This window comes from Lethenteron reissneri, chromosome 7, assembly GCF_015708825.2.
Source record: "Lethenteron reissneri isolate LAM-NWPU_2019-01 chromosome 7, ASM1570882v1, whole genome shotgun sequence".
NCBI lineage: Eukaryota > Metazoa > Chordata > Hyperoartia > Petromyzontiformes > Petromyzontidae > Lethenteron > Lethenteron reissneri.
The window spans coordinates 4,468,006-4,612,184 of record NC_083785.1 but is presented as its reverse complement, the minus strand read 5'-3'; the positions used below and the strand labels follow the sequence as shown (position 1 = coordinate 4,612,184).

The following is a 144,179-nucleotide window of genomic DNA, read 5'->3' as shown; positions in this document are numbered from 1 at the left end:
ATAATTAATTACATCCATATTGAGTGAATCATAGTGGGATTTGTAAAATTGAGAATTGTTACCAATTTTTTTCCCCAATAAATCACCATTCGCAGCTGTGGTTAATCCACTGCCGGACTAAGGGGTCAACGCCAATCGATCTTGTGATTGTGGCACATGAGCTGAGTTTATCGGTTCATCTCTTCGATGCGTTCCGTTCCTTAGCTCCTGCTCCGCTATTCTTCTTAACCAGCGGCCTTCATCCCTTGTACAGATTGTGCTTCATCCAGGCACACATTTTGTTGAGTGATGCTATTTTTTCAAGTAATTATTTCTAAGATATATGCTTTATGCGCACATCTCGAAACTCATTTACACCTGTGAAATTACCTCTACAAATGTCTTACAATGTTCAGGAACGCAATAACTTTCATATCTAAGAAGAGTACCGTTGATCTGGCAAAACTGACTAACAATCATTGCCCTTCTCACATCATGTTCAGGTTTTTCTTTTTACAGAACTCACCATGTTTGCAGAGCATTTTCGAACACGACACCCATTTAAAACAAGGCGCGGGCGTACATGAAACGTGGTGCCATTTACTTGAAATTGTTCTTTTAATTATTTTCATTTATTCTTACATCTCAGCCGTGCTACCAGTCATGTTATGCAACGGAGAAAGTGCCCCTTTGGAACTATGCAATTCGGCAGGGCAGCGGGTCAAGTGAAAGAATCGCCCTCGAAGAGGGCACCGGTGGCCCACGACGGTCTTCCAGGTGGCCCGTGGGGCTGTGTGATTTGATCCAGAAATAATAACATTGCTTCTATCTTTTTATTCGGACATTAATTCATATTTTACTCATGACATTTAATATTAAAATGAAGTGAGGTAAAGTACCCTGATTAACTACCATAACCCTACGATCTAAATGCCTGCCCCCCTCCAAAAAAGCTTACAAATGTGTTTTTTTATGCACCGGTAATATTAATCATTTTTAATTACTGGTATTCAGAGAGAAGTGAATGTGTTTTGTCACCTTGGATGGGGGGCTGGATGGTCTGCGGATTTTCCTCGGCTGAGTGGTCTGCGGGCCAAAGAATTTCGAGAACAAAGCTGCCCTAGAAAGATGGCACTACTCAGTAGGGCACTTTCACCCAGCACAAGGTGATTCTACGATACACAACGTAGAGTGGTCTACTGTACTTGGGTTTCAAGCTCAAGTTAATTGCGTTTCAATTAAGTGAGATCTCAAGAGACTAGGATAATCTCAATTGTAAGAGTGACCTGGGGCATTAGACTGCCAGTAGGGGGCAATTAATGCTATATATATATGCCGGCACACAACAACCTACTCATTAGGAATGATGTCAAGGGATCTTTAACATCTATTGTGAAACAGAAGGCACATAGTATTTGATGGTTTTAACACATTCAGTAACAATCAGGGCGGCTGCTGGATTCGAACCGTGAATCTTCACAACTAATGGCCAATGCGCTACTGCTAGGCCATTTCAGCACCTTTAGCCTCTCTGTGTTTGTAAGTTTAATCCCCCGGAGTTCAGCTCGGCTGAATTAAGTGGAAAAAAAGATATCCGATGGTTATTACGCCCCATATTTTCTTAAAGTTGCCTGAAATGCACACAAGAGAATTTCTATTTAACATACGTGGTGGAATATTCATCCCCAAGCAGTCTGAGACACAGTCCAGATCTCTCCACGTCAACCAGCTAAAAACTGTGTGCGATGCTGATTGTCCAGGGTAAATGTGGGTGTATATTGACTTGGGAATATGGATAGAGTCTGGCTTTAATTGAGGCTTAACATTTATCGAGACCTTGCACTGTCTACTTTTCACACCACTTGAATCAACCTAAAACTCTGCCACTTGCTGTTGATGTGTCATTAATGCAGAAAAGCCTTTTGCCTGCCTCTCACCCATTCCAACCTTAATCTCTTCTGTTATTTTTCCATTGACATGTCAGTGAAGAGACACCAGGTTATCAGCATGTCACAAGTATGCATCGGTCGATTTCATCTGGTCAGGTGGTAACGCTGCCGACCACTTGATTCACACATGAAATTGCGAAGTCTAATCGTAAGGGGTTGATGCATCATCCATCCTGGGTGGATAAAATGAGTACCACTTTGTGGGAAGTCAACAGTGATGGTCTTAGGAATAGACTGGCTCCCACTTTGAGGTTTGAGCCACTTCACTGTTGTGGAGTGGCTCATGCAGCCAGCTATGGCTGCAAGGTTTTGGTAGTACATGTTTATGCCATTTATTGTGAAAATTCCGTCACAGTTCCTATGATTGCTTTTTCATTGCTTTCATGGCTTTATTTTGGTGATTTCGAAAAGTGTATTGGTTTAGCCATGTTTGTTTGTTGTAGTACAGAGTTAGACTGATGGCCTTAATCTAAGTTGTCTTATGGTTGTTGTTGTTGTTGTTGTTGTTTGACTTGCATCCCACTGGGATTTTTGCACACAGCGTTGGTGTACGGTGTTTTTTTCTGCAATATTTTGCTGTCTTTTCTTGGATTTTCTGTTTGCACTTAGTCACATATTCACTTTAAGATATTTTTTGTTCATGTTTTTGTTTTTTGTTTGTTGCGGTTGCACCCGATTCAAGAGCCGAATGGCTCACAGGGCTATAGCTAATAAATGAACTTGAACTTGAACACTGTAGACATCTTTATTATTGATTTTGAGTATAGTTTGAGTACATTACTTGGGTTTATGAATTCATAATTAAAGGATTCTGGTATCCATGACTGCAGATGGTGATAAAATGTTTACAATGTTTCGTGACAATTTTAATTCTGATGATGAGATACCGAATGTATTAAACAAATGATAATAAGATGGGTTGTGTAAAAACTCTATTGCCATGTGTTTGTGTGCGTGCACAAATGCGTGAAGCAGGCATTATTTATTTTGTCATTAACATTCTCCACATTGATACTTAATTATTATTGTTGCGAACACTTGTGGTACGTTTCAAAATAAAGGGCAGACTTTTACCACATTTGAGTCTTCGCATGTAAACCACGCAGATGTTTTTATAAGCTTATATAATATTATACTCAATGAAAAAAACATGTATACAGTATATGTCCAGTAGGAAAATGGGACGCAATGTACTTTAGAAATGACTGGCATTGGATTTATACCAAAAGTGGAAAAACACCCATATTATTTAATGGAAAAAAAACTAAACCAGTCCAATATTTGTTTCCAAATAGATTTTTTTATGTTAATGCGTTGCCATGTCTTGATTCATATGACCTATTCTCAGTGTTGCTCATTCTAAAGTTTGTTTCAATATTCTAATCCATGCTGCCCGTGTGCCAACATCACGTTTGTGCTGCAGGTCCATGTTTATTACTTTTAATGTTGTTACGTTTATAATTGTCCTACTAAATATATCCTATCGTCACATTTCTCAACACCAACAATGTCATGTCTTCATTCATAAAAGCCTTACTGAGGCTCAATACTATTTTGCAGAAGGGGCTTGCTTGTTTTATTTGGCCAATTACATTTTCATGAGTGTCGTGCGTTCCAGAATATTACAACAACACGGCCAGATGTGATGCTGCAGAACTATGCAAAAGTGGGCATGGTATACTCTTCAGTAACATTTCTAACATCACCACAATACAGCTCGATGTTATAAATGGGCAAAAGTCTTTCTTTCCATTCAAAAATAAATGTTGCTTCCATCAGCCTATAGGCCTTTGGGAGCCAGGTTTTCCAACAGCATTTGTTTAAACAGGAAAACTCTGGACCGTGTTCAACGTTCTGTGTCTCATCAGGAGAGCCAGGGCTGTTAATCAAATATTGCCAGTCTGTCGGATTGCACTTTACCGTGGGGCCCATTCGGCACAATTATTTTTTTACTTTGACTAGTTTGAGCTATGCAGTTGAATATACGTGAATCTATTAAATGTTCTCTACTTAAAAAACGGAATTAATCTTGAGGAGCTTGGATTGTCATCTGGTTATAATGGGCCATTACCTGGCGACTCAATATTTGATTGACTGAATTATTATCCGAAAGAAAACGGCCCTGGATTATGAGAATGAATCATATTGGATCGTACCTGGCCAAGGAGCTGTGCCATTTTGTTTATTTGAATAGGCATATCTCACACCCACACTACATTACACTTCTCTACACCATAAACATAGTGGCCATCACACGTGAACCTTCTCTGTTGATTACGAAAACTAGAACATGTTGATTAAATTGAAAACATATGTTTTTGTTGTACAAAATGTGATATTGATATAATGTCCTGAGACAAAAGTTCAAACTTAACTCTTGCACATTATATCACCCTGTGTTAAAACATTGCCCATGGAAGGTGATATCAACGCACAACGTCTGAGATCCCGTCAAGTGACCTCATCCCAGGGGCGGTTTCTTCATTAGGGCGATTGGGCGACGCACCACCAATGTCATTCAACCACAGAGTCACGCTAGCCGTCACTGTGCCTCTGGATATAGTCCAATCAGCGTCATGTCACGTTCTGTGGAGTACCGCCTCTTTTTGGGCGATTTCACTCCGGCTGAGAATCGCCCCGAGTGGCCCCATAGACTTACATTCTAAGATGTTTTTTTTCGAACGGGGGGCGCTGCAATGCATTCTCTATGGCTTCCGGGAGGGCTCGCCCTAACGTGCTCACGTCATCATACGTGGTAACGTCATCATACGTAAGCACGTTTCATCCAACAATATAATTTATCACCACCTAGTGGAATCTTTAATAAAAGCAACTTGAGTGGATTCTATTAATAGTGAGTATAGAAACAAACAAGGAGATGTATTGTAAGAGTCACTTTATTTTTCATTAATATTAAAGAAGTGAAGTTGCCTTTACATGCTTAAGCTGTTAATGTATCCATTGCATGGGTGGACCTCATCCTTATCAATCATCCAGACATTTGCCCCCCCTGAGAGATTTTGCAGGAGCCGCCACTGCCTCATCCATTATCCAGGGTAGGGGTGCTCCCAAATTCCATGTGATAGAGATGTTAATGTCATGGCTATCAAATCTTTATATACATGTACAATTCTCAAAAGTGGTGATATTTTTGCAAAATGAAATTTAAAAACCATTTATGTCATGGCAATGAAGTCATTGGTGACCGGGCATAAGTCATAAACTTGCTGCACTTGAGAACTCAGTTCAAGTCCAGAATCTCAGCAGTGTTGGCTCTGTGCTCTGACTTTCGAGCCACTTGGTCACCTCTGTATGAAAACCTAAGTTTTACATGATTGAATTTTTGTGCAATTGATCCTCATAGCGGTACCCCGGGGTAACAAATAATACAAAATGGCCGAGTCAATTAAATATTTTATTTCTGGGACGCTATTATTTCCAGGGGTGTACTTAATTCTGTGACTGGGGTACCAAAAATCAGTGCTACTCCGCGATGTCGCAACGCAGCAAGGATGATTGCGCTGAAACCCTGAACGCTCGTACGCACAATAGTGCATCGTGTACAGCAGTGACGTGCGGTGAGGTCAATGGCTGGGGAGGCACTGGCTCGTGTCAGAGCCGGATTCACACACTGAGGGGGGCGTGGCCTCACGGAGAGGGGCGTGTTAGAAACGTCCCCCTCAGTGAGGCAGATGTGATAGCTGCCTCCCCTGGTGCTTTTTCATTGCAGTTTCATGACGAGACCAGCGAGCCTAAATATCTTTATACACATACGTGAAATAAGTTACCTGGAGTATGGAAGGCGAAGACATGAAATGAAGGGGTCTACAAACATTACATTGGTGACATACTCAGATAGTAACAGGCACGCGCTTATTGCCCGCGCTCCATCCAGTTACTGAGGGGTTGCGCAATCAGAGGGGAGGCTGAGCTCGTCGCTGCCTCACCTCTCATCTCTTCTTGTATTTGCAGTGGAGCTCCGCAAATTTGGCGAATTTGACTATAAAAATTATTGGAATAGTACAAAAATTACATTTATAACACAGATCAGTGGAAAAATCTTCATATTTAATTGATTTTTTTTTACTTTTCGTAACAGCTATTTTCATTGGAGTAAGACAGGTGAGGCTCTGCCTCCCCTGCCTCCCCTGACCGCACGTCCCTGGTGTACAGCTCGTCAAAATGAGTCGATTGCTGCATCCCCGACCATCAAAAAACTCAAAATGACTGCATCACGGACATGATGCGAGAGCCAGGGTACTATGGTACCCCGGGGTTATGCCATAAGGGTTAAATGGTGACCAAAGCTGAGACCCTTAACTCACTTTGCTTGAGAACCCAGTTTAATTTCAGGTGGCTGAAACCGGATACAAAACCAGGTTTCTCAGGAGATCCAGCTCAATCCCTCTGGCATGGCCATTATGAGTGCACACCAGCTTAGCAACGTGGTCATATAGCTGGCTCTTGGAGGATGACTTTAGTGTGAACATTTGGCATCCATGAAATTCACGCTGCATGTGTTGCTCGCATAATGCACGTGGCATTAATGTTCCATTGGAAACACATTTTTGAAGTCGATGGAACACGTCCCTCGCTAAATTGCTTAAACATGATCCCATAAACAAGTCCTTTAAAGACAGACGACAGCACTTAAAAACCAGCCGTCGTGTGCTGTGCTGAGGATATTCAGTATGTGCGTGTACTATTGTTTTTGTATACTCTGTCTGGGGAGCGGTCGTTTTGCGGTCACCGCACTGCACTACAAACGTGGCGTCCTGAGTTCGGTTGCCGTTCATGGGCAACACCAGTGACGATTATCTAAACCGCATCCTGGGTCTCAAATGAGTACCTGGTATGGTGTGTAAAATCATCGCCACTGGGGAAACAAAGACGATCGGGCATGGTTCTGGCCACCGACCCTCTCATGTACCATTCTGGCCTCCATAGGTCCTCACTAACAGCACTTGCCCCAACAGTCTGTTAAGGCTATACTGGAGATCGTTGTCTTTGTTTGTATACTCTGTGCGAATGTAAACTACTTGATGTATACAGCCCTTTGTAAATGGATTGCTAGATGAATGCCTCCTCATCGTGTTGATGGGGGGGTCGTGTGACCATACTTCACCACGTTGTTCAGTGTGGGTTGTCGGTGGCGGACACCCAGTAATGCTTCACATGTCCCTGGCGACTGATGATATCCGTGGCCGCCATTCAAACTCAGCATCGACGGGTTCAAAGTTGAGTGCACTGCACCAATGGAAAATAGGGAGTAGTACTAACACCTCTTGCTTTGTTGTATATTATGAATGTACCTACGTACGCGTGCAGTGGCAAAGACCCTCAACCTCCACTCCACAGACTGGGGGCTAATGATGGTTATGAGCACCTATTGAGGCTAACACAACACAACAAGGGCGGTGGTTTGGGCAGCACCATACATGCACAGCCACCAACACTATAACCAGTAATTTAGTCTGTTCTCTTATAACGCGTGTTTTCATAACGCGAGTTGGATAAAACGCGATCAATGTTATGAGGGAACATGTTTTTGTTTTAAAACGCGTATGCTAATTGGATATAACGCTATTGAATTAACGAAACTACGTCACATAGGTATGAATAAGCGGTCGTACTGCCGTCTCGGCGTAGCATCGCACACAGCACCGGGATACTGCTGGATGCTTCTATATGCTACCCATCTCACGTGTTATTGCGGACTGTGCTTTACCCCTACATATTTATATTATAACGTGATTTCTCCACAACGCGGTGTTCTTCGCGAACGCAACTACCGTGTTATAGGAGAACAGGCTGGACTAAGTTTCGGCTGAGATGACCCTGGCAAGGCACGTGTTTCAAATGCCACCGGTTCTGTGCACCCCCCCCCCCCCCACCCCCGGCTAGGAATCTAACCGAGTTCACCGAGAACTTGTGGGATAGTGTGTGGCTTTTACCCGTGATGACGTGTGGCCTAAATCCGTTAAGCCTCGGCGTGCATCGTTTGACGCAGCGTCCTGCGTGCCAACCGAGGTGCGGATGTCTTCCCAAGAGTGACACAGTTGCCCCCCCCCCCCCGAACAAGCTACAGCTTCAAAAATAGCCCGACCTCACAAGAATTCCGCATCCCGGCAGGAAACGGACAAAGGGAGCCTTGTTTAGGCTTTTAAGGAGGGTCTCCGGTGGGAAGGGGAGACAAGACCGCCTCAAATGCATGCGCGTACAGGATGCGCTGGCGTTTGAAGTTGTTTTTCTTGGTCCCAATTAAGGCAAATCCCGCGTGCCTTAATCTCCGCGCCTTACGCAGCGTTGTCGCCGTGGCGGGGCTGGATGCATTCTGTGCGTTTGTGGGAATTGTGTTTAGGTAGAGGAAACTGCACGCTAAGTGGCACGGTGGGTGGCAGTGGTTACGAGGTGTACGTACGTGTGTGTGTGCAGCCTCAAAATGTATGCAATTCAAGTCAATGTCAAATTGTCTCCATGCCTCAACAGACAAGAGGGTACTTCTCGTGTCTACTGACAACTCTCAGCCAGTGGTGGAATTTCCACATTGCTGTGGCCACTGTTTAAAGTTGCAAGTTTATATTGTTTAACCAGGCGACAACTCAAGAGACCAGGATCGTCTCTTTATCAAGAGTGACTGGGGGCATTAGTCTACCAGCAGGGGGCGATTATTGCTATGTATAATCCGAAGTGAGTGATTTGTTGATTTGCCAAATAAAGTTGTGTTTATATTATTGACCTTAGACTCCTGAAATTAATAAATTGCCGAGTTGACCCGTGATCACAATTTGCATTTGTCCATACATCCAATCATATTGCCACTTGTTTAGATGCGCCATATATTATGTGTGTGTTCTCCGTTTCAGAATAATGTGTGTGGGTGTTGTGCACTGTCGATCTGTGCGTGTGCGCGAGTTGCGGTGCAATGACTCGCACACTGCACACTGCACCTGGTGACCTGGTCTCGATTCCTGACCATGCACATCAGTGGGTGGCAAGTGTTAACTCAACCTTGAAATTTGTAGCTACCGCAGTGCGTTAATAGAAGCAACTGGGTGGGCAAAGGTGACTTGGCAATGTGTTTGCCACACCACCGTCACACATGCCAGGGCAGGTTTTAAAAGGCGCTCGCTAACAGCACTTGGGGGTCCCTCCGGTCTGAGGCTAAATGGGGATGTGTGCGCGTGTAGGAGGAGTGAAGAGATGGGAGAAGAGTGAGTGGATGGGAGAGAGTGGGACGAGGTGGGTGGGTGGGTGGGGGGGCTATGGGAGGTGCTTTGAGGACAGCAGAAACAGAGATCTTGTCACGTGTTTATTGCAAGGGTTCAGCTGGTGAGTACATAAGCGCGCGCGATGCTGTCTGCGCGCGAATGATGTCCACCCCGCGTGTTTAACAGTGCGGAAAACACTCTTTAAAGATACACAAGCTAATGGCTGTGAAGGCAGTTTGAATATATTTCGACTCATAACCAAATGCATATGGCATATAGATGTGTGTTGTTACATGTACATGTTGACATATCGGCAGAGACATATCTATCCCGCTACATTACTCCAGTTCGTATGAGCGAAGAGTCTGGAGTGCATAATGCATGACGGGTAGTATAGGCTGCCACTGTTGCATCGGACTTAAACGCTCCCACATTTGTACTCCCAGCTTTCACCAACACATCACTGCCCAGCACGGCGCGTGGTGGGGCTATGTGTGGTGTCTCATCCAGCAGTGGATTGCCACAGTGCTATCTGTACATGTACACATTATTACAGTATGTGTGGAGCGGTGGCACAGCGGGTAATGCTCCCGAGTTTGATTCCTGGCCACGGCTAACGTTCCTGGGTTACCTACTTCACCAATGAGCATGGTGAAATGTGGTCAAATAACCCCCATGACATCACGTGGCAGGGAGGGGTGGCTCATTCAAGGGTACATTAACCCAAGGCTGTAAATTATCGGTAAATGTAATGTCCTATAATACTTATGAGCCGATTTCGATTTAAAGCTTTCGTGACTGCAGGGATTCATGTTCTTGGTTCTTTCGTTGAAGTCACGGAGAAGGGAAATAATAAAAATAAAACATTAAACAAATTCTCACGACGTTTCGGCCACAACGCAAGCAGCCGTCCTCAGGTGAAGAACGTCGTGATAATTTTTATAATGTTTAATTTTTATTATTTTCGTATTTCCCTTCTATGTGACTTTACCGAAAGAACCAAGAATATACTTATAAGCCCATTATCAGATTGCTCTTGACTTAAATATTTCGTGACCGCAGTAATTAATATTCTTTTGGTCTTTCGGTAAAAGTCACGTAGATAGGTTCAAGGAAAATAACAAAAAACTACGACGTTTCGATCGCAACATAAGCGTTCGATGACGACGATGACGACCGCTTGTGTTGCGATCGAAACGTCGTAGTTTTAAAAATTTTCAATGACCCTATCTACGTGACTTTCCCGAAAGACCCAAAGAATAGCAGATTGCTATTTATTTATAACTCCTTGGCTTCCGTTATCGCGAAGGGCTGCTTGCTAGTACAATATGTCATTGCTGCTTCGTTAGCCTTATGAATGGCATTTGTCTCCCTGAGCTGTAATTGGGTAATTAGTCTCAATGCATCACCTCCGAGACTCAATTATGACGGCCTCTGGTGGCCGCGGGATTTCCTGAGTGAAGACAGACCCTGCGAAGCCGAAGCAAGGGGTGATAAGTGCAGACAAATGATGCCTTTAGGTTCGAGAGGTGAAAAGCGAGGAGTGTTCCTAGATTGATTTGCAAGGCCATTATCTAAGTTATTTGCTTGGAAGCTGCAAGCAATGTGTCTTGATCAGCCTGGTTGGGCTGGGTGGCTGTGGAGATAATTTCGCGACCTACTTCTGTGTGATTCAGTGGCTACCAACCACTTGCGATTTAACCGGATACCTCTCATTACTAGACTAAACAATGTTTTGGAGTTTACCATGTAAGGCCCACTGAGCTATCTAGCTTTTTTTCAGAAACAACCTTGTCACAAATGATAGCCAAATGCAGTAGCTTATCACGTGGAAATGTATCGCAGCTAAATACTCTAAACGCTTGTTTCTAAACGTGACGGGGAAAACCGGAGGATCCGGAGAAAAATCCACGCGACCACGGGGAGAACATGCAAATTCCGAATATACATATTCATATTGGATGGTAAGCAATGTGGTTGGAAATCTCCACACACAATCCCGTGAACCGGCCTTTCATTTCACTGGGATCGATACAATGTATATGATATGACGCACATTTTACTTACGTGATGTGACCAAATGTTCAATTTAGAATCGAACGATTTGAATCCTACGTTGTGGGGAAGTTAATCGTTCTTAAGTTGTCTGATACAGAGCCTGGCCCAAAGATATTGGAAACGTGTAATTTCCACTGATTTTCAGAGGGCACAAACATACTTGTTTGAACAAGGAATACCCTTTGACCTGACCGTTTAACAGGACACACCTGTAGTGAAGACGTCATGGAATGTTAAGTTTATCCAGAACACAGCTGCACCACGCCGTTGAGATGATGAGACTCAACATTTCAAAGTATGCGGCCGTGTTTGCTATTCTGGGCCAAACATGTTGATGATGCACGTCCGTGCTTGTGTGAGTGCGTGCGGGCATGTGTGTTTGTGGGGAGCGGTAGTGTAGTGGTTAATGCAATGGGCTACAAATCCGGCCACCTGATTTTGATTCCCGGCCCGTTGCTGAACTTCAGTAGCGAATAGCTGAATCGGTCCTGGAACTCCTTTACCTATTTTATTTACCAGCTAAGGCCCACTGAGCTTAACACTCTTTATCAGTAGCGACCCTGGCTACAAATGATAGCTCAACGAAGTGGCTTATCACGTGGACATTTATGGCAGCAAAATAATCTAAACGCACGTTTCTCAACGTGGAGCGGGGAAATAAAACCCGGAGGAACCGGAGAGAAATCCACGCGACCACGGGGAGAAACATGCAAACTCCAAATACCGAAGACAGGCGTCCGGGTCGGGATCGAACCCTCGACCTGCTCCATACCAGGCGAGGCAGATAACATCTCGACACAGTGGCGCCTTGAGGCTGCCACTGCGGAGACAACAGCGGGCCGGGCATGTTCCCAGCCACACCATCCAGCCTTCATGAGTGCGAGCTTACAGCACTTGCCTCGACAGCCTGTAAGGCTGCACGAGGGATCTTTGCCTTTGTGTCGTATGAATTATATTAAAGTTAGGCCCGCATGGATGATGAAGGCGCTGTGACGGGACATATGGAATCCGCGACGGGATTCATTGTCTTATTACAGTGCCTCCCTTTGCCGAGTCAGTCATTGGTTTATCTTACCTATAAATAATGACCCAGAAATGTCTGTCCGTCCCGCGCGTGACGTCACTCCACATGAGGCCCACGCCCCCCCCCCCCCCTCATTAATAATCATGAGTTGAACAATGTTTCTCTTGAATATTCCAGATTTACTGCAATATACACCACCGTCCTTGTAGGGGAAAAAAAGTTAGTTGGTAAATATACTTCGCCACTCTGCCCAGTGCAGGATGGTGATGATTGAGCGGGCGGGTTGGGGCGGGAGAGCAGGTAGGACTGTACGTATGTTGCACTTCTTTTGCACCGTACGTAGCCAGCCGTGCTAATCGGAGGTGCGGGGGAAGGACAACAAACTAAACGCATAGACATTTTCATGAATGTGAGCCGTGGTTGCGAATCAAATCCGGAATGCTGGGTGCATAGTCCATGATGCAGTGTGATATCTGCTATGGTTGTGAGACTACAACCTTGAAACCGGTAACCATTTGCGTTATGTGCTCTAAAGAAGCGCCATTGCCCGAAACGTCGCCTACTATATATGTATTTGTTCCATTTGAACTCCACAGTGTCATTTACGAATGCGTACATTTGTTTTTCGTCACGTGTATTCGTATCGTCGATTACCGATTCCAAACATTAGGAACCGGTAACCGTTTCACGTGGAACATTAGGAATTCCATGCACCGATTGGCACATGCCAAAGTACAAACAGGCACGGCGAGTGCGCGCCGTTCTCAGCTAATAGGGCAACAACACAGATAAATGCGCAGCCCTGCAATTTCTTGCTCATGCCACTGATGGCGGAAGGGCCTCCACTAGAGGGAGTGCGAAAGTGATATGTGTTGTGCTTGTCCACGCAGACTCCACGTGTTGGATCGAGGTGTGGGCGTGCTCACACTTCACCCCCCACCACACGCAAGCTGGACTCATATAAGGGTGTTATTCTGGTAGGAACCTCTGGTTACACCAGCCCACAAGGGGATTATTGTGTCCGTCCATCCGTCGCGCAGGGAGGGGCTGGGTGGGGAGGGAGGGGCTGGGTGGGGAGGGGAGGGTGGGGAGGGGCTGAGTGGGGAGGGTGGAGCTGGGTGGGGGGTGGGAGAGGTGGGGCTGGGTGGGGAGGGGCTGGGTGGGGAGGGTGGGGCTGGGTGGGGGGTGGGAAAGGTGGGGCTGGGTGGGGAGGGGAGGGTGGGGAGGGGCTGAGTGGGGAGGGTGGAGCTGGGTGGGGGGTGGGAGAGGTGGGGCTGGGTGGGGAGGGGCTGGGTGGGGAGGGTGGGGCTGGGTGGGGGGTGAGAAAGGTGGGGCTGGGTGGGGAGGGGCTGGTCACCCCGTGGTGCCCTTATAAAACTCAACGTTTAACCTACTCACGCCGGCCTGTGCCCGCCCGTCACAGTCGGGCATATTTGCGGAATACACCACACCGCCGTTGACCCTGGTCCATTGACCGAGCAACCCAACGTTCCTACCAGCTCCCTCCGCATGAATGTGTTAATACAAAATAATACGACGACATTAGATAGCATCGTGGGTCTTCGCCAGGGCAATGACTCGAACCTCCGCTGTGGAAAGCGGACGGAGAATGTGGCATCCTTGCGCGACTGTCCCAGCATGACATCCACACTTAGGCTCTGCGAGCTTCTCCTCCACGACGCCGTCGCGAATGTATTTCGACGCGCCTCTATGCCACGAACTCCGGATCCCGAGTTTGATTCCCGCTCACGACTGAACCGCTGCTAGGCCTCCCGTAGGTCGACTCAGCCTTAAATGAGTACCTGGTGCGTTGTGTCGACATCAATACTGGGGAGACAAAGGCGGCCGGTAGTGGTTCTGGCCGCCAACCCTCCACGTGCTCTGTGCCGGCGTTCACATGTGCTCGTGAACAGCACTTGCCCCAAAAGTCTTCTAAAGGCCACACGGCGAATATTTTGTCTTTGTCTTTGTGCGCAGCAGTCCCCTGCACGTGTTTGTGTTGCGATGGTGGGCGTCGTGGCTCACCACGCTGTGTTGTGGCACCATATAGGGACACATACACAAGCATTGCGGTGGGGTGGGGGGGTGTCGTGGAGAAGCCAAGGTCAGAACTCAGAAGACACAGGGGGATTAGAACCCTTGTTCGGCACGGCTGTGGGGAGGCGACTCGTTTGTGTTGCCGCTGGGTGCGGTGATGCGTGCCGTGGGTGTTTATTGTTTCAACGAGGTGGGATATAGCGTATTCCAGCTGTCCCCTCTCCTCTCTCGGGACACGGCAGACATTCGCATGTGTGTTGAACGCGTAGGCTTTCGCGACCAATATTATCAACAACACAGGTTTCTTGGGTTAGATCGCGTAAAAATAATTGCGTCGTTAAACCCGCCACCACCCGACACAGCCAATTAGTGAGGTTCGTCACGTAAACATAACGTGGCCAACTCGTTATTAGTTCAGCACACCGGTGTGTTGGAGAGTAAACCCACAACATTTACAATTCAAGTACGACGTTTTGCTAGTAATTACAACTAGCAACATCAAGCGGACAGCCAGGATTGATGGAGAAATCCTCCTGCTTCGGTCTTAGAGGGATACATGTGATGTTGTCAATTCTGAGCCAATCAGATGCAACGGCCAGAAGGGGGAGGGCGGGGGGCAATGTATTCATTACGTGACAAAACTTACTAATTAGCTGTGTCGGGTGGCGGCGGGTTTAACGACACATTTATATTTACGCGATCCAAACAAAAACACCTATATTCTAGATTCTCTTGTGTGTTTGTACGTGTTGTGGCAAAGAAGCACACAGCTATTATGAAACATTGCGGGTGCTACGGTGGCAAGATGTTAACGACCTCGCCTGGTATACAGGAGGTCGTGGTTTCGATCCCGACCCTGACGCCTTTATATTGGGAGTTTGCATGTTCTCCCCGCGGTCGCTTGGATTCTTCTCCGAGTCCTCCTGTTTTCCGCTCCACATTTAGAATCAACATCACGCGTTTAGAGCACATTTCCACGTGATAAGCCACTTCGTTGAGCTATCATTTGTGGCAAGGATTGCTTCTGAAAAAGATCTACATAGCTCAGTGGGCCTTACCTGGTAAAAATAAAAAAAATAGTTTAGAGTAAGAGTTTTTAGTTTACATCCTCGACCAGTAGTGTAGTCGAGCATTCTGGGAGTAATCAAGTAAATGAAGTCGTTGCTCTGTAAAAGGGGGAGAGGGTAGAGGTTCATCCCAGCGATTTCTTGCTCACGCCAATGCTGGCAGCAAGGCCTTGTCTATAGGGAGCCCTGGATTAAAATTGTACTGTTATTGCTTTAGTTTATAACAGTGGGTACTTTCATTTGCAATATTGTCAAACGTGATCGGTCAACTTAGTGTCAATGCAAATTTCTTGCAAAAAAAACCGCATTTAACGTGAAGACAATATATAAATCTAGAATATGCTCATTTTCAATCATACTGATATTGTATCTTGTATGCTGGCGTTTGTATTTCTCAATGGGCTTCTATAGGCCTCGCTTGTAAATCATTTATCTTGTGTCAACGGGCTCTTACCTTGTTTAAATAAAGAAAAACCTGCCCCTCCACGACCCATTATTCCGAATCGTGCTCAAGAGGCCATCACGATCACAGCGTATGCACCTCGCGATTGCCTCCTTCCTTTGGTGAAATCCCTTCGCTGTTGCACATACAGCAACCCAACCTCCTTGGTGTGTTATTTACAGCCCCATTATCACCACCAGAGTCAGGACGAGTTGTAAGGTTGAGTCGATTAATCGACTAAAGTTAATAATCGTCAATTTTTTTTGTGTAGGGGTCAATTACTTGGGTCGCTTTTAGGATGGCGTAAAACCCCCTCCACAACGGTGCGCCCAGCGTGACGCGAGGTTGACGAAGCCGATGGCCATTCCTAAGCCGCTCCCATCACCTCCCGTCCAGCGGCACGTGTGGAAAAAAAGGGATGTGAGACACAGTTTCCCCGCAACAGTTTTGAGCGTATTACCTGACGAGTCGAGTAATCGGAGTGATGGAGTCATCGGTTATCTCAATAATTAATCGGAGAGAGGCCAGCTCCCATCGCCACCGTCTGGTGTTTGTAGGGTCTTCACCTTGTTCGCCATCATCTGGGTGCCAACTTTGTTGCCTGCTTAGCATCAATGAGTGCACCCTGAATCCTCTGCGGCAGTGTCAAACCTCACCCCTACAAGAAGCAGGCCACCAGCCGCCCCTTTGATATTCAAGCTTTTTCTCTCCGTGCCACCCATGCAGCGGACGCAGCTAACGCAGCGTCGTTAGCGATTGTGATTGAATGGCTCCATTTACTGATGTAAGTAGTTTTTCCTGTAATTTACAAGTCGCTTTGTTTTTGGTGGCTGCTTTTCCTTGTTGAGTGTTTATCACATCTTCAGTCTGCCCCCTCCGCAAGCTCGTGCATGAGCGTTTCTCCTTAATTACTCGGGGGTTAAGAGGGTGTGGGAAATTTGGCCGGGTGGCAAGATGATTAGGGCACTCGATTCATAGTTGGACGTTTGTTGTTTCAAATCCCAGTCAGCTGTCAACACACTCAGCCGATCCACTCTCGGGGGGGGGGGGGGGGGGGGTGAGGAAAATTATTTACCACTTTGTGGGAAATCAACAGTGGTCATCCTATAGAGCAGAGTTCTGTATCCCTCCCATGTAAATATTTTTTTTTTATCTATCGGCCGATTGGTTTGATGGACAGATATACAGCAGCAATGATTTCCCCACCAAACTTCCAAACTTCACCATTTTAGACCTTCGGAGTCTCAACAGCAGAGTTAACTTTCTGCAGAAAAATCCTATGGAGAAATCTACCCAGGTCATAGGAATGTGGATTTTTCCCCGTTGTCTCTGTAAAATATGATGGAAGTAAACCCAATTTCTTATTTATAGCTGGGAGACATTTTTCGATTTAAAGCTTTCGTGACTGCAGGGATTCATCTTCTCTTCCTTGAGTGGACGTGAGTAGTGAACAGTGGAGAGTTAAAGGGAATTGGTGAATTGTATGTGGAACATGAGATGTAAGAAGCTGTCCTTTAAACAAACACCAGTTGTTTTCTTAAACCTACTTGTTGTACTTCCTCCCTAAAGGCACCACCACATTTTCCTGCAGGACATCTCAAGCAGGGCCCCGTCTCTGAGTGATCCATTAACCCTACGCCCACAATGATGCACTAGATACATGTGTAATGACAATAGAGCCTGCATGCGGTGTGAGGGGACTAGTGGCCACGGGAGGTAATGACAGGGGAGTCAGCCTACAGTGTGAAGGCAATAGTGGCCACGGGAGGTAATGACAGGGGTATCAGTTGTGAGTGTGAAGGGACTGGTGGCTACGGGAATGTTCGAGAAGGGAGAGTGGTCAGGTGACAGAAGAGGACGGTGGAGTCTGCTGGTAGAGCGAGCGTCCAGAGTCAGCGAGAATGATCTAGAAGGGGGACGCGGCCTCGGTTGGTATATAAGGGAGATGCGCCGGAGACTCGGGGCTGTTGCAGTGGGATCTCCGCCTGATGTCAAGTGAGAAATAAAGTGCCATCTCAACAGAAGTGTGTCAAGTCGTCATTACACATGTGCTTCCACACTCAGCTCTGATATAGATTGCAGATGCAAACAAGTTTATGATGGTGGGACACGTGCAGGATGCAGAACGGTAGGTAACTGAGAGAGGAATTTGAGTGGCACATAAAACATGGCAAGGAATGGGAAGACCTAAAGCCAGATTATGGCGATGTGACTGTACAACTGGGCCCATATCTGAATAATCAGTTGCATCACTTCTTTGCATGCAACTTAATTGCTTATACATATTGCTTATGACTGTCCACTAACTATGTTCAGCGGAGCTTTACAAGAACTACACACGGCCACCAAGGACACGATCGTATGGACCGGCGATTACGCACTCGCTAAATGATTTTCCAAAGTTCGTGAAATAACTACGGGGCGCCACGATGGCAAGATGTTAGACAGGAGGTCGTGGGTTCGATCCCAAACCTGACTCATGTATATTTGGGGTTTGTGTGTTCTCCTCGTGGTCGCGTGGATTTTTTTCCCGGGTCCTCTGGGCTTCCCCTCCACATCTAAAAACACGCGTTTAGAGTTTTTCTCTGCGACACATTTCCACACGGTAAGACATTTCTCTGAGCTATCATTTGTGACCAGGTTGCTTCTGAAAAAGAGCTATATATTTAGCTCGGTGGGCCTTACCTGGTAAAAAATACAATAGTTCAGTTATAGTTTTATAATAATCGTGCTCAATTCAAGAAATGTATTATCTCTTTTTCCGATTGCAATATTGATAGCGCTCTTTGTTGCTGGCCGCTTGATATATCGGGCCTTCGGGGCTGTGCTCAGCAACTGTACTAAAACATACACACGCACACCTTGACGTGCCAAATAATAATAATTGTTAGCACGGGGCAGGGTGTGACGGTGGGGCGGAGACCGGGGTAGAGGCAGCGTGGTCCGTTGAAGGCCCCTTGGCTCACGGCGCCTGTGCGTTTGTGCCCAGTACAGCGCCCCTTCCTGCCATTGTGAGGCCACCAGGCGCACACAATAGCCACTGCGTAATCTCGGGGTGGAGTCGAGTCGGTGGATAGGACCATCGCACCCTACGCCTTCACTTCGCAATGCCCACCCCTGTATGTATATACGTGTGTCTGCGTGTGTGTGGTGTTGGGGAGCGGTAGTGGAGTGGTCAGCGCGCTACGCTACGAACCCGGCGAACCGAGTTTAATTCCCGCTCACGGCCAACACGAGTGACGATTCTCCTGGGCCTCCCCTAGGTCGCCTCAGCCTCAAATGAGTATCTGGTGCAATGTGTAGACATCACAACTGGAGAGATAAAGGAGGTCGGGCGTGGTGCTGTCCACCTTGTGCCGTGCCGACCTTCATAGGTGCTCGCTAAGAGCATTTGGCCCCAACAGTCTGTGAAGGCTATACGGGGGATCTTTGTATTTGTGTGTAATTAGCACAGTGAGGAGAAGCTTGCGGAACCCAAATGTGATTTGATGCTTGGGCAGTCCCCACAAGGATGCCTGTCCAATTGCTCCAGCAGAGGTTTGAGTTGTTGACCTGGTGAAGACCTACCATGCTCATTAATGTCGTATAAATATATTTTTTATTAACATCCTTATTTATCCAGGAAAGCCAAATTGAGTCGTAGGCCTCTTCAGGAGAGCCCTGCACAGGGGTTTCATTTTAAGATGTTTTCAGCCAATTGATGAGTGTGGGAGGAAACCAAAGCACCCGGAGAATCTTAACTTTGGAGCTTTCGTGACTGCAGGAATTATTCTTTGGTTCTTTCGGTAAAGTCACGTATAAAGAAAAAATAATAAATTAAATAATAACATACGACGTTTCGATTGCAACACAAGCAATCATCATCAGGTATAATGAAATAGCGACATAAAATCTAACCAGAAAAAATTATAGACAGACATATAAGCAGACAGATATCACCAAGATACACACAGCGGGCAACACAGGTACATCGAAAGGTACATCGAAACGTCGTATGTTATTATTTAATTTATTATTTTTTCTTTATACGTGACTTTACCGAAAGAACCAAAGAATAACACCCGGAGAATACCCACGCACGTGAGGGGGCAACACTCAATCCCCGGACACGTGAAACAAAGGGCGATAAGTCCATTTGCTGTACTGCCTTCTGACGCGCGAGAGTTGTGGTGCCTCGGCGCCCATGGGAAGGGAGTGATCACAACATTTGTGCGATTCCTCAAACCTCAACCCCACAGTGCTGGATTACAGGCACGCACCAACACCACCCAGCTACTATATGTGTTATTCTGCATGCTTTTAAGGTACCTGACCTTCTGCTCGTGATCATTAAGAATGTCCATGATGGTGGGTAAGCTGAATTCATGACACTACACTGTGTCATGGGAGGCTGATCGATGCCCAGGTGCTGTCAAGGGATGGCTCCCAACTCGGCAACCAAGTTAATATACTGATGAGCTAGTATTTCTAGATTTGAAGTTTTCGTGACTGCAAGGGTGAGCTAGTAATTGCTACTTTGAGAAAGAGTAGGATGCTCTGCTGGTGGCCCGGCCCTGGAGCATCCCACTAAGAGGTTTACATCAGCCCCACTAAAACAAGGCAAGCTCCTGCCTGAGTATATATCGTCAAACATGCCACCCCTCAACTCTCCATGAATAGTTGGGGCAGTTGAATACAAGGTGGAGGAGTTCCCAAACGTTGGCAGTGTGCACATGACCTACTCTGGTTTAGCAGTGGAGGTCTCACTTGATGTTAGTCGAGCAGCATTCACTTTTCATCGGCTGCGTAATACTGTTATGGAAACTGCATGGCCTGTCGCTGCATGCGAAGTTCCACGTCTCTTTCGGCCACAGTTGTGTGCTATTTTCTCCATGCTTGACAGCAGCGGTGTCAATGCAAATTGTCACCCTGCTCAAACAAGCAATGACAGACACTCTTCTCCCTCTGTGGTCCTGATCCAGTGTTGGAAAACTCCAAATTTCTTTCTCAGTGTCTCTCGTTCGAATGACCACTGTCGACTTTCCACGGAGATCTACTCCTGGAATTCCTGCCTGTGAAAGGCAGAACATCCAGGAGACCAGAAGGCTTTGTGGCCAAACTTGCACTCAGGCTTTGCACCCAGGCTCTCGTATCCAGCCTGTCTGCTGAAGCGTCCTGTGAGTGCAACCAAAGATGAAGACCTTTCGAGAGCACGTATACATTTTTTGTCCATCCTGTCGATCTTCTCAACAACATTTATTCTAATGAAGAACACTTGAGTAAACATTTTAAGTGGAAGCCCGGTATTTGAGAATGAGAGATTATTGTTTGGTTTGCGCACACATTTGAATTGTTATGCTCGCGTGTGCGTTTGCTTTTGTGTACACGATATGATACAGGTTGTATTCTATTCTTGCGTATGGCAATATGTTCAGGATCTCAATGCCAATGTCGAAATATGCTTGCCACGAGATGACCTCAGGAGAGCACGAACTCCAGTGGTTTAACATATGGTCCATAGTAGGTGAACAACATGAGCAAAAGTTGTATTTCTACTGAACAAGACTTAGACTTGACTTGAAGCTTTCGTGACTGCAGGAATGCATATTATTTGGGTCGTTCGGTAAAGTCACGTAGATAGGTAAACAAAAACAAAAAAACTACGACGTTTCAATCGCAACACAAGCGATCGTCATCAATGATGTAGTTTTTTTGTAATTTTTTTGTAATTTTGTTCAACCTATATACAGTGAGGCAAAAAAGTATTTGATCCCTTGCTGATTTTGTACGTTTGCCCACTGACAAAGAAATGATTAGTCTATAATTTGAATGGTAGGTTTATTTGAACAGTACGTGTCTTTACCGAAAGACCCAAAGAATAAGACTTAGACTCTTGTAAATTATGAGTGTTTTTATTCCTCCTGTTTTCCTACACCCAAATTATCCCTCAGGAACAACGGCACAATTGTTTTAAGAGTTTAAGTAAAAACAAATTACAGCATGCACACAGAATAATCTCATAATCTCTTTGCCAATTATATCCCTTCAACAGTTTGGCCAGTGGGACAAAACAACCTTATTAACTCAACACAGACACTTCCTACCCTGGCAGATCACCAGTGCAGAGACCGTAATGGCACATAGTGTTTATTTAGCAGTTTAGTAAATGCGAGCAATTTTCAAAGCTGGTGAACTTGGAACTCCTCTTAAGTGTCAGTACTCTTAAGACTGAGTGAGCAAAGGCAGGTTGAAGGCAGATGACACCGCATAACTTTGGCCACTGGGGACAAAAATTAAGAGTAGCGAAAATTGGAGCCATTGAGCCCTCACGCAATGCCCCAGCTGCAATTTGCTGTAAACATTGCATTTGCATAGTGTGCGTGCATGCTTAGTATGTAACAATGTCCCCACGTTGGTTCGGAAAAACGTCCTCACCGCGTTGTTGCCCCACGTTTCTTGAATACTCTTGCCGCTCATCTACAGCCTGCTTCCCTACCTTCACTCCCACCCTCTTTATTTCCCTGTTGGAACAGTTTCATGACGAGACCAGCGAGCCTAAATATCTTTATACACATACGTGAAATAAGTTACCTGGAGTATGGAAGGCATGACATGAAGGGGTCTACAAACATTACATTGGTGACATACTGAGATAGTAACAGGCACGCGCTTAATGCCCGCGCTCCATACAGTTACTGAGGGGTTGCGCAATCAGAGGGGAGGCTGAGCTCGTCGCTGCCTCACCTCTCGTCTCTTCCTGTATTTTCAGCGGAGCTTTGCAAATTTGGCGATTTTGACTATAAAAATGATTGTAATCGTACAGAAATGACATTTATAGCACAGATCAGTGGAAATTTTTTTATATTTATTTTATCATTCTTTTTTTTTTACTTTTCGTAACAGGTATTATCATTGGAGTATTACAGGTGAGGCTCTGCCTCCCCTGCCTCCCCTGACCGCACGTCCCTGCTGCACCTGTACCTAACGTTTTTTTTTTCTGGGACCTCTTGCTCCACGTATTTTCAGTGCCTGTTTTGATTTGCGTGTGTTTGTGTCACTGTTAGACTAAAATATAGAGCGTACTTGCACATATACCTAACCTTTTCTGCCATTATGTTTGCAGTTTTTTTTATTTGCTTGTGTTTCGTTAATGACCGTCAAATACCTCGTTTGTTAGTTGTGCAATATTCCACCAGGACCCTGTATTCGTTCTGTACAATATGAATGTTCGTGTCTTTTGGCTGTTGCTGCTTACTGTGCCCATGCACCACCCACGGATCTCCTGCGTCAAATAGCCAGCGAATGGGCTCAACGGGACCAGGCGCGTATTCTAACCTCACTGATCAACGTCGTGAAATGCGATTACATATCTTCACCCAATGGTAAGTATGGCTTGGCAGAGGCCTTCATTCAGCAGTGGATTCATCATGGCTGATGATGATGTAACTATGTATGTTAGCACGGTTAGCTACGTACGGTGCGAAAGAAGTTCAACATATGCGTTCATTGGCTGAATCGATTCGTAGACTTACGAATCGATTATTCATGACATGATGTAAATGCACCTCTGGAATGCCTCTCCCATCCTCCGCTACTGACTCGACAGTATTCCTGAATTATTCTGTAGAGTTTGATTCACTGCGTGTCCGTCATCCTATGTATTTGTATGTTTTATCCATTTTAGGCTGGGTATGGTTAATATCAATGTTTTGAGTAAATAATTTTTTTTTTGCTCTCGTTAGTTTCACATTCCTTCCATGCAGTGTCCTGTAACTGCCATGACTGCCGACAGACTTGGGCTGTGGTCATCCTTATAAAAGAGCTGCTTAGTTCAATGGGTCTAACCGGCCGAAATAAAGTCTGAGTTTGAGAAGGCCATTTGCTTTTGTGTATTTATTTGTGACTGGGTAGTGACCGTCAAAATTCACTGCACGTGACTACTTGGGTTCATCGCCAATAATTGGATCAGGAATTTCATGTCAGTACAAGGTCAGCAACTTGGAAGTTTATAATATGACATGACAGGAAAGCACTGTCGACATGATGAGAACGTCAATGAGGCAGGTGTGGCACGTGTGCAGGAGGGCAGATTGCATCTACATGCGCTGGAATGGCACCCAGAGGTCAGTAACGATTTGCCTATTATGGGATACTTTAAGACAGTGGTTCTCAAACCAGTGGGTTAAGCCAATGGGGGGGGGGGGGGGGGGGGGCCAAAGCGTTTCAGGTGGGAGGGTTGCAGGCTGCCGCATGGATATTGTGCAGGAGAAATTTGAATATGTGCGGGGAACTTCACAAATACACAACATGAAACACATGTCTACTTTCATTCAGAATTAGCAACATATATATGTGGATATCGAGGTTTATAAAGCCATTAAATCGTCTCTATATGGAGGTTTCGTGGATGTCCGTGATATTTTACGCAAATTAGTGGCATGGGCCATGCTGGATAATGTGATATTTGGTCTGGCTCTGGTGACAGCAGTCACATTGCGAACTGTTCATTGACGAAGAAGGTCACCGCATCTGCCATGCCTTACTAAGTACGTGTGTATTTGGAACTTCTTTCGCACCGTGTGTAGCCAACTGCACTAATACAGGTTTGGGGGGTGAAGGACACTAAGCTAAACACAAAAAGCGATTCTAAAGTTATTAAATTTCAATCTACATTTAAAAGTGCATAGCTCCAGTGGGCGGGAGTAAGTGGGCCACGAAGACCATTGGCTCTTGACTGTGCGCACCGCCATACCACGGAAAGGTTGAGAACCACGGCTATAAGATCTGACCTTTGGAGGTACGTTGGCAACCTTGCAACCGCAGTTGGACCTGCCAGAAGGAAGGAAGCGAAGCCAATGTGTTCTGCCGTGAACAACGATGTTGCAGTCGCCTCTTGACCCTGCGTGACCTTGCATCGGGGTGATGATGCGGTGGAGTGCTGCGTATCGGCGGCGGTGATGGGAGTTGGCCGAGGGGGTGGGTGCAAGAAGGGAAAGGGAAATGCATCTGATTGTCAAGGGGAAGCCGAGGCTTGAGTTTAGATTGGCATTGCTGTGTGTTTTACGTGCGGCTCGCGTGTATATTTAAATTGACCGCAGCAGGAGCATTACCCCATGTGCATACTCGCACCATTGTACTTCGTGCGACAACCTTCTCCGGAGAACTTTATTTTTCCTGTTTGATGTTTTTTTTTAAAAGCATCACACCGCCAGCCAAGTTAAACAGGAGCACGTTTCATTGGCAAACTTGCCCTTGGATACACTCTTTGTTATTTTTTTGTGTGTCCAAAAAAAATAATTGGTTACCCCGTACTCGTTTTTTTGTTGTCATCTTCTTCCATTGGCTTGTACCTTGTTTTTCCTATCATGAGCCAGGCACATATGCCATGTCTGAGGAACAATTTAAAATTAATGTGGATAACTGCTTCGTATGAGTCAAAATCACAGCTGGCCATGTACCGCTGTGGTTTGAGTGATTTACTTAAAAAATAAAGCAACACTTTGAGTTCGCATGCTGGGTGGGCGATCTATTTAGCTCCTCATCTCTCTGGGGAATGGAGAAAGAAAGCGACTTTGTGTGAAGTCAACGGTGGTTGTCTTATGTAGAGACTGGTCCGGGCGATATCAATGCAGAATCTTTCCAGCACTCGTGAATGGCCACCAACGCAAATGAGTGCTGCCCCAATGGACATTTGTGAAAAAAACGTCATAGTATAAATACAGATTCGGAATGTGCACTTGAGCAAGAAGATTCTATATATATTTTACTTTTGATGAAGAAAAAAACCGTACTCTGAAGACGTAGCTTGAAAGTACAGGGTTCCAACTAGAACTCAGTGAAGATGTTCGATGATGCGTGTGCAAAATTGTTGAAAACATTGATATGTAGCCCCCCCAATCATATGAACATTCGCTTCTTAGGACATATAGCAGTTAGGACTGACTCAAGTCCTCCTTTCTTTTTCTGTCTTGCACCAGCTTCATCCTTTCAATCTCTGGGTTGTACGCCCTTCCTAATTGTGTCTATCCAGCACATCCATGGTCTTCCTATGCCTTCTAGATTTGAAGCTTTCGTGACTGCAAGGATTCATATTCTTAGGGTTTTTCGGTAAAGTTACGTAGGTGAAAAATAAAAATTAATAAAAGTAAAATAAAAATAGAATAAAAATCACGACGTTTCGGAGGCAACACAAGCTTCCGTCTTCAGGTGGAACCGTCACAGCACGATAGCTGTATCAAGTGAGAGAAATTCCAAAAAAACAGTCCTTGTATATATATACTGGTTGAGGGTGGGAGGAGCCAAGGTAGGCCCTGAATATTTTTTTTGTGAGGTTCGGTACGCCTGAAGCACGTTGTAAGGAATTAACCTTTGTTGTGTAAACTAGGTGCGGATAATGTAAAGGTGCGTGTAAATGGGAATGAGCCTTTTGTTATGTAGAGATGGTGCGGCTGAAATCGCTGCTTCCTGTGCCCTTGCTTCTTGTACTTTGGTATTATCAACATTTGTGGTATTCTTTCTAGGTCCGTTCTTGACGCATGTCAAGACCATCAAATTTGTCAATCTTGAATCTTCTGTAGTAGTGATGTTTCGTGTCCTAGCTATGTTTAAAAAAACAATGATCATAAAAACAATCTCATCCCAAAATTGCATCTCGATTGTGCTATCGGCGTCATGTCACGAGACGAAGGAATCTATTGAGATCTCTCGCAGAGCAGTGCAACTCTGTGTGTTCGGGAATGGCCCGCAGCAGTGGATGCTACAGAGATAGCTCTGAGATCCCTTCCACTAACATTTTCGTCCATACAGAGAGCAGCACTTGCCCACACAATCTATCCCTGACGTTCGTCACATGACAGTCAAACCGATTTGTTTTTTTTAATCAGAGTTGCAGTGTATCGTAAATTTATTGCAGAGCAAATATAATGTTTTCGTATGCAGTCATTGGTGACTGAGCTGAGATCGTCAACTCGCTACACTTGAGAAACCGGTACCATCTCAGCACTCTGAGCCACCTGGCGACTTGTCAAAGACGTTTTATTTTCACTAAATATTTTTTTTCTATTTTATGAGCACTTGATGGTGCTGTCCTCTATTGGCTATCCCTGAGCCGCATTCTGAATGTGGGGGTCACTTAATCCATCGGAAAAGTACAAACAATAAAATAGTGAAATGGCTTTCCTTCAACCATAGATTTTTTTTTATAAGGCCCTTCCTCCATTTATTGCCAGTTTCCAAACGGAAATGCCTAGTTTGGATTTTAAAGCCTCCGGTATTTCCTCCCAGTCGTCAGGATCATAATTGCATTACTTTAAGGCAGTCAGTGAAAGTGTTGTTTTAGGCAGGCATGGTAGAATATCACCTGCTTTTATTTCAGGGTATTTGTTCTTGAGCTCACTGCATGAGTAGCACACACGCACGGGCGCTGCAGCTACGAATACGTATGCTTTATATTTGGAAAGGTCAGCATTAGTGTTAACATATGGATGTTTGAGGCAGGAGTAATGTCTTGTTTACTGTACGGGACAGAGAGATGGACTGTAACAAAGCGGCAAGAGAAGAAGTTTCTGGCCTTTGGATATAGGTTCACGCACGCAGAATGCTAGGAATTTCTTGGAAGGATAAGCTAAGCAACTCAGACGTTTGCAAAAGGACGTGACAAGAACGTGATGTTGATAGACTCAGGACCAGAAGGTTCTGATAGTTGCGTGTGCATTATAGAGGAGGGCATATTGAACGTCTTTCACACCATACGTTGCCTACCATGATAACCGGAGGTGCGGGGGGAAGGATAACAAACTCAACACAAGAAGCAGTTCAGAAGAAATTAGTTTTCAGTCTAGATGATTTTAAAAGAGCTTAGCTCCCGTGGATTTCTAATATCGGGAGGAAGAGCGTTTCTGACGGCACACAGATGAGGGCAACGAAGAGGGGCATCTTCAGTCAGATGTTAGAGTATTGTAACACTAAGCCTTGGAGGTGGAATATTAAGTTCGCAACATATTCTTAGGTTTTTTTCGGTAAAGTCACGTAGGTAAAACATTAAAATTAATAAAAGTAAAATAAAATAAAAATCACGACGTTTCGGAGGCAACACAAGCCTCCGTTTTCAGGTGGAACCGTCACAGCCACGACAGCTGTATCAAGTAAATGTCGTGATTTTTATTTTATTTTACTTTTATTAATTTTAATGTTTTACCTACGTGACTTTACCGAAAAAACCTAAGAATATGAATCCTTGCAGTCACGAAAGCTTCAAATCTAAGTTCGCAACAATTGCGGGGTCTAGCAGAGAGAATAAATGTGGTAACACTGCCCGTGAGCGTGTTGATCTTGTGACCTTAATTTCACCTTGATTTTGTTTAAATGTACTCATCCCGCACAGAGCTCCCGGGCACCAGGTTTTATCCGCGGAGATGTTGTTCGTATCAACATCGCAATTGTGAGGCAAATAAAGTGAGGCAACTGACTTCGCGTACAAGTGGGTGCTGAGGGTATTCAAGCCGATAGCAGAGTTTGGTAATAAAGCACCCACAGCCTTGGAGGCTGCCAGTCATTGGCAAATCACTGAGCCATCACACTCTGGTGCAGTTGTGAGTACATTAATAATAATAACAAATATTTTACTTATTTATCCAGGAAAGCTGCACTGAGTCATATAACGCCTTGTCAGGAGGGTCCCGCATTGGATTTTCAACTTGAATATTTCTTCAGGCAATTCACGAGTGATTCAACGCATTGGAGGAAACCGGGGCACCGTAATACAAATCCCACCTTGAGAGAGAGTAACACTCTCCCCCCCGTACAGCTGGAAACAGAGGTCGATTAGTCCACATGCTGTAGTGCCTTCTCTTGGGTGAGCCAGGGTATGACACCTCGACACCCACGGCGAAGGGAATTTCACAGCACGTTTGCTGTATCACTTGATACAGCAAACGTGCTGTGACGGTTCCACCTGAAGACGGAAGCTTGTGTTGCCTCCGAAACGTCGTGATTTTTATTTTATTTTTATTTTACTTTTATTAATTTAAATTAAATTTTTTACCTACGTGACTTTACCGAAAAAACCTAAGAATATGAATCCTTGCAGTCACGAAAGCTTCAAATCTAGAATTTGTGATCTACCAATCCTCGCTGCCTCCACAGCGCTGGATCGCAGGCCACGCACAGCGGCATGGCCACCACCGCCCATGATATCATGACTGGATTCGTCTTAATTAATTGTTCGATCTATTGCAATGGTTAACATTAATCTGGCACCTGTGCCATTAGCTGCGTGCATCTGTGCAAATTTGTGTAAATCTGCGTAAAGTTGTGTTATCATCGTCATCACGAATTGTATGTATATTGAACTTATTTCGCACAGTACGTAGCCAATCGTACTTATGGCCATATTGTTCATTGACTGCAGGATAAAAACCTCCCCACACCATTGCCGTCCCCCATGGTCCACTGTTAATGCCATCAAGTGAGATGGATGGTAGCAGCACTGGTAAAGTTGTTGATGTTGTTTGAACTGTACATTGGCCAAGACACACTGAGTCTCAGGACTGTTTCTCAGGAGAGTTCTGCTTGGGATATTTGGCCAGGCACCCTGCTGATGTCCTCTCATATTGCAAAATTACACTTGGAGCAATTGGCAAAACATTCCAAGCTTCCAAGGGCTTTCCTAGTTAAATGGTAACGGTGAAAGTTGTCTCCCCGCTTAAATAAGCATGGTGGCACAATCGCCAATGTGTGGCAATTCCACATTATTAGGACAGGGGCCGTTTTCTCTGGAGGATAATCATATTTTATTGACCGGCAGGGGTTGTCGGCTAAATAACAATTCTCGTTGGAATGATATATTTTTGCCTGTTTATGGAAATCCTCGAGAAACTAATAATTGAATGTGTCGTTAAACCCGCCACTCAACACAGCCAATTAGTAAGGTTTGTCACGTAAACAAAACCCACAACATTTACAAATTGTAAATGTAAATGTTGTGGGTTTACTCTCCACCACACCGGTGTGCTGAACTAGTAACTAATTTGCACGTTTTGTTTACATGACAAACCTTACTAATTGGCTGTGTCGGGTGGTGGCGAATTTAACGACACATCGAACCAAAAAAAACCCTTTATTCTGGATGATAACCGTGTGATCCACCCATCCTATCTCTGGTCCAGAGCACTCGATTTCTGGCCTGTGCCACTTCACCGCGGCTGCCACGAAGAGAATCCTTGCGCGATGTGCCAAAACCGATGCGGCGTGGGGAGGAGGCTGTGGGATCGGTGGGGCCCATGGCGGGGTTCCTGCCTAAACACCCCCCTTGCTCCTTCCCTACCCGGAGCCCCTAACTCTCTGCACGCCCATCCCCTTGCTTGCACACGAGCCTTGCCAACTTGAACCGCTGCACACACATACACACTCGCGCAGCGAGCGTGCCCGAAATCCGTTTCCAATCACTGGGCCCGTTTCTTTTTGTTGTTGTTCTCTCTTTTCCTCGTAAACCAGAGCCGCTCTCTTTCAGCCACGTGTGAAGGCTGTGCTGCGCCTGTTGTGTTTTTACTTTTGGTTTTGATTTAGATTTTTACAAACAAATGGATAAAAAAACTCAATTGGTTTTCGCCCAAGCGTGCAATTGAGTGATGTTTCCTGTTGCCTTTGGGGTACATGCACAATCCACTGCTTGATGAGGGCCTCCCCACACTATCCAGGTTGTGGGGGTTACTTGACCATACTAGAGGTTGACTTAGAAGTTGACATTCATAAATAAAGTTAGGGCACCCATGGCAATAATAGTAATGATGATGATTGTCTATTACCCATGAATCGTGGATGAGTTTCAAGAGTTTTATAGATGGTTCTGCATTGAAATGTTTGGCACAATTCTTGAAGGGAAACTGCACATAGAAGACATTGCCATTGCTGTACGACCTTATCTTGGCCACCTATTAGCCTATTAGCCCCCCTTGAAAGTCGGGCGTAATAAATCCATGGACTCCACATAATCCACCAACTCCATCTCCAAAGTGCGGAGTTACGGGCACGTACCATGCTCACCCCTGACAAATGTACATATTTTAAAAGTTGATAATAAAAACAACCAGTGGCTATTTAAGGTATATTCTTCATGTAGTAAAAGTATTGCCCCCATGATATATATAACAGTAATGTAGGTTCAGCATCACAGTATAACAGAATGAAAATGTAATGCCGTATGATGAAATTTTAATATTACTTTATCATAATCGTTCAGTGTTTCACGTAATATTTGTTTTCATCGCATGTTAATGCACACGCTTTATACTTTGCAAATAATAGTATTTCGTCTTTTCTTTTTTAAACAGGACACTTGCCCAAAAGGAGTTCCCATTTCTTTGGGATCCCATTGCCTTGCTCATATGACGAGCACAACACGGAGAGACAGTTGTGGGAGTTGGAAGGCATCATAATTCCGGAGTGGCCCACAAAGACATGATCAGGAGTCAGACCACGAAGGGTTTCAACAATACGAAGCGAACGGAATCGCATGAGTATTTGCAGGTGATCGGGGGAACGGGCAGGAGGGGCTTAATGATAGGTACAATGTGTTGAGGAAAGGATGGTAGGGGAGCCGAATGGTTGAGCCGCATTGAGGGGGGGGGGGGAGAGGAAGAGAGGGGAGGGCCTGGGGTGTTGGGTTTGGTTGGGGGAGGGGGGCGGGTTAGTAAGGGCTGGGAAAAATTCAGCATTTTTCCCGAAGAAAGGAAATTGCCTTAAGTATTTCTTGCAGAGCAGAGGTAATTTCTCGTCGGTGCGGCTGTGTTCCTGCATCGTTGTGGGCGTCCGACCAATGGAAGAAACTGAAGTTACGGCACTAAAACCACTACGTTTTCAGTGAACGGTACAGTGCTGTATTTATTTTTTGTCGGCAACTGGTATTTTCAAGTGCTACCTCAAACTATACGCAGTGTATACAAACGGTAGCTAAGAATTTAAACAGTTGTTGAAACGTGTGCGCATTCATGTGAATGCATGTGCAGTGTCCGTTTCAGGATTCCGCATAGAGTACATGTAAAAAAACGACCGCGCGTATATATGTGCGAGCTATGAAAATAAAGTGGGGTTGTGGTTTTGGCTATTTTTTTTAAAAAACTTAGTTTTTTGACTTTCCGAGTGGAACTGCAGTGTGTTTTGTCAAACCGCCCACTTCAAGAGAGTTACACGTACGCATGCATCAACTTCCTCTGCCAGTGGACAGCATATGCCGCTGCGTAGCGTGTGGCTCTCCACTTTTTTTTTCCAGAAGACGGAGACCGCTTAAAAGCCCGAAGGCAGGCAGCAATCGTGCCGAAACCGCCAACATGAAGACCACCCAAAGGACCGGTTAAAAGACAGCGGGTTGAGACAACGGCTGAATTCACTGCGTACAACAAAAAAACATTTTCGTCAACAAAACAAACAAAAAATTCCAAGTTGGATTCAAGACGAACCACTTCAGTGACCACAGCAGCGGCACGATTTTCAACATCGCATGGATTAATCACGACTTGTAAATGTTAGGGATATTCTGCACTTAGTTTTTCTACAGTGACACGGCGTAGCTGCTTGCGGAGCGTTTAACGTGGATCGAGGATTCATTCACCGAGCCTTGTGAATCGATTGATCTGGGCTGCAGATTTTGACCGAGGGCCGAACGGGACGAGCGCGGCTTTTGGATTCTCGGCGACCTGCGCGCTCCTGCCCTGACGTCCCCTTTAGCGTGCGAGGCCGGCCATGGGGTGCAGATCCAGCATTGTGAGCGCGGAGAAGGAAGCTGGGAGGAGGACAGGGGTTCCTGGGACACCCCCCACGGCCTCCGCTACCCGGGGATGGGGACCGAGGGATCCGGACCGCACCGATGAGGGCTCATCCAAGGCACAGGTACTTTGTGACTGTGTGTGTGTGTACCGGTGTTAATGTGCACGCGTGAGTGTACGTTAAAGCAAAAAAACTGTGTCATGTATGGAGAGCGGTGGCGCAGAGGTATGTGCACTGTGCTGCTGAACCCGGCGACCCGAGTTCGATTCCAGCTCACGGCCGACAACGGTGACCAATTTTATGACCTGGTCCTGGGCTTCCCCTTGGTTGACCAAGCCTCCAACGAGCGCCTAGTGTGGTGTATATTAAACATTGGCACTGGGGAGAAACAGGCGGCTGGGCATGGTGCTGGCAACCAACCCCCCTTCGTATACCAGCGCAGCCTTCATAGGTGCTCTCTAACAGCACTTTCCCCAAGAGCCTGTTAAGTCTGCACAGGGGATCTTTGTCTTTGTATGCAGTGTAATTTGATGTAACGGTTAACACTCCGGACTTGCAATCCAGAGTTCGCTGGTTCGATCTCCTGGCACGGCAGTTGAAGCGTTGGAATTTTTGTCATATCCCATCCAGCAGTATATCACAAAAGGGTAATAGGTCTCGGTTCGGTGAGGTGTGCATAACTCCCACCTCTTCTTGGTTCTTTCGGTGAAGTCACGTAGAAGGAAAATAATAAAATAATGAAAATAAAACTTAATTATTTTACTATGTTTTATTTTTATTATTTTATTATTTTCCTTCTACGTCACTTTACCGAAAGAACCAAGAAGATGAATCCCTGCAGTCACGAAAGCTTTAAATCGAAACTCCCACCTCCTCCAAGATGTCTAGAGTAGACCAAATACCACGTATGTCTCCTTCGAGTGGATTCCTTTCCGCCAACGGTTGCGTGAGCGAACAAGCAAGTTGCAGGGTTGCGCCTTTGCCTTTGAACCGAGAACGCACGCTCGTGCTCTGCTCGTGTTCCGCGCGGTGACTTGGGCCACCGGCGCCGTTCGCACGTCGTGCGTGCCAATCTGAGCATCGCTCAACTTCCACTGGACAGCGGGTTCCTGGCATTCAGATCTGGTCATCGATTTGAAAATGGTTACTGGTTTAGCGGTTGTCGTTTAACAGCCACGGTATATATGCACGTGTTCATCTATATAGCTGGAGGTTCAGCATTCCATTCCAAATGCTATAATACTCTTGTTTTTGCTTGCATTTCAATACAGGGAACAAATGTTTATGATAACGCTGAGGCCATCATATCATTACTTATGCCCAACATGCCTGATTTATGTTTTTGGTTAATTTGACGTGTACGTTGATGTGCGTGTGTTTATAGTGGGAGCGGTAGTGTAGTGGTAAGCGCACAGCGCACAGCGCTACGAACTCAGCGACCCAAGTTCGGTTCCCGCTCACACCCAACATCGGTGATGACTATCTGAACCAAACGTAGACTTCCTCTCGATTGATTGACTCGGCTATAAATAATGAGCACACGGTGCACTGTTTAAACATTAGCACGGGCGGGACAAAGGCGGCCGGGTGTGGTACTGGCCACCCACCCCCCTCATGCTTGCTCTCAGCACTTGCCCCAATAGTCTGATATTGGCTCTATGTGGGGAGCGTTGTGTTCGTTTTCATTGTATATGTATGGATGCGATTACCTTTTTACAGTATGTATGCATGTGCAACGTGTTCCATATTTGTTAAAGGTTGAGACAACGTTGTATATGATTGCACAGATAACAATCCCTCGTGTGTACACATTTGTATCGGGCAGTTTCAGAGGAAAGGTCGTGGAAAGTTGAATATAACCACAGGTCAATGATCCTGTTCCCTTTAATTCTGAATCTGCAGGCACTGGCAAAAACTCTGCCGTCACGTTGACTCACTTCCCTGGTAGAGATGAAACTAACAAAAAAATTACCAGTATTGTTTCGTGAGTGGGATTCCGTGCATGGGGAAATTTGAGAATTCAGAGAATAAAGGGAGGGCAGCTGCTGTGGTTGAATGGGCAGCAACTCACTGGACTTGCAATCCAATGGTCGCCGGTTCGATTCGATCTTGAAACAGTGAGCAAGTTTGTTCAATCATCGCCCTACACTGTCTCGGTCAACCCAGTAGCATAAATTGGCTCGCCACATTTGCGTTGATCGGCGGGTCGTGTGTGGTCGCGTAAAGTGCCGGTACGCCCACCGCTTCCAGCATGTCTGGTCAACGTGGAAGAGTAGACCAAATACCCTGCAGCATTCACTCAAATGGAGGCCCTTCTGCCAACAGTGGCGTGAACATGCACTTGCAGGGCTGCACCATAGATATTTTTAATATGAATGGCAAGTGCAGATAATCTGAAACCGGAATTTAATTCCTAGTCATGTTACACATCGGTGGCGAAAGATATTTCAACCTACGCTGGGCCCCACTTCACAAAACCACACTGACCAGCATGGTCAAGTATGGTCAAATTGCCAGCATTGGTCAAATTGCCAGCATTGAGTTACATGGCGTGGCTAGGCCTTTATCTAGCAGCGCGTTTACCATTGGGACGCAAATACTGTAAGTTAAATTGTCATGATTGTCGGAAGGGTGGAGATTGGTGGCAGTTATGCGACGAGTTTGTCTGCATTGATATAATTGGATTACATTAACTGACACTGCAAAGCACGAATGTTTCTATCAGGATACTCGACTTCTGTTGAGACTCCTATTGCTCTCATTACAGTTTTTGAAACAGCCTAATTGGCCAGCAGAGTCACAACACGTGATATTTACTTCACATTTATACATAACATTTAAACGCGCCCATACAAAATTGAGGTCACAGTGTCTCTATGCTCAAATGAGAATGAGGCAGAGCTCACATACATTAATGACCTCAATACGGTGGTGGAAATTCCACATTCCTATGATGGGAGCCAGTCTCGCCATATAGTATTTTTCCTGTACAGAGGCTGGCCCCTGCCATTGGAATGTGGAATTCCACAACTGGCCCAGGACTGCCAATGGAGATGTGCTTCGCTCGTTTGAGCATGGGGTCACTCATCTTCTTGGTTCTTTCGGTAAAGTCACGTAGAAGGGAAATAATAAAATAATACAAATAAAACATAATTAAATAATTCTCACGACGTTTCGGCCACAACGCAAGCAGCCGTCCTCAGGTGAAGAACCGGTTTGTCGGAAAGACACTGTCTAAAAATGAGAATTATTTATTAAGTTTTATTTTTATTATTTTATTATTTCCCTTCTACGTGACTTTACCGAAAGAACCAAGAAGATGAATCCCTGCAGTCACGAAAGCTTTAAATCGAAACATGGGGTCACTCTCAATTTTTTAAGGATTTATTAGTTAAATTATTTAACCAAAGATAGAAATTGACCAACCCTTGGTAATTAACATCTTCAACGCAGTGCTGTGTTTGTGTCGATAGTCCACCCGTTAACGTTTTAAAATATTAAACCATTGCGTACCTGCATGCAGCTGCAGTACATCGATACTCATGTAGGACAATTTCCGTGTCTTTTTGTGAGGGCCATTGCCCAAAACGTCACCTCTGCTATGCGTTTCCTCTTAAGGCCACGGCATTATTGAACGCGTTGAGTTTTTATTTTAGTCATTTGTCCTCGTGCGCCGCTGCCTCGCTGCAGCGTCACCGCGTAATTTGCCAATTTCCGTGAGGCTGCACACACCGTGAGTCGACTACACGGGGTGAATTCCTTGTGGCTGCACTGACTATGCCTCTGCTCGTTAGATATTTCTCGTGTGGCTTTCATTACAGGCGCTGCCCTGTTAACCACGGTGACGAGGTGTTAACTACCTCGCCTGGTATAGATGAGGTCATGGGTTCGATCCTTACCCTGACGCCTGTGTATTTGGAGTTTGCATGTTCTCCCCGTGGTCGCGTGGATTTTTCTCCGGGTCCTCTGGTGTTTCCCTACACGTTTATAAACATGCGTCTAGAGTATTTGGCTGCTATAAATTTCCACATGATAAGCCACTTTGTTGAGCTTTCATTTGTGTGCAGGTCTCTTCTGTAAAAGAACAAAATCGCTCAGTGGGCCTCAGCTGGTAAATGTTTTTTTTAGTGTATTATTAGCTGTAAACCATCGTAATGTGCGATAATGGCACGTGCCACTTTCGGTTGTCTGCATGGTTCACCCTTTCACGTGGACCAATCAGGGTAGAGGTTAATCGGACTGTTGATGATAAACATAAGGAAAAGTATTTTTTCCTGCTCGAAAGAAAGTGGGGTACTTTTGCGCTCCGAAGACAATTTGTAGACATTCCACATTAATGTGACAGTGGCTTGTCACTGCAGAGGGTAATCACTTTTTTATTTGCCACCAAGTGATACCTATTTTATCGACATGAGGATGATGATGGGCTGGCATTTAAACTCGCAAGCTTCCATTTGCAAGTCACAGCCTCCAACCATAGTGTTAATCAGCGGGTTACGAGTATAATAATTAAAACAGTGATCATTGTTTTACCATAAAAAGCCCTATTTAATATTAAAACTCTTTTTTGAAGATGGTCTTGTTTCAGATGTTTTGCTAGCTTATTACTTAGTCTTCCATTCTGTGGAAAGAATCGTCAGTGCTTACTGAAAACCTATGTGTGTGTGATAATGTCTCAAACATTGGCAGAGATAGATGCGCAACCTACTTGCTGTTCTGCCCTTCTACAGGCACAACGCCCCGTTGCTCCTGCAGGTTAGGAATCTCACAAGCATTCGAATATATGCATGATCCCCCAAACCCCACCTCCAACTAGAGTAGCTGGATTATCTGGGCATGCGTGCATGGCCACCAAAACTGGCACACCGGGCTTGGACAAATGGCAATACGATCTGGGGATTGGAGGCAATTGGTGGACTCTGTAGGTTGGGACAGAGCCCAAGCTAGAGCACCAATGCGTTTGTGTGATTGTGTAAAGCATTACGCAGGGCGCATGTGGTTTGACGTGCAAAACAAATAGCAACGCCAGCCATGTATGGCGCCTGTCCTGTTTAAAATTGCCAAACTAACACGACCCCGTGGGCTGATGGTCTAATGCAGGGGAGACAGTGTGTCCTGTTCTCACGCGGGTTCGTGCAGGCTGGGGTGTTCACATTCGACAAGGTTTCTCTCTACTATAGTGGTTTCATAACTCCAGCCCTCGCAGCCCGATAGTTTTAGAGTCTGCGTCAAAGTGTCTCCCATGGCAGCTCAAGTGGCCATGGCCGCGCAGATGATTGGGTGAAAGGAACATTTTCGTGGGCCTTTTTGTTCATACTCTTTGGGTCTTTCGGTAAAGTCACGTAGATAGAAAAATTAAATAAAAAATCACGACGTTTCGATCGCAACACAAGCAATCGTCATCAGGTGAAAAAATATAACAAGAGAGCTGCTGAAGCAGGGTGTTATAGATGGACCTGAGATGTTTTTTGTTGTTGTTGCTCATGAATATTGGGAGTCCCCACGTGGCATTTTGCCTTGGCCCTTCAGTAACTTCTGGGGAGTTTTTCAAATGGGCAATGGGCAGTGCCCACTTCCATTTAGTGGCCCTACACCATTGGCAGAATTTACACATTCCTATTGCAGAGTCCCATCTAAACATTGAATCCCGCCACCTTTTGCTTCCTGCGAAGTGGCACGGATTTAAGAGACCGCAGAAGAATGGTGGGTTGAGTGAACCCTTGACTGGGATTTTTTACTCGCGAGATTTCTCTTTGTGAGATGCTCGCTGCTACCTGTCACCTCGCCAGAAAAACGACTGTCACATTATTGATTACACTGGTCAACAAAAAAAACATTTTTTTTTCTGGCCTGGACTTTTGCAGCTGTTTTAGACTAGTTTCAGGGTGCTGATTCCAAGTCTGATCTCAGATTTGCTCTATCACATCATTTGTATGCTACCGGCATACCCCATTTTCATTGATTTTACCCGAAATTAACTCTGTCACTTATGATTGCAAGTTGTTGCGAGTCAGTGACTGCTTTAGTGTTAAAATATGGTGCTGTATTTTTAGGATAGTGTGTTTATAATATCATTTAATGTAGATATCCACATTTATTTAATATTTTTCTTCTGCAGTTTTTATTGAAAATGCAATATTTGATATCTCAAAAACCTGATGTGATAGACAAAAACTGATGCCAAATTTGGAATCAGCGCCCCAAAATTACATTAAAACCGTTTGAATACCTTATGCCAGACAAAGTGCGTTGACCAGTGTAATCGACGTCTCATTGTCTCCCTGCTCCAGCGAGAAGGGACAATTGGTCACCTCTGTTGGTGGTTCTGAGTCCCGTGGTAACAATTCCAAATTCCTTAGGCTATTGCCAGTCTAGTTATAGGGCAGCCACTGAGTGTTAACATTGCCATCCTGTGGTTTTAATATTTACAGCAGTACTATTATTAATAGAGTTAATATAGCAATACTGTATTATGATTTAGTATTACTGGAGTGCTTCGGACAAATGCTTTTAATTAAAAAGTCATCAGGCTAGCAGTTTACATTCACAACTGCAAGCTTAGCCCACACAGGGCAACATAGTTATTTATGTATTATTTGACTGTAGCTGCAGCAATAACTTGCCAAAATCCAATACTCGCTGGGGGCTTTATATTCCTCTATCACACTCCATCAGCACCAGACTCCCAAGTGTCCATTCCTCAAACTTCTACCCCTTATACCCCAACCCCAAAAGCACACCACACACGCACACACTCCCAAAGACAAAAATCCCTCGTATTTTTAGGCTGTTTGGACGAGTTATGTTAGCGAGCACCTCATTTTCCGCTGGGTAGAGCTGGGAAAGGCCCAGGTCTGCTTCAGACATACGCCACTGATATTGGCCTTGAGTGGGATTCAAAGTTGAGGTTGCCGGGTTCATTTCACCGTGTGCCGATCACTAATCATCAGCTCACCATACACGCACAACTACAAATGCACCGTCGTACAACAATGCACGCCCATGTGCACACCACGCGCATGTGGCCATATCACGTAAACAAAGGCAACGATTTCGATTTAAAGCTTTCGTGACTGCAGGGATTTATCTTCTTGGTTCTTTCGGTAAAGTCACGTAGAAGGGAAATAATAAAATAATAAAAATAAAACATAATAAAATAATTCTCATGACGTTTCGGCCACAACGCAAGCAGCCGTCCTCAGGTGAAGAACAGGTCTGTCGGTCAGAAGAACAGGTCTGTCGGAAAGACAGTGTCTGACCGACACCTGTTCTTCACCTGAGGACGGCTGCTTGCGTTGTGGCCGAAACGTCGTGAGAACTATTTTATTATGTTTTATTTTTATTACTTTATTATTTCCTTTCTACGTGACTTTACCGAAAGAACCAAGAAAAAGGCGAAGATGTCCAGTTTAAAGTTGTAGGCTAATGCGGCAATAGTGGTGTTAGTAAGCTCGTATTGAAGCTTGCTGCTGTCAAGGCACTGAATGTTGAAACCGGTTGAGAGTTTGCTGGTGTTGAACAAATGCTGCTGACAATATGCGGATCCAGAAGGCAGTGGTGTGTTTGATAGGTTGTGTCAAAAGCAAGGCTTTTATTTTTGGATGTGAAGAAACAAATACGGGAAGGAGGCATTATTTATCTTGCGATTAATATTTTCCACAATTATGCTGACCGGTTATTTTTGTTGTGCACGGATGAGCGAGTGTGGCACTTGTACAAAAAGGGGATTTATAAATAATATGAGTACATGTGCTTCACAACGCCGACTCAACGGGGAATTCCCACCATGTGCGTGTATGGTGCCTTTAGCTCCGTGGTTTCGGTGCATTATCAGTAATCTACAAACACGACCAAAACTCTCCCGGTCGTGGGACTTTTTGGAAACTGTGCATTTCCACATGAAAGTGACAGCTTTGATGAAAGGTGAAAAGGGCAAAAGTGCAGCCACTGCGATTGCTCCCTCCAGGCACTGCTGGCGGAAGGGCATCCACTCCAGAGGGAGTTCCAGAGAGCCGCTCTCTTAGACGATATTTTAGCCGACTCTTACAGACGTCTCGGAAGATTTGAGAGTATATGGGGTTAATGAGTCTGAGTCAATGCTTATTACTCATCATGTGATTATGATGATCTCATTTATTGAGGAACTGTGTGTTGCCTTGCTGTGGTCTGGGACTATTGTTGTTGTTTTGCTGCCTTGCCCAAGCTTGCATTTATTGTTGAAAAATCGGCGGACATGTCTTTATTTTTGAAATTTTTACTTGTGTATGTTTATTTGTTTATGTTTAGTGACTTGCTTACCTTTCCACTGCTTTGCACTCCTATCGGTTTTTAGACTGTTGTTGTAACTTTCTGACCTGCCGCATACCGGACATCTGTAAAAAGAGCTTCATAGCTCATCGGATTCAACCAGTCTAAATACATATTCTGATTCTAATTTAAAAGAAAAATGGGCAAACTCAAATTTCGAGTTACTCTTCCATCCACTAGCATCCATCTCTGCTGTCATTCATTCATTCTGATTTATTGCGTTGGCCGGGGTGGTGGGGGGGCATTTGAGGAGCATTGTACAACATTCACTGAGCCTGGTGTCGAAATAACCACATTCCCAAAACAGGGGCCACACTCTTCACAGCACAACTTTGGTTGTTGAATTCCAACAAAGCGGTACTAATTTTTGTATCGAGCCCATATGAATGATGGGCTGTGTTTACCCTTGACGGAGCTTTTAAAAGCAGTGTCCACTTGGCAGCAGAAAAATACAGTGAGACAGCAGTAATTAGTTTGCTACATTTAAAATCTAGATTGAAAACGCATTTCTTTAGAACTGCTTTTGTTGTGTTTAGTTTGTTGTCATTCCCCACACCTCTGATTTGCGCGGTTGGCTACATATGGTGTGAAAGAAGCTCAACATACATACATTATGAAAATTCTGAAATCTGGGTTCGAACTCTAGCCACAGCTAACATCAGTGGAAAGTGATATTTGACACTGACCAGGGTGGTAAATTATGATCAATCAACCCAAATATCCGACGTGGTATGAGGAGGTCATCATCTAGCTGTGATATCATGGGACTTTTCGGTGTTCTCTGGTCTGACGCTGGTGAGACAAGGCCATAAAGAAGGCTGTCTCTGGTATAGGCCAATCAGTTTCAAAGATAATGCCATACATTATCAGAGCATGTTTGTTTGTATGTTCACCACGAGTACGTGTGGTTCATGTAGACTTGATTCCTTGCAAAATGTTTCTCTTTTGTGTTTGAACATCTTACCACCTGTTTCATTGCCAGAACAGGGCAACACCTATTCTTATTTTTCATATATCTTGCAGTGATTTGACAACGGGCTGTAAAGTAGCATTCTATTATAGAGACTATGGTGATAATGTGCTTCATGTCTGGACCTATTTATTCATTATAATGAACACATATTGGAGAGTGATCGAACAGTGGGGTTAACCCATTGTACTACAACACCATCTGTCTGGATTTTACTTGTAGCCACGCAGAACAGCAATGCTTAGTGGTATCTGAACTGGCTCTGGGCCTCCTCTAGGTCGACTCAGAATTATTTGAGTACCCTGCTTGTTTTGTATACATCAACACATGGGAGACTAAGTCAGCCGGACTTATCGCTGGTCACAACCCCCTATCAATGCGCCACGCTGGTGTCAGAAAGTGCTCACGAACAGCACTTGCACAACGTAGGTTCTGTAAAGGGTGAATGGGGCATCTGTGCCTCTGAGTGTATATACGTTACATTGGAACAGACGTCCAGGAACTGTCCCGGGGCCATGGCTAAGTCTCGGGCTGTCTCTCTAGCCCGTGATGGATGTGTGGCTCTGGGTGGGTGGGGGGGGGGCGCGGATATGCATGTGGACCGACCCAGCACCTGCATGTGTTTTCCCCCCCCCCACAATCAAAACAGTCAACAGCACTAATTTGACTGGCAGCGCAGAGGGCAGTCTCATTGGGAGTGTGGAAATGTGGCTGGGGGAAGGGAGGTGAAGGGGAGTTTAAGGAGTGGGGGGGGGGGTGTGGAGATTCATATTATTCCATGATATTTATTTATGTGTGTGCTCACATCAGGCACGCGCATCTGAAACAGTCCTGGGCCTAATCTAGGTTGCAAGGCCTTAAACTAGTACCTGGTGCAGTGTGTAACAAGTATAACCCGTAAAAACAAAGTTTTTCACTATAAATCCTTTATATGCGTGGCGGCTAGAGTCCTCCGGTCCTCTGGCTTGAGATGGCTGCCACCTATGGGTCAGATGATTGCATGGCAGCATTAAGCAATTGGTAATTAAATATAATATTCTTGTCCTAAAAAGTGTAAAATTTTGGAAAAATTTTCACGAACATTAATTGTCACGCACAACGAGTCTGTGTGCAAAATGTCAGCTCGATTGGATCACGGGAAGTGGGTTAAAAAACGACCGAAAGATTTGCACGGTCCTAAGCAAGTAAGCAAGTGAACTTAATATAAAGGATTTAAAAATACCAGCAATGAGGAGACAAATGCGGCCATATTGCCCCCCTCGTCTGCCATAATCGGCCTTCATAGATGCTTGGTAACAGCACTTGCCTCAAAAGGTCTGTATGCCCTCAGGGGGGATCTTTGTCATTGTCTTTAATATGGTGCATGCTCTCTGCACATTTAGCAAAGCATACACTTGTGGTGTGCATGCCTGTGCTTTATATTGGGCACGTATTCACGTTCTTGCCAGGTGGCGCTGGAGAAGAACGATCGACTCACCATCTGAAGGTCCTGAGACCAAATCCCCCGAGGTCGAGTGTGGTCGTCCTATGGATACATTGGCCCCTGCCGTAGGAATGTTGAATTTCCACCACTAAATTTCGATTTAAAGCTTTCGTGACTGCAGGGATTCATCTTCTTGGTTCTTTTCGGTAAAGTCACTTAGAATGTAAATAGTAAAATAATGAAAATAAAACATAATAAATTAATTCTCACGACGTTTCGGCCACAACGCAAGCATCCGTCCTCAGGTGGAGAACAGGTCTGTCGAGAAGACAGAGTCTGAATGACAAGCCCCAGGCTTGGAGCGACTATTTAAGCTGGGATGGAAGGGCGAAGAGCGCCTTGATAAAATAATTTGCATATCAAGAGCAATTTAGCATATTTATGGGAAATGCAGATATGCGATTAGTACTACTTGTGAAATGCGTAGGAGGTTTGGCGGGGGGTTTAAAATCATTATGCCCGTGCATTATGCAGGATTAGCAGCATCAAAGGGAGGGGATAGGGGTAACATTAATAAAGGGAAGGAATGTTAATAGTATGTATATTTTTCAGGGCAGCGGGCAGAGATGAGCACCATCCCACACTCGTTTGGGCAGTGAGACATTTAGACTTTTTTTGGGATACTCTTCCCAATTGTATTCGCGGTATGCTCTCGGCATCAGGTCACAAGGCGACAAATCTTATTAAGACATATCTTAGAGAAGGTCATCCCTGTGCGTCTGAGAATGGCTTCGCAAGATATGTTTACAGACGTTCCTAAAAAAAAAAAGTTATCGTGACATTTTTATTTTTACACGCAATATACACACTCTGCCCTTAGACTTTGCTTGTATTGCACCAATGCTGCTGTAATTGTGCACTTCCAGAGTGCCTTGTGGTTTATGGGAAGCCTAAATAAATATTTCACTTGGAAGGACAGATGTATGAAGGGGATACATTGCACGTTTATTTGTTTTGGTTACTTAAATTCTCCACCACGGAAACTCATGATTATTGTGTGCTTTCATCTTTGTTACATCAAAAGTCAAACCGATATGGTATTTCTCAAAGCTGGAAAGTAGGCAAACGAAGTGAAGTTTGTTTCATGCATAGGCTTTCGCGACCAATGTCCATGAAACAGTTTTTTTTTGTGTTAGATCGCGTAAATACGCAATCTAACCCAAAAAACTTGTATTATGTAAGTGAAGTTCATCATTATTATTATTTTGCCCGTAGGAAATGCCATCCATAAACTCACTGCACTTGACAGCTCACTTTTACCACGGGTGACTGCTCGGATTCGAACTCCGGATCTCGGCAGTGCCAACTCTGACCTCTGAGCTAGGCAGTCACCGCGACTTTTCTTTTAAAGTGGTTGACATTTGCCTTTCCCATGATAGGGGCCAATCTCCTCCTAAGATGACCGCTATTGATCATTGGTCTGAACCTGATACACGCGAATATCTTGCGTATCTCTCGCATGGCTCGGCTGGCTATCTCGAGGGTGGTGTGTGTCCTACGTGATGACCCCTCGCTTGCTTGATCATTATTTTGTTATTTTTATTTGTTTCTCTCTTTGTTCCCTCCGCTTCTCTCTGCTGCCTTAGACACACAGTGAGGTCTCCTCTAGGTCCATTAGTGCGTACCAGACTTGAGCAACCTTTGATTTAATCCCGTCTCTTTGTTTCCATGTTTGCGTTATTGAAAAAATAAAAGAGAAAAAAAAGATGACCGCTTTTGACTTCCAATAAAGTGGTTCTTAATTTTTTCAACTCCAAACTGGTGATGCTCTAAGTAGTTAACCGCCATCCACGATTTGAAGCCATAACTCTCCAATTACAACCGTATTGCCTTCACCACGGTACCAAATGGAGGCTCCCATACTGGAATGTTACATGCCGCCTTCATTTGTATAATCTCCCAACAAGAGTATTTGATTTACACCGGAGACTTGTATCCTGCAAGAGTAAATGCGTCACATGTAATTGCGAGACTGTTTGTGCAGACATGTGTCTCCGAATCTATTTACGTGTAACCATCCCCGTCTTCTTCCATCTTCTTGCCCTTCTTTTATGGATTTGTTTACCGTCGGTAAATAAATAACTATGCTCTAATTCCAAGCAGGCATTCTTGGCTGGCGGACCCAGCTGACCCGCAAAAACCCAGATATACAGCTGACGAACCGTGCACATTGCATACTAGAGGTTTTTTTGGGGGTTAGATCACGTAAATATAACTCTCCAATTGCCTTCACCCTATATTTACGCGATCGATATATTTACGCGATCTAACCCAAAATATCCTCTATTCTGGATGATATTGGTCGCGAAAGCCTACGCGTTAAACGTGCACAATGCCACCACACGGTCACCATCTAGAGGCAATCCGTGCAACGGTGCTGTGGTTAGACGACTGCGCTCAACTCATTTGTGGGGTGGCTCAACCCCAAAAAAACCCCAAGTACCACTTTTTGAACTGCGATCAGGGTAGTTGTCCCTCGAGAGACCGAATGCAATTTCCGCGAAAGCTCTGGGCTGCCAAAGGCGACACGTTTTGTTCATTGCCTAGATATGTTGAAGACAGATCGGGTCTTATTGCGTTCGATGTGTAATTAATTCAATGAGCACGTGTTCCGCACTGGGGTTCAGCGATGGGCCGGCAATGAGCACACTGCGCTGTGAATCGGGTAATTGGATTCAATTCCCGGTCAGGGCCATCATCAGCGGCGAGTGAAATTTGAACCGATTCCTGGCTCACCCACTTCACCGACCTGCACTGCCTGGTGTGGGGAAGTATGGCCAAAAGACCCCCATGACACACACGGCATGGGGATGCCTTCTCCAGCAGTGGATGATGATTATTATTGTTATGATTTTGCACGAACAGCTGCTTATTTCTAAACCATATCATTATGGTCATTATGCCTCTGCAGTGTCTAGACATACCTATACAGCATCATGGTAGCGATTTGTCATGTTTTTGTATTAACCCTCTGAGCATGTAGACATTCCTCTATCTTGCTAGATGCCACGCAAAACCAAAGTGTATTGTAATTGCATGTCAAAAGTGTCCCTCCCCCCCCCCCCCCGTTGCAACAAATGAAGTGGGCGCAACTCATTGGCATTGGGCAAACAGTGGGGGAGATTCCACGTTTCTATGGTGGGGAACTAGTCGATCTACATGAATACCACAGTACACGTTTAATGATGGCCTAAGTGATTTCCTCACTGGGATTTGAACTCGTAACTTGCCGAGTGCTCTGACCGATGCGCCACTTGACCGGATTTACTACGCGCATGTAGCTTTAAACATCTAGACGCGATACAGAGCAAAATGCCTCGTGACGACACGCACGTCACGCCTGTAAAATTGCGGCTTATAGCCTTGAGAGGATCGCCTAGAGCTGCATGTTGACTGTAATTGATACATCACTTGTCACCCCTGGGCCTGCAAAGTACTCTGTCGCTGCTCGTCATATTAATGTGGACGCCGGGGCTAAGCAGACCAACTGGCAGCGACCAATAACAGCTTGCAAGCCCAGACTGTGCACGTGCAGCGAGCAGCCCCTTTCGTTTTTGTCATCCATCTTCCTGGAAAGTGAATTCTGTGATGAGACGAGTGACCTTCTTCGCGTGTGAACATGTGTCTTTTATGTGCGGGGATTTTTGGTGATGTTTCGCGCATTGCACTACAAAGTCAACTATCAGGGTGAGATTCCACACCATGGCTGACATCAGTAGCAACTGAAATCTGAACTGGATCGGGGACTCCACAAGGTCAACTCAGCCTTAAATTAGTAGTACAGCATACCTGGCACGGTGTATACACATCAGCACTCGGTAGAAAAAGGTGGCCGTGCGTACTGTTAGTTACACCACCTCCTCGTGTGCTGTCGCAACCTTAATAAACACACAAATAGAACTGGCCCCAACAGTCTGTGTAGGCTATATGGGGAGATCGATGTCTCTGCTTTGTACGTAGTGGGAAGTGGTGGTGGCACAGTAGTTAACAAATGTAGCTACAATTCCAATGGCCCATGTTTGATTCATTGTCATTCGCATTTCCAATTTTAACGTTCTATTTATTATCATATTGTATGGTGGTTCAAGTTTCAAGTTTATTTTATCGAACCAAGTGAGTACTCAAGAGGCAAGGACAATCATTTGCAAGAGTGACCTGGGTTAGATTGTCCTATGGACAAGGCAATGTGGAATTTCGACGACTGGCTGAGAGCCACCGATGGACATGAGCGCCACCCTGTTCTCAATGATTTGGCTTTTCAAGTATTTATCGTTATATTCTTAGGTTTTTTCGGTAAAGTCACGTAGGTAAAAAATTAAAATTAATAAAAGTAAAATAAAAATAAAATCATTCCTAACAGCGTGCTTCAGCCGCACCGAACCTCACAAAAATAATATTCAGGGCCTACCTTGGCTCCTCCCACCCTCAATCAGTATATATAAAAATACGGGTTTCTTGGAATTTCTCTCACTTGATACAGCTATCGTGCTGTGACTGTTCCACCTGAAGACGGAAGCTTGTGTTGCCTCCGAAACGTCGTGATTTTTATTTTATTTTTATTTTACTTTGATTAATTTTAATTTTTCACCTACGTGACTTTTGCCGAAAAAACTTAAGAATGTGAATCCTTGCAGTCACGAAAGCTTCAAATCTAGAATTATTTATCGTTAGGCTTGTGGTGAGAGTTCCACATTCGATGGCCCTGGAGGGATGCCTGGCTGAGTCAGTCCCTGACCAGGATTTGAGCTTGCAATCTTCCGATTAGGATTTGAGCACTTCAACCACATCGCCAATTATAATGTACAATTTGTACAATGTGTGGCCGATAATTATATAGAATATATATATTTAATAGTACTCACTATCTGTCCTTCACCATGCAGGTCAGTTTGAGTTATTGGAGGAGGGCAGACCAGGACTACTGATGTTATCCATGGCCGGGAATCAAAACGTATGTCACTGGGTTCATAGTGGAGTGCACGATCATTGCGACACTTGCCTGCTGCTGTACATAGACGTAAAATAATGAATCGTTTGTCTGTCATCGTCGTCATCAGCCACTGCTGGATGAAGGCCTCCCAACTCCGCAGTCCATTCTCATGAACCTGAGCTGTAATCCTCCACCTCGTGCCTGCACATCGCTCAAACTCCTCAGTGCACGTCCTCTTGGGCACATTCCATTCCTTGGCTGTCACTCCATCATTATTGTTCACTCTCACCCGTCATCCCTTTTTAACAGTTTGAATTATGTCTTGAAGACGGATGGCGACACACGTGCTTGGGAATTACATGGAGAGGCAGAACGAGGAATGCATTGATGACGAGAACATTTTGTCTACGTGGGTGTGGATCTACGAGTCTCCGGCACCTCCGATTGGAAACGGTTGGCTACGTACGGTGCGAAAGAAGTTCAACATTTATACATACAGAGTCAAATATTACAGCTGGTGTTGTAACGTGCCGCCGCTGACTGATGATACCGAGGGAGGGTGCTGCGCTGGAATATTTGCCTTGGCACCGCTCATCCCGTTGTGCGCAACTGACCCGTCGGACAAACAGAATTAAATGACGATTGAAACGCGGTGAAATAATGTTCGGAAAAAAAAATGTTGCGGCTGGAAGCCATTAACCCCGGCCCTGTTTCCGAGGGAACGACCTCTTGGACCTCGGCATCTCCGAGTGCGCTGCGCAGGAATGCTCGGCAGCAAGGAACCGTTTATTTTTTGTACGAAAAAAAACTTTGAAACGGGTGGCGCGCTCATCCCCGCCCGTAAAACCACTCCGGTGAATGATCCGCAGTGTGAACGGTGGCACCCCCCGAGACAAATGTCTTGATTATAGGGGTGGAACGATTCATGTCCCTGTGGCTATTTGACAGAATTGGCACGATTTATTAATTGCTGTGATTTAATTTAAACGTTGACGAGAATGGTTGCCCCCGCTCGTGTTTCCGGGGGTGATGCCGATCCATTAAATGCAGCATATAACCATAAAGACGTTGATTCTCACACATGCGATTTGACGCTTGGGTTGTGATTGCAAAAATCGATTTGAATCAATGAAACGATGCATCGTTCCAGCCCTACTCCGATGAGCATGGTTGGCTACATACGGTGTGAAAGAAGTTCAACGTACATCCATGCATCGTGAATTTAACGTAACAGTTCTTTCACTCATTGCTTCCTCCACAGATGTAGTGCAGAGTGCAACACTCTGCTTTCTGCTTATTTCCTTGCACTGCTCCACTTTGGAATCCCGTCCCATAACCTCCGTTCTAAAATCTTAAAACATTACTCAACGCAAGAAACGTGTTCACGTTTACCTAATATACCTTAAAACAGTGCTGTTTGCTGCTGGCCACTCGATCTTTTGGGCCTTTGGGGCTGTGCTCAGCAACCATAAAACAAATCCTCTGTTACTCCAAGTTAATTTGAACTATTTACTTCCCATAGTGCATTGCTTCAGTTTTATATTGAAACTAGTCAAGTTCCGTTCGCGAGCACCTATGAAAGCCGGCACGGCACACGAGGAGGTGGGTGGCCAACACTACGCCCGACCGCCCTTGTCTCTCAAGTGGAGATGTTTACACACTACAGCAGGTTCTTATTTGAGGCTGAGCCGACCAAGGCGAAGCCCAGGACCGGTTCAGATAACCGTCGCCGATGTTGGCCGTGAGCCGAAATCGAACTCGGGTCGCCGGGTTCGTAGCGCCGCCGCCACACCACCCACACATGCACACGAGTCACGTGGTGGATGACAGATGAGAGCAAATGAAAGGGTCATTACCAGAGAGTTACACACAAGGGGCGCTAGGTTATCTGTTTGCCTCGGGAACTATTTACATGAAGGATGTGTCTGGTGAAGAGGTACTGTTTGGACCCTGACTTACACCCTGCGTGCGGTATCACAGCAGGTAAATTGTTGGGGCTACCTATATGGAATGCTCAGGAAGTATGTATGTATGTAGAACGTTTTTCGCACCACACGTAGCCAACCGTGCTAATCGGTGGTGCGGGGGAAGGACAACAAACTCAACACGAAAAGCAGTTCCATAGAAATTATTTTTCAATCGAGATTTAAAAGTGCGTGGCTCCAGTGGCCATCCTAATATCGGAAGGAAGAGCGTTCCAGACGGCCGCAGAAGCGCATCTGAAAGCGCGCGATGCAATGACCGTCTTTGTTCGATGGCCAGCCAAAAGCTACTGCGAGGATGACCGGAGTTCACGTGATCTTTTACACTCCTTTTACGAGATCATCCAGGTGGGTATTGTGGTTCATTTGTGTCGAACACTTTGTCCGCAATGAGTGTTGTCCTCTCGCTTGCGTGAGTTTCTTTTTTTAACGGGGTGCTTCCCGTTTCCACCGAAGAGGAATTGGCCAAACATCCCAAGCAGGATGCTTTGTAAGGGGTCTTGAGACTCGCTTGAGATGTTGCTCGGAACGTCTCCCCGCTCGGTGGCACTGCGGTTAGAATCGCGCTCAGAGTCGGGGGGCAGCTCACAAGCATGAGTGGTGAGGGTTCTTAAAATCGGTACCGCTTTGTGTGAGGTCAAGGCCGGCTGCGTTGTAGAGTTATTTATTTAATAACGTGTATCTTCACTTCTCAAGGAAAACATGAAGACAATCAATTTTAAAAGTCTACTTAGGTTGGGGTGGGGTGGTGAAATAGCTTTAAAAAAACATCGCAAAAACATTTCCTTGTATTTTGGCACTAAACTACAAACACGTTACTCTACTTTGGCAGGAATACTCTGCCAAACTCTTTATTTAACATGTGCAGAAAAATTCAAATACATTTACCAAATCAACAACGTATTCCCAGAAGCAAATATAGGCTTCAGTGGTAGATTATGCTCTCTGTAGTCAAGGTGGGTATTTGGCCTACTCATCCACATTCACGAGACACGTTGGAAGAGGTGGACATACCCATATTTTACCCCATTGTACGCAACCTGCTGATAGTATAACCGTCATTCATGAACCATTTACTGTAGACTGCTGTTTGGGCATAGGCGAGGGGGGAGTGTGGGGGCCAGTGGTGGCGGGGGTGGTGATTTGAGAAATCTGTCCATTGGTGAAACGTCTCAATGGTGGCGCATTCACCACTCGTTGCAGAGGTTCACCGTTCGGACACTGACGGCCGCCCTGGTTATTACCATAGGTGTGTTAACCGTCACTTCACAGTGGACGTTAAAGATCCTCTAACGTCGTTCAAAACGAGTGGGCCATCGTGTGCCAGCGTCAAGGGTCTACATTTTTCCGAATTCTAAATACTGAACGCAAGCAGAATTACTCAATTGAGATGACACATGGCAATCACTGCCCACTACTGGAAGACGATACTGAATCGCAAGTCAGGTGCTAAGTTTCCTTTGCAGCCAAATGGACAGCTGCCATTGGGGATGCCCTTTCGAAATGTTTGAGATTTGATTGAAGTTGATTTTCGTCTTTAAATCGCTCTGGGATGTCTCGGCATAAAGGATGCTATGTTAAAAAACAAGAAAATGTTTAACATCGTTGTTATTCTTTAAACTGCTGCACCGTGATATTAAATTGAACCTGAGATCTCTGGTTTTCAAGTCTAGTGCGTTAACTTTCCGTATGGAGGGGGGGGGGGGAACTAACACACCGGAGCTAAAGTGGCCAAACTAAATTGACGAGTAGCCAGGTTGGGTCATGCCTCACCTTCTGGGCAAATCTTCAAGCCAAGCGGGAAGTTGCACCGCACCGGCACAACGGCCTTGAATTACAAATGCGACGTGAAATTACAAACAGTGCTCCACAGCCACTCCGGTGGCAGATACACGTGTTCCTGTTTTAGGGGGAAAATGTCAAAGAGTTTTCTTTGACCACCATGACTCACATTTCCTCAAATTGTTATTACAGTGCATACGTGCTGGGAATTTCTAAGTTAATGGTGAGGGGGGCCTGCCCAATGCGCTATCGGGAGAACGGATTGGCGAGCCGAGGTGTTTGCGTCGACGCTCGCGTTTGATGCGTACGCGGGAAATGTGCCGCTATTTAAGATATGGGCATTAGTCATTACTTGTGTATAGAGTAACTTTTTACTGGTATTGTGTCCGTCCGTCGTGCATCCAAAAATGGGAGGGGTGGGGCTGGGTGGAGAGGAGAGGGTGGGGAGGGGCTGGGTGGGGAGGGGAGGGTGGGGAGAGGCTGGGTGGGGAGTGTGGGGCTGGGTGGGGAGGGGCTGGTCACCCCATGGTGCCCTTATAAAACGCAACGTTTAACCTACTCACGCCGGCTTGTGCCCGCCCTCACAGTCGGCCCTATTAACCCAACGTTCCTACCAGCTCCCTTCGCAGGAATGTGTTCATTTACACGCTTTTTAATAACTCACTCCGTCTGTTATTGTATTCTCAAATCTTGTAACTCAATTTTAACCCCCTTCCCAATGTGGTATCGACTGCAAACTTTGTATACTTATGTCATACTGATTACAATACTATATTCTATCATAAAAAAACATATTTTAAAACATTATTTTTTATATGTTACGTTTCGGCTTGGCTCTAATTGTCCACGGTAAACTCACGTTGGCTGTAAATGGCCACGGTCCCTTACGTTATGGCAAGCTTCGGGGCCACTTCTTGGAGTCGTGGAGTTCTTCCATTACTTGTACATTTCATTAAAGCGTGTTTTAAAAAAAATGTATATTACTTATTTGTGTTTGTTTTCCTTGAACATCATACACGTTGTGGGTGATTGCCTGTTTATGGCTCAAAGTATGTAATTTCAAAATTGCACGCGACTGTTTATAACATTTGAGACAAACTCCCCGACTCTGTTGGTGGCCCTCAAACCTGCGGTCCTATTTCTACATTCCCATAACAGAGGCTTGTCCATTCCCTAGCACAAGCACGGTTCACTGCCACATATCGGTGCTCATTTTATGGACCCTGGAGAGATGTCTGGGTGTGTAGACTAACGTTTCATTGGACGTGAATTAACCATACATAACCTCCTAAACAAGTGAAACGTGAGGATTTTTTGTTGTTGCTACCTTCTTAAATCCTTTCACCATTTGTTGAGAGCATCTTGAGACGTGGTCGCGATTTAAAAAAAGAATTACGTAAATCTCAAGCTCTAATCGTTATCCATGTTTTTTTGCCGAACAGACAATGAAACTCAATGGGTTTTCACTTTGTTAAATACATATCGCGCATTTAAATGTATATGCAAATCGCACTTGCCGAGCAGGAGTCATAACCTGTATGGCAAAGTGGCTACCTCCAAAGAGGAGTTCAAGGAAAGAATATCCCGTCGAGAGTTGAGAGTCTTCTTGAGTTCAGTTGGTGTTATGTGAGAATTTCAAGACTGGAGGGATGTACTTACACAAACACGAGCTGCGCAAGAGAAGTAGAAATTTCGATTTAAAGCTTTCGTGACTGAAGGGATTCATCTTCTTGGTTCTTTCGGTAAAGTCACGTAGAAGGGAAATAATAAAATAATAAAAATAAAACATCATAAAATTATTCTCACGACGTTTCGGCCACAACGCAAGCAGCCGTCCTCAGGTGAAGAACAGGTTTGTCGGAAAGACAGCATCTGAATGAGACCGAAAGAACCAAGAAGATGAATCCCTGCAGTCACGAAAGCTTTAAATCGAAATGAGACACTGACTGTTTTGTCTCATCCACACTGTGCTCAGAGCAACACATTCACTCACCTACACGCTCACTCACTTACTCAACCATTCACTCACCTGCTTAGTCACCTATTCGCTCACCCATTGATTCCCTCAATCACCCACTCACTCACCCACTCACTCATCTACTCACCCACCAACTCCCTCAATTCACCCACTCACTCACCCACTGACTCATTCTCTCACCCACCGACTCCCCCAATCACCCACTCACTCACCCACTCACCAAATCACTCAATCACCACACCGCAGGTCACAACGCTTCTCTTTCTGCTTCTGCCCTCGCACTGCTCCACTTTGGAATTCCCTTCTCATCGTCTTATTGTCCCAAGTGCTTAGAACAACCTTGCTAGAGTCAAGAATTGTGTAAACTCTTATTTATTACAACGTTAATAGCGCTGTTTGTTTTTTGGCCACTTGTTTCTGGCTGTTTTGGGGCTTAAATTAAACATCATAAAATAATTCTCACGACGTTTCGGCAAGCAGCCGTCCTCAGGTGGAGAACAGGTCTGTCGAGAGATGTTCCATCCCATATCGAGGCGCGGCTCCTGAGAGCGAGCATCATGTGAGAGTGGTTGTAGCATGACCATGGTAATAGCAATCTCAGGGAGTCGAGGAGGCAACAGATCAATAACACTGGTCAACACACTTTTTCTGGCATAAGGTATTCCAACGGGTTTAAGGTAATTTTTGGGTGCTGTCTATCACATCAGGCATCAGTTTTTGTCTATCACATCAGGTTTTTGAGATATCAAATATTGCATTTTCAAAAAAACTACAGAAGAAAAATATTAAATAAATGTGGATATCTACATAAAATGATATTATAAACACACTATCCTAAAAATACAGCACCAAATTTTAACACTAAAGCAGTCACTGACTCGCAACAACTTGCAATCATAAGTGACAGAGTTAATTTCGGGTAAAATCAATGAAAATGGGGTATGCCGATAGCATAAAAATGAGATGTGATAGAGCAAATCTGAGATCAGATTTGGAATCAGCACCCTGAAATTAGTCTTAAACCGCTGCAAAAGTCCAGGCCAGAAATTTTTTTGTTGTTGTTGACCAGTGTTATGATGACGGAACGGTGATAATAATGATCGTGGCAGGAGCAATATCGTAGAGAGGAGGTAACAACTTCGATGATTATGACAGATCAGGCATACTAACGATTGTGATGGTAGCAATATCAGAAACGAAGGTCAATGATGAGAGAACTATTGTAATTGTGACCATGATCGCAGCAGTAGCAGTGAGACAGAGGTGATAGATCGACACTAAGGGAGTCGCTGTAGAGATTCAGTGGGTTTAGAATCATGAGGAAGACAGTTTTACGTTGAGAGTTAAGATACGTCTCAGCGGCTCAAGTTTTATCGCCACAGTTACGTGCACGTTTGTACAAAGCTTCCACTCACAACCAAATGAGCGCTAAAGATCCTATTTTCTTCCACCTCTGCCGCTCCTCAAGTCTCTACAAAGCTCTTTCTACCCCCACCCCGCTCCCTCATCATCTTTCACCCAGGGCTGCTCATGAATAGGACATTTGTTTTTGCTGTGGCTCCACATCGGTTGGAAGTGACGTCAACATCCGTCGACCATCAGTTTAGGGGCCAAAGGCCTCTCAACCTCAGTGGCCCAAAAAGGTATCTTCTGGGCATGGGAGGAAATACATAAATAATATAATTCAATGAGGCCATAAGCACATTGCTTCGCATCCTTCCTGTACCAACGGCAGAATAATACAAATACAACATGTTTGCAGTCCCCTGTTGTTCGGTTACGTAACTTTTTTCAAAGTTGTGATTCAAAAATCTGAGCGGCCTCGTGGTCAAATTACTCGTAGTACTCATCTCCCGTTGGCAGTCCTTAGCCAATGGTGAAAATTACACATTCCCATGGCAGGGAGCAGGCTGTTTTGAACAACTGCTGTTGATTCAAAGTTCAAAGTTAATCAAAAAGTCGGAATGCCTCCCTGCTCAGACAAGTGTGCAAAAGAGCTCAACTTCTGCTTGCAGTCTCAAACTCGTGGTGAAAATTCCACATATCTATATGGCAGGGCCCATTATTTTAATAGGACAACCGGGGTTTGACTTCCCACAAATTAGTACTCCTTTTATCAACCAGAGAGTTATGGTGGGATAATTCTACAATATGACTAAATATAACCATTATTGTTATTATATCCAATGAAACTTCACTCAATCTCAATAATTATTTTCATGAGGCTGCTGCTTGGAATGTTTGGTCAATTCTCCCGAAAGCATTCCCACCAGACGGTGACAACGTTACGCATCTTGCGAGAATGACGGTGATGACGATGACGACGATTGTGACCGTTGCGACCAATAAGCGCGCTCCCTAGCGACCATCCATCCGCCTTCCACCAACAGAGCCACAGTAATATCACCGGTCATTGCTCCAGCTTTTTTAAAATGTTGTCGCGGTTTCGGCCGGATCCCCGCAGCAGTCTGGAGGCCGGGCCACTACGGAGAGTGGGTCAGTCCGCTGGGTCTCGGGGGAACCCATTCGTTGCCAGGCGATGCAGATTTTTATGAAAAAAAATCTTGCTGCCTGAGGCTCTGTGCAGCCCTCCATCCCCAACCACCCGACACCCCGTGCATGATTCAGACGGTTTTCCTCCCACTCCCCCCACCTCTCCCTTACAACCCACCACCACTGAGTTCCACAACCCAACATTCCCACCACCCCCTTTTTCCCATCCCACCCATATGGCGCTGATTTGAGCGAGCCGAAGGTAAGAGTGGAGCAAGGAGGCTTCTCTTAGGCGAGTTGAATAGGCTGATCGGCACGTACCCTTGCGCTTATGTGTGCACGAGTCCACTCTGTAGGGAGGGGTGGCTGAGCGCTTAGCTCGGAGTTGATGGAACACGCAGTATTTATACTTTCTATTTTTTTGCATTTTTGTTTGGAGCACTCACGTGCAGGTCAATGACAGTACATCAAGTTCATGAGGATATTCTTGAGCATCATCCGTTTTCTCTGGGTACTCAATTACAAATCTTCGAGACTCTGTGAGGCTTCTGCGTTAACAAAGGTATGTTATTATTTATCATGGATTATTCATGTGAGCCTCGCACGAGACGTAGAAGAGAGAAAAAAAAAACACGGCACATGTGTACGAATTATTAACTACACCGCCTTGCAGATTAATTGAATGCAGCCCTGCCAGGGGTGGGGGGTGGAGCGGGGGGTCGTAAGCACATGCAGCCCAGCAAATCAAGGTGCTCGTATTGTGGTATAATTGTGACGTCTGGAACAAAGCCAAAGTGTGGAATGTTTTGAAAAAAAAGAATCCACATTTTCCACATTTAATGGGGGATATGTTTTTGTTACGGTGGATTTATGATTTTATTTTACACATTTCTTTCCCCCTCTCTTTCGCCCATCAACCTGCTTTTCCCGATAAAAAACAGGTTGCTTTTCTAGAGTAAAGCAAGTTGATGTCGCCATGACATCGAATCACGTTGAGGGAAGGCCAATGCCAAGCACCCTTGGATGATGTTCGTGATTGGCAAACTGTATTAGGTCATTAGTTTATGCTGAGTTGATCTACAAGAGACTCGGACCAGCGTCAGATACCAGTTGCCACTGATTTCGCGAATGATGTGCAGACATCATGCCTAGATTTGCCTGGATTTAAGTCATAGCCAAGTCACAATGTCTTCCCTCTCAAATGACCATTCAGCTGGCTCATCCCTGTTGGTGAGCCTGAGACAGCTGCGGTAGTTGCACATTCCTATTATTATATTAATTTGAAACCGTTGTTGATTCCCCACATAGTTGATATTTTTACATTGTATTGGCCCTAAAGTGGTGAGGGGTCTTTCTTTTTCCCTCAATCGGGATTTTAACTCACGTCATTCTGATCGTCAGGTGCTGTTACTGAGTGCTTCGCGCAACTAGCAAAGTGCAGATGTGTCTCGTGCTTGCAGCATGACACACATCTGGAAAGTGTGTCTCTCTGATGTTCATGTTCGCATACTATAACACAAAGTTGTACGTTTATTTTGTTTGACCAGGTGAGAACTCGAAAGAGACTAGGAGAGTATCAATTGCAAGAGTGACCCGGAGCATTAGTCTGCCAGTAGGGAACAATGACTCTGTTGTATAATCACATTTGAGTAATTTAAGGATAATTTTCGATTTTGGCATATTTCGACCCTGACACCGTTACACAATGGTCTATTATTGTGCATTACGCCAGGGGATCTTTAACGTCCATTGTGTATAGTTACAGGAGGTCGCCTGGTATACAGGAGGTTGTGGGTTCGATCCCGACCCCTGACGCCTGATATATATTTGTAGATTGCATGCTCTCTCTCCTCGTGGTCGCGTGTATTTTTCTCCGAGTCTTCTGGGTTTTCTCTCCACATTTAGAATCAACACACGTTTATAGTATTTGGCTGCTATACATTTCCACGTGATACGCTACTTTGTTGAGCTATCATTTGTGGCCAGGTCGCTTCCGAAAAAGGGCTATGTAGCTCAGTGAGCCTTATCTGGTAAAAGAAAAATAGTAAAATAGTAGTAACAGAGTTTGCAACCCTACAAGTCCACTCTGCAACGGTTGGATACTACGCGAGCCCTCCGGCGTGTTTTCGCGCCACCATGTGGAGCAAAACGTCAGACAACGTGCTGAACAACACACGGCACAACCGCGAAAACCCTTGCGGTGCAGGTCCTAATCATTGGCTGAAACGACGTAGATTCCGACAGAAATTTGCAGTGATTTTTGTTGCATTACGAGCAGGGAAATTCTACGCACAATTCTGCTTCTGTTTGAGCTTCCAGCCCAAAAGCTCAGAGGAGTGGTAAAAACCACGGACATCCTCGTGCAAATGTTATTGCTACAATCAGGAGGTATTGCCTTGTCAGTTAAGATCAATGTTGTAAAAGCAAGGTGGCTAACGCAGTGGCGGTCTGGCCGTCCGAGCGTGGCAGGGTGGATAAGGGTGGGAGCCAGCGGTTTAACGGCAACACAAAAACAACGATTTCCTCTGCCGTGACAACCATCAGTTCACACTTAGCAGGGCTGTGCGGGGATGTGTGCCATGCCTGATTGTGTATGCGTGTTTTAGCCATATGACAGGTCCTAGGAGCTGCGGTACAGTGGCTAGTGCAGTGTCCTACAAACGCTGCGACCTGAGTTTGATTCCCGGTAAATGGCTCGCATCAGTGTCGAATGTTGTAAACCGGTCATGAAAAGTCGACATTCATTAGAAAGGCTTTCAGTTTAACCACAGGAAGTCTGCTGATTAAATTAAAATCAAGGGGAAAACGTACGACGATACAAATAAAAAGGTAAAGGTGAATGCTCACATTCACTTGCTTACGCTCTACAAGGTGTTTGGCCTACACTTCCACACTGGCCAGATATCTTGGAAGAGGTGGCGGTATCCGCACTCTATCCCACAGCACGTGACCTGTGGTAAACAGATTTGTACCGCTGCGTGGCTGGACAGAGGTGGGGAAGATGGAGGAAGCTTGCACCGTTGTTAAGAGCTGCCGTGCCGGGAGATCGAACCCCGGCGACCTCTGCATTATTCATGATAGAGGTTTTTTTGGGTTAGATCACGTAAATATGAACGTGTCGTTAAACCCGCCACCACCCGATAGAACCAATTAGTACGGGTTTTCACTAGTTCAGCACGCCGGTGTGTTGGAGAGTAATCCCACAATATTTACAATTTGAGTACGACCTTTCGCCGGTAATTACAACCAGCCTCATCAGGCTACAGCCAAAAAGCCTCTATTATGGATAATATTGGTCGTGAAAGCCTACGTGTTAAACTGACCTCTGTATTGCACGTTCAGTCGTCTGACCATTACACCACAGCACCTACCACGGATAAACAGGATGCAAACTCATGACAAGAAAACATTCTCCAAGGCTTGCATTGCAGACAAAATACATGTGCTACACTGTCATTCAATTGGCATCAGTTAAACACACACACTTTCTCACACACTCAATAATTGTACATTTATTTCATTTAAAATACTTAATTGATTGAAAGATCAGTGGGAACATGGGAAATCGTTTTCTTTTATTGATGTCCAAGGCTCCAGTTCTAACTTTTACAAGTGGATTTTCCTCTTTTTTTGTTTTCTATAGAAATGATTTAAACATTTGGAATTTGGCTGGGAGAGAGATATTTTAACAAGCTGTTGTGGGATTTTGTCCAGGATACTAGCGTTAACATCCCTTTTGTTTATAGAAGCATACCACGTGGCTTCCAGTGCCCAAAGCATCTATAGAAGTTCAATTAGTCTCTTTAAAAATATAAAGCTGACATCTTACAGCACTGTGCTCCCTCGCACATCACTGAGTTGAGACTCGAGATTATAGATGGGAAGCAGTCAGTCAGAGACAAAGGAGAAGAGGAAGCTCTTGAGACTGGAGTTGAACGGGGTCAAGGAGCCAGCAACAGGGATGGCTAGGGGGGAGAGGGGAACTTCAGACACCGGGGGGCAGCAGCAGAGAAGGAGTGGACCTCCGATTGATTGGAGGGATGGTAGAGGCTTTTTCTAACAGGTATTTGTTGCTGAAGTGGAGAACACCTGATGGGGAGTAGCGGCAGTTTGCTGTGTGCGCGTGCGAGCAAAATACTGATAATACACGGACGGGGTGGTTTGGCCGAAAGCTGCCTTTATCTTCCCAGTGTTGAAGCTGACCACATCACCGCACCAGGTGGAGTCGAACTCGATTAAGCTCACAGTCAGTTTGAGATCGGAGATGTCACCTGCGTTTAATTGCGTTCCAATGTTCAGGACATTAACAGAGGTTTGCCTATTGAAATACTGCGCGTGCACCGCCACCCCCACCAAGGAAATGCGCAATTTCCAACAGTGGCGCTGTGATGTTTAATAATTTGGCATGGCCAAAATGAAACCTACTTCTCAGGGAACCCAGCTAAGTGTACGAACTACAACGTCGCTGCTCCTCTTCATCGGTGTTCGCTAACGTCCCCCAATGGCAGTCTATAGATGGAAATAGGAAATCATTGCGTGTTGTGGGCGTGTTCACGACTGCTCGCGGCTCAACGTGTCGCGTGTTACATTACATAACGCATCTGCTTGACCACAACAGCACTTATTCGCAAGGCAGAGTGACCTTTAGCGTAAACAAAACCCTGCACACGGACAAAAACCATCTGCCTCCCACAGCGGCTCACGTCACAGAGGAGCCATCATCGATTATAGATGTTGGAAATTACCAGCACGGTGACTTATTTTTGCCTTGCGCCTTTTGAATCCCCCGCTTGCGCAATTCTGGACGCGGTTAGCCGGGTGGAAAGATCCACGTTGAAATAGATCACGTTGACCCATAAGAAAGGTCAGTGGCGTTTTAAGTAAAACTCAACTATTTTATTTTTATTTTTACCAGTTAAGGCCCACTGAGCTACATAGCTCTTTGTCAGAAGCGACCTGGTCACAAATGATAGCTCAACGAAGTGGCTTATCACGTGGAAATGTATCGCAGCCAAATGCTCTAAACGCGTGTTGTTTCTAAATGTGGAGAGAAAAACCCAGGGGACCCATAGACACGTGATCACAGGCAGAAAATGCAAACTCCAAATATACAGGCGTCAGGGTTCGGGTTCCAAACCCACGACCTCCTGTATACCAGTCGAGGGAGTAAACATCTCGCCACTGTGGAGATGGAGCAATGACATCATCTCGTGTACCAGGGAAAAGTTTTCAGCAAGGGCAGTGCAGCAGAGAACCCAGAGTTGTACTGGACTTATGTGCTCCAACATCTCCACCTTCGCCAATCCATACTGGTGAAGTATGGTCGAATAACGTCCATGAACTGCGAGGCATGGGGGGGGGGGTGGTCCCTCATCAAGCAGTGGATTGACAAACAGGCTGTACGGGCGCGAGATGAGTTTGTCGTATCACGAGACCATGAGTGATGGCAACGACTTGTTGAGATCTTTGTCCGGCAGTGGAAAGCTCATGGCTATTGATGATGACGAGGGTGAAAATCCACATCTATGTATAGTATGAGGAAGTAGCCTTCAAAGCGCGTGCCAGTTGGGGAGCATCACGCGGTGTGTGGCACGATGTTGCCGATTCATTTCTCAGCCGAGTGCCTTGCAGATCCACACTGAAATGTCAAGTGTCCAGTCAGTGTGCACCGATGTTTCTTCACCCCCCCCCCCCCCCATCTCAAACGAGCGAGAGGCCGCCACTAATCTCCAGCGGTGGCCCCGAGCCGGTGGTGGGAACCGGTCTCTTTAAATGGTAGAACCAAGGTGTGGGCGGCAGGGTGGCGCGCACGTGAACACTCGTGCCTCCACAGCAAGATTGGCAGGAGTTGGTTTTCCACTCGGGCGCATTTCTGCGCGGAGTTTGTACGTTTCCTCCCCCGCCTCCCCCCCCTCCTCTGTATTCGCCAATGTATTCCCACAGGTGAAAATGCAAACTACGCTATCACTGGCATTGTCCAAACATCCCAACGCTGAAACATTACCTGCAAATTATTCAATTGGGATTACACACAGTAACATCACACCCCCCCTGCCCTCCCCCCCTCCCGCGCGTTGCGAAAACTTGGCTGGATCCTCTTGACAAAAAAGTCCTGAAACTCAGTGAGGTTACCCTGGGTTGACAAGCATAATAATCATAATAAAGGTTGACTTCGCAGAAAGCAGTCCTCGTTTCTTTATATTATCGAACCCACAGAGTAATAATGGACTCAGTGGAGCTCTGAATGGGGAATTGAACTTGTCACTTCTGAGTTGTGAGCCGAAAGCTCTGAGTGGGGTGCCACGCGGCTCTGCTCGTTTCCACATGGGCACTGTGGAAAAGAGAAGTGCATTGTTTTTTTTTTCTTCCTCCGGATCTTGCACATAGAATCGATAAATCAATAAAAAATACCTAAAACCGCTGATTTAACGTTCAATGTTGAAACTGCCACTTTCAAGCACTGCCTGTGACCCAAACGCACAATGGAACACAAGTGTTATGGTATTGCAGTGCATTGTTTTTTTTTCCTCCGGATATTGCACATAGAATCGATATATCAATAAAAATACCTAAAACTGCTGATTTAACGTTCAATGTTGAAACTGCCACTTTCAAGCACTGGTTGTGACCCAAACGCACAATGGAACACAAGTGTTATGGAATTACAGTTTCTTCTTCTTCGACGAACATCGTGAGATAGACCTCTACGCCCAGTGCATTTATAGAACGTGGGAACTCCTTTGTAGAGAATTATTCACAGTGCCGTACGTAAGCAAGAGGCTCCATAAAACGTGTGCATTTTAGAGCTGATGGTCACCCGCACTCCAGCGAGCACTTGGACATTGTTTCTCTGTGTTGATGGCCTCAAGCCACGAGAGGAGGAATTCCACATTCCCAATGCGACAAATAATATCAGATAATGTTAATTTATGAAAGAATAATAGATTAATTAATATCCTCATTCTATTTAGAGCATCCTTAAAAGTAAAAAAAACATACAAATAAAATAGTTGCGTACTCATGCCTGAATTCACCAACTAATATAAATGCAGATTCGCATGTGTAGATACCGATAATTTATTTTTATTTTACATATAATGTAAAGCATTAGGAAACTATTTTTTTATTTTACCAGGTAAGGCTCACTGAGCTATTTAGTTCTTTTTTTAGAAGCGACCTGGTAACAAATGTTAGCTCAACAAAGTGGCTTATCATGTGGAAAATGATATCAGCAAATACTCTCAATGCACGTGTCTATATGTGGAGGGAAAACCGGAGGACCTGGAGAAAAATCCACACGACCATCGGGTGAACATGCAAACTCCAGATATGCAGGCGCCAGGGTCGCGATCGAACCCATGCCCTTCTGCATAATCATGCGTGGTCGTTAACGTCTCACTACCGTGGCGCCCCTGTGCACATTATACATCAGAGTTACGTCTCGGTTAGCGGTGCCAGGAAAACTCTACAAACGGGGCAGAAAATAAACCAGAAACAATACAAACGAGAGTAAAAGTCAAACAAAATAATAATGTATTAATGATCGAATCTGAGCTAGTCCCTGAGAGGCGACGGTTCTGCACCCCGGCTGTACAATGAGAGAGTGTTTAGAAAAGTCACCCGTTCACGCCCGTGTGAACACAGACACTTAGATGGGGTTTTTATTTTATTTGCAGCCTTTGATATAAATAAAACAATGCTCAGTGAATCTGGCATCGCACAAGAACCCGTATAAAACGCTCGTGACCGTGCACAACGCCCGCACTGTCACGGGGCGAGCGTGGCGGCACAACCGCGATCCTGTGCGCAGGCTTGCCAGCGCGGCACGGCCCTCTCTCCCGGCACCGGGGCACACGCTCGGGCCAAATCCTCTCTCGAAACAACGGAACGCGTGTCGTCCGGGCACAATGGGCACCTCACGGGAGCCGCCCGGCTCCGTGCGGCTCATGACTGCCGGCGGGCGCGAGCGCCAACACCGCCGTGCGGGACACATGTTGCGCTCCTCCAGCCAGCCCCCGTTTTGCGTGTGCTCGCCGTGCGATATCGGAGGAGGAATGCGCTGGACGAGGCACGCGCTCTTTTGTCTTGTGTCTGCGAGAAGCGTCGTGGGGCAGGGCGGACTAAAAATTCTCAAATTTACAAAACCTTTGGTTTCTGCACTCATCATTGTCACATGTCCTGCACTGTTGATATTTTAGGAGCTCCGCATGAAAGGTGTTCATAAAAAACATTTATTTTTTGCGTCTCCCCGAAGTCAGGCTGTTGTTGCTTGCGGAATTTGTGATTCCCCCCTCCATTCTGTGATCGGCGCTTTGTACCGCGCTCGCGTTGAGTTGTAATAAAAAAAAAAGTAAATTTTTGTGATATTTTAGGTGGTATTATAATCGTCGAACTGCCCAGTGCCGGATTCAGCTAGTGCGGTGCCTGTAGCATATGTTATAAAGGGGTCCTCAATTTAAAGGAAAACACGTAAATATTAAAACACACATGTTTTACATGCGTAGTAAAGTAATTGTATTTTTTCATTTGCTATACAGCCAGATAATACGACAAATCGCTAACCTTAAACACCCAGTCGTTCATAAAAGTTGAAGGCGGTATAGTACTATAGTAATAGAGCAAGTGCAGAATCACTGAACCGGAATTGATAGCTTGAAAGCATTTAGCGCGGGGCCCTTGAAAGTGCGGGGCTCGTAGCTACTACATGTGTAGCTACTTTTGCTATTAGGATCATCCGGCACTGGAACTCCCATGAGTCTAATTGTGCAGTGCTCTTCTCAGTTGGCCACCCTGAGCCAGTGATGTCAATTCCACATTGCCGTGCTGGGGGTCACTGTTGATTTCCTACAGCGTAGTGCTTCACTTATAGACCTCAGAGGTGTGATGGGCATAGCAGGCAGCCGACAAGGATTTGAACTTACAGCCTTCCTATTGTAAAACCTAACACGTAGGTTTTCACCGCCAATATGATTTATCATGTATTTTTGGGTTCGGTCACAGAATGATCGAACCAAATATGTGTTGTGAAGAACTTGACACCTTCTCATTGCGAGTTGAGTGCTGTAACAAAGCACCACCTGGCCAAATTAGAACCAATTTCTGAATTCACTGCTTTTTGAAATGATTTGCTTGGCATCTATTATATGCCACTTCACGTAAATAAACACGAGATTTGTTCGTCCATCAGCCTATTGGCTTTCCAGAGAACCATATTATCCAGCAACATTTGTTTAAGCAGCCAAAACGCCAAACCAGTTTTGACCTTCTGAGTCTCATCCGCAGATTCAAGCGTGTTAAATCAACGCTGCTGGGACATTGAATGCCATTGACCGGAGCATTTTGATCCACGCAATAAGCGTGTGTGCAATACTACGCGGGCACGGTTCACGTGGCCGTGTTCTCCCGTTGCCTCCGAGATTTTATGAGCGACGAATGTCAAACAAGCTGAGAGCGGCGTGCGCTCACGGCGCTGCGTGTCGGGTTTCACTCGTTCATTCGTAGCACTGTTTTCCGATTTGTTTTCCCCTTTGTGCGTTTTTCTGTATGCTCAGCCGCTCGTCGCGTTTTGTTTTTATGTCATGTCCGATTGTATAAATACAACACGCACGCACAGTGCGCCAAGGGCACAATATTAGACGCTGATGACACCGTGGCGATATCAGATCATTTGCTTCCGCGCATTAAAAAGAGCAAGTTTATGAAAAAAAGTTCAGTAATTGACCAGGATAACTGCGAAGTTGGTTGGGGTCCGGTGGCTTAAGGGTGGTCACAATGGCCTTGTCAGACACACTCAGCTGACACCACCGAGATCCGACGATGAATATCTGGTTTTCAGCCACCATCGTTTCCAGGAGGTACTGAGGCTTCGTGAGTCGATGGTCCCAGCCCGGTTATTCACGACCTCACAAAGCCACTTCACGTTCTATTTTGTCAGTAAAGGGTCACAGTGTCATCGTCGTGCCAATCTACATCGATTGCCATGAACCAGTGGTGGGAAATCCATATTTTCTTTACAATTTTCTGCATCGGACACAACTCTTTTGAATTTGGTTTAACTTTGCCATTTTTACTCTGCCATATTTTAGATTTAACACTCGAATGCGTTTTTGAAAGGGAAGATGCTCACATCACTTGGAATGACGCATGGGACATCACGCCACTCAATAACGCTCTTCCTTCCGATATTAGGAAGCCACCGGAGCGATGCACTTTTACATATACATTGAAAACTGATTTTTTGAGAACTGCTTTGTGTCTTTAGTTTATTATCATTCCCCCGAAGCTCCAATTAGCGCGGTTGGCTACCTACGGTCCGATACAAGTTCAACATACATACAGTCGTATGTTCTGAATCTGATGATGGATGTCACACTTTGGTTCGATTCAAATGGTTCAAACACTCTATGCAGGATGCAGAGAGCTGCACCATTTGGGGTTTAACACGAGAGTAGTCCAATGGCACTGACTTAGTGGCTTCATGACTTCAAGCTCACCCGGCAGCACTATTTATTTCCTTTTATTTTACCAGGTAAGGCCCACTAAACTATGTAGCTTTTTTTCAGAAGCGACCTGGCCACAAATGATGGCTCAACGAAGTGGCTTATCATGTGGAAATGTATAGCAGCCAAATATTCGAAACGCATGCTTCTAAATTTTGGAGGGAAAACCCGGAGGACCCGGAGAAAATTCCACGCGACCACAGGGGAGAACATGCAACTTCAAATATACAGGCGTCAGGGTCGTGATCGAACCCACTACCTCCTATAAACCAGGTGAGGTAGTTAACATCTCGCCACAGTGGCACCGACTCACTTTCACTGTCTCACCACCGCGGCACAGATGGAGAGACGTTCTCCCGAGCTCATAGTTTCCAAAATGGAACATACCCCACTCAATAAGTGCCGGAATTTTTCACACGAACAAATGTGTGCCCCTGATTAATTACGGCCATGCTGATTAATCACGTGAGTTTAGGTTCATGGAAAAAACCACATCGTTGGCTTAAAAATAAATACCATAAATGCTATTTCCACCCTCCTTCCCAATTTTATCCCAATCGTCCTCCCGGTGTTAAGTCATTCGATGCAACCGTGAGAAGCACAACCCCTTTATGTTAGAGAATGGCCCATATATCACAGAGTTACCTCCGAGATGTCCTCTGCTTGTGACCTCTGTTCTACACAGTAGACGGCAGAAATTTCCCACACACTCTGTATACGAGAACAATGTTTGTCCAATGGCAGTCAGACTAATATTTGAATTTTGAGAGCTGTATTAAAAACAACATTTAAGACACAGAGACAAATTTGAATGTGATGGGTTTTTTGTGTGTGCAGTCATTGTTGATCGGGCTGACACTATAAACTCGTCACACTTAAGAAGCCGGTTTAATCATAGACGGCTGCCTGGATTAGAAACCCAAGATTTCAGCCCGTGCCAGCTCAGCACTGACCTAGAACCACCTGGTCACACCTCACACTGTTGGCTTTTTTACAGTAAAATACTCTTGACACATTTACACTCTCTCCAACACTCAATTGCAACACCGGGAAACATCAAACTAAAATGCGCGTGGGTTTTATTTCCTACATTTTTGGAAGCTATGACCTGACTCGTATAAATGTGATTTGTAGTTTGGCTTGCAATAAAAAAAAACGAATAAAACTTTGATTACTGTGACCAAAAGTGGAAAAATAAAATTGTAACAGTAGCTGAAACTGAGATTTTATTGTAACTGAGACTGGAATGAAAACACACTATCAACTCTAACGTATTAGGCAGCTGGGGCTTTTATATATTTATTTCAGTTTCCGTCAAAATGATATTGCTGTGAGTTTCTGGACAATAGACTGCGAGCAGCCACGCATTTACTTGAGCTTCAAATGAAAACCCCCGAATCACTGCATCGTTTGTAGCATGTTTGTCTTCATAAAGCTTGTATTCATTGCGTCTGGTCAGGTGCTGGATTCACAATCAGAAGATTACGAGTTTAAATCCTGGTTGGGTGTCGACAGCCTATCATTCCGAGGTACCACTTTGTGGCAAGTCGTTCTTGGTCACCCTATAAATGGACTGGCCCTTGCCATGGGAACGTGGAATTTTCACCACTAGTTCAGTACCTTCAGCAGCGATGAGGACCTTCGGCATCCCTAATTTGAGTAAGAGACACTCTGCCTGTGTGTTCTTGCACAAACTCGCATACTTGTAGCAATGAGCAAATATTGACAAACGTGGCCTGTTTGATGAGAATACCGAGGAATCTTGCGGTCAACCAGCTTCAGAGATTACAGCGAAGTGCTTTCGTGGCAACACAACAAAACATATTGGCTCATCAATACTTTCTATCGTCGACTGCTTGTTTTATATTGCAACTGACTTTCCCATTGCTCAGATGATACGCGTGCTTGTCCACTCATGATCACACGAACACCCCAACGCGTTGGCCTCTACCAACCAGGTTCTCTTGCTTAGCTTGCCTGCCGTTATTGGTCGCTCGCTTCATCCCCTCCCTCACTGCCTCCCTCCTAGCCCGTGTGCCCTACTCGCCAGCACTTCCACCAAGCACCCCGGCCGGCCCCCAACGTCAACCCAAGTGGACGGGGCCAAACCGCACTTCCCGCCCCAAACCACACCCAAGCTGCATCCATATTCCCGGGACATTCTCACATTAGCGAGCCCACTGCGCTGCAAACGCCACAGCCCAGACGCTGCGGGGAAGGAAAACTACCCAGCCCATAACAGTCACACCACCCCCCACCCCCCGCTGCCAGCAATACGGCATTCGGCGCACACACGCGCACGCACGCGTGCACGCACACGCAGTACAACTGTGTGCTCGGAAGGACACTCCCAGTGATTAATCAGTTAGTTGCTATGTAGCTGGCTGTGTGTTTTCCTCCGCGAGTAGTTTTTTTTTAAACTTCGTACATTGTGGCGAGCCTCTCGCTGCTCCCCCACCACCACCACCACACACGCGGTGGACTTCCCGAGCAGTCGGGGGTCTCCCCCTGGTCCAGCTCCCCAAGATGCCGTCCCTTTCCTTGCGGCTGCCCAAACTGTGGGGTCGGAAGAGGCGCACGGCGGAGATTGTGTGCATGTCGTGCGTGGCGCAGGTAAGCGATGGCGCGGGCGCGCGCGCGTGCCACGTGCGCGCGTGTCACGTGCGCGCGTGTTGAGTGCTGACAAAACGTTCGAACGTCTCGAACATTTTATTGTTGGTTTTAAAATTGCGAGCGTCGTGGTTTTCTCAACAGCGAAAAATGAAACGCACGACCGCGACGAATCGGCGTGTCTGTCGGATATCTCTGGGGACGCAGAATTGCGTCGTTGGGGAATTCACAACAATGCAAGGCATCGCCTTTGTTCAGCAGTAGGTCTATTACGCATTGATTATGATGATTGTCGTGATTATGACACCCTCACGCAGCAGTGGATGAACCTAGACTCATGGTGATATGCATGATGATGCCTTCATCCTGCAGTGGACAGATTAAGGCTCCTTATGCTGCTGCTGATGATGATGATGAAAATAATATTGATGCCTTCGTGCAGCAGTGGATAGACCTTGACTACTGACGATGTGCGTGGTGATATTGCATCTCGTGTTTCAACAGTGGGTAGACTGCTGATACTGCTACTGGTAGTTGCAATAATCCTGCTGAGATGTGCTTCTCTTAATTCATTACAATGGTGGCGATGATGCAGGGTGTTCACGAATTAAGAGTTTATAATTAGACAGCAAATTGTGCTGTGTCAATAAAACTAAACACACACACGCAGATACTGGACATCCATTTAGTAGGTACGCAAAAATCTGTCAAAACTTGACCCCTACCCCCCTCCCTGTACGCACGCGGACTTTTTACACCCCCCCCCTCCCCACCTGCGTACGTACGTTTGACCCACCCCCTCCCCCAGAATCCTAGAGAACGGCCGATATTTAATCCACGCAAAAACGATCAAGGATTAATAATATGAACGTGTTTAAGCAAACAGATAGTTCACCGCCGGACTATCGAACTCATTTGAAGGCCAATGTAGACACATTATTATCGATGCTTCACCTCCCCCCCCCACCCCGTTTCCTGTTATTGTTTCCCATGCTCCGGTTCTCTGCCTTTGAAGTTCACTGAAGATTAAAAATGATTTGACACGTATTTTATCTTGCACATAATCCCAAAATTCAACCATTTAGTACCAACTGCTGTCTAATTACGCGTAATTTTGTTAAGAATGAACGATACCGCTATGGACACGATGTGTATTGTATGGAGACTCAGAAAGCGTCTCCCTTCTGAATTCTGATTGAGCTATAACTAAACTCCGCTATGTTTGTGATCTGTATATGTTCTACCTCGTTTGTCTTTGAAATAAATATTGATCCATGTAGAATTGATTTAAATATTACTAAGGACCATCTACTGTATATCCAGTTTGCAGTAAGTTCTGTCATATTTCAAATATACTAATACTTAATGTTCCATAATTTAAAATACAAAAATACAGCCTGGTTAAGTTTTGCTCCAACAGCTACCACCGCTACCCACAGTCTTGGGCTGTGGTCGTCCTTGTGACAGCTGCTAGCTCGATGGGCCTTACCAGCTGAAATATATTCTGTCTGCATCCGATGGCAAGATTGTACATTTCTTTCCCAAGTTTAAGAATTCCTTTTGACTGAACAACAACAATGTTGCTTTCATATTTTTCTCAATACACTTTGCCTGTAAATTGCTTTTTTTTTTCAAAATTACGGCATCTTGCAAATGCTCTTTTGTTTAAGTAACAGGATTTCGCATTCCAATATTATTATTCATGATTGATTTGGCCTGAACAAAAAATAAATAACCTTCTATTATTGTTAAGTCGTGACAGGAGGATGCTCGTTTGTTCGTTTCTCAGTCCGCTTGTCCTGGTGAGGGTCGCGGCGGCAGCGGACCTCCCTTTCCCTGGCGACAGACTATAGCACTACTACACTATACACTACACTATTCACGACTAGACTATACACTATATTACTATACACTACTACACTATACACTACTGCACTATACACTACTACACTATACACTAGACTATCCACGACTACACTATACACTGCATTACTATAGCACTACTACACTATACACTACACTATCCACTACTACACTATACACTACATTACTATACACTACTACACTATACACTACACTATCCACGACTAGACTATAGCACTACATTACTATGCACGACTATACACTACTATTATACTACTATACACTACTATACACTACTACACTATACACTACTATACACTACTACACTATACACTACTACACTACATTACTATAGCACTACTACACTATACACTACTACACTATACACTACTACACTATACACTACACTATACACTACACTATACACTACACTATACACTACACTACTACACTATACACTACACTATCCACGACTACACTTTACACTATATTACCCTACTGCACTATACACTACACTATATACTACTATACACTACACTATACACTACACTACTACACTATACACTACACTATCAACGACTACACTATACACTACACTATACACTACTACACTATACACTACACTATATACTACACTATACATTACACTATACACTACTATACAATACACTATACACTACTGCACTATACACTACTGCACTATACACTACTATACACAGACTCGAGTTTTCCCTGGGGAATTCCCAGGCGTTCCCAGGCCAGCCGAGCGACATCGTCCCGCCAGCGTGTCCTGGGTCGGAGTCTTCTGTAACGTTGTGAGTGAGAAGTGGGATATCACATTGTGATGAAGTAATGTCAACACTCTAGGAGGTCTGGCACTGGTTCAGATATCACCCGACACTGCTGATGGTCATCGCTGGGAATCGAACTTAGGTCGCCGAGTTCGGAGTGCACAATGCAAGCACATGCACACATCACGTGCAGAGCACTGGCTCTTAATATCCCACTCAAACGGGCTAGTAATGGTGATAATCTCTAATTTCTCACATTGTACCAGTAGTGTATATTCCTCGTTCTGACGATAGGGCCAAATATCAACAAGGCAACGGCCTCCAGCAAGCAAGAGTCAACATTTCAAGTGTCTCAAATTTGTGTTTGCGTGGCGCTTATCTGTATTGAGCGAGTGGTGGACATTTCATATTGCTATGGCAGGGACCAGAATAGTCATACTGTAGGGCATATACTATAGGCCACTTATGAGGGGCCGTCCATTAATGACGTCACGCACCTAGGGGGGGGGGTCAGACATTTGTGACGATGTGTGACGAGGGGGGGGGGGGGTTGAGAAATGTGACGTCACATCAAAATGCGCAACTTCAAATAAATATAGACAACACGTTCTACTTAATAAAATAGACTTTTTAATAAATGTGTTCTACAGCATCAGAGTACAGCGCCACATTAAATACGCACTACAATGAGAATAGTTTAATTGGGGGGAGGGGCAGAGCTTTGTGACGTCATATTTGACGGGGGGGGGGGTCTGACTTTTTGTGACGCCGTGTGACGAGGGGGGGGGGGGAGTACAAAAATCGTCAAAAATCGCGTGACGTCATTTATGGACGGCCCCTGAAGAGAAATGCATTCATATCGACCACACTAAGATGATGGTCAGAGTCAATGACCAACCACGGTGTGAACTTGTAGCGATCGAACTCTGTGTCAGACCAATTCAGCCGAATCTGTTCTGTCGCGTGACATATTCAAGTTGACATTTTCTGGAAAGGTCACTTTGCGTGTAGCTCAGGTTTTGCTTGTTTAGATTGTGCAGCTTAATTCATTCACGCACGTGTCCTTATCAGTGGCTCGCACGCATGACGTGCCTTGCACATCACGCATTATGCAAATATCTAAATGGTGTGTGCTCGCCGGCGTGAGTAAGACGAGCAGTCGTGCTCAGCGCTACTGCGTTATGAGCATGACGGCCCGAGTTCAATTCCCAGGCGTGGAGAAAGTCGAACATCCGTGGCGAGTGGTATCTGAACGGACGCTGGGGGCCTCCTCCAGGTCAAAGCAGCCTCGAATGAGTGGCTGGTGTGGTGTGTAAAGCTGGGGACGGGGGAGACAAAGGTGGCTGTGGCTGTGGTGCAAGTCACAACAGCAAAGATTTAACTACACTTATTTGCCAATCTTATTTGACAGACAACTATTACAGTTTTACCATGTTTAGTGGTTGTCTCTCTGTCACAGGCTGATTCACAAACCGTACCTCTCCATAACAAAGGCTCACCCTCTTAAGCCTCACCTTACCATATTAATAAAAAGTATGCGGCCCTTGCCCCACCACCTTCTCCAACCATTATATAACGGAGTGGTAGCTCCTGCAATCTCTCATTTACTTGATACAGCTGTCGTGGCTGTGACGGTACCACCTGAAGACGGAAGCTTGTGTTGCCTCCGAAACGTCGTGATTTTTATTTTATTTTTTAATGTTTTACCTACGTGACTTTACCGAAAAAACCTAACAATAAGAATAACAACACGCTCGTTCGTCGTGCCGACCGCAATAGCTGATAGCGATCGCAACACTTGCCCGAAGAGTCTGTGGAGGCTATGCGGGGGATCTTTGTATTTGCCAGACCGAGGAGAGCGTGGGGGAGATAAAACTTGATGAGTTAGCGCAGTGGGGCGTGCAGGTGGTGCATCTGTAAGCCATCACGGCGCGTTAACCCATAACACCTGGCTTTCTCTCTCTCTCTCTCATGATCTCCTGCCAGCAAGCTTTTGCCATTTAACATTGCCAAAAATGTGTATCTTAACCTGGCAGAAATGTCGTTTTTTGGTCGTGTAAAAGACTCCTGTAACATGATTTTGCGAGAAAGGTAGAAAACCTGCGCATCGGAGGTGACAGCGATGAACATTCATATAATAATGATGGTTGTAGTGATGATAGTCGTGGTCACGGCAGTAATGATAGTGGTGCTGGTAGTGGTGATCATCATCAATGTGATAACCATGATGGTAGCGATGAGAGTCATGGTCACGGCAGTCATGATAGTGGTGGTGGTGACGATGATACTGCTTTAGTCACACATGATACGGCTGGACTCTTTTCTCACTCACGCCTGTACTACCGAGCACAGTTCACACCTCATCATCTAATGGATTTGCAGCGATCGGTAAGCCGTGCCTCTGTAAGTCAAGAGTTCAGGTTTCACTCATTCGTTGTATTGCATTATATATATATATATTTACTCTTTGTATGGTTAAGCCCACCCAGCTGTACTTTCTCTTTGTCTGTGAGTGTTTTGACAAATGAAGATGTATCGTTGCGACCTGCATTCTCATGAGGCCGGGATGAAAGACAGCCTACCTTACTTACCACCGTCTCGTTTTTTTTACAGCCAAAGGTTGTAATGTATTGTGTTCAGAGAAATAGTACCGTGTCTGGACCACTGAGCCTCCAGCGTACAAGTGCGACTCCATGTGTCAGCCACCCGTGATTGAACCAGCTTCTCAACTGACCGGTCCAAACCCAGTCACCAATGACTTGCACAAAAACAGTATCATAAATTATTCTTGTCACCGAATTTGGTAAATTCCAGCTCTGAAGAATACATATTTGTGCCTAATTGCCGTGTGACAAAAAAAAACTACTTTTCTTGAGGGCACATCTACTTTAGAAGTAGTTTCATAATGCCATCTTCTGAAGGCCGATATTCCTCACCATTTGCTGAGAGAGACCTTCATGGAAATCTCTTCAATTCGTTATATCATCCGACTAACAATTGAAATTGAGTTGGCAGAGACGGAAATATTTACAGTGAAATATAAATAAATGTTCTATTGTTTTTTGTTTAATGTTTATGCTCGCTGTGGGAATTTGGGTGCTTTGTGTAGCGTGAAATTGAACTTTCAAAAACAATACTCAAGTGGGCATGATTTTAAGCGCCATTAACCCTTTATTTAGGTGACGTTCATGTGTGTAAACAATAATGGAGGGGGTGGAGCAGTGGCGCAGTTGTTAGTGCACTGCGCTGTTACCCCGACGCCCTGAGTTTGATTCCCAGCCATGGTTAACATTCAGCGGCGGGTGGTACATGAACCAGACTGGGTCCACCTCCCACCTTACCCATCACCAAGCCGCACTGACCAGCGTGGCCAAGTATGGTTAGACAACCCCAAGGACATATGCGGTATTGGGAGGGGCGCTACGTATATCACTGGATTTGCAAAGGACTTCCAAACACATGTGTGTGTGTGTGCATACGTTTAACTTATTTCGCACCGATAATCGGATGTGCGGGGGAAAGACAACAAACTAAACACAAAACAATGAGTTCTAAACCTGCAAAATATAGTCACCGATGCTCATATCTGTAAAGGGTGCTACTGAAGAGTCTGTGCCATGCAAGTAAAACATTGCGTCTCATTGTCAGAACTGAGATCGCACATTTTGAAACGTGCCCATAATCTAGAAAGAGTCGGGTGTGGGTGGCGGCATATATGTATGTTAGTTTTCAATTTAGATTTAAAAGTGCATAGCTCCATTGCGCGAAAGCCTCACTAAGTTTTAAGACTGATTTTGGTGAGGTTCTACACAAGAGATTTCGAACATTTTTTTTCGGGGTAGTTTTAGGATTGACCAGTAACCAATTGGGGTTTTACCGAAAGAACCAAAGAGTATGGGGTTTATTGATTTGCCCCTCTTCTCATGATTCAATTGTCATGATTGGCGGTCGTAATTCTGTTCAACAATCAATCATTGTTTTTTGACATTGTGATGAGCATAGCAGCCAGCAGGGTCACGAGACGTCATTGCATGGAACTTATATGAATCTAAACACGTACATTTAAAACACGTGATTCGATGTCTGCTGTATCGTGAGCATGAAGATGAACGTTAAATGGCAACTCAATGCATCGGTACAACCCATTTAATCGGAGCTTCTGGACGAAACAAACAAATCTGTGAGGATACAGTTGAAATGTACTTGCTGTACTGCCTCTCATAGGCACTGCCGTATTGAGCTTATGCTCATCATAGCAACATCTCTGTGTGATCTACCAACTCCACAACCACGTTTCTCATTCCTAGGCATGAGCCTTAAGTTTCAAGTTTATGTTGATTTAAAGCTTTTTTTAATTGTCTTATTTATTTATTTCCCTTCTACGTGACTTTACCGAAAGAACCAAGAATATTTCAAGTTTATGTTTGTTCAACCAGGTCAATAACTCAAGGGAACAGGGATAGAGTCTCATTTTCAAGAAGGACCCGGGTCACCAAAATGACAAAAGAAAAAAAACAAATATAATAGAGTAAAGTAGAGTAATGAAGGAAAAAGAATCAGAACTAAAAACAACCTTGTCATCACATGAGAAATAAAAAAATCGCACGAACATAAATCAATGTTAAATTATGCATTCCCTGTTGCATGATTTGGCTGGAGCAGATTATTTTCAGATATATCACTGTGCAATTCTAAACTTACGTTACAGAAACATTAAACAGATATAGGGTGACTACTGCACCAGTGTGTGAACAGAGGAGGCTGTGAGTCAAATGAAATCGCAAGCGAAAGGAACAGCTCGGCATCAAACTGTGATGACGGCAGGCAGAGTCTGTGGTCGATGCAGACGCAGTCATGCGTACAGCTGCACAACGCTGCATTGACATTAGATCTGGGAGAATTAGTCAACCAATTAGATTTACCGACGACAAATTGTAATCGACCGTCGTCCTTGTGGTCGATTACTCGAGTGCCTTTAAAAATTACACCCTGCCTCCCGAATGCTGGAAACCTCTGCAAGCCACGCCCAGCGTGATGAGGCTGAATGTTGCTAAGCCTTGCCCATCAACTCGCTGTCCAGCGACACAGCTGGGAGCAGAGGTGATGATTTTTTTTTCTCTCCACCTCCAGTATCTTGTGCGGGTTGTGTTATCTGATTAGCCGGAGCATGGGACTGACACCGCTTCAATCGGTAGAGCAATCGATTACATAAACGCATTACTCGGATGGCCCAGCTGTAGTTGAAATAGGGGGGGGGGGAGTCCCTGGTGTTTGCCAGCATCTCTGCTCGTATGTATATATGTAATGAACTTCTTTCGCACCGTACGTAGCCAGCCGTGCTAATCGGATGTGTGGAGGAAGGACAACAAACTAAACACAAAAAGCACTTCAAAAGAAATGAGTTTTCCATCTATATTCAAAAGTCCATGAAAGTTGCCTGCCTCATTAACCTGTTCACTCACTTCCGGTACATGTGTACCTCCTTGTCCCGATTACACCTGAAACACATATGTGGCATTAGTGTGTATGTATGTTGAACATCTTTTGCACCTTACGTCGTGAACTGTACTAATCGGAGGTGGGGGGTGGGACAACAAACTAAACACAGAGGAGTTATAAAGAAGTTAGTTTTCAATCTATATGATTTCAAAGGGCATAGCTCCAATGGCTTCCTCATATCGGAAGGAATAGCATTCCAGATAGTAGCAAACGCGCATCTGAAAGCGTGCGATGCAGTGACCGTCTTTATACGTGTTTCACAAACTCCTGATCGCTGTTAACAATCACTAAATGCTTTTTCGGTTTTCTTAACAAAGACGTAATTTTTCACTTAATTCCAACATTCACCCATACAGCTCTAAATTCAGTCGAATTATACATATAGTTCTTTAACAATGCATGATACCTTCATTGACACCTGTTTTGCCAGGCCGCGGCAGCGCACGCCTGTAATCCAGTGCTGTGGAGGCAATTATGGTTAGTGGATCACACACAAGACGTTGTTGTTCCCGTTGATGTCGAGAAGGTGCTATCCCCTGGTCCGCCAGGAGAATGCGGTACAGCTGAACCTGGACTCCACCTGTTCCATCTGCATGGGATAGAGTGCTGCCCCTTGCACGTGTGGGTGTTGCTCCAGTTTGCTTCCACTTTTTTAAGTATCCAAACCACCTTAATATATATAGAGGACTTGCAGAGCTTATGGGAGAATTTGATGCCAGCTGACCAGCTGGTTGCTGGCTTTCCTATTGTCTGTGGTTCCTTGTGCCTCTGGATTGTTCAGTCTTCGAGAAGAGTTAGCCATTATTGTACCGGCGTGTTGCAAGTGGACATGACGATTGATGTTGAACAGAGACTTGGACGGTGTGTTTAAAGTACATTAACATTTCAACCACAAATTCTCTAGAATAACGTAGACAACTTTATAAATAGACACTCTGTATATGAACAAACGCACAGAGTATATGCTTTCATATCATTCAATTTTTCTTCAACCATGTGTGGATGCCAACTGCTCCTTGAATGAGATATAACTGGGGAAGCTCGTTGTAGTCAGATGAAATTACAGACCCGATGCTATGGAGGCCAACACTATCAGATAATGTAGTTAGTGCGCAGATGGCCTACAGGTTTTTTGCCTGGGTCTCTGCATGTTTGTCCGCTTGGTCCACGTCACGTGCCATTCTTCTCCCCCACATCAACGCAGCAAACATCGCTAATGTCGCTAATTCGATTTTTGCCAGCGGTTCGTCGACGACCAGGCATCGGAAGCGTGTTCTCGGCAGAGACACGTTATGCCTGGAATTGTGTTTTCTGCCATAAACTCATTACCAGGGACAGTCCGAAACGCTGTTATGGAAATTATTTTTGCACACCGCATCAATCCTGCCTTGTTTTGTCCTCATGATCCGTAGATTGTGTCTGCAGTTGTGGGCAAATAAAAATGTGCGTGAGTAGTGCTTATGGTTAAATGTACGACACACAATGATAATGGATTGTAATGGATAGTTGTACCTTGTACTCTAGTGACTAATGCCTTATAGCGATAAACCCTACTCGAGGCCGGTCCTAGCAGCGTTCTGGAAAGCATCGGGTGAGAAACGTAGCCCTGGCTCTATCTATGTGTGATTCACCAACCCTACCTTGAAGCGGCTGGGCTGATTATTGTTCATGAACAAGAAGAAAAGATAATGGATTTAATTACAGGGTGAGAGAAAAAAAGTTCAGTTTGGTTAATTCACAACATAGAATTTGAATTCTAGATTTGAAGCTTTCGTGACTGCAAGGATTCTTATTCTTAGGTTTTTTCGGTAAAGTCGTGTAGTTAAAAAATAATGATAAATAATAATAATAAATGAAAATTACTAGGTTAAATTACGACGTTTCGGAGGCAACACAAGTCTCCGTCTTCAGGTGGGACCGTCACAACCAAATTTACTGTACCAAGATGATACAGTAAATTTATGATACAGTAAATTTGGTTGTGACGGTCCCACATGAAGACGGAGACTTGTGTTGCCTCCGAAACATCGTGATTTAATTTAGTTATATTAAGTTATTATAATTTTATTTTATTATTACTTTTTACTTACGCGACTTTACCGAAAAAACCTGAGAGTATTGCATTTGAAGGCACTGCAACGGTCTTATCGCAATGCGTTCTGTTATTGCTAGGGGTTATTGTTATTGCTAGGGGTTATTGTTATTGCTAGGGGTTATTGTTATTGCTAGGGGTTATTGTTATTGCTAGGGGTTATTGTTATTGCTAGGGGTTATTGTTATTGCTAGGGGTTATTGTTATTGCTAGGGGTTATTGTTATTGCTAGGGGTTATTGTTATTGCTAGGGGTTATTGTTATTGCTAGGGGTTATTGTTATTGCTAGGGGTTATTGTTATTGCTAGGGGTTATTGTTATTGCTAGGGGTTATTGTTATTGCTAGGGGTTATTGTTATTGCTAGGGGTTATTGTTATTGCTAGGGGTTATTGTTATTGCTAGGGGTTATTGTTATTGCTAGGGGTTATTGTTATTGCTAGGGGTTATTGTTATTGCTAGGGGTTATTGTTATTGCTAGGGGTTATTGTTATTGCTAGGGGTTATTGTTATTGCTAGGGGTTATTGTTATTGCTAGGGGTTATTGTTATTGCTAGGGGTTATTGTTATTGCTAGGGGTTATTGTTATTGCTAGGGGTTATTGTTATTGCTAGGGGTTATTGTTATTGCTAGGGGTTATTGTTATTGCTAGGGGTTATTGTTATTGCTAGGGGTTATTGTTATTGCTAGGGGTTATTGTTATTGCTAGGGGTTATTGTTATTGCTAGGGGTTATTGTTATTGCTAGGGGTTATTGTTATTGCTAGGGGTTATTGTTATTGCTAGGGGTTATTGTTATTGCTAGGGGTTATTGTTATTGCTAGGGGTTATTGTTATTGCTAGGGGTTATTGTTATTGCTAGGGGTTATTGTTATTGCTAGGGGTTATTGTTATTGCTAGGGGTTATTGTTATTGCTAGGGGTTATTGTTATTGCTAGGGGTTATTGTTATTGCTAGGGGTTATTGTTATTGCTAGGGGTTATTGTTATTGCTAGGGGTTATTTATTGTGTATTCGGAGAAGTCCCACTAGAACTGGGGCAATTCGTAAATTAAGTCAATTAATTGACTCACACTTCGACTCAACGAATTTATTGAGGTCGATTACTTGGCGCCCTCAAAATTGGTGGCCGCCCGTAAAAGCCACGTCTAACGTGACGTGTCTGATGACGCCGATGATGTCAACAGCCCCTGCCTGTGACCTCCCGTCCAGCGTCACACATTGGAACAGAGGCGAGACCTTTTTTTCCTTCAAACTATTCTGAGGACGACCGCTTGTGTTGCGATCGAAACGTCGTGATTTATTTTATTTAATTTTCTACCTATGTGACTTTACCGAAAGAACTAAAGAGTATTCTTGTGTTATCCGATTGTTCGAGTAAATCAAACCAATACTCTGTCGAGTAATCGTTCATTTCAATAATCGGAGAGCCCATATCTAAATCCCACAATGCATCTGGAGATAGCTGCTTCTGTAGTTTGTGGCCAAAGTTATAACGTGGCTCAGAAAGCAACAGTGTCTCTTGCAGACACCCGTTGGTGAAACATTCGCTCCTGCGCTTTCCAAAATTAAACATCCTATCTTTGTACCTTAAATATTTTTACAGCCTTACAAACTTCATGTTCACTCTTGTTTTCCCCTTGGGAATTGTATCTTTTAATTGGGATATTTATGGGCATTAAAATGGCTTAAACTTTTGTGGAATGCATTGTGATCTTCAACTTGAATGGACATTCTTTATTCCTTATCTGAAATTTTGTTTAGCCAATTTTCATTGCAAATTCCATGAGGGATTTTAATATCCACGTTTAGCCAATTTACAATTTCGCACTTCCTCCGCTGCCACGGAGAATCGCATTCGGCGGCGACTTTCCCATGGAACGCAGGAAATCCCAGAAGCTCCGGAGGATCCTAACGACTTTGGTGGGCGGCGGTGGGGGGAGTGGGGGGGCGAGACAAAACAAACAAAACCCAAAAATGTTTTAAAACGTATGCACCACACTGCAGCCAGAGGACATAACCTGCAATCTGTAACCAAGGCGGTTTTAATTTGAACAGTTTTACTGCTGTGCCTGAGAGCAGTAGTTGGTCGTTGGTGGTGGTGGGGCAGTTGCTGGGTGGGTTTGTAGGTGGTTGGGTTGAGGGAGCAGGGGCGTTGAGGGAGTTCTAATTTCCATGTCCTTCCCCTGGCCCCCCTCTCAGCCATATCAACAGATCAACCGTGCACCCCAGTCCCGCATTCTTTCACTCGTTGCCAAAAATGTGAGAAATCCGGAAGATACTTAGATCAACATAGGACGAAGGCATGTATCGAGTGGAGTTTTAACAACCACTGAAGTGACCTACCTACCTATTTCATTTTTAAAGCTGCTCATAATTTCACAATTTCTGAAAATAATAATACTTTGCATTTTTGAATTAATAAAATAATAATAATAAAATGTTTCTCTGTGATTACTACCTCAGGTTTATCGTTGCTGGGCTTTGGAATCATTATTTATTAGCAATGAACACGAAAAAATACACTCACAAGTGTCTCCCCGCTCGGATGAGAATTGGAACAGCGCTCATCGTTGTTGGTGGACTTGGATCTGAAGTGGAAATTCCACATTCCTTTTGAAGGACGTTCACCTCGAAGGCATGTCGTTAAAGTCAATCGACACCTGACCAGCAATTGAACTCACATACTTCCTATTGTGAGTTGGACGCTATCGTCATGGAGCCACCTGGCTGGCTTCTTCATAATTGGCAAAAACAAAACCAAAAACAGCCAGCAAATGGAATACGTCAGAGACGACGTGCATCCAGGAGATGGGGCAAAGACGTCTGTTTTTGTGCAAGTGCTGGGTCGATTATAACACTGGTCAACACACTTTTTCTGGCATAAGGTATTCCAATGGTGTTAAGGTAATTTTGGGGTGCCAAATCTGGAATCAGTTTTTGTCTATCACATCAGGTTTTTGAGATATCAAATATTGCATTTTCAATCAAAACTGCAGAAGAAAAATATTTAAAAAATGTGGATATCTACATAAAATTATATTATAAACACACTATCCTAAAAATACAGCACCATATTTTAACACTAAAGCAGTCACTGACTCGCAACAACTTGCAAGTGACAGAGCTAATTTCGGGTAAAATCAATGAAAATGGGGTATGCCGATAGCATAAAATGAGATGTGATAGAGCAAATCTGAGATCAGTTTTGGAATTAGCACCCTGAAATTAGTCTAAAACAGCTGCAACAGTCCAGGCCAGAAGAAAATGCTTTTTTTTGTTGACCAGTATATAATTAACATCACAGGATCGTGCGAGGTGGCTGTGGAAGGCCTCCGTCCAGCAGAAGATTGACCATGGCTGATGGTGATGATTAAAGCAATTGCACAGCGCGGCAAACAGTAACGGAGCACTTTTACCACCTTTAAGTCATTCCCTCCGATGTGTTTTACTCGCCGTGTGTGTTTAAGGCTCGCAGACCTTACCCAAACATGTGAAGGCATAGCCAAACACCTCTGACCCTCAAAAGGCGTTGGCTAGGAGCACGTTGGTCCGTTCTTGAACGTGAGTCAGGGCACCCGACCTCTCTAACGGTACCTGTCATGGACCCTCCTCGTGAAACGATCTTGGGACTCTCTAAGCCTCCCGGGGAGGCCCCTTGCTGCCAGTTTTATTACGCAGTTTGTTAGCATGACCTTTGGCCTCTACGCTCCTGCCAGCTGTTTACGTTTAAATATGCTACGGATATCATTGCTGGTAAAATTCGCAGTATAAAAATAATAATATTATTTCCCTTTACGTGATTTTTAGGTGATGCGATATTGACTCTCACTGTTTTTTTTTGCTTAATCCAGCCAGGTCGCGGATGTGATTTAAAATATTCAACTCACAAGCAGAAGATTGTGAGTGAGAATAATGCTTGGTGTTAGTCTTGGTGTTCGCCTATCATCCCTCCAGGATCGATAAAGCGAGTACAACTTTGTGGTAAACAAGAACGATGTTTTATTTTTATTTTCTATGAACAGACTGCGCACACCATGGGAATGAGGGACGTTTTATCAGTGGCGTAGAGTTCGCAGTTAACTGAGCAGAGCCCCATTGTTGTTTGAAATATATTTGTATATTTAGAACTTGGAATAAGGGACGATGGGAGGGGATTCCCAAGTCCAGCAGGGTGAGGGAAGGCGCACAGTTAGAAGTGTTTTGTCCTGTAGTGTGGAGAGTGAGTGGGTGAGAGTGAGTAGCCGTCCATAAATGACGTCACGCAATTTTGGACGATATTTGACCCCCCCCCCACCTCGTCACACGGCGTCACAAAAAGTCAGACCCCCTCCTCAAGTATGACGTCACAAAGCTCTGCCCCCCCCCCCCCCCAAAAAAAAAATGCTTCAAATCGCTTTAAACTATTGTCATTGTAGTGCGTATTTAATGTGGCGCTGCACTCTGATGTTGTAGGAGAAAACATTTATAAAAAAAAGTCTATTTAATTAAGTAGAACGTGTTGTCTATATTTATTTAAATTTGCGCATTTTGATGTGACGTCACATTTCTCAACCCCCCCCCGTCACACATTGTTACAAATGTCTGACAGCCCTCCCCCCTAGGTGCATGACGTCATTTATGGACGGCCCCTGAATGAATGGGAGAGTGAGTGAATGGGCGAGTGGGTGAGTTAATGTTCTGTTCTGACCTGCCGTGTGGTGGTGGATGAAACGACAACAGTTAGTCTGGTAGACCGAATCCTCAACACGAGTGAAGCATCAAAGGGTGAGTTCACGAGAACAGCAGCCAGGGTAGCAGCGATATGGAAGAGTGATGAGGGGGCGATTGACTGCCGGTGAGCGAATAACTGCGGTGAATGAATGAGTGCTGGATCAACCCACTAATTGGGATGGAAGTCTTCGAGACAAACTGGCCCCTACCATACGAATGTGAACTCTGCATCCCGAGTTGAGAATTTGTGATGGATCAGACTTGTACCACATGCGTGATTGAGAAAACAAAGGATACGCAGGAATAGAGAGTGTTTGTGTGTGTGAGAATGTGGGACTGAGAGAGAGAATTATTGACACTCTTATTTGGCAACTCGCCATATGTAGTGCTCCCTTAATAAAGAGCACCATTCTCTTACATCAAGTGACTAATACCGTTGAAAATGAATTCAAGCTCTATATCAGCACTGATGTTGCCTCAAGTGCCAGGCGCTATAATTGTTGTTAAATGAGAGCTGGACACATATCAACGTTTTTCTCTCTCGCAAGGGTACAAGCAGCGGTGTACAGTCGTGGTCTGCATGCAATGTGAGATGTTGAGTCTGGAGGCAGGAACATTGTTGGTGCTTAGAAGTGTTCTTGTTGAAGGCAGAATATGTCACGTACATCTTCTTGGTTCTTTCGGTAAAGTCACGTAGAATGGAAATAATAAAACAGTAAAAATAAAACATAATAAAATAATTCTCACGACGTTTCGGCCACAACGCAAGCAGCCGTCCTCAGGTGAAGACCATGTCTGTCGAGAAGACAGAGTTCACCTGAGGACGGCTGCTTGCGTTGTGGCCGAAACGTCGTGAGAATTATTTTATTATGTTTTATTTTTATTATTTTATTACTTCCATTCTACGTGACTTTACCGAAAGAACCAAGAAGATGAATCCCTGCAGTCACGAAAGCTTTAAATCGAAATATCACGTAAATGTTTCACTTTTTACTCTTGTGGCTTTAAAGCATTATACCCGCGTGTGTGTCTGAGACGGGAAGTGGCGGCCTGGCACGTGGCCTGCAATCCAACGCTGTGGAGGCAGTGAGAGTTGGCGGATCACTGCGCTAATGTTGCGAAGCCCCTGTCACGCGGGCATTGAGGTGCCATGCTTTGATTCGCCAAGAAATGGCGGTATGGCAAATGTGGATCACACCTGTTCCATCTGCATGGGATTGAGTGTTACCCCCATCACACACTTTGGTTTTGCTTTAATCCAGATATTTAAATTTCCCCCCTATAAAATACTGAAAATGTTAAATGTTGAACTTCTTTCACACCACATGTATCCTACCGTGCTAATCGGATATTTGACGTTCACATTTCCACCCTTAACCAATTAACCGCCCACACCCTCTGCAGCACGTGTCCACGGTGTGACTGGCACTTTTCATAGATGTTCACATATCCGAACTTGTCACATCACTGCCTCGACCTAATTGCCTGGTGAGTCGAATATGTGACATACTGGAATCGGAAGGTCACGATTTATTTCCATGAGAAGTTCTCTCGGTCGATGAGTTGATTAAATATGTACCACTTTGTCATCATCCTACGATACTTGCCCATTGCCATGGGAATGTGGAATTTCCACCATTTAGACACTGGGCTGCCAACAGAGATCACGCCGCCGTCCCATCGCTTGTTTGCGCAGTGAGACACTTGGATGTGCGTCATGTTCTGGGTCAAGGTTACACACGGCACTCCGTCTGTTGCGTGTTCGGGCTGAGTCACGGGTTTGTCCGCTGGCATGAGGGGATGCATCGTGCCGAGCAAACCGCACGACACGAACCAAAAACGCGCCGGAGAGTTTCCGGGCACATGCGGCAAAAAACCCTCTGAAGCCGGCTTCCATGTGAGATGTCGAGCGAATGGTTTCGTAGCGTTGACTACGTTTTCTGCGTCTGTTTCTTTGCAGCCGGAGAGCCCGAAGGCAGCCGCAAATCGACCAAACAGCGCTGTGAGTACACGACAAGACTTTTCTCGAGCAGGCTATTTTTTATCCTCGTGGTTGTGCTCTCGGGGCTCCGTCGTGGACAGGACAGCGCAGTGCAGCAACATTCCACTGTTGTACTGCACTATGCTTCCATTTCGTCTATGTTCCGCGCCTTCACCGACCAGCACCGGTCAGCGTGGTGAAGTATGGTCAAATCAACCCCTACGACCAGTACGGCATGGGGTGGGGGGAGGCCCTCATCCAGCAGTCGATTGGCCAAAGGGTTTATTTCATGAGGTAGATGGAAGGTCCTTCCTGAACGATCGCATTCACTGGAGCATCAAACCACTGCAGGGAAATGTCCTTGGTATACGACGCCACTGATACATTTTGGATTTTCATGAGCATCTAAATGCACCCATATCAGGATTCATATAATGTTGTCGTTTTCTAGTAAAGGCAAGTCATTCGCCTTCGTCACGAAACACTAGTTAGTGCTCTTTCATGCACCGTAAACGAGTGAACCTGAGCCAATGATGTCAATTCCACATTACCATGGCGAGGATCACTCTCTATATTATGGCCACTGTTGACTTCCCATAATGTGGTGCTCGTGTTATTGACCCCAGAGTGATGACAGCAGAGAAAGGCTTTCTTCGATTAGCCAAATCATCGATTACCCTGCCGATTATTGGTTTGATTACTCGGCCAATTGGATATCACAGAAACAGTCTCCGGCCTCTCAGTCGCTGGACGGGAGGTGATGGGCAGGGCTTGGTGATGTTGTCAAAATCATCAGCCATATCACTCTGGGCGTAGCGTGTAGGGGGTTTCCTGCCTTTCGGGAGGCATGACGGTGGCAGCAGCCTTTCTTTTTAAAGGGGCCCCAGTTAATTAAACAACATAACAAAACATAGGATAATTTTTAGTTGATTAATCCGTCTAATCTGGTTTCCCCCCACGTGCAAAACACTCATTAAGAATAACTGGGAAAACGTTCCCAGGCATCCTTGTGAATAAAAGAGTCCTGAAACCCAATCGGTACCCTTTGAAGGCTTTTCCGTAAAATACGAATGTAAGTAAAAATCAATATTTGTCTAGCCATTTGCTTAAAAATGAAGACCATACATTGTTCTGAAATCAACACACTGTTGCAATTTTCATTTTCACAGGTGTCAGTGGCCAGCAGCACCTCTTATGAGCTGGACAGCAAAGTGGAGTGAGTATTTTTTTCCTCTGACGATTACATTCAGATGACTGAGATGCATGCGGTTATAACAGTTCACTCACAGTTAAGAGTTCAAATCCCAGTTGGGGATTGACTCAACCCATTATCTCTCTGAGGTTGGTAACACTTTGTGGAAATTACCAATTGGATGGTAGCCGTCGGCTGGGCAGGTCTAAGCAGTGGTAGAAATATCACATGAATCCTATGGCAGTGGTCCTTAGGTTTGTTGTCGTTTAATCTGCACAGAGTCGTACTCATTTTAGGCATCCCAGATGTAAGATTATAACGGGGCTAAGCGACCTCAAAGCTGGGTTCTAACTCACGACCTGCCGCTCATTAATCCGCCGCTCTTACCACAACACCACCTGGTTGGGTGAAAATAAAATCGCCTTTGAACTGCAGGTCAGTCACTATTGAATTCCACAAAATGCTCCTGACTTTAGTGGCTTCTGTGGATTTGAAATTGCAATGTTTGGATTGTGAATGTCAAACGCTATGAGCAAACCTCTACGTAGTCAAATATAATCTAATTTCCATGGAAACAAATTTTAACAGGAGCCTGGGATTGAACTTGGGATTTCATCGTTGCTAACTCTTATTTAGCCTCCAAGTGAGCATCGCTATTATCAGTCAATCCACTGCTGGCTGTAGGCATCTCCAAGCCTCTGTCACCTCGTGTGGTTCCGCCTTCTAACACTACACCTGGCACCTGTACACAAGCCGTTTGCATCGCTCCATTTCTCCACAGGATGTCCTCTTGGGCTCGTTTCCTCCATTGGCCGTCACTCCATTGTCAGCCTCCGCCACCGGCCATCATCTCTTCTAGCAACATGGCAGAAGGAGAAAGACGTATATATATCAGAGTAAACGCTCAATAACACGGTGGCCTTGAAATAAAAAAATATCCCTTCATAGCACCATTTATGTGTGACAAAGAAGGGCCATTGGTCAAAATGTAGTGCATATTATATCGCTTTCGTTTTATTCATTATTTGTGCTCGAGCACCAAACTGCCAATGCAGCAGCATCACCAAATGTATATCAGAGAACGTATGCAAGTCATCGGCATCGCTTTGGCTGTTTAATAAAAATAAGCAGGCACACGCATCTAATAATGATGATTTGCAAGCCAATGCCATTAAAAAAAAACATTTTTCTTTCACCAGATAAGGCCCACCGAGCTATGTAGCTCTTTTTCAGAGGCGACCTGAACACAAATGACAGCTCAACGAAATGTCTCATCATGTGGAAATTTATAGCAGACAAATTCTCTAAACGCATGTTTATAAATGTGAAGGGGAAAACCCGGAGGGCCTGGATAAAAATCCTAGCGACCATGGGGATAACATGCAAACTCCAAATATACAGCAGGTGTCAGGATCAGGATCAAACCCACGACCCCCTCCATCCCAGGCGAGGTAGTTAACCTCTCGCCACCGTTGCTGATGCCAATGCCGATACTGCAGCAGCTGCTGCTGCATAGCTGATTTAAAAGTGCATAAGCCCCAGTGGCTTGATCATTTGCAAGCCAATGCCATTTGCTGATGCCAATGCCGACGGTGGCCGCTGCTTGCTGTGTTATGCAGAGGGGGCGTGCGTGGGCTGGAGGCCTCGCCGGGCCACGAGTTGGACCTCACGTACGTGGCCGACCGCATCGTCGCCACGTGCGTGCCGGCCGGGGCGTCGGAGGCTGCGTCCCAGCGGGGCCTGCAAGAGATGGCTCGCCACCTCGCCTCCAAGCACGGGGGCAACTACCTGGTGAGGAGAAGCAACACACAGGGGCTGAGAGCCAGAGCAGATTGGATGGTAGGCAAAGGCGGGATCATATGCTTACTCATTCTGCTTCGTGTTCAACGTTTGTTTAACGTTTGTTGAACGTTGACTGTTATGCATGCCCCCCATCCCCTCCCCCTGACAAACTCAGGGCTCCCTGAACACTGAAAAATGTGTGAACTCATTGTACATGTCCTTATTTATCCGTAGTCTGTATAGCAGTATAATGATGAAAAGTGTTTCAGCCTTACTTGTTATCAGATTTTCTTAATCAACTGCAGTTTTGACAGCACAGCGTGTGCGTCTTTTAATTCCTAGGTTATTAACTTTTCTGGACCAAAGGAAGAGCTCACCAAGCTTCACCCTCAGGTATTGTTGAGATAACCTTGTGATGTTGTCATTATATTCATTGTATTATGAGTTGTAGGAAATGCAGTGGCAGTGCTACAGGCCCATTGAGAGCCCTCAGTCGTAATAATTTTTGGGCGTCTCCCCCTCAATCATCCCTTTGGATTTATAAACTCCAGGCGATGTGGCCGGAGAGATGTAGACACGAGATCGAGATCTAGTGAGCTGAGAGACATTTGGACAAAAGACCGGGGTTGTGATGAGAGACAACTTCAGTGAATCGAGAGACGTAGACAAGAGATAGAGACATCGTCTGATGAGAGAGGAAAGCTGAAAAAAAGGAGGAGATGAGAGTATTGAATCTTTTTTTGCATTGCGTGTTTATGACGATATAAATTCAGGATGATGTTTGGGGGATCCTTATTTTATTCATGAATATGTGGCCCCTGAAGCTGCTTGGGGCCCTACCATTTATCTTAGTTTGCTTCATGCCCAGCACCACCGCTGAGTGAATGGGCAGCTAAGGGACAGTATTTCTAGCTCAAATCAGCGGTGGCGATATTTTACTCGTGGACTATGGAAATGAATGTATTAAAGGAGAGAAAGCGATGCCAAGGTGTTATGGGAACAACAGTTTCTGGCTGTGATGTCCTTTTTGACTAACACTCCACAATCAGCAGAGTTTGCAGGTGTAAGTGGCAAAAAAAGATGTCACAGGAATCAGCCATTCTTCAACTTAATCATCATTTTCAGCCATGGTCAATCTACCGCTGAATAAAGGCCTCCCCAGCCTGCCACCACCTCTCACAGTCGCGCAATGCAACATTTCATAGACACGTTCAAATGAGCTGATTTCAGCACTCCATCTCGATAGTGGACGTCCTCTCTCTCAGATGCGTTCCATTTCTTGGCTGCGAACCTGTTATATTATTCTTCACCATTGGCCATTGTCACTTCTAGTCATGACGTATTCTCCTCAAGCTCACTTACAACTATGTTATTATTACACGCTTTTAATTAACTCACTCTGTCTGTTGTATCCTCAAATCTTCTAACTAAATTTTAACCCACTTCCCAATGTGGTATCGACTGCAAACTTGGTATACTTATGTCATACTGATGACAATACTAGATTATATCATTAAAAATAATAATAAAAATATTTCCAAACATTATTTTGTATATGTTATGTTTCGTCTTGGGTCTAACTGTCCACGCTAAACTGACGTTGGCTATAAATCAACACGGCCCCTTACGTTATGGCAAGCTTCGGGGCCTAATCCTGGAGTCGTGGAGTTCTTCCATTACTAGTACGGTACATTTCATTAAAGCGTGTTTACATTTTTAAAAAAATATTACTTATTACACACGACACCGACGACACTTCCTTGCGAGCAGGTGCTGGAGTTCTGCTGGCCTGGCTTGCACGCGCCCCAGCTCGACACCCTTTGCCGCGTCTGCAAGGCCATGGAGTCCTGGCTCGCCGCCCACCCAAGCCACGTCGTGGTGCTGCATTGCCAGGTGAGTGGGTCGTGCCCTGACCAGGGGTGTGACTGGCCCCGCATTGCCAGCTGAGTGGGTCACGTCCTGACTAGGGGGGTGACTTGTTCTGCATTGCCAGCTGAGTGGGTCATGTCCTGACTAGGGGGGTGACTGGCCCCGCATTGCCAGGTCAGTGGGTCACGTCATGACCAGGGGTGTGACTGGCCCTGCATTGCCAGCTGAGTGAGTCACGTCCTGACTAGGGGGGTGACTTGTTCTGCATTGCCAGGTCAGTGGGTCACGTCCTGACTAGAGGTGACTTGTTCTGCATTGCCAACTGAGTGGGTCACGTCCTGACTAGGGGGGTGACTTGTTCTGCATTGCCAGGTCAGTGGGTCACGTCCTGACTAGGGGTGACTTGTTCTGCATTGCCAGGTCAGTGGGTCACGTCATGACTAGGGGGGTGACTTGTTCTGCATTGCCAGGTCAGTGGGTCATGTCATGACTAGGGGTGACTTGTTCTGCATTGCCAGTTGAGTGAGTCACGTCCTGACTAGGGGGGGTGGCTTGTTATGCATTGCCAGGTCAGTGGGTCACATCCTGATGGGGTTCACTTGACCTCTGGGCTCAGTAAGCAAAGCACCACCTGGGCATGCTGCACCGCTTGGTGAGAAATAGAAAAAGAGTAGTCTTCAGCACAGTTTAGCTTTTCAAGTGTTGTTATTTTAATGCTGTGTAGTTTTTTTTACACGGTTACTTAGCACAAGCCCCCCACCTCCAAAAATAGCAAACAGCCAGCAACAAACAGCACGATAACATTTGTAATAGGCGAGAGTTAATACATTGCTTGAATTTATGCCAAGTTCATATTTGACTGCAGGATAGTTGTCATTCAGGAGCGGTGGGCGGTGCCGTGGTTCGCTCACTTGTGCTATAAATTTGTCGAGCAGAGTTTAATTCTCCCGCCATGACTAACATCAGTGGCGAGTGGCATCATGCGCTTTACCGACCTGCATTGGGCAGCCTGGTGATAGTATGGTCAAACAACTCCCGTGTCTAACACAGTAAAGGAAGGCCTTGATGCAGCAGTGGAGTGACAGAAGACTGCACATCTTAACACTGTCGGGTTATTCGAAGAAAGTTTTCGCTGCGGCAAAAAAACCGAAATGTTGGCTGGGGTTGAGACATTTGTGAAAACATCTGCAGGAACACCTTGCACTCTCGTCTGGTTCGGGACCAGAGCGTGGACGAATGAATGTCAAAGCGGAGCCTTTATTTAGCTTGCAAATTTATTTTGGCCGGCGAAAAACGTACGTGAAAATAACTACAGTAAATATAAAAACTAACATGCAAATAACTACAGTAAATATGTAACACATGCGTGCGAAATCTAAATAAACAGAAATAAAAGAAAAATAAAGGTAAGAATAAATGAATAAAACTAACTAAATAAACAAAACTAAATAAAGAAATAATGATACCTGGAAATATTTAAATTCTTGCGTAAGTGGACGATGAATATATTGGTGATAAGTACAGTATTCATAATATATGAATAAACACAAATATAAGAGATGCTCACTGAACGACTTTTATTCAAAGACTGAACGACAATGATGGCGCGTGGCGCGGACGCCGTGGAAGGTTTGGGATGAAATTGGACGACAGAGGAAAGCCACGTGGACGAAATTTGAAATCTGGTTATAGTTGAAAACGTCCGAAAGAGCGAAGCGACGAAAGTCAAGTGGACGAAAGTCAGTCAAGGTACCGCTGTATAAACTGAAACGAGCATTGGGCGGCACTTAGGTCTGTTGGTGGTCCTGAGCCAGTGGTGGAAATGTTACAATCTCATGGAGTTAGGACAGCATCTTTAAACGACGGTCACTTCCTAAGTTAAGATACCTATATATTGTTGTTTAAACTTCAGCTCAGGTGTCCTTCTTCAGAATGCTCAACTGACTGAATTCTGGTGAGAACCAAACTTTGCGATTTTTACTCACGATCTGGGGCCAACGGTGGAAATGACACGTTCCGATCGCGGACGCTGGTCTATCCACACGACGGCAGCTGTCGTCATCGCCATGCGCGATGCGGTACTCATTTTATTACCATCTGAGGGGATGATTGGTTAAGTTGATCCGTGACTGGGAATTTCAGTGTTCATCTGGCTCGGTATTTGGTTGGGTGCCCCATGGTGCCCTTCACCGCCAGGAGACACGGACCACCCCAGGCAGCTGCTACTGGCCAGCGGTTTGGGAAGCTTCGTGATGTCTCTCGCTGTCTCTCTCTCTCTCTGTGCGCAGGGCAACAAAAGCAGCGTGGGAACCGTGACCACCGCCTATTTCCACTACAGTGACGTCTGCACGCGGTGAGCACACGCGTGTTGGAGGTCTTACGAGAGAATCGATGCGCCACTCTTAATTAAAACGGCGTGTCTTTCGAGAGCGGAGCTCGTGTTTTACCGTGGCCGTTTGGCATTCTCTATCCGTTTAGGAGTCTGTGAAACACCCCAACGTGTGACTGCTATGAGAAACCGCCTCAAAGACAGCCTCACCGTGGCTTTGGTTTGGCTGCACAATGGTATCTATGGCTATGGATGCTGCCACGGCGTAACGGTTATCGCGGTGGATTTACATTCCCGGAGTTCGCCGGTTCGATGCCCTCTCTCCCGGCGCGGCAGTTGAAACTATGGGGCAAGTTTCTTTTCAATTAGCTAGAAGTCGACCAGCAGGTCGCTTGTGCACACGGTGCAAAAGAAGTTCAACATACATACTTTGCGATGAGTATAAAGTGTGGGCGCCCTCAACTATTTCAAGACATCTGGCCAGTGTGGAAGAGTAGGCCTCCCTACAATTCCTTCTAGTGGAGCGGCGCTTCCATCAGCAGTGGAGCGAGCAAGGAAATACAAGGCGGAACCTTCAGTTAAAAAAAAAACTTTATCTTTTGTTGTTGTTATATGCAGTCGGGTGGCTTTGTCGTGGCACACTCAACCCACTGGGAGTTTTGCACACAGCCTTGGTGTACGGTGCTTTTTTTCTGGAAGACTTTGCAGTTTTTTCCTGGATTTTTCTGTTTGCGCATAGTCACTTTAAGATGTTTTCTTGTTCATGTTTTTTGTTTGTTGCGGTTGCACCCGATTCAAGAGCCGAATGGCCCACAGGGCTATACCAAACAAATGAAACTGAAACTCACAATCGGAAGGTCGCGAGTTCATATCCCGGATATGGGTCAACTAAGCCCACCATTCCATTGCCAGCTGGAGCATGGGAACACTTTGACTCTTTCGTTATTATTGTTGTATCTCATTTCAGCACCGCTGGAAATTTCTCTGGGGGTGCCCGGCAATGGAATCGAGTTAGCGGTAGCACGTTCGGTAACAAAGGCTCGTTTTACGAAAGCTAAAAAAAGAAACTCAACACATTCGTCAATAACACTGCTGCCTTAAAAGAAAAAAAAGACATAATAATTGACGTTTTGTGCAATGGTCCTTCTTCATAGCACCTATGGTCCACCCTCATGGTCAAGGTCCACCCTAAATCGCATCCACACAAACCATGGCAGATGCGGACACCTGACGCACAAATGGAAAATTGAAAACTCTCCACGAGTGCGGGACTGTGGTCATCCAGAACAGATCGTACAACATATAGCGACGCAATGCCCCGATCCACAAATACGAATGAGACATCGCAGCGAGACACTCCTCTCTGCTCCAGACGCGGTTATACTGGAACCCCCAGGTTACACCAGCCCACACGGGATTATTGTGTCCATCCGTCGTGCATCCAAAAATGGGAGGGGTGGGGCTGGGTGGAGAGGGGAGGGTGGGGAGGGCCTGGGTGGGGAGGGAGGGGCTGGGTAGGGAGGGGAGGGTGGGGAAGGGCTGGGTGGGGAGGGTGGAGAGGGGCTGGGTGGGGAGGGGCTGGGTGGGGGGTGGGAGGGGTGGGGTTGGGTGGGGAGGGGCTGGTCACCCCGTGGTGCCCTTATAAAACTCAACGTTTAACCTACTCACGCCGGCTTGTGCCCGCCCTCACAGTCGGGCATATTTGCGGAATACACCACGCCGCCGTTGACCCTGGTCATTGACCAAGCAACCCGACGTTCCTACCAGCTCCCTCCGCAGGAATGTGTTCTGCTGGCTTGACCGCCCGAATGTGAAATTGTAGTCGTTGCTCTGCATCTACATCAGCCGCACGGAAGAAGAAGAAGCAGCAGCTAGCACGTAAATCAGTGTTATTGACGAATGTGTTGAGTGATTCTTTTGGTTGTTAATTGTGCCCGTGCACCACTACCAACGACAGAAGTTACTGAATAAGTGTACAAAAGCTACTTCAAGAGCTACGTTCGTCCCTGTGGTTCTTTTTAAATCCTTTATATGAAGTTCACTTGCGCGCTTGCTTGCTTGCTTATGACCGTGCAAATCTTTCGGTCGTTTTTTAACCCACTTCCCGTGATCCAATCGAGCTGACATTTTCCACACAGACTCGTTGTGCGTGACAATTAATGTTCGTGACATTTTTGTTCCAAAATTTTACACTTTTTAGGACTAAAATATATTTAATTACCAATTGCTTAATGGTGCCATGCAATCATCTGACCCATAGGTGGCAGCCATCTCAAGCCAGAGGACGAGAGGACTCTAGCCGCCACGCATATAAAGGATTTATAGTGAAAAACTTTGTTTTTACGGGTTATACTTGTTTACTCCGCAGCTCCGAACATACGCTCGGCAGATTCCCCAACAAGACGCTCTGCGCTGACCGGTTTGCTGCTGCCATCCAGCCCTCGCAGAGACGGTGAGACCTGCAGCAGCACGGGACATTCCTGCCAACGACGGGACTTGGTTTTGCTGCAGACGTGTGTTCAAATCTGGACTGGTTGTTTCGTGTATTTGCCCTCCCTCCACGCGCCTCCCATTAGCACGGTTGGCTACGTACGGTATGAAAGAAGTTCAACGTATATATAAGAACTGCAATAGACGCGTGTGTGTGGGAGCGGAGTGGTCCCAGCCACGGCTAATTTCAGTGGTGAACGGTATCTGAACGAGTCCTGGGCTTCCCCTAGGTCGACACAGCCTTAAGTGTGATGTGACCGAGCGTGGTTCTGGCTACAGCACTCCTCATGTGCAGTGCTGGTATGAGTATTTTCTGAAAAAAAGCACTTACCCTCAGCGTGTGTTTGGTTATATGGGGGACCTTTGTTTTTGTTTTGTGAAAAGAGAGTGGCGGTGTTGTGATTTGCATGCTCTCGCACTGTCACTTGATTCCTGGCCATGAACAATACTAGTTGCAGATAATGTGTGAACTTGGCTCGGCCGTCCTCGAGGTCATCTCGACCTAAAATCTGTGTTTAGTGTTGTCATCATCAGTGCCGGGCAGAAAGAGGTGGCCAGTTGTCATGCTGGCCCGAATCATATTCCTACGACGTTACACTCATATTCATCGTTGCTCGGTAACATCGTGTCAACAGCCTAAACATTTCATGGAGATTTGTGTTAGATTTGGTTTGTATGTATGTTATCATATATGCATGCGTGTGTGTGTGTGTTCGACACTTCACGTGGCCTCAAGGTGCACATAGCCTGGCACAAGCGTCGTGGTGACGTCACAGCCACTTAGTGGCGAATGGCGGTTGTTGTATCTTTGCAAGTGGGAAGCGGTGGTGTAGTGGCTAGCGCACTAACCGCTACGAACCCGCCCACCCGAGTTCTATTCCTGCTCACGGCCAACACCTGTCACGATTATCTGAAGCGATCGTGGGCCTCCCGTCGGTTGACTCAGCCTCAAATTATTACCTGGTGCTGTGTTAACATCGCCACTAGGGAGACAAAGGCGGTCGGGCGTGGTGTTGGTCACCCACCCCCTCGTGTGCCGTTCCAGGCCTTGATAGGTGCTCGATACCAGCACTTGCCCCAATAGTCAGTTACAGGCTATATGGGGGATCTTTGTATTTTGTATTTGTATCTTTACACGTGCGTATATTTGCGCGTGTCTGTATCTGCGTAATATCCTGGGTTTAACCAGGCTGGATTGTGTGAGGAGCTCACAGATCCTTGAAAGATCTGGACTCAGTCTCATCATTGAGCTCTTCCTGCAGGCAAGGCTGTCTTGGCTGGGTCACGTAGTCTGCATGCCCAGCCACCGCATGCCCAAGCAGCTTCTGTTTGGCCGGATAGAGGGTAGTGCACAGGTGGTGCATCTGCCAGTCATCTCAGGCAGTCAACCAGTGGCACCTGGGTTTGTTCCACAACCCCTTGTCAGCGAGCCTTCAACACTTCACATGGCATCAACTTGCACCTAGCTTGGCATAAGCGCTGTGACGACATCACTGCCACTTAGTGACGACTGGCGGCTGTTATTGTTGTTGTATGCTTACGTGACGTGTGTTGTGTGTGTACTCACTGATTGCTCTTGGCAGGTATGTGTACTATTTCAGTGGGCTTCTGTCACGCTCCATCAGCCTCAACACCTGCCCACTTTTTCTGCATCAAGTGGCGCTGCACGGCCTGCCTAGGGAAAGCTCTGGTTAGTGTGCGTGTTCACATGTGTGCATCGATGTGTGTGTGTGTTCACACGTGTGTTCACGTGAGAACTTGCAGCATGGTGGTTAGTGCGCTGCACTATAAACCCATCGTCCTGAGTTCGATTCTGGCTCACCGATATCCATCGGTGATGAATATCGGAACCAGCCCTGGGCTCACGCAAGGGAAACTCAACCTTGAATGAGTACCTGGTGCAGTTTGTAAACATCAGCACCGGGGGTGACAAAGGCAGCCAGACGTGGTTGATGGCCACCCACCCCGTCGTGGAACCGTGCTGGCCTTAAGAGGTGCTTGCTCACAGCACTTGCCTCAACAGCCTGTGCCGACAGACTCTTTGGGGGATCTTAGTCGTTGTGTTCACGTTCTCTTCCCTTCCTGATTCACTCCTGTACAGCGGTGGCCTCCGTGCTCTGCGATGTCAACTCGCTGCTCCCGTCTCTCCCGCCATCTTCCGCTCCTTCTTTTGCCTTCTCTCGTTCTCCCCTCCACGCTTAACTCTTTCTCTCAATCTCTTTTCACTTCTTCTCATGATGTGTCCTGCTCATTTTCTTGCGTGCGTGCATCTACATATCATTTTTGTTTCTCTTTAATGATTAATTTAATATATCGTCGTTCATGCAAGTTGCATCTCACAATCGCCGAGGAGCCACAGAAACGAGCTGGAAGGTTGCCAGGTGGTGAGCCAGCACCAACAATTGATCTGCAGTTCTCTACATATAAAGATGTTTTCGGCCAAATAGTGAGTCGTTATACACGTGCGAGGACATTGGAGCTCCTGGAGAAAAGCTAGGCACGCGAGGGGGGAACACTCTATCCCGTGCAGAAGGGACAGCTGCGATGAGTCCACACATCGCTGGACTGCATTCCGCTGGCAAGCCAGGGTATTGCAGCCTAGATACACAACATTTTGCCATTTGTCCCATCCACAGTGCAGGATCACAGGTGCACGCACGTGCTGCTGGGGGCTAGGGGGAGGTGGTGCTTCTGCGGTTAGCACACTGTGCGACAAAGCCCAGCGAACTGGGTTTAAGTCCTATCCGTGTATAAACAAAGGTGACACGTGGCATTCCAAAACCTTCATGAGAAATCACTCCTTTGATTCAGCCGTAAATGATACATGTCAACCCCTTATAAGTGGCTACCTTATTGCAAGACCAATTCAGGCCTTATTGGTCACCCCGTGCCCTTATAAATGTCAACGTTCATCCTACAAAGCCCGTATTGAAACGGCTGTGCGCCGTATGGACCTGAAAACTCAATTTCCCCATATAAGAATACGGGTAAACCGTATGGGTTGGCGGGTATGAGTATGTGTGTAAACAACAGTAACTCTGCAGGTAGGGGCAGCTTGCTGGGCGGTGTTGGCCCACATCACCCCGCTGTGTCCCACGCTGCCCTTAATGGGTGCTCGTTAACAGCACTTGCCTCGACAATCATCGATATTCGACATGGCTCAATGTGTTTGTGTCTTGCCATCAGCTCAGGGTGAAAAGTCAACATTTATATGGTAGAGTGCCAAAAGAACTGTGTAAGGATAGTTTATCCTATGGCGGTGTATATTCTGCTCGCTGTGATTCATTGTGTTTGATTTCTACAGGAGGCCGACTGTTTCTAAGGGTCTACCAAGGATTACAGCTCATGTACACATCCTCTGTGTAGTAAGTACGCATGCTTATCATCAGCAGCATGATCATCAGCACCACTACTACCAACGCCTTCATTAACATCATGATCATCAGCACCACTACTACCAACGCCTTCATTAACATCATGATCAGCAGCAGCAGCACCACTATTACCACTACCATCATCACCAGCATGATCATCACGACTACTATAACAACCGCCGTGACCTTAATCGTTAACTCTAAACCCACTATCGTCATCACACCCACCACCAACACCACCACCATCATCATAAACATGACGATAGCCACCACTGTTATAGCCGAAAACATTATCAGTATCTTATCAAGATTTATAGAGCACCTTTACCAAGGCGCATTACAGACATTGTAACATTGTACATAGCATGCTAATAATTTGACATTAATAATTGAATTATTGCAAGTGGTGGTGTAGTTTTGATGGCAGTAGAACAAGAGGGATTGCTAAGGAGGGATTGTGATAGGTCTGGTCGTAGCTGCCTACAACCAGCTTCATTGTCGGAATCTATTGGACAACTGCCAGTGAAACTGAAACATTCAAAATCGTAACTGAAGGCAAACAGCTGTGACCTGCAAATGATGAGACATTTAAACATACCTACTATAATCACCCGGGAATGTCTCTACCTTAACGCTCGTGACGTCACTCCACACTGACTAGCCCCCCTCATTAATATTCATGAGCAGGTGACATCCTCCAAATTGACACCCCCCCACCCCTCCTCATTAATAATCATGAGCAGGTGACGTCACTCAACATGGAGCACCCTCCCCCCTCATTAATAATCATGAGCAGGTGATGTCCTCCACATGGACCCCCCCTCATGAATAATCATGAGCAGGTGACGTCACTCAACATGGAGCACCCTCCCCCCTCATGAATAATCATGAGAAGGTGACGTCACTCAACATGGAGCACCCTCCCCCCTCATTAATAATCATGAGCAGGTGACGTCACTCCACTTCAAACAGCCCCCCTCATTAATAATCATGATAAGGTGACGTTCTCCAAATGGACACCCCCCTCCATTCATAATAATTAGCGGCTGACGTCACTCCACATGGGGGGTGGCGAGGCGCCTCCTCCCCCTCCTCAGCGTCAACTCACAACCCTCACTACAAAGGCAGAACCCTCACGTCACGCGATCTCCGTAACGCTGTTGAGACATCAAAGTAAAAAGGACGCCGTGATGAATAAGGGATTATAACCTTAAAATTAAATAGGTCTGTGTCACCGCGCCCTTACAAACTGCACGCGAATTAATGCAATGAAGAACCACGTCGCGGTCTGATTTTCGCTTGCAAGCTTCAGATTTACTGCAATACACCCGTCCTTGGACGGGCAAAAGGCTCGTGATATCATAATCAAATGTATACATTGGTCATGCCTGGTGAGAATGTATCTAGTGCAGTGATTTGGAGGGTTAGTGGATCACACAGGGATGGGGCGTCATGAAATTTCATGATGCGCTCGGCTGTAGGATTACAACGTGGTGACTGCGGAAGGCAGAATAGCAAATGTGATTCTGACTGTGCAGTCGCATTTGAGTGTTCTTATCTCGTATGCCCGGGATTTCTCTGGTCACATTAACTTATACAAAAAAATATTAAATTTGAGTTATTTGCTAAATATTCCAAAGGGGACCCTTCTGAAAAAGTGCCTCAGCACTCAGTGAGGCTTTTCTCACTCGATCACATGAGCAATTGTGCAGCATTAGATCCAGCTGGTGGTCCTAAAGACCTAAACCATACTCTTTGGTTCTTTCGGTAAAGTCACGTAGGTAGAAAAATAATAGATCACGACGTTTCGATCGCAACACAAGTAATCGTCATCAGGTGGGACAACCACAGCAATAAAAACTGCTCAAGTAGGCGAGAGATCTGCCGTGTCACGAGGTGATCTATGATCGATTAATTTTATACCTAAGTGACTTTACCGATTCTTGCAGTCACGAAAGCTTCAAATCAAGGTCCTAAACCAGTTATGACATTTCCATATGACAATGTCAGCCATCGGTTGCACTCGACAAGAAACCACTGTCAGCTGCCCAGAGAGTGGTATTCACTTTATTGACCCTGGAGGGATTATTGCCGAGGTCAACCCCAGACCAAGTGTAGAACTCAAGGCATTCTCATTACGAGTCGAGACTTCAAACACACAGCACCTACTCGTGCTTCGCCTGTCCTTGCCCCATGCTAAACACAAGCGTCCGTTGACAAATTCAATCTCTCCCTCACAGCTCTGTGCCCGCGACCGGAACCACTCAGAGCCTCAGCGTGAACGTGAAGCCGGCTTTGATGCTCAAGGGTGACGTGCTGGTGAGCGATGTGTTCACGCGTCTAAGCCATTCGCCGTCCACTGCTAGCTTAAGTGCCTCTCTCCTTCGGCACGGGCACGACACTGTCTGTGTATCTTCATCACTGGTGTCTGCGACGGAGACGTTTGCACACGCGCGCAATTCCCAGCGCGTATGGAAGTTTCAACCTCGCGTCTGTCGCAGTTTCATCCTCGTTGTCAAGCACCCCACGCCCCCCCTCGTATTTAATTTGGGAATTGACTCAATGTAGAAATATAAATACAGGAGGAATTGAGAATGGTCGCATTGTGCCCAACACAGTGTGTTGTGAGAAGGTCAAACGTCGTGTTGTGTTGGCAGCATGGCGCTTTCATGATCCCCTTTGTGTAAGAAGAGAGGTCAATGTTAAAATATGAGTGCTTGAGGTAGGAGCGATGTCTGCTTTACTTATGGTCAGTGAGTATGAGGCCGCAACATCTAAGCACACGTGGAGAAATGCCAGACATTTATGGCCGACTCCAGTTATTGAGTTGCCAGCTCAGAGCGAAACATGGCAAGATGACACTGACGAAGTAATCACGAAGAAGAGATTTGCGATTTGAGGAAATGCATGAGCACGGTGGAGAATGGGAAGGTTACCGAGACGGGCATTGGATTGGCGCCCGAAGGTCGGAGGGCTGAGGCCAGACGACCCGTGTTCATGAAGCTGTGTTGTGTCATTCGTGGGACATTTAAGAATCCTCGCAGGGGAAAGTAAGCAAACGCGAGTTGCGTTGGAGTCAACATCGGCTGCGATGACGTCTTCACCTTGAACCTTTGTTGTAAATTTTAGTTTTTGTTCGTGAGCGGAGGGGGAGGCGCAAAAGCCGTCTTTTTTTCACAATAGAGGGCCCCACAAGAGGCATGTTTTTGTGCCGTTGTTGTCGTTGTCGCTAATGAACAAGGAGGTCCCTACACGGCATCCTGCCGCGGGCCTTCAGCCCCCCAGCAACTCCAGGAGGCTGTGGGAGACCCCCAGGCGTGACCAATGACATGTGAAACGCCGCCGCGCTTGTGCCGCAGGTGAAATGCTACCGGGAGGCTCCGGCGAGCGGGCCCCCACCGAGCTGCGGGCGGGAAGCGATTCTGCGGCTGCAGCTGCACACGGCCGCGATGCGTCCTCGCGACACCTCCCTGTTGTTGCGCAAGCAGGACCTCGACCTCGCCTGCTCTGGTTCGGACACCTCCATCTGTCTGCCCGTCACACCGATTCTGCAGTCTTGGACTTTGATGGGGGTGGCTGCTTTAGATTGACCACATTGAGGATGGATCTGCCTCAATGTGATGTAACATCATACCTGTCTACCCCTGATCGGTGCCCTACCTTATTGCAGACCAATTCAGACCTTGTTGGTCACCCCGTGCCCTTATACATCTCAACGTTCATCCTACAAAGTTCCATCACAAGGGAGAAACACAAACAAATAGACATTTAATTTTTTTTGTCTGTATTAAAACGGCTGTACGCCATATGGACCTGAAAAATTAATTTCCTTGCATACGGGTAAACCATATGGGCTGACAGGTATGTAACAGGCAGAGGTGTCATTTATTATTTTGGTAAAGGAGTTACTATTTTTTTATGTACTACTTATTCATTTTTTAACCAGGTAATGCCCACTGGCCTGGCTGATGGTTCAGTGGCTTCAACATGGCCATTATGATCTACATCGCCATATCAATCAGAACACAACAAATAGAGTATTTGGCTGCTAAACTATAAAACTAAATGTTTATTTTAATATATTACTATGGCCCAATGAGCCACAATAACTCTTTTTCAGAAGCGACCTGCCCACAAATGATAGCCCAATGAAGTGGCTTTAATGTGGAAATTTATAGCAGCCAAATACTCTAAATGCATGATTCTACAAGTGGAGGGAAAAACCGGAGGACCCGGATGAAAATCCACGTGGCCACAAGGAGAGCATGTAAACTCCAAATATACAGGCGTCAGGGTCGGGATTGAACCCATGAGCTCCTGTATACCAAGCGAGGTAGTTAACATCTCGCCACCGTGGCGCCCCCACCGAGTTAAGTGGGCCATTCATATTTTCAGGTGGCTAGCTTGTTGGAATTATAAGATTGAGATTCTTGGTTCAAAGCCACTGCCCCTATCCCAACAAAAAAACAGTAGTACCAACATCACAACCACCATCAGCACCACCACCACCACCATCTACAGAATCTGGTTGATTCAGAGGATGAATATCCTCTTTAGAGTACTGATCCAATGCTGTAAAGATATTGCATTCAAATGGTGGAGTCCCCTTCAAATAAGTCATTTGATGGTCTCAGGCATGATCACCAATACACATGCAAACACATGTTTACTTGTTAATGTGCACTTAATGAGGTGGTAAAAGAAACTGATCAAGCTCATGCAATTCTGAATGTGATGATGACACACGTACTTGTGCCACTGTTCATCTGGTGTGTCTGTATTTTGCGCATCAGACCCCAGGTATCCGGACGATGGAAAAGTTCAGTTGATTTTCTCAGCCACCCCAGACAGAATGGCAGGTAAGACACTACCGGGCCTCATGGGCAACTGTGTGGCCTTGTGGTTAGCACACTTATATCTAAGTGCGGTGGTTCGCTAAGTGAAATACAGCTTCTAGTAACCTACACTATTTTCCCTGTTGAACTTTTTTTTCGCGCCGTACCAACTGTGCTCATTGGAGGTAAGCGCAGTGAGCCTGTGAGAACATAAATGATCCCACTGAATTTCAGCACAAGAGTAGATCGGGAATTGTTATTCAGTAATAATTGACTGCACTTTTGTCAGTCTTCCGTGGTTGGCCACAGGGTTTGTTTGACCATACTTGACCATGCTACTCAGTGCAGGTTAGTGAACAGGACCCCAGAACTGGCTCCGATGCCACTCGTCATTGATGGTTAACCGTGGCTGGGAATCATACTTAGGTAGCTAAAGTTACAAGTACAGAATGCTAACCCCTGCTCCTCCTGTACATGTACACAGACAACAACAATGTACACAGACAATACACTCCTAGATGACGGCCTCTTGACATTGTTTTTAGTTGATTAAAGGAGCAAATTTTTCCTTTGTTATTTATTTATTGTTTTGTTTAATTAAAACACTTTTTTCAGGCCTCGGTGTGTGAGAGCTTGAATGACCATCAATTTGAAATGTCTTTTGAGAGGCAGAATTTCTGACAGTGGACTGCGATCAAAATTCGGAAAGAGCAGTGATGATGATGATGATGATTACGTTGTTATATCACAGAATTGGTATTTATTGCATAACTTTCTGTGGGCTCAGGTCTATATACACTGAGCTGTCTGAACGTTTCCACAGGGACCGAGAGCCTCCTGAAAGATGGTGCGGTGGCTGTGGATCACAGTGCCACAGACCCAATCCTGCGCTGGGATTCCTACAGCCACCTGCACACGTCCTGGGACACCTTTGCATCAGGTGACACATAAATGGAACGATTATTAACCCCAACCCTCTCTCCCGGCTTAATTGCCCATTTGGGTAGCGTTGTTGGTTAGCGTGCATGACTTGCAGCACCTAGAGGTCACTGCATTAACTCTCTCCCCACTGTACATGCACAGCAGCATCCAATCACAATCATCCACCTTCAAGCAGCAGCTCAAGGCTCTCACCCTGTCCAGGCTCCCGCCCTGTCCAGGCTCTCACTCTATCCAGGCTTCTGCAGGAGGTTGTGGGCTCTATCCCGACTGACGCCTGTATATTAGGAGTTTACATCTTCTCCCTGTGTTGCGTGGATTTTTCTCCGGGTCCTCCGGTTTTTCCCTTCACGTTTAGAATCGGCATCACGCGTTTGGCTGTGAAACATTTCCACGTGATAAGTCACTTCGTTGAGCCATCGTTTGTGGCCAGGGTCACTTCTGAAAAAGAGCTACATAGTTCAGAGGGCCTTACCTGGTAAAATAAAAAAAAAGTTTGGTTACTTTGACTTCAGTCTAGAGTGGGATATGAAACTTTGCAGCGTATAGTTTCATCATCGTCATCATTAGTATTATGATTTTAACGGCGGGTGGCCCCTCTCGCCCCGTCACCTTCTCCCGTAGCGGAGAAAGCGAGGCCTGTGGGCGGCGAGGCCAAGCAGCCGGGCCGTCGCGCGGCTGACGGCGGCGGCGGTGGCGGCGCCGCAGCAGCGACCCACACGGAGCACACGCTGTCCGTGAGCAGCGACTCGGGCCGATCCACCGCGTCCATGCGCACGTCCGACGACGCTCGGCCACCCGCCAGCCCGCTCGGTACGTGGCGGCCTCCTCTGTCGCTCTCGCCATCCGTTTCCCCCGCAGAGGAAGCAATCGGCCAAAAGGAAAAGGAGTCATTCTGCAGGCAGCCTCAGATAGAGTGGGGGACAACAAATGTTTCGAGAGTTGGGGAACACGCTCCCCGCACGGCGAGCATCGCAGACTTCTACCAAAGTGGTTCACCCACGCGATCTGTTAACTCTGGGGGGATGAAGATGATTGTGTCAATTTGATGACCGCCTCATTCGAGATTCGAGCTCGCAACCTTCCGTTCGGGAGGCAATTTTCAGCGCTTCGTGCTGCCGTTTATGTGCCCAATTGGTGGCATATCATCCTACGTGTGTGTGTGTGTGTGCGTTCCTGCAGGACTCCATTGCCAGGCATCCACGGCCTATTCGTTCCCGTCGCCCCTTTCACCTGTACCATCGTGGGCTCCCTCCCCAAGCGACACGCGCGCAGGCCCCACCACTCTCAGCCCTGGGGAGCAAGACCAGCTGCGGCAACTGTTGCACGGTTTCGGCTGCACCGGAGGCAGCGGGTTGTCGGCTTCAACCACCGCACACCCGCACTCCTCACGTGCGCCCGCGGGTGACCGGCACTCCGACCCACATCATCATCAGCAGCACAGCCCGCACAGGGTGCACTTTGGCGACACGCCCAGCATGATGCCGGTCCGAGAGACTGACATCCTGGACGATGATGTAGATGATGATGATGTCAACGATGAAGACGATGTTGTTGACATTCAAGATGATGATGATATCGACGAGTCGCCTTCCACGCGTGCCATGGAAATCCTGGAGCGTGGCGCGCTTACGTTCTGTCCTGGCGCCAACCGACGTCGCCACTTGGGGACGGGCGACCTGCGGCTGAATTTGGCGTCCGGGGACGCTCGCCCACAGGAGAACGGTATCGGCAGCCGCAGCCCTTACACGCGAGCACCTCGAGCAACGTCGCCAAACATGAAATACGGGCAGCCGACTCACGCGGTCGCCCCATGCGACGTTACGTGGTTGGCTCCAGGGGTGACCGCTATTCGTTCACCGAGCTCTGATCTCTACGCCATGGTGCAGCGGAGGGGGGCATCACAACCAAGCCTGGAGCCTGGCAGCAGTTGCCTGCAGCATCTGCAGCATCATCATGAGAAGCAGCAACAGCAGCAGCAGGAGGTCCCACGTTGTGTGCGATTTGGGGCAGATGTCCCCATGTTGCCCGCTGTGCCGGTGAGAGGAGACAGCAGCCGTCAGGCTGTGCAGGGTCACAGGTGAGTTCCGTTCACGTAATCTATGAGCACGTTCTGCTGATGATGCTGTCACTGCTTCTGCTGAAGATGTTGCTAACAGTTGCTACTTATACCGCTGATGATGACGATGAAATCTGGTCATGAAGGCAGGTGAAGGCCTGGTCACCACCACCACCACTACCCCCAGCGGAGCCAAACCGCACGACATCCGAGACGGTGACACTGCTGGGAGACACGGCCAAGTTCACGTCCTTGAGGGCGGGTGACGGGCACGACACCCCGCCAAGCCCGAGTGAGCTCGACCAGTCCTTGGAGGCCCTAAACCTCCTCATCATGGACCTTGACCCCACCTTCACTCCCGTCTCCAGCCTCCACCGGGTACCGAGTGGGCACCAACGGTCACTTCCGGGGATTCTCGGTGAGCACTGGCACCCACTGCGTAAGGTTCATGTGCTCGTACAATCGATGGCTTGACTCGCGTCTCGGCGAATGTTGCTCTCCGTTAGATTGTTTTACCATAATGATGAGGAATCGTTCAGAATGTTTTCGTACACTCAGAGGGAGAGAATGATTCAGAGGTGCGGGAAACCACAGACAAGTGGGGAAGAAGCCAGAACTGTTGCCAACAATTACCCAAGCTCTGAAGACCTATATTGGTCATATTCTGCCCACTCCATTAATGAGCATGCATACACGTGGGAGGTAACACACGTGAGAGGGAGGGTAACCCTCGATCACCGTACTGATGGAATATGGATGGAAATGAATCCACTTGCTGTACTGTGAATTATTATGATTCTATAGTAAGCTATTGTAAATGTAAAATTATCATTTGTGCGTGCATGGTTAAATGCACCAGTGCACGTACTTTCGGTGAAGTCACTTAGCTATAAAATAAAATAAATCACGACGTTTCGGGATCAACACGCGTGACTTCATCAAAAAAACCAAAGAGTATGGATTCCTGCAGTCACGAAAGCTTCAAATCAAGAGTGCACGTACTGTTTACCTCGCCAGGCTGCACTATTCTTAGGGTGCTTAACTCACATTTGTATGTAAATTGCTTCAAAATCCTGGTCAGGGGTAATGAGATACAGATACAAAAAAATTGAAAGACTTTTGAGCTCACTGTGCTCTTACCTGGCTATAAATAAAGAATGTATGTATGTAGGCATATCTATATATACACACACACACAAGAGTCATATTCCTGACCCCAGCAATCATCAGCCGTGAATTTTATCTGAAATGGTCCTGCGCCACCTCGCACTTACTGGCGAGCACGGTGAGGTGTGGTTAAACAACCACCATGACCAGAAAGCACGGGCAGGTTTTCATCCAGCAGTGGATTGACAAAAGGCTGTAGCATATTTAATTAATGATAATAGGTTTTTCCCCTTTTTCTGGCAACAAAACAGGTGTTAAGATGTTAAAACACCAAACTGAAACCTTTTACAAGGAATCATGTCTGCATTAACTACAATGCTTGTGGTCAGAATGCAAACAAAAAACACACTCTGATAACATAGACACTGTCCTTGAAACTGATTGGTCCACACCAGAGACAGCTTTTTTTCAAGCCTCGTCTCAAACGGTGTTAGACCAGAGTACGCCAAAAGGCGTAAATGAATGTTATATTTCGCTGTCATACTGCACCACACAGGACTACTGCGGTGAGAGCTGTAGCCATGACGTCAGCTCATGCAAGTCGCTCAGCCAGTGGGTCCAACGCAGCCAGTTCACATAGGAATTGGGGGAAGTTAATCATCTGCCTCGGGCCATCATTGCTTATGCATGAATGTTGATGATGATGATGATAATAATAAATAAAAGAAACCACGTGCAAAAGTGCCCACACTCGCCAAGCGCCACTGTTCGCGTTAGCAGGTGCTGGCCAGTGCACGGGCGCGACCGACGAGAGGAGACTCTTGCAGCTCAGGAGCAGCAGCAGCAGCAGCAGCGAGGGAATCATCGGCGGCAGCGCCGGCGGCGCCTACAACGGCGGTCGCCACCCTGCGCCGTCGCGGCCCTTGGAGCTGGCTCAGCAGCTGGCGGCGCCGGACATGGAGCCGTTCGGTCCGAACAACGGTGTGGATGTGGCCCAGGCTGACAGCTCGCCCGAAGGTCAGTCGTCACCGCTCTTCCGGTGCAATCGCGAGGGCCAAAAGGCGCGCTCCCCGAAAACGTCTTGTTCATGCCGCTGCTGGCGCGAAGGCTAGAGAGCCTTGGTCTACTCTTCCGCGCTGTTATCCCACCACACGCGACCTGATTGATCCACTAACTCAGGGGTTGGCAACCTGCAGCAACCTGCGGCTCCGGAGCCGCATGTGGCTCTGTAAGGACCGAGGGACTGCTTTGTGCCGTTGTTTATTGAGGACCGTCTCAAATTCACATGCATTGCGGCTCCTTGAAATATAGATTTATTTTTCTTTTTATAGAATTCTAAGGAAATGGTTCTCATTGTTATGTTGGTCGCCGGCCCCTGCACTAACAAATGTGTACCTATATTGCTGGGTGGACACGCGGGGGAGAGAGGGAGGGGGGGGAGTTTAAGAAACTTTCTCATGTTTCAAATGCCACACCGGGAGCACGAATCGAACCAGCGAGCTCAGGATTGCAAGTCCAGTCTGCAAAACACGGCAACATCCATTTCCCCCCTCGGCACCACTGCTCTACACCAGGGAAAAATACATAATATGATCAACGTTATATGCAATGATCCTTTCGCAGGACAGTGCCCATGACAAAAATGGAAAGCGTTTTTTTTTTATTTGTGCCTTTACACAACAGGCTATACAGAACCTTATTTTACCCACGTCTTTTCTGCTATGAAGAATGGGCCAATACCTGATATGTCAGCCTCCGGCTGCACATTTTCCCATTAAAATAATAAGTGCTGAATATCAGTCTGGCATCTTGTGGAATTATTACGGCATGCCACGTGCATCTTGCCTACATTCGTCCTCATGATACTTATTTTCTCCTTATCGGAAGGGTATGGTAATATAGGAGTATTATGAATAGGCAGGAATACCTTTGTACACGAGTGATAGTACCACTCGAGTACAATAATCCAATACTCTGAGCCAACTCGCAGCGTCTCGGAAAATCCTGAGTGAGAAATGAAGCCCTGGTTCGAGTGTTACTGATGAAGGCAGTGACTGTCTTACTACTTCCACCAGAGCATGCGTCGCTGACTTTCTTTTGCGTGATGGGCCGTGTGTGACTCGTGTCACTGGACATCTTTAAAAATTTGCTTCATAACTCCTCTTGTTGTTGGTTGTTTGACTTGCATCCCACTGGGATTTTTGCACACAGCGTTGGTGTACGGTGTTTTTTTCTGCAATATTTTGCTTCCTTTTCTTGGATTTTCTGTTTGCACTCAGTCACACATTCACTTTAAGATGTTTTTTTTGTTCATGTTTTTGTTTTTTGTTTGTTGCGGTTGCACCCGATTCAAGAGCCGAATGGCTCACAGGGCTATACCTAATAAATGAACTTGAACTTTAAAGATTGTGATTGTGTGTCGTACAGAGCAAGGCAGCTACGTGGAGATGGTCCCGTGGACATCCGATGTCTTCAGCGCGCGCTCCGCATCTCCCACCGCACGCTACTGTGCTGAAGAAGCGAAGCCTGTGGCCCCGCACAGGTGAGGAAGCTCGCCAGCGCTACCTACAACTAACTCCCAGCCACAACTTCTTGGTTCTTTCGGTAAAGTCACGTAGAAGGGAAATAATAAAGTAATACAAATAAAACATAATAAAATAATTCTCACGACGTTTTGGCCACAACGCAAGCAGCCGTCATCAGGTAAAGAACAGGTCTGTCGGGAAGATAGACCTGTTCTTCATGCTGTTTTCCCGACAGACCTGTTCTTCACCTGAGGATGGCTGCTTGCGTTGTGGCCGAAACGTCGTGAGAATTATTTGAGTATGTTTTATTTTTATTATTTTATTATTTCCCTACTACGCGACTTTACCGAAAGAACCAAGAAGATGAATCCCTGCAGTCACGAAAGCTTTAAATCGAAATCCCAGCCACAACTTTCTTTTAGTATTTGCTTTACTTTACTGTGTAGAATTGTTTAATTTGTATGTTTTTTACCCTTTCCCGTTGCGAGACGTCTGCAAGTTGCAGGGTTGGTCCCGTTCACCGCTGAATCTCGGAACGTGCAAGCGGTTAGCGTTAATTTTATTTAGAAAGGCATAGCGCCATTGTTTTTACAGACATTGTACTCACCGCAGAGAACTGTAGATACATGACCGCACTCTATGACAGCTGGCGCTGACCTGAAGACGTACCGATAAAGTTATTTTATTATGACGTACATGTTCGTCAATCGATGACATGTACCTCATCGGACTGGGAAAGGGTTATACTGATCTGATCCCGCTTTGGGTGGAAGATTTGTGCCAGCATTCGCCACGTGTTAACCAAAAATAAATTGACTTGACTTGACTATTGGCATGCACTGCACTGCAGCGCCAAGCGGTAGTGAGTTTGCCGCCCATTTCAGAGGTTCCCAGTTAAAGCCCAGCGGCCGCCCTGTTTAATACTGCCGGTGTACCATCTGTAAAAAAACGTGCCCTCTGCTTCACAGTTGAACTTTAAGATCCCATGACGTTATTCAACAAAGAGTATGCCGTGTGCACCGGCAATCATGGTCCAAATTTGATCAATTACTCACAAATTGCTTAATTTGGAAAAAATCGCATCGTGACGTCGCCCCCTTATTGGCGGACGAATGCCGACTTGCAGACCACCGGTGCTGCGTGCTACTTGTTCTGCACAGCTAGCACTGGGTGGGGACGTCCTACATTGGGATGTTTAGCTCGTTCTATTTTTAAGTGTTTTGCATGTGGCAGGAAACCGGAATGCCCACAGAAAACCCACACGTTTCTCCTTGTTATTCTTAGCCTAATGTTCCCTTATATGGGGTCCACTTTGTTTGGTCATCGCTCTACACTCGCCTCTGTTCTGTGCCGAATGTGCCGCCATGCCTTAATTCCTCATGTCCTCCTTCAACATTTGCGTCCATCCTCCTTCCTCTATGTATTCCTCTTGCTCGGCTCGCTGGTAACTCCTTGCTCTGTACCCTTTACGAGAAAAAGAATATCACAACCTCACACCACCGTCGCCATCTCCTGGCCACCTCAGAGCCCAGCGAAGCTGGGGAATTACAAAACAAAAAATGCGCGATCAAACGTACACTATATACGGTGGAAATTTTCAACAACATTGCCCTAAAAGTGAAAATAAATATGCAGATCAGATGGCCTTTCTTCAAAGCACACAGATCGAGAAAAAGGGCCATCGACAGATGTGTTTAGTTGTTGTTTTGTGTGCCCTTGCACCGCTGGAAATCCAGTACGTATGTGTACATGTGTATTCTTCACAGTAGTGTAGCGGTGAGCGTATTAAACTACGAACCCGGCGACCTGAGTTCGAATTCCCGCTCATGGCCAACACAAGTGACTATTATCTGAACCGGCCCTGGGCCTCCCCTAGGTCGACTCAACCTCAAATTAGTACCTGGTGTGGTGTGTAGTAAACATCACCACTTGGGAGACGAAGGTGGCCGGGCGTGGTGTTGGCCATCCACCACCTCGTGTGCCATTCCAGCCTTCATAGCTGCTCACTAACAGCACTTGCCTCAATGGTCTGTTAAGCCGATATGGGGGATCTTTGTCTATGTATGAAGGCGGCAACACAGTGTACCTCAATTTATGTAATGAAGAACGTGGACGTTGGGTTCTTCTGTTTCGGCTATACGGGGGATCATTGTCTTTTCTATTCTTCACAGTGCTCCCAGCACCTTGACAAAACCGAGCGGCGTCACGGAGCAACCGGGAGGCATCTCCACGCAAGCTTCCGTCACCAGCTCCTACATGTCCATGGTTGGTTACCCAACCAACACGTGGGCCCGCCACGGCGAGCAGCACGAGGAAGGCAGCCTCACGCAGGCCCTGCCCGTGGGGCCCTCCAGCGCGCTCCTCGTGAGCTCCCATCGCCTGCCTGCCAGCAGCAGCAGCAGCAACCACGGCGGCGCGGGGCGAGGGACCTTGCCCACCTATGCCTCCGCGTTCCCGAGGTCGGAGAAAGAGGGCCCCTCGCACCTCTTCCCGTCCACCTCGTCCTCCTCGTCCGGCTCCCGCAACGAGTCGAGGGTCGGGCTGGAAGGAGCGCGGTCTTGGCACGCGTCCGTGTTCGGCTACCCGCCAGAGGGAGCGGAACGGTCGACGGCGACTCAAGGCGCTGGGAGCTTCTCCCTGCCCGCCTCCAAGCATCTCAACGGGCATCTTCCCGCCTCTCCGGCGACTTTTCACGGTTTTTCGCGCGCTCCACTTGGAAATCCCGGAGCCACCGGTGCGGGGCAGAGCGACGCGCGGCAGGAGCGCCTTGGCAGCGAGACATTGCTGAGCTTCGCAGCGCCACCGAATGGTGCGCCGGGCGGTCTGCACTGCAACGGAGGGGTCGGCCACAAGAGCGGCACCAGCAGCCGGTCGAGCTACAAAGGCGCGTGGTTCGACAGCCTGCCCATGCACTTTTCCGTCGACAGCGAAGGGGGCTACACCTCTTACTCGCACGCCAAACCCGAGCACACGCTTGCGCGCGGTTTTGACGGCGCGCTGCCAGACGTGTACCGAGGCACGCACACCACCGCGGCAGACATTCACGGCCCCGTCCTGCCGAGCGGGAATGCTCAGAGGCCGATCGCGGCCACGGCCGCCGCCACTGCCGCCGGCGGAGGCGTGCCTCGAAATGCCCGGGAAGGCTCCTTGAGCACGGCGGCTTCGTTCGCGACTTTCGCGGCCGTCGTTGCCGGTCGGTGCCGCCCCGGTCTCGTGGTCCCTCCGCCGGAACAAGCCAGCGCCGCTTACGCAGCCGCCGCCGCCGCCGCGACCGCCGCTGCTACCGCGGGTGTCGTGGGAGGAGCATCAGCGGCTGCACAGCTCGGCGAGCGAGCACCGCTCCCCGCTGCACAGCGAACTGTCGAGCCCCGGGGGCACGAGCACGTCGAGCGTGACGTTCGTGCAGCACGTGCAGCATGCACCACCCGCGTCGCGTGGCCCTGCGTCGCCCGCGCGCGTCGCAGCCTCCGGTACGCGGCCAGCGCCGGGTTGAGGTTGACTTGGGGCACAGTGCTGGCGTCGTTTGCTTTTGGGGGCATGTTCAACTCCTCTCCCTTGACTGTTTAACTGCCACCCATGCTTGATGCCAAACACTCTGTTGTTTACCTTAGTTATTTCAGTTTGTCTTTTTTTTTATGTGTACAGCTCAAAGTTACAATGAACAACACTCTTTTATGCAGCCACATCACTGGTAGCAATCCACAGAGCGATGCTGTGACTTAAATGACCCAATTACACCGTTTTATTTATGAATGTATCGTGTTTCAAATATAAGTTACATGTTTGGGAGCCCCTCAATTTCCGAGGCCCCTGGCTGCAGCAGACCCCGCTTCAGCTGAGCCCAGTGACCCTGAGCCTGACCCCTGCACCACGGGACACATTACTGCACGGTGATCGAGCTGGCCAGAGCGCTCCGGTGGCCAATCTCGTGCCAGAGAGAAATAGAATGCACCTCATAAACATGAATCTCCGTGAATCAAAATGAGCACACACTCATAAACTGAAAACCAAAAATGTAAATCGCTCTTTGTGCGCATCTGCAACCCTGTCAGTCCACTGCTGAATGAGGACATCCTCACGCCACGTGGTCCTTGCGGGTTATTGACCGTCCTTAACCACTTTGGTCCGTGGGGGTGGGTGAAGGCAGCGAGAATAGGGATGGGAGCTTATAAAATATAGAAATATGATGGATTTTGCTGCAATACTCTCGACTGTCAATCACGTAGCTCTGCAGCTTGTAACTCCTGTTACGGATGGATGGTCGCCCATTCAAGGACTTGCCAGACTTCAGCAAGCTTAGCTTCCCAGATCTGGGTGATTGGATGAAAGGAAAATCACTTATAGAGAGCCCAAATCACAAGACGTGTTTACAAATCTACCTCGAATTACATTGATCGCCAATGTACTTGCGCCCTCACCTGGTTAAATAAAGGACTTCGGCAATCGGTCGGTGATTTTCATTGACTTTGAAATATCCTCTTACCGTTCGGTGTGGTTTGTTTGGCTTTCAGGTTGGCCAGATGGAAACAACTCGGGATCAGACAGGATCCCTCACTTCACCCGCAGCAACATCAGTTTTGTGCAGGACACATCCAAGTTCTGGTACAAACCTGGCATCACGCGGGAGCAAGGTAAGGAGCGTTGTGTGTGCGAGTGATTGAATCTGGGATTAACACAGACCCAGAGGTGGCGTATAACGTGTCCATTTCATGTTCGATAATGAGCTAGCGCAGCTTAGATCTGGTTCAAATTGGTAGTCTTATGCAATGTATTTATTTTGCATTTGCACCGAGGCAGGCAGCAGCTTAATCATTTGCCGGATGCAGTGTCCTCAGACCGTCGCTAAGCTTGGTCAACGGACAGAGTCTTCAACAATGTGCGTCATCGTCTGTCGTGCATCACAGCTACATTTTGGGTCGTGGCGTAAGCTCCGCCTGTGCAAGCTTTGTCGCACACAAGAGGCCTTGGCCAGTTGGGAAACGGCTGGGCAGGGCGCAGTCATGGCGCTAAAGATCAAACCCAGGGGAGCAGATCGCAGGGTGGGTCCACGAGGAATTGGTTCCTTGTTGACGATGGGAGCCACTCCTCGCACCGCGTGGCTCGTTGGTCCACAGCGGGTGCCACGATGACAGCTGGGGCAGCCGGCGGGTGAAAGAGATGTTACGCCAATGACTGTGATGGATGTTTAGAGATTATAGTCGAGATAAAAATCTGAGGATAATGCAGCCATCGTCATGCATGCTGCCTCACCTCCACCATCGCTTCCCTCTGCCAGATCTCACAGCTGTTGCAGAGTTGACATATCACTTTTTCCACATCACCTGAGTCTGACCTAACACGATCCCACCATCTGGTTTAAGTATACAGAGTCAATATGTCCTACGTACAAAGGGGCCGTCCATAAATGACGTCACGCACGTAGGGGGGGGGGGGTCAGATTTGTGACGATGTGTGACGAGAGGGGGGGGATTTGAGAAATGTGACGTCACGTCAAAATGCGCAACTTTAAATAAATATAGAATTGTTATAACAACACTCCTACAACATCAGAGTGCAGCGCGCCACATTAAATACGTACTACAATGACAATAGTTTAAAGCGATTTGAAGCATGTTTTATTTTCAAAATGGACTTATGGTTTGGGGGGGGCAGAGCTTTGTGACGTCATTTTAGGGGGGGTCTGACTTGTTGTGACGCCGTGTGACGAGGGTTGAGGGGTCAAAAATCGTCCAAAATCGCGTGATATCATTTATGGACGGCCCCAAAGACCATCCAGCCAGGTCGTTTCGCGGTAGAGTGTGCGGTGCGCAATCAGAAGGTTGTAAACCCAAAGCCTGTTTCGGTTGATACAATGTGGGAAGTTAACGGCGGTTGTCCTGAGGATAGACTCGCCCCTTCCACGAAGTATCGACATTTCCACCACTGGCTCAGGGCTGTAACAGGAGATGGACGCTGCCTTTGTATCCATTTGAGCCGGATATCATGAAGACTTTTAGGATCATTCTTACATCATCATTATCACAGCCATATGGCTTTACATCTTCCCCTCGGCAGCCACCATCTCTATGCCTACTCCAGTGGCCTGCCTCATTGAGCTGTCCACTCACTTCCGGTACCTCCATATTTGAAGTTTTCGTGACTGCAGGGATCCATACTCTTTGGTTCTTTCGGTAAAGTCACGTAGGTATAAAATAAAATAAATTAAATCACGACGTTTCGGGCGCAACACAAGCGTCCGTCATCAGGTGGAACAGATGTGTGGAAACCCTCCCCGTAGAGGCGGTTTAATCTAGATTTGAAGTTTTCGTGACTGCTCCAAAGAGTATGTGTACCTCCTTTTCCCTATTACACCTGAACCACTGATGTGGCACTGGTGTGTATGTATGTATGTTGCACATCTTTAGCACCTCACATAGTCAACTCTACTAATCGGAGGTGGGGAGGAAGGACAACAAACTAAACACAAAAATAAATTCTAACGAAATGAGTTTACAATCTTTATTCCAAAGGGCAGAGCTCCAATGGCTTCTAGACGGCCCGCAAAGCGCATCTGCAAGCGCGCGATACGGTGGCCGTCTTTGTTCAATGGCCAGCCGAAAGCCTCTGCTGCGAGGACGACCGGAGTTCAAGCGATGATGGTTCATGCCCTTTGACGAGTTGTGTGTAGTCGTGTGTTGCCGACCTACAGTGCATCACTGTGTTATTGCTTTTATGGCTTTATTTTGTTGATTTTCGAAAAGTTTTTTGGTTTGGCCATGTTTTTTTGTTGTAGTACAGAGTTAGACTGATGGCCTTAATCTAAGTTGTCTTGTGGTTGTTGTTGTTGTTTGACTTGCATCCCACTGGGATATTTGCACAGGGTTGGTGTACGGTGATTTTTCTGCAATATTTTGCTGTCTTTTCTTGGATTTTCTGTTTGCACATAGTCACTTTAAGATGTTTTCTTGTTCATGTTTTTTTGTTTGTTTGCGGTTGCACCCGATTCAAGAGCCGAATGGCTCACAGGGCTATACCTAATAAATGAACTTTGAACTGTGTTGCCCTGTGCAGCCGTGGCGCTGCTGTGCCCACGCGAAGCCGGGGCGTTTGTCATTCGAAACAGCAGCTCCTTCCACGGGGACTTCGGGCTCGCCATGAAGGTGGCCAACCTGCCGCCCGGCGTGCCAGTACAGGGTGAGCGGCGCATGCGGTGATGCGGCCTTACGGAACACGATAAAACTAAGCGCAACTTTTTTTTTATTTGTTCAGGTAGGGCCTCACTGAGCTATATAACTCTTTCAGAATTTTCTGTTTGCACTTAGTCACATAGTCACTTTAAGATGTTTTCTTGTCCATGTTTTTGTTTTTTCTTTGTTGCGGTTGCACCCGATTCAAGAGCCGAATGGCTCACAGGGCTATACCTAATAAATGAACTTGAACTTGAACAGAAGCGACCTGGCCACAAATAATAGCTTAACGAAGTGACATATCACGTGGAAATGCATGGATGCCACGGTGGCGAGGTAGTTAACATCTCGCCACCGTGGCATCGATCTGGACCCTGACCCCTATCTATTTGGAGTTTGCGTGGCTCTCTTCTCGTGGTCGAGTGGATTTTTCTCCTGATCCTCCAGGTTTTCCCTCCACATTTAGAATCAACATGTGTTTAGAGTATTTGGCTGCTTTAAATGTCCACATGGACTTCGTTGAGCTGTCATTTGTGACCAGGTCGCTTCTGAAAAAGAGCTATATAGCTTAGTGGGCCTTAGCTTGTTAAATAAAAAAATGTGTTTTATAGTATAGCAGCCAAATCCTCTATTTGTTGTGTTCTGATTTATATGGCTGTGTAGATCATAATGGCCATGTCAAAGCCACTGAACCATCAGCCAGGCCATTCGAGAAGGCGGGGAGAGAGGAAAGCGAGTTAAAAAAAATTCCGGACCTCATACGAGGGGACCACAGAAGCGGCTCAGGAGGCCTCAGAGGAGGGCATCACCTGGAATGTTGTCTCAGGCCTCGAAAAACATTTTGGCAGACCTCCCATTTACATTGAGATGCTAATTTGGTTGACTAAGGTACAGGCAGTCATCGACTTACGAACACCCGACTTAGGAACACGCGGACTTACGAACCAGCTTCCATGAAATATAAAAAAGATTAACATTGACTTAAAACACGAACTCGCACTATCAAACTGAACTACGGAACTATTTTGTTCAGAGGAGCGATCCTCCGCGAGATGCGATGAGTCGGTCTCGCGCTGGGAGTGAGTGTGTGTGCGCGTGCGTTTGGGTGGGGAGTGGTAGTGTAAGGGTTAGCACGCTGCGCTACGAACAACACCAGTAAAGATTATCTGAACCGGCCTCCCCTAGGTTGACTCAGCCTCCAATGAGTTCCTGGTGTGGTGTGTAAACATCACCATTGACCGGGCGGGGTGTTGGCCACCCACCTCCTCGTGTGCCATGCAGGCCTTCATAGGTGCTACCCGCAAACAGCACTTGCATCCTACATTCTGTTAAGGCTATATGGGGCATCTTTGTTGTGTGTGGAAGAGCGGTAGTGTAGTGGTTAGCACGCTGCGCTACCAGCCTGGCGACCAGAGTTCAATTTCTGCTCACGGCCAACGCCAGTGACGATTATCTGAATGGGTCCTGGGCATCCCCTTGGTCGACTCAGCCTCAAATATTAGTACTTGGTTGTAGTGTGTAAACATTGCCCTGGTCTGATTTGATTCTGTCACCAGGAGACCTGGTGGATGAACTCGTCAGGCACTTCCTCATCGAGACGAAGGCCCGGGGAGTGCGGCTGAAGGGCTGCCCCAATGAACCCTTCTTCGGTGAGTGCCGAGTAGACAATGGACAGCTGACGCTGCCGTATTACACCGTCTTATTACAATTTCAAAGTCAAGATTAAGAGGGCATCAAGAGCCAATGCCACCAATGTCACCATGTACTGATTCCCTCCTTCCTGCCTATGCAACTGTTATATTTGGCATTTGACTTAAGAGATCTGCACTTCGTTCATTGATCATTGCTCTCTTGAGTGCCTCCCTGTTGGGCTCCAATAGCCTACAGTGGCGTTAAAATGTAATATGCCCATCGTAGAGGTCACTTTTTTCAGTAGACTACCACTTTTGACTTCCTACAAAGTGGCCCTCAATGCGTTATCGTTCCGAGATGGACGATGACAGTGATTGGCCGAGTTGAAACCTGTACAGGATTGTTAGTCACAACCACCTAAAGCTGGGCTGTCCGATTACTTGAGCAATCGATTACTCTACCAACGATCGGTTGGATTACTTAACTCATCCGATAACGCAAAACTAGTTGGAAAAACAAGCCTCACACGTGTGTGAGCACGTGTGCCGCTGGGCGGGAGGCAATGGGCTGAGCTCGTTGTCGTCATCGGCACCACCAGGCGGGTCAACGCTGGATGTGGCTTTCCGGAGGTTTCACGTCTTCGAGGAGAATGGATGTTGGGATGAGGAGCGTTTTTCAAGTGGAACCAAATAATCCACGCCAACAAAAAAATGTAATGGAACAAAAATGTTTGGTTAATTCATCGACTCACATTGCCAGCTCCAGCTACCTTCCGTACGTGGGTCGCACACTTTGACCGATGCGCTGCCCGAGCATATCGTGCCATGAACACGTGGAGGTGTTGATGGCGAGGCCGTGCTGTGGGCGGTGTGTGCAGGCAGTCTGTCGGCGCTCGTTAACCAGCACACGGTGACGCCACTCGCACTGCCTGGATGTCTGCGGCTGCCCGACCGTGACTTCGACGACCCGGGTGACCTCACCAAGGCCCATGACCTATGCGACGCTCGCACAGGCAGCCCTACTGGCTCCTCACAGCCACCCGAGGCCGGTCAGTGACGATGTTGATGATTACTGTGATCACAGTCAGGTCTATTGATGATCCAGCATGCAGTAGTTGACTTCAGTCACTCTCTCACTGCCAGCCATTTGCTTCCGTAATGCCTTTCCGTTGGAACCAACATGGTTACCTTTCCAGCTCACTCTTCGATCACTCCATCCACGTTGAGGCCCCGGTCAACCAGACACTGACTAAATTTCGATTTAAAGCTTTCGTGACTGCAGGGATTCATCTTCTTGTTTCTTTCGGTAAAGTCACGTAGAAGGGAAGTAATAAAATAATAAAAATAAAAATAAAACATAATAAAACAATTTATTACTTCCCTTCTACGTGACTTTACCGAAAGAAACAAGAAGACAGACACTGACTGTTTGTCTCATCCACACTGTGCTCAGAGCAACACATTCACTCACCTACACGCTCACTCACTTACTCAACCATTCACTCACCTACTTAGTCACCTATTCGCTCACCCACTGACTCATTCACTCACCCACTGACTCCCTCAATCACCCACTCACTCACCCACTCACTCATCTACTCACCCACCAACTCCCTCAATTCACCCCACTCACTCACCTACACCCACTCACTTCACCTCACCCACTCACTCATTCACTCACCCACTGACTCCCTCAATCACCCACCCACTCACTCAATCACCGACTCACTCATTCACTCACCCACTGACTCCCTCAATCACCCACTCACCAACTCTTTCACTCACCCACTGACTCCCTAAATCACCCACTCACTCACCCACTCATTCACTCACCCACCGACCGCCTCAATCACCCACTCACTCACCCACTCACTCATTCACTCACCCACTGACTCCCTCAATCACCCACTCACCAACTCATTCACTCACCCACTGACTCCCTAAATCACCCACTCACTCACCCACTCATTCACTCACCCACCGACCCCCTCAATCACCCACTCACTCACCCACTCATTCACTCACCCACTGACTCCCTCAATCACCTACTCACTCATCCACCCACTCATTCATTCACCAACTGAGTCCCTCAATCACCCACCCACTCACTCACCCACTCACTCATTCATTCACCGACTGACTCCCTCAATCACCTACCCACTCACTCTGATGCTGCTGATTTCTCTTTTAACCAGTGGGTACCGCATTCTTCCTCGATTCCGTGGAGATGGAGTCTCTCACGGGACCCCAGGCGGTCGCCCGGGCAACTGCGGTGATCATGGGCATGGCTGTGAGGCCCATGCCGGTTCACGTGCACCTGAGAGTGACCGAACAAGGGATCACGCTCACCGACATCCACAGGAAGTGAGCACACGCCCAACAGGGACACAGAGAACTTAATGGTCTTGGAACTAAGATGCTTTGTTGCTGGCTGATGTTTCATTTGTTTGGACCCACCTCCTGTGGTGATTTGACTGGCGTCGAGGTGAGGCCAGCTAGGCAATGTTACAGAGGCTGTCAGATTGGCCACCCAGAGTCAAATGACTTGAGGGATTGCTGGTCACGTGTTCGTGCTTCTTTGTGATTGGTCACCAGTCGGTGCACTGGTTAGAAAAAAAGAAGACAAAAAATACCCGATTGAAGATGCGCGGGCTGTTTACACTGCTTCTGTTTATGCTCAGCAGCAGCTGAGATTGGGGCAACCCTGGAAATGTGTAATTTCCGCGACTGGCTTAGGACCCGCAGAGGGGAGATGAGCACCACTTCGTGCCTCTTTGAGCAGATAACCAATTTGACACTTCAGCCGACTTTCAATAGCAAGCAGTCATCGACATACGAACGGCGGGTTAGCTTCCTGAGACCCGTTCGTAAGTCGGTTTGTTCGTATCTCGAGACTCAATATTTTATTGTACATACGGTCAGTGTTATAAAATGTGTTTTGGTTCAACAAAAAACTGAATCATTGTTAAACTCATAAATAAGAAGAAATATTGTACGATTGCATTTAAGACTGTTATAAATGTTGCATAGTAATTAAAACATAAAATAAAGTCACGTGAAAAGAAAACTAAAATAACTTATATTTTTACTTACCTTGAGTTGAATGGTTCACTCTCATTGTGCATCACACGGGATGCTGGGATTCTTCACATCTCACGGAGGATCGCTCCGCCGATCAAATTAGTTCCGCGGTTCGATTCGTACTTACTACCCAACGTTTGCCACCCGGATGGTTACAAATAAAAACATGGCGGTTCGTTCGTAAGCGCGGATATTCTTAAGTCGGGCGTTCGTATCGCAGGGCACTGCCTGTGTGACCCGTGAATCGGTTAACGACGATGGATATTTTTCGATTTAAAGCTTTCGTGACTGCAGGGATTCATCTTCTTGGTTCTTTCGGTAAAGTCACGTAAAAGGGAAGTAATAAAATAATAAAAATAAAACAAAATAACATAATTCTCACGACGTTTCGGCTACAACGTCGTGAGAATTCTTTTATTATATATATATTTTATTACTTCCCTTCTACGTGACTTTACCGAAAGAACCAAGAAGACGATGGACATTCCTATCCAACACCGACAGTTGCTATGGAAGGTATCGGACGGCTGTTGTGCGCGTCGGCATAGGATGAAAGCAGCCACGACAAGTCGGTAACGCGTGGAGTTGCCGCGGAATCGCATGTGCTGATTTGTCTCTGGTGTAGCAGCTGTTATGACGCTTTGTTGTTCGATATTGCCCCAGGCGCTTCTTTAGGCGCCACTATCCAGCTGAATCCATAAGCTTCTGTGCCATGGTTCCTGATGTCACAAGGTGCGTTTTTACACTGCACACATAAGTCATTGTTTGGTTAAGCATGTACGTGCAATGTGCATGCATTTGCACGTGTATTGTGTGTCTGTAAAAATATGTATGCGTGTCTATGTCACGCATACATATTGGGGCGTCATGGTGGCGAGATGTTAACTACCTCGCCTAGTATGCAGGAGGTCGTTGGTTTGATACCAACTCTGACGATTGCTGTATATTTGTAGTTTTCCTGTTCTCCCCGTGATCAGGTGGATTTTTATCCGGGTCCTCCGGTTTTTCCCTCCACATTTATAATCAACGTGCATTTAGAGTATTTGGCTAGCTATAAATGTCCATGTTGATAAGCCACTTCGTTGAGCTATCATCTGTGCCCAGGTCGCTTCTGAAAAAGAGTTGTATAGATCAGTGAGCCTTTTCTGGTAAAATAAAAACCTTTGTTTAGTTTTAGTTCAATAGTTATGTATGTGTTGTGCGCGGGGAGCGGTAGTCTAGCGGTTACCGCTTTGCGCTACGAACCTGGCGACCGAGTTCGATTCCCGTTCATGGCCAGCACCAGTGACGATTATCTGAACCGGTTCTGGGCCTACCTTAGGTCGACTCAGCCTCAAATGAGTACCTGGTGTGGTGAGTAAACATCACCACTGGGGAGTGGTACTGACCACGCACCCCTTTGGGTGCCGTGTCAGCCGTCATAGGTGCTCGCTAAAAGCACTTGCCCAACAATATGTTCAGGCTATATGGGGAATATTAGTCTTGCAATGGCATGAGGGTTGAAACAAAATCAGGATGACTTTGTGGGAAGTCAAGACTGGTTGTCCTCCAGTCACACTGGCACTTGCCATCGAAATGTGTAATTGCATCACAGGCTCAGAGCTGTCGATTTAGATGAATGATGATCGATATTCCTTTGAGCAGGGAGACTGAACGAGGTTTCTATCTCAACGAACTGGCAAAAGCGCATCGCATCAATGATTTTCTCCTTTGTTGATGGAGACATTTAAAAGTAACATGGACCTAATGAAAATTAACATTCTTGCAGAGGCTCATGGATATTTATAAATACGAGAATGCATTCTTTATATCTGTATATTATTTTACGTCAATGCAGCGTATATACAACGCCTGTAAATGCGTTATCAAATTAGAATAATTTCACGTGCAGAAGCCTTAAATCGTTTTCGTTTAATGTGTCCTTGTTTGAAGGTGGCCCATGGCTGAAGACAAGCCTGCGGCAAAGTAAGTACCCTTGCTCACAGTTTTGACACATCATACCAGACCGGTGGTTTTCGACCATACTGGTATGACGCCCCCCCCAAGTACTGTAAGCACTCGGGAGACAAAGCTGGCCGGGCGTGGTGTTGGTCACACACCCCCTCATGCGCTGTGCCAGCTTTCGTGGGTGCTCGCTAACAGCACATGCCGTTCAAGGCTAAACGGGGGAATGTTTGTCTTTGTGACTTGTGCAGGATGTTCGGCCTCGTGGCTCGCGAGGCCGGCAGCGACTCGCACAACGTTTGCCACCTCTTCGCCGAGGAGGCCGACTCCCTGGGACATCGGGCCGAGAGCTGGGTCCAAGCGGCATCGCAGATCCTTCACCTGTGCTCCAGGCCTCATTGATGTCCAACGGAGGACACGCGAGGAGGCCGCCTTTCAAGCTGGATGGCAGCAAAGCCAAACATGACAAAACTACTAAGTGCCTTGAGCCTTAATTCCACTTTCTTAACTTCCACAGGATTCCATTACAGTGACCTCCGTTCACTTTCACAGAGATACGTTTCAGAAATCTCCGGTTTTACAGAGCTATATTTATGGAACTGCCTTTCATATTCTACAGAGATTTATTAAAAAGGTAAAAATGTACGTCCATTCACTTGTATAACGAAGATTATTCTGTGGACATCGCTTTTACATGTTTGACATGTGCACGGTGTAACTTTCGTAGATGCGTTTGAAAGCGAATGAAGGCTGATGAAGGCACAGCCATTGTTTGTAGCTTTGCGCTTATTTGCTTTAAATTGCCAACCTCTATTGACTCTGGTCCGTGAAAACCCAGCTTGATGAACCCAAAGGCTGTCGAAGTTGGCACACATTTGCCATGCTGTACAATGACGTGGAATCAAGTATTATTAACCCGTAGGCCAGTTGGCCCTGATTTTTGTTGTTAATTTTCTATTACAGTTATGAGTTCAAACAGGAAACAACAACAACAACACTTATTTATTTATTCAGCTGAAGCATCAGTAATTTATTGTGTTACTGTAATTAGAGTGTGCAGTCATTACGCATTTCATATTGTCAGATATATTCGATGAGTGTGTTCAGGTAGTGACAATAATTTAAAGTATCGCATGCCTTCATGATGCAATTGGTGAAAGGCTATAAATGTTCATGAAGAAAAGTGTTACACTTCTATCGGAGAGCTGCAGTATGTTGTAATGTAGTCTAGGTGTTTCAGTGTATGTAATAAAATGTTTCATATATATTATTTACTACATCCACCGTCCGAAAACTAAATAGGGAAAGCGCCACTTTTAAACATGGATGGACATGTCGTGGCGGTGTGGACAAATCATCGCGTTCAGGTACCGAGGCTGCACCTCCGAGCACCTGGGTTCAAGTCTCAGTTTAACCGAGAATGAAACATTTCGCTAGTGCCAAAATTGTTGAGTTTATTGCTTCCCATGCATTTATTGACAATGGCACTAAACGCACTGCCATATATGATTGTTTTTATATGGTTTTTGTTTTTCACCACTGGCTGTGAGCCAGTGGTGGAAAAAAAAATCTAAATGATTAGGATGAGAGCCATTTCCTCGATTGGAAGATCACTGTTTTTTTTTCCACAAAGATGGTAGCCATTTAATCGATCCTAGAAAGAGAATGGGCTAGGTCGACCTCCAACTAGTCAGTGTAATTTCATCCTTCTGACCGTTAGTCGAGGGCTCTGCCCTTTAGCAAGAGTGCCCTCTGACCCCCACCGTTGGCTCAGGCCCACCAATTATGAGGAGCATCGGTCCTTTGTTCGTTTGAACAGGCGAGATACTTCGACCTTTGACCTAATTTGGCTGCTTAGTATCCCGTCAGCATGTACCAATGCCCGGTTTATTTGTATTACCATGCTCCCTGTGTTCGTGGAATTGTGTGCTTAAAGAGCTCATTATTGTACGCTCAAATGTTGCATGCAATTGGATCCCCTGTGACAACATCACTCTTGATTGCTCCCGATCGCCTCGGATCACGGAGGCAAAGCAGGCTGGAGCCTGGATAGTGTGGATGGGCAATCACAATGCACATAACAGGTTGGGAAGCAGAGGTCAGAGAACAATGCATGTTTTCTGCAGCAATAGACATTGTACTGTACATCTATGCTCCCAGAGCCGGCCCAGCCACTAAGCGACCCTTGCAATTGCAAAGGGCCCCGTGGCCAGCAGAGGGCCCCCTAGAGTCACTGCGAGCTAGTGGGTGAAAAAAATCATACATCAAAGGGGCCTCCAACCAAATTTTGCTTAGGGCCCCCAAAGGTCTCGGGCCGGTTCTGTATGCTCCCATATCTATAATCCCTGTCTTTACTAATCCACCATGTCCAGCACGGCATAGGGAGGCCCTCATGCAGTAGTGGATCGACAAAAGGGCTTCACGTGTACATTGTATTTGGTTCACATGAACCCATGCAGCTGCTAGAGATTTCATTTGCAACTAAACAGGAACAATAATTTATCCTTGAATCGATTCGTGACCTTGGGTCGTGACAATCGAATTGTTGTGAGATGGAAGAATCACTGCGTGCCTTGTATCTTGCTGTGAGGGTACAATTTTGCTGTAAGTTCTTTTTTTAATCGATGTTATTCCAGTTAGCCAGTTTTTAAGACATGTCATTGGGATACCGATATGTAATTTGTGCCTTAGATTCTGGTCTAAGCCTCCAGCCATCTGTGCGAAAGGAAATAAGGCGTATGTGTGTGTGGCAGTTATAAGTTATTAAGTACGAAATTATATGTAACGGTAGTAATGTATTACACGATAGGTGACATTTATTTGTTTGGACCAAACATCTCAATTATAACATTTTGTGTCGTATATTGATGAGCATTCTACCAAATATGGGTCGGGTACATGCTGCAATAATGTGTGTATGTTGAACTTATTTCGCACTGCGCTAATCAGAGGTGCTGGGGGGGGACAACAAACAACAATTACAGTGAGGGAAAAAAAGTATTTGATCCCCTGCTGATTTTGTACGTTTGCCCACTGACAAATAAATTATCAGTCTATAACTTTAATGGTAGGTTTATTTGAACAGTGAGAGACAGAATAACAACAACAAAATCCAGAAAAACGCATGTCAAAAATGTAAAAAATTGATTTGCATTTTAATGAGGGAAATAAGTATTTGACCCCTCTGCAAAACATGACTTGGTACTTGGTGGCAAAACCCTTGTTGGCAATCACAGAGATCAGACGTTTCTTGTAGTTGGCCACCAGGTTTGCACACATCTCAGGAGGGATTTTGTCCCACTCCTCTTTTCAGATCTTCTCCAAGTCATTAAGGTTTCGAGGCTGACGTTTGGCAACTCGAACCTTCAGCTCTCTCCATAGATTTTCTATGGTATTAAGGTCTGGAGACTGGCTAGGCCACTCCAGGACCTGAATGTGCTTCTTCTTGAGCCACTCCTTTGTTGCCTTGGCCGTGTGTTTTGGGTCATTGTCATGCTGAAATACCCATCCACGACCCATTTTCAATGCCCTGGCTGAGGGAAAGAGGTTCTCACCCCAGATTTGACGGTACATGGCCCCGTCCATCGTCCCTTTGATGCGGTGAAGTTGTCCTGTTCCCTTAGCAGAAAAACACCCCCAAAGCATAATGTTTCCACCTCCATGTTTGACGGTGGGGATGGTGTTCTTGGGGTCATAGGCAGTATTTCTCCTCCTCCAAACACGGCGAGTTGAGTTAATGCCAAAGAGCTCCATTTTGGTCTCATCTGACCACAACACTTTCACCCAGTTGTCCTGTGAATCATTCAGATGTTCATTTGGCAAACTTCAGACGGGCATGTATATGTGCTTTCTTGAGCAGGGAGACCTTGCGGGCGCTGCAGGATTTCAGTCCTTCACGGCATAGTGTGTTACCAACTGTTTTCTTGGTGACTATGGTCCCAGCTGCCTTGAGATCATTGACAAGATCCTCCCGTGTAGTTCTGGGCTGATTCTTCACCGTTCTCATGATCATTGCAACTCCACGAGGTGAGATCTTGCATGGAGCCCCAGGCAGAGGGAGATTGACAGTTATTTTGTGTTTCTTCAATTTGCGAATAATCGCACCAACTGTTGTCACCTCACCAAGTTGCTTGGCGATGGTCTTGTAGCCCATTCCAGCATTGTGTAGGTCTACAATCTTGTCCCTGATATCCTTGGAAAGCTCTTTGGTTTTGGCCATGGTGGAGAGTTTGGAATCTGATTGATAGATTGCTTCTGTGAACAGGTGTCTTTTATACAGGTAACAAGCTGAGATTAGGAGCACTCCCTTTAAGAGTGTGCTCCTAATCTCAGCTCGTTGCCTGTATAAAAGACACATGGGAGCCAGAAATCTTTCTGATTGAGAGGGGGTCAAATACTTATTTCCCTCATTAAAATACAAATCAATTTATAACATTTTTGACATGCGTTTTTCTGGATTTTGTTGTTGTTATTCTGTTTCTCACTGTTCAAATAAACCTACCATTAAAATTATAGACTGATCATTTCTTTGTTAGTGGGCAAACGTACAAAATCAACAGGGGATCAAATACTTTTTTCCCTCACCGTATGTCATGCATCATTACATTAAAGCACAGGTTAGGCGCTGCAGAACCTACAGCTGACCTCGTAAGGCGCAAAATAAGTGTCTCTCGAGACACAAAGGCCTATCATGGAGGCAAAACATCCGATCATTGTCAGATTCCTGCTTTTTATTTTAAGACTACGTGGATGTCACGCTTGAGTCCCCACAATACTCTTCACACACCTCTTTGACCTTGAGTCTCTTTTTTTTAGCGTCTTCCGAACCATCACAACATTGCTATTGTACAGTTAATCATCATTGGTCTCACGCCGTGGCATCAACCATCCACAGTGCATTGCCATTGAAAACATGGGCACACTGATGTTGACCTCATTTTAGCCAATCGCAGGACTGAGAGATGAACGAACTCATGTTCAGATGAATTATCGAGATAGATTTAAGTTAAAAATAAAATTATTCGAGCCGAGAGCCAGTAACACATTGAAACAATGTGGGGTTTCCAGTGCCAAGTATCCATGTGTAGCCACGTTGAGAAGCCAAGGGGGCCGTGGAGGCGAGTAAGAGGGTACAGCACACAGTATTCCCTCGTTATTCGCGAGGGGTACGTTCCGGAGATGCTGGTGAATAGCAATTTTCAGATGCGATTAGCAAGTTCGTGAAAAACGAGGGAATTAACTGTATAATTTGACACCACTGTCGAAAAGTTTGATGGGGAGATGACTGTTCTTGCTTGTTTTCTGTGTTTCAACATCCATGGCCTTGCATTGAGAGTGGGCTGGAGAGTGACGAGCCCCCTTTACTCAAGACTGATGGCTCCTTCCAATTCGCATGCTCCATTTGCTACGCAAAATGTTGAAAGGGGGACAGGACAAAATGGGCGTTGCACAGAGGAGGCGAGAGAGCGTATTTTATGATAGACAGAAGCAGATTATTGTGTTACTCATTCTGTTCAGCATTTAACATTTGTTTAAAAGTTAGTTTAACATTTTATGAGTTTATATATATATCCCCTCTTTAAACAAATTCACGTTATGCTGATGACGCTTGGACCGCTGCACCATTTGCTTAGATGTAAATATTTTAATTCAATTAAAACATTTATTTGGAGAAATGGTGCAGCCCTGCAATTGCCCGCTCACAAGCACTGCTATTGAAAGGGCCTCCACCAAAGGGAGTGCTAGAGAGTGTATTTTTGCCTACTCTTCCACGCTAGCCAGACGTCTGAAAGAGATTGCCTTAGTAGTGATAACTATTTTCTGGTCAAAGTTCAATCCAGAATTTCTGTGTAATGTGTTTCTTCCAAACTGAGCACGTGACACACCAGCAGCCCCAACAGGTCTACTGAAAGTGGTCTGTGAGCCATTGGCCCAGCTCTATTGGTACCACTCAGGGTGGCAAAGGCTAACATTGATTTCCTTTAACATTGTTTTCTCTAGATCAGAAATATGTACGATAGCAAGGCAAATGTGGTAGCTTTTAATGAGAAATATTGTCAACAAATAAGGGTACCACAGCACGTTTTACAGAAAAACTGAATGTGATATGAAACGTCAACGGAACAAGAACAATTATGAATATTGTCTATGCAACGGACAGTACAGTATATAAGATAAGATTTTCTGGTCGTGGTGGATACTGCCCATTGTGGGCACTGGAATAGCATTTGCCACCTCAAGCGGCACCAACCCATCCTCCTTGGCCGATGGACTAAAGGCACAGAAAGTATAGGGCAACAATGGTATGCTTCTGCAGTACTCAAGAGAGGAGTTTAGCTTACATGTGTCGTCGCGTACATAGGTTAATTTCATTGATAATGCTACAACTAATCTTGAAAAAAACAATGTGGTTGGAACAGACGATCTGGTGCTGTGTGGAGCGATGTGTTATAGTATTTTTCATTCCAAATGGACACTTTAAACAAGTATAACCCGTAAAAACTAAGTTTTTCACTATAAATCCTTTATATGCGTGGCGGCTAGTGTCCTCTCGTCCTCTGGCTTGAGATGGCTGCCACCTATGGGTCAGATGGTTGCATTGCACCGTTAAGCAATTGGTAATTAAATATACAAATTTTGTCCTAAAAAGTGTAAAATTTTGGAAAAAAAAATTCACGAACATTAATTGTCACGCACAACGAGTCAGCTCGATTGGATCACGGGAAGTGGGTTAAAAAACGACCGAAAGATTTGCACGGTCGTAAGCGCGCATGCACGCAAGCAAGTGAACTTAATATAAAGGATTTAAAAATAAACAAAGTATGTAGAGTACACATCGGGTTACCAAAATTGTTAACGCCCCCTCTTCGTTATCGTGTCTATTTCACTGCACCCACATTTTCTATTTATAACATTTTAATTCAATTATGCGATGTTTCTTGTACTAAACTTATTCAGTATTTTAAAACAACAAAAAGTTATTGGCATACATGCAGTGTTGGAGAGAGTTACTTAAAAAATTGTTGTTGTCAAATGGTTATTGTTATCTTAATCTGATTGTTTTCTATAATTGTTTGATTCTAATTTAAGATATGTTAGGTTGATGACTATGAATCGCAAAATAAAATCTCCGCCGGTTTATGTTAAGAGACAGTCATCTGATTGCACATGCAGAAATCGCCTTTGGCCATCTGATTTCCGTAATTTGTTATCTGCAACACGTGAAACGTTGATCAACCTCGTTAATGTTGGAACGTTATTTTGCTCGTGACTTCGTCGCCTGTTGTCGCTTGAGTCGCCCTCTCTTCCACAGGCCGGTCTCGTGTCGACCACAAAGGTCAAAGGTCAAACGGCGAATTCAGCGGTGGGAATGTAACGCGACGGTGAACGTCACCAGGCGAAGCACGGCAATGCTGCTCACCGATTGCCACTCTGCATCAACCGCTTGCTGTAGATCAGGTGGTTGGTGTAAAGTGTCACTATCAAGCAAAAGCCTTTGATCTCGCATCAGATTTGCCTGATCTGCTTCAGATTTATTCGGGTCCAGTGGGTCTTGGCAGGGCCGGATTAAGGTTCTCGTAGGCCCTAGGCACTTCTGTCTCGTAGGCCTTCAGTGAACACGTTCCTGCGGAGGGAGCTGGTAGGAACGTTGGGTTGCTCGGTCAATGGCCAGGGCCAACGGCGGCGTGGTGTATTCCGCAAATATGGCCGACTGTGAGGGCGGGCACAAGCCGGTGTGAGTAGGTTAAACGTTGAGTTTTATAAGGGCACCACGGAGTGACCAGCCCCTCCTTACCCAGCCCCACCCAGCCCCACCCTCCCCACCCAGCTCCTCCCCACCCTCCCCACCCAGCCCCTCCCCACCCTCCCCTCCCTACCCAGCCCCTCCTTTCACCCAGCCCCTCCCTGCACGACGGACGGACGGACACAATAATCCCCTGTGGGCTGGTGTAACCAGGAGGTTCCTACCAATATAACTCTGTAGTTGGCGCTGCTGCTGTTGCCCCATGTTACTACCGCCGCTGTCACTCCGTTTGTTTCTCACTCGGTACTTGGTCCAGCTGCTGGACAGATGTCGTTACCGATACGTTCGTTATTTCGTCTGTGCCCTCATTCGATAGGAGGCACGCTGTGTGGCGCAGATGAGCAGATTAAATTTCTAAACACTGTGCCTCTCCTTGCCAAATCCATTTATTTATTCGACAAGATATCTTGGTTAGATGCTTTATCATGCGAAAAAAAAATTGGCCATAATGTTTATTTGGAGGCCCTTTAGTTTTCGTAGGCCCGAGACACAGTGCATATTGCATAATACGACTCTGAATATTGGTGATGATGGGGAACTTGTGTGTGGCTTGCACAGCCTATATATTGTGGATGAACACAAGCTCCTGAAGAATCATGAAGTAGATCAGGTGAAATATGCCAGATATGGCTTTTTACAGACTGTGCAAGTCATACACAGGTTCCCCATCATCACCACGACCTTCGATGAGCACGGTTGGCTACGTTTGGTGAGAAAAAAAAGTCCATACATACAAGACCCACTTTGACCTGTAGAGAATCAAGCAGATCAGGCAAATCTGATGCCGAAACAAGGCTTCTGAAATGAGACTGCTGCTGCTGCTGCTGCCTGCTACACTGGCAACCTGTTCCTCATCAAGAGGTTAGTATAGTCGCAATCAGTCAGCATCACAGCTGCACTCACTGGTGACATTTGTCTTCGCGTTACATTGTCACTCCTGATTCGCCCGTTTGACCTTTGTGGTTTACGGACACTGATGGGTGGAGGCAGGTCGACTCAAAGCAAACAGCTCTTGATAAAAGTCAAGCACGCGCTCATGAACAGACTCAAGTTTAGAGATGAATTCCCATTAAGGCTACGGAAACCCCAATTATAAGTGATAACTTAAGTTCTATGCCTGGCCACATAAACAAAAGCATTTCCAAACACTGCAGATATGCAAAGATGTTCGGAGAAAATGTATAAAAAAACATACACAACAAATGTCATTAAATTCACTGTCGTCGCTTGTGTATGCTAAAATGCGTTGTAATAAGTTATACTGTAGAACAGCAATGGGCAATTACGGTAATTGCTGGCCAGTCCATCTTTCATTATGAACTGTTATTTTTCCATCTGCTTATAAAGTGGATGGCATAAAGCACTGTCTCTTTGCATTTTGTTTGACATGAAGAGACTTAGATTAAAGTGTTGTTCATCTGTGTTTAATGTATTGTGTGCGTACAGTAATACATGCCCGTATGTCCTACGTTGTTTGCCAATGTGGTTGGTTAGTAAAATATATTTTGTTCCTACAAAATGTTCTTGGAGGTGCATTTTATGAACAACAGTTTACAAGGACTTGTACATATGGAAATATGAAAACCCACTTCGACACAGCAGTGAAGCAGTTAAATTTTGATTTAAAGCTTTCGTGACTGCAGGGATTCATATTATTGGTTCTTTCGGTAAAGTCACGTAGAAGGGAAATTGTTAAATATTTGTATTATTATTTTATTATTTCCCTTCTACGTGACTTTACCGAAAGAACCAAGAATATAGCAGTGAAGCAGTTTGAATAAAATTTGATTTAAGCTTTCGTGACTGCAGGGATTCATATTGTTGGTTCTTTCGGTAAAGTCACGTGACTTTACCGAAAGAACCAAGAATACAGTTTGAATAAGTCAAGTCTAATTATAAGGACAGCCAAATCTCGGGCTAACGCTTGGCATTCTCTTCTAGTTAGAATGTTTATAGCGCTATGTCCAGGGCGGTTACAACGCAAGCCGACAGCGGCATACAGAGGGGCAAGAGGGAAGCAACGGGTGGGATGCCGCGGCTGTTAGTGGGGGAGGTGACACAAGGAATGGAGGGACAGGGGCTTGGAAAGGAGCTGCTGATGCTGCAGGGGTAGGGAAGGAGGAATAAGGTGGAGTGTGATGGTGATTGAGGGTGACACATGGGTGCAACGTGGATGAGACAGCGGGGTATGGGGCACATGCGTGAAGTGATGAGGCTGGGCATGGATGAGGGTAGGTGAAGGGTGGTAGGGGTAGAGGTCTGGTGGCCTGATAGTTGGGCTGATTGAGGAGCACAGTGGAGGGGTAGGGGAGTTGATGTGGTTAGGTGCACATAGAGAAAGCAGGACGTGGGAGCCGGCTCAGTAATGAGAGTCGTTGGTGTACATGACCTTGAAAATCGAGTGCTCTGACGTCAATGTCTTGGGTGTTGGAGAACTTGAATGTGTTCACTGCACGGACTGTGCAAACGGCAGTCCATGATTAATGGTAAATCCAGGTATCGTGACCGGTAATACATCGCCTCTGAAATGTGTCCCAGTCGGCATTCATTCGGTCAAGATTGCCACGAGAATGTATCAGAGGCTGTCACTTTGTCAGCCTTTTTGCCCATTCCCACCCTGCAATGTCCTGTAACTGTTACCATTGTTGACAGTCTTGGGCTGGTCGGGCTTGTAAAAGAGCTGCTTAGCTCAATGGGCCTTGCCAGATAAAATCAAGTCTGTGTCTGAGCTTTTATTCCCAGATGACAATGCAACATTACGTCCACTGATCCCACACTAAATGCCCAAGGTGTCTGCTAACACACAGAAGAGAGTGTTGCTTTTATGTGCTCTTACCCTCCAATTCTGTGTTAATTTTACAGTAATAATTTACAGGACTTTGCTGTTAATCCATGGCTGAATGAAGCCATCCCAATGCTCGGTCATTTCATGGGCGTTGTTTGACCATACTTCACCACTTTCTTCAGTGTGAGTTGCTAAAACCATAAGGGAGTGCTCAGGACCAGGTAAGATTTTACTCCCCACTGATGCTAGCTAGCCTCGGCCGTGAATTGTAACTCAGGTGCGTATGTTGTGTTCGTAGCACCGTGGGGAGCCATAAGGCTCCGGTGTCTTGGCGTGATCAAGAGGCGAGTTGAACCGCTGGGTGTCGCTCTCCAACCAAGCCAAGCGTGGAGTTACGTCTTTAATGCGTGCCCTTGCTGCACGAAGCTTCACCATGACTCTTCAATGAGCTCCATAATTATACTTAATGGCAATAATCGTTGTTATTTCCATGACCTATAATGATTGGTATCGGCCGTGATATGATGATAATAACACTGGTCAACACACTTTTTCTGGCATAAGGTATTCCAACGGGTTTACTGTAATTTTGGGGTGCTGATTCCAAATCTGGCATCAGTTTTTGTCTATCACATCAGGTTTTTGAGATATCAAAGATTGCATTTTCAATAAAAACTGCAGAAGAAAAATATTAAATGAATGTGGATATCTACATAAAATAATATTATAAACACACTATCCTAAAAATACAGCACCATATTTTAACACTAAAGCAGTCACTGACTCGCAACAACTTGCAATCATAAGTGACAGAGTTAAAATCAATGAAAATGGGGTATGCCGATAGCATAAAAATGAGATGTGATAGAGCAAATCTGAGATTAGATTTGGAATCAGCACCCTGAAATTAGTCTAGAACAGCTGCAAAAGTCCAGGCCAGAAAAAAAATTCTTTTTTTGTTGACCAGTGTAATACATTCACCAGTAACATCATCAGAAGCCATGGTTAATCCACTGCTGGATGAAGGCCTCCATCTCTCACAATCCCACAATGTAATATCCACCCAGCACCTGCGCGTGATCTAATTCCATCGTTCCATCTCCTCGGTGGACATATCCTCGGATGCGTTCCTTTCCGAGGCTGCCACTCCATCTATATATTTACTAAACATTAAGATAATATTAACGATCATTGCTATTTCAATAGGCTACAACAAATATAATGGCCATTATTTTATTTCATATATACGGTAAAAGTCAAAGTGTCATCGTCATCCATGGTGTCAACTGGACATTTGTCATTTGTTTCCACTTTCCTCTGTCATGTGCCAATGTGCTCAAGTCGAGCGCACATCTTGCTGGCACCAATCGTTGATGTCGTCGTCAAGCCATTCATTCTCTGTTCGGTCTTCCTCTCTTTCCGGCTAATGATTGTATAGCAGACGTCATCTCCACTAGTGACCCTGAATCAATGGTGAAAATTCCACGTTCCTATTTTGGGAACCAGTCTAAATTGACGGAATACATTGACTTCACAGCAATGACCACAATTAACTTTCAAGACTTTAAAGTGCATTTTGCGACTGCTTGGGCTTTCGCGGTTGTGCTGTATGGGTCTCTGATGTGTTTTACGGTTTGTACCGCGTCTTGTTCGGCACGATGTCCGACGTTTCGCTCCACGAGCTGGGAGTTTCTTCCGGAACTGGATCAGGCAGCTCGCGTTCTCCCGATGTATAATGTAGAAAGAAAGCGAACTGCTGAATTCAGGTTCTGAGGAAGCTCGCAGCACGTGGTGGGGAACATCGGACATCGTGCCAACCAACACTCGGTAAAATCTGAAACCCCACCGGCCAGTGATGTATGCTGTACTAAAAAAAGATGTTGATTGTACTTTACCTTTAGTAGAGCAAGCTTGTCGAAGGCAAGTTTCATATTCCTCGCCTGCTACGCATTCTATACGTGACATTTAATGCTTAACAATTAACGGGCGTGTATAGCAAGGAAGAGCATTCTTAAACTTGGCATCCCGTCTGCATTTTCAGGTGTTTGATGGAGCACGCATGACATCTTATTACGTCTGTGGTCTGTAACCTTTGATTGAATGTTTTTCTGGCACGTCACGAGAAAAGTACACAGCCTCATTTGTGTTTTTATTCGCTATATGAGTTAGCCGAGTGACTCAGTGGACAAATGCCACGAACAAACCACCCCATATCTTGTTTTACTGAAGGTCTCTTCTGAGGCCTATAAATGTATTGGAATGAGGATACTGCCACGGTGCAATGATTAGCAGCGCACTTGCAATCCAGAGGACACCGATTCGATTCTACCTCCCGACGCGATAGCTGAAACACTGCGACAAGTGTCTAAAATCTCCCCCCCCCCCACCCCCACACTTTTCTATTCACTCAGCAGTATAATGGGCTCAGGAAATATACGTGAAGTGGGGCAAAGCCGTCTGACCAGAGCGAAAGAGCACGCCAAAATACTCACGGGATGGGTGAAGGCCTTTCTTGCCAGCAGTGGCGTGAGTGAGCAATTGCAGGGCTTTGCCTTCTTTTTTCTTACATTTTGATGATTGGCGTGTGTGTGCGAACTTGACCGAGCATAAAGGATTACTGTCTCGCTTTGGGTGAGAGGCGCCTATTGAAGTGACTCCACGGGTAATTCTGTGGTGTCACATTCTAGGGCTGTTCCCCGACGTGATGTGATGCTCTGCTGACTCAGGAACATTCACCTTATTTGCAGAACTCGGGAGATATACATCAGCGCTTTATTTCGGCAGGAACAGTCCGGAACTCTGTTCTGGCAATTACTTTGGCACACCACGATCCACCTCGCCCTTATGTTGTTCTTACGATACTGTGTCCATGCACGTATATACATTTATACATACATTAACAAAAAAACTGAATGTAGGGTGCATTAAACAGAGGGTTAGTATGGTTATAGGCATACCTTGACTCGTTTGTGGCGCCGTGGTGGCGAGATGTTAACTCCCTCGCCTGGTATGCAGGAGGTCGGGGGTTCGGACCCGACCTTGACGCCTGCTGTATATTTGGAGTTTGCATGTCTCTCTCCCCGTGGTCGCGTAGCTTTTTATTTGGGGCCTCCGGGTTTTCCCTCCATATTTAGAAACATGATGTGAGTGTATTTGGCTGCTCAAAATTTGTCCACGATAATCCACTTCGTTGAGCTATCATTTGTGGCCAGGTCGCTTCTGAAAAAGAGCTATATAGCTCAGTGGGCCTTACCTGGTAAAATAAGATTTTTTAAAAAAGTTTGCCGATAATCCCGACTCCAAGCTAGCCTCGCAGCATTCTGGGAAATAACGAGTTAGAAGTTGAGCCTTTCATATAATTTACAATCAAATGAAACTTGTTTGCATGTATTTATCACAGCCATAGATGTTATTTCAAAACTAAATCTTGCGTGAACCCCCATAACGAATTTTAAAGTCAATTTGCAGACGTATAATTTTCTGCATTAACTCCTGCATTGGACTTTACTTAGTTTCCATGACAGTTGACTTTTCCCATTCTGGAATGGGCTTCTTGAGGTATCACTCTAGGGCTTATAAGATGCATTCACTGAATGGGACATCGGGGGAAAGGCCAGCCGAGACCGTTTTTCAGGTTTAATCATTACTTTAGAAAGCTGTTTCAAGCAGCTTGTTATTGTGGAGTTTAAATTCTCTCTCTAAAATAAATGTCAGTGGCTTGACTAGAAAAAAACACATGATGATGTTGAATACTAATGAATGATGTGTGCTTACTCTTTGGGTCTTTTGGTAAAGTCACGTAGATAGAAAAATAATGATAAAAAAATCACGACGTTTCGATCGCAACACAAGCAATCGTGTTCAGGTGAAAAAATACAGCAGGCCGACTGCTGAGGCAGGAATAAATATATGTGCTTGTGTTGCCATCGAAACGTCGTGATTTTTTTATTATTTTATTATTTTTCTATCTACGTGACTTTACCGAAAAACCCAAAGAGTATGAATTCCTGCAGTCACGAAAGCTTTAAGTCATAATGTGTGCTCATTTTCCCAGCAAAAACATCATTGGCTCTCTCGAATTTTCTTCAGAATAAATCTACAGTGGGATACTTTGATATTGTTTTTTTTAAATAAAATATTTGACCTGAATAACTCCTTGAGATGTCGCATTTCGTTGACCAAGGTGTCCAGTGTGTGTTTGGCATATCAGAGGAAACCAGCACACCCAGAGAAAATCTACACATTGATGGGGAGAACACTCACAGCTGTACATAGATGGCTTCAATAATGAATTGCTATGCTGCATATAGGTTATTTGTACAGCAGCCCTCTTTAAAAATAAACATCACTTCATTCGGTTTTCTGGCTCAGGGCAAAGTCGTGCTCTGATGACATTATCTTCATCATGTGAGCAGGCCTTGTCTCATTGTATCCACTTCGTGGCCAGGAAAATGAAGACATGTGCATGCTAATTTAGGCAAGTGACACGCAGAAAGTAAGACCAAGCGCGTGACTCGAATTCTCGGTTTTGTTTCGGGCAAATTAGATGGCTGAATAACTCAGCAGTCAGCACGCTCAGCACTGAGCCATTTCTCTCTCTGAGCTGACAGTCTGGATTTTCACAACCACCAGCTCACATTGATGGTTGTGATAGGTGACAAAGGTCATTGTGTGACATAGGTCATGGCTTAAGCCAAATGCTCAATTAAAAAGTAAAAATGCCAACGTGTGTCCTCGTTCAAATGAGTGTTCTGTGGCGCTTTTATTTACTTGTTGTCCTGAGTCAGTGGTGGAAATTCCACATTTCTATGATGGGGGGGGGCATGAGTCTCTTCTCACAGTGCTATTCTTGCATGGTGAAATATGTCCAGGAGCTGAATGTCAATGTCGAGTAGCCACTGGAGTGCTTCAAGAGAGAGTGTTTGCGTCGTTTTGGTATTACTCCACGGAAGGAGAGCAGACTGCCGTGATTTACAATACGGTCCATAGCTTGGTTTGTATGGCCTTCACGGGGTTTCCATTCATGGAGGAGATGTGCATATCGGCCTGTTGATGTTTCTCATGCGGTTGATGGTCGCACTTGTGTCTTCGATTATGAATATCGAGGCCAGGAGGTTTGCAATGATGTTTGGGTTTCCAATGAGGAGTTCGTTCTGGATGTCCGCGCTGTCCCATTCTGTTCGCTAGTCTTCTTCAGGATCTAGGATGATGGCAGAAGCGCGGTCCCAGAAGGGGGATCGGGACTTGAGTCAGAGGCGAGGTACTTTATGGAGGTCTTTGGTTGACCAATGTTGACGTGCCACACAGCGGTGCTCACTTTATCGACCCTAGAGGCTTGAAGATCATGGCGAGCTGAGTCACCTCTCAGTCAGGATTTGACAGTCCAATTGTGAGGCCTTCTATCTGTCAAACCAGTGGCATGACGTCTAGAAAAACAACAATTTCTTCCCTGTATGGTCAGCAACAAGGTTACTTGTATATCGATTCGTTCGCACTTCGATCTAAACAAATGTAATGTACTGAGCAATAGTTACACTCTTTAGATAATGAATTAAAGTAGGAGCTTGGCTAATGCATCGCATAAAACATAGGCCCTTGCATTTTTGTTTGCCACAGTAATCTTACAGCTACTAATGTTGTTGATAACGATACAATGCTTTGCATGGTCCACTGGTTACAACATACCTTGAACTGTGCCAGAGGGCATTCGAAATCAGTGGAAGGTAAGGCTGCTGCGGATATCTAATTCTTTCCGTCAAGAATTATAACGATTGTTAGGTTACTGGGGTACGTTTTTACACACTTTATAGTAGCAACTGTTTAATGTAATGGAATATATTAACACAATTTTTACAAACATCTTATGAATATAACAGTCTTTCGTTAACAACCAAACAGAAAATGTTGCACGATATTATCGTCCAACAGCTATTTACTCGGGGATCGTCTCAGCCCATCAGTCTTCAGGGGTAGATAAAATTAATACCACCCTGTGGAAAGTCAACAGTGATAGCCCCTAGGGAGCAGCTGGTCACTAGCAAGGGATTGAGGACTTGTTTTTAAACTGGTTTAGGGCTACAAATTGTGAGATGAGAAATGCTCAGTGCTCATTTGAGTGTGGAGATATTGTGACTTGATTTGGCATCTTCACGTAAATACAGATCACTGTGGGAAATTATACCGACGCTAAGATTTTGCATTATAATCAAACAAAACATTGTCACGATAGATCTACGATAGCTTAGCAATTAGCATCTGCATTTTTTTAAAATCTCAAGCAGGTGGCTGCACGGAGGTTGCAGATGTTGCTGAGTCAAATAGAGGATCTAAATGGCGCTGTCAAATCCATTCAAAGTGGCTTCCTACGCTAATACGCAGAGGTGTTGCTGCCATCACCCTCGGTATCTACAGGTCTGATGTGGTACATTCCACATTCTCATGACAGGGACCAGTCCCTCCATATGACGACACCTTTAAGCGCAGGAGATCCCATTGGGATGCTGCCAGCCTCATCATAACCAATTTCCCATGGCCACAATGAAGCCACCTCCACCGTTCTTCAGCAGCGTGGTCCCCTCTTGGAAGACGAGGATGGTGGCAGTAAGGACGCCGCGGATTTCTGAAGTCAGAATGCTGTGAAGGGGGGTGCCGGCGGATTTCTAGACTGAAGCCAGCGTACGTGCGTGGTTTATGACTTCACTCACAAAGCGTTGCCCACATATTGTGCTCCTGTTTCAACTAATTCTCCGCACGGAATGTGGTAACACAAGCCTGCATTGGAGGGGCCATGACAACTTATTTACAGTGGGTATTCATAGTGCATGAGGTAATACTTCATGGCACAGGTTTTGTGGCCTAGGGAAGGGTGGTGGTGGTGGTGCTTATTGAAGGAGGCGAGCAGTGGAGAGTGTTTCGAGTGGGTGACAGGGATGGTCATGAACTCATGGCTAATGGAAGTTTCCAGAAACAAATATTTTGTTTGCAATCGACATAATAAAAAATGTTGCTTTTGAACATTCGCTGGTGATGTACAGCTACAATCCATTGCTATGGTGGCTCAGGCAGACATCATCATCATCAACATCGTAATAGAGTGAGAGAACAATGTGCGCCGGATAGTTTGATATTACTGTATTATTACACTATGTAACACAATTTTGTTCTGTTATTTCGTAATTGCTTATGTCTAAAAAGTATAGAAAATGGTTGTTATTCCCCACAAACGTTGCTTTTGTGACCAGGACAGTGATATTTTGAATACGACCTATTTTCAATGGGAAAATGGGCAAATTTGTATTTTTAGTTCACTTAAAGTCAGGAAAAAACAACATATGAATCAAAAGTAACATGCACCTATACTAAAGTAATACAAAAGATTTAGAAGTGAATCGTTTTTCGAATTTTACAAGTAAACTATAAATCACTTTCACGAATCAGTCCCCAAATGTAGTCTCCCATCATGTTCTCGTTATACTGTCCTTGGTAGCGGCATTGAAAGTCCAGTATATCCTGGTGGAAGTGCTCGCATTGGTCCTCCGAGTACGATCCCATGTTCTCCTTGAATGTATCAAGATGAGCATCAAGGATATGGACTTTGAGGGATATCATACAGCCCATTGTGTTGTAGTTCTTCCCTAGAGTCTCAACCAGCTCCACATAGTTTTCGCCCAGGAAGCCACGAACCACTGCGAAAAATCTGTCCCATGCTGCATTCACCTTACTAGTGAGTTTCCTGGGGAATTCATTGCACTCCAGGATCTTCTTTATCTGTGGTCCGACGAAGACACCGGCTTTAACCTTTGCCTCAGACAGCTTAGGGAAGAAGTCTTGAAGGTACTTGAAGGCTGCCGACTCCTTATCTACAGCTCTGACAAATTGTTTCATAAGGCCCAATTTGATGTGCAGTTGTGGCATCAGCACCTTCCAGCAGTCCACCAGTGGCTCCCAATTGACGTTGTTCCTCCCTACAGAGAACTCGGTCCGCTGTGGCCAGTCCCACCTGTGGTAGTGCGCCTTGGAGACCCATCGGGAATGCCACCATTTTGAAGTCTCCGATGACCTCCCAGCCGTACTCATCATACTTCAAGGCGTCCAGCAAGGTCTTGATGTTGTTGTAATCCTCTTTGAGGTGCACCGAGTGAGCCAGGGGAAGAGACGGGTACTTGTTACCATTATGGAGCAGCACGGCTTTGAGGGTCGTGGATGAGCTGTCAATGAAGAGGCGCTACTCATTCCGGAGGAGTGGGTACGGAGAGCTCATGGCAGTGTGGCACCGGGGCGATGGATGAAGGAAGGTCCGGATACGTGATAGCAGGTGCATTCTTGCACCTGCTATCACGGGTCCACCATGCAGAAGTAGCAGTTGGTTGAGTGGTCAGTGGGTTCCCACCAAATTCTTGGGATAGCGAACTTCATGGCTCTCTTTTTCCCTCTATACCATCCTACAAAAATACATTATTTCACCCATGATTAATGTGTAAGAGATTCTCGCAACATTTTTCATATATGATATATATATTCTAAAATATAGAAAATTGGAAAACATTTTAAGATTTAAAACTTTTACAATTTTTTTTATTTTAACAAATTTATAACATAAAATTCCAAGCAACAATTGTCCATCTCACCTTCCAGAGTTTTTTGCATTGCTCGCAGGTGAAATGAGGTGCTCAGAGTATGTTGAAATATGCCTTCTAGGACTCACCCATTTTCGTAGATGCTTCCACAGAGTACTTTTTCGCTCTTGTCTTGATAAATTGTCGGCAGACATAGCAAAATGCGTCTGCCGGAT

The 144,179-nt window shown here is 45.9% G+C and overlaps 1 protein-coding gene across 5 annotated transcripts; it reads left to right on the top strand.

Moving 5' to 3' along the window:
- Positions 1 to 31,522: 31,522 nt before the first annotated feature.
- Positions 31,523 to 120,712, top strand: LOC133356036 (tensin-3-like). 5 transcript variants are annotated; one of them, XM_061573512.1, is made up of 25 exons: positions 31,523 to 31,611; positions 32,386 to 32,630; positions 86,456 to 86,497; positions 87,646 to 87,692; positions 89,288 to 89,459; positions 89,793 to 89,843; positions 91,221 to 91,343; positions 93,608 to 93,672; positions 96,017 to 96,100; positions 97,722 to 97,828; positions 99,443 to 99,503; positions 101,753 to 101,831; positions 102,872 to 103,022; positions 104,306 to 104,371; positions 105,171 to 105,287; positions 105,911 to 106,099; positions 106,469 to 107,366; positions 107,492 to 107,763; positions 109,230 to 109,469; positions 110,880 to 110,994; positions 113,149 to 114,447; positions 115,489 to 115,608; positions 118,028 to 118,150; positions 119,700 to 119,792; positions 120,653 to 120,712. In XM_061573512.1, exons 2-24 carry the CDS (start codon positions 32,484 to 32,486, stop codon positions 119,713 to 119,715), a joined length of 4,584 nt encoding a protein of 1,527 aa, XP_061429496.1. In that variant the 5' UTR covers positions 31,523 to 31,611; positions 32,386 to 32,483; the 3' UTR covers positions 119,716 to 119,792; positions 120,653 to 120,712. The 5 variants fall into 5 exon arrangements, with proteins under 5 accessions (XP_061429496.1, XP_061429497.1, XP_061429495.1 ...); XM_061573513.1 differs by having other exon boundaries at positions 31,531 to 32,630; positions 109,233 to 109,469; XM_061573511.1 differs by having other exon boundaries at positions 31,531 to 32,630.
- The last annotated feature ends 23,467 nt before the right edge of the window (positions 120,713 to 144,179 follow it).

Coding starts and splice junctions, on each gene's coding strand:
- LOC133356036 (XM_061573512.1), top strand. CDS start 32,484: ATGGGGTGCAGATCCAGCATTGTGAGCGCGGAGAAGGAAGCTGGGAGG. Junction 91,344..93,607: donor TCGTGGTGCTGCATTGCCAG/GTGAGTGGGTCG, acceptor CTCTGTGCGCAG/GGCAACAAAAGCAGCGTGGG. Junction 110,995..113,148: donor AAGCCTGTGGCCCCGCACAG/GTGAGGAAGCTC, acceptor TATTCTTCACAG/TGCTCCCAGCACCTTGACAA.